The following is a 105960-nucleotide window of genomic DNA, read 5'->3' as shown; positions in this document are numbered from 1 at the left end:
CCCAAACGCCACTTTTCTCACGGAAGGCGATTCCGGCTCTCTACCGGCATGTGGAAGGCAATGTCCTTGCCTCGCTGGACAGGGCGGTCAGCGGTAAGGTGCATATTACCGCTGACTCATGGTCCAGCAGGCATGGACAGGGACGTTACCTGTCTTTCACGGCCCATTGGGTCACTCTTCTGGCAGCTGGGAAGGATGCAGGACAAGGTGCAGTAGTGTTGGAGGTTGTTCCGCCACCACGCCTCCAAAATGCTACTATTGGTTGTGACACACCTCTCTCGTCCACCCCCTCCTCTTCTTCTTCCTCCATGGCCTCTTCCAGTGCTCTGTCCTCAGAACCAGCGGTGCTCCGTAGGCGTTCCAGGGGCTACGCAAGTACGCAGGCAAAACTATGCCATGCCGTGCTTGCGCTGGTTTGTTTGGGGGACAGGAGCCACACTGGGGCAGATGTTTTGTCAGCTCTGCAGGGGCAGGCCCGAGAGGTGGTTGACGCCACGCCAGCTTAAGCCAGGAATGGTGGTTTGCGACAATGGCACCAACCTCCTCTCCGCCCTCCGACAGGGACAACTGACCCATGTGCCCTGTGTAGCTCACGTCCTTAACCTGGTGGTGCAGCGGTTCTTGGGCAGGTACCCCGGCTTACAGGATGTCCTGAAGCAGGCCAGGAAAGTTTGTGTGCATTTCCGCCGATCATTTAATGCCAGTGCTCGGCTGGCTGTGCTCCAAATGGAGTTGAAGCTGCCCAAGAACCGCCTTATATGTGACATGCCCACCAGATGGAACTCAACGTTGGCCATGCTGCAGCGGCTGCACACGCAGCAGAGGGCCATCAATGAGTACCCGTGCGACTACGGCACCAGGACAGGGTCAGGGGAGCTCAGTTTTTTCTCACCACGCCAGTGGGCCATGATCAGGGATGCATGCACTGTCCTGTCACCGTTTGAGGAGGCCACAAGGATGGTGAGCAGTGACAGTGCATGCATCAGTGACACTGTACCTCTTGTCCACCTGTTGGAGCATACGCTGCGTGGAATAATGGACAGGGCACTTGAGGCAGAACAGAGGCAGGAAGAGGAGGACTTCCTTGCCTCTCAAGGCCCCCTTTATCCAGACAGTGTTCCTGCTGTGCCACCCATCACACAGGAAGAGGATGAGGAGGAGGAGGATGATTGTGTCATCATGGAGGTGGAGGCTGGCACTCAGCATCAGCAGCAGTCTTGTAGGGATGATTTACAGTCCCAAGAAACCCGTGGACTTGTACGTGGCTGGAAGGAGGTAGCTGCGGATCATGTTGTCCTTAGTGACCCAGAGGACTCCGGAACCGAATGCCTCAGCTAACCTACGCTGCATGGCCTCCCTGATCCTGCAAAGCCTGCGGAAGGATCCTCGTATTCTTCGGATCAAGGAGAGGGACCATTACTGGCTGGCCACTCTCCTTGATCCACAGTACAAGGGTAAGGTTGCCGACCTTATCTTGCCATCGCAGAGGGAGCAGAGGATGAGACATCTCCGGGAGGCCTTGCAGAAAGGTCTGTGCAATGCGTTCCCAGAGACTGGGAGGTTACAAACTCCTGGTCCTGGACAACGTGTTGCTGAGGCATCGGTCAGAAGGAGCGGTGGAGAAGGTGGCCGTCTGACCGATGCGTTCAGACAATTTTTTAGTCCGCAGCCCCAAGGTATGATCGGTTCCAGCAACCATCGCCAGCGTCTGATTTACATGGTGCAGGAATACCTAGGGGCAAGGTCAGACTTGGACACCTTCCCCACCGAAAATCCTCTGGCTTACTGGGTCTTGAGGATGGATCACTGGCCAGAGCTTGCTCAGTATGCAATTGAGTTACTAGCCTGTCCTGCATCCAGCGTTCTTTTCGGAACGCACCTTCAGTGCTGCTGGTGGCTTTGTTACCGATCACAGGGTGTGCCTGTCCACCGACTCAGTTGATCGACTGACCTTCATCAAGATGAATCAGTCTTGGATCACCCACAGCAACCAAGCACCTGAAGCTGATGTAACCGAATAATTTTTTTTGATATCACATCCCTTCAAGACTGCCTATGCTGATGCTGAGTGACTGTCCTGTTATGTTGATTGTCTATCCTCTTCCTCCTCCGCTGATATGTTGGAAGAACATTTTTGGTTCTGGGTGATGCCACCAGCCCAATTTTTCTGCCCTTGTTTAACAGGGGCGTTTAATTACAATTTTTGATGCAATGCTTTGCAGCAGGGCTCATTCCTGCACTACAACTAGAGTATATGGGAGAGGTTGCAGTGTTGCCCTGTGTGAAAAAGTGATTGCCCCCTAAACCTAATAACTGGTTGGGCCACCCTTAGCAGCAACAACTGCAACCAAGCGTTTGCGATAACGTGCAATGAGGCTTTTACAGCGTCCTGGAGGAATTTTGGCCCACTCATCTTTGCAGAATTGTCCTAATTCAGTTACATTAGAGGGTTTTCGAGCATGAACGGCCTTTTTAAGGTCATACCACAACATCTCAATAGGATTCAGGTCAGGACTTTGGCTAGGCCACTCCAAAGTCTTCATTTTGTTTTTCTTCAGCCATTCGGTGGTGGACTTGCTGGTGTGTTTAGGATCATTGTCCTGCTGCAGAACCCAAGTTGGTTTCAGCTTGAGTACACGAACAGATGGTCGGACATTCTCCTTCAGGATCTCTTGGTAGACAGCAGAATTCATAGTTCCTTTTATCACGGCAAGTCTTCCAGGTCCTGAAGCAGCAAAACAGCCCCAGACCATCACACTACCACCACCATATTTTACTGTTGGTATAATGTTCTTTTTATGAAATGCAGTGTTCCTTCTACGCCAGATATACTTGGACACACACCTTCCAAAGAGTTCCACTTTTGTCTCATCGGTCCACAGAATGTTGTCCCAAAAGTCTTGGGGATCATCAAGATGTGTTGTGGAGAAATTGAGACGAGCTTTGATGTTCTTTTTGCTCAGCAGTGGTTTTCTCCTTGGAACTCTGCCATGCAGGCCATTTTTGCCCAGTCTTTTCCTGATGGTGGAGGCATGAACGCTGACCTTAACTGAGGCAAGTGAGGCCTGCAGTTCCTTGGACGTTGTTGTGGGGTCTTTTGTGACCTCTTGGATGAGTCGTCGCTGCGCTCTTGGGGTAATTTTGGGCGGCCGGCCACTCCTGGGAAGGTTCACCACTGTTCCATGTCTTCGCCATTTGTGGATAATGGCTCTCACTGTGGTTCGCTGGATTCCCAAAGCTTTGGAAATGGCTTTATAACCCTTTCCAGACTGATAGATCTCAATTACTTTCTTTCTCAATTGTTCCTGAATTTCTTTGGGTCTCGGCATGATGTGTAGCTTTTAAGGATCTTCTGGTGGACCTTACTGTGTCAAGCAGCTCCTATTTAAGTGATGCCTTGATTGTGAACAGGTGTGGCAATAATCAGGCCTGGGTGTGGCTAGAGAAATTGAACTCAGGTGTGGACAACCACAGTTATAGTATGTTTTAACAAGGGGGGCAATCACTTTTTCACACAGGGCCATGATGGTTTGGATTTTTTTTTCACCTTTAATAATAAACACCTTCATTTACAAATTGCATTTTGTGTTTACTTGTGTTGTCCTTGACTATTGTTTAAATTGGTTTGATGTTCCGAAACACTTAAGTGTGACAAACATGCAAAGGAACAGGAAATGAGGAAGGGGGCAAACACTTTTTCACACCACTGTATGTGTATACATGTATATATTATGTAGGGGGACTCTTTATTTTACTAACATTAATCACACCGTGTGTCAGTGTACTGAGCGGTGATAATTTATCACTGCTTAATAAATTGACATCTCTGTGTATCAGTGAATTTCTAGTACTGTAATCTGGTAAAGTCTCACAAGATTGCAGTATTAGGGGGCCGTTCTCCAGTGTTAGAAGCGTTTGTAGATCTCTTCACTCCTCCGAAGGGTGAAGAGATCTACTCCGCTTCATAAACTGGCACATAGAGGGGAAAGATCCCCTCTGTGAATGCCGGAGAATGAAGCAGTCAAAAGATTTCACTGCTTCATAAAAGGACCTTAATTTGTTATAACAAAAAATAGTTTGCATTTTTATTTATTTATTGTTTATAAAAGGCCCCCCCCCAAAGTACTCAGCACCAGGCCCATGAAGTTCTTAATCTGGCCCTGACCCCCCTCCCCTCCCCCATATATCAGAAGCCGTACGACATACATTGTTCACATAACCCATAGCAGACAATGTTCAGGATCAGCCGGGGTGATAGAACCTGGAGAATACCCCGGGGGGGGGCGGCAGAGGGCAGAGGGATGGCCGGGACTTCCCTCCTGGAAGTGGGACTGTCACTCTGCGATACAATGTATCCATGGTGGGGGTGGGGCAGGGGGAGGGCGGGGGAGGGGGGTGGAGAGGATGACATTGCAGGAAATCAGAGTTCAGTGAGACTGAGGAAGGGGAGGGGGGACATCAAGGGGAATAGAGAGAGCCAGGGGGGGAGAGAGGAGGGCTGGAGAGAGGGGGAGGAGGGGGACAGAGAGGGAAATAGAGAGAGCCAGGGGGGGAGAGAGGAGGGCTGGAGAGAGGGGGAGGAGGGGGACAGACAGGGAAGAGGGGGACTGGAGAGAGGGGGACATCAAGGGGTATAGAGAGAGCCGGGGGGGGGGGGAGAGGGGGAAGGGGGGAGCCCGGGGTAAGAAGGGCACTGAACGCAGAGGAAACAGCGGAGGACAGAGAGAGAGAAACTTTATTTTACTGATTACTCAATCCGTCTCCGAGAAGAGATTTCATCTACAGAGAGAAGAGATTTCATCTACAGAGAGACACCCCAGAGACTGAGAGATTAGAGGGAAGAGTCACACCAGAGCCCTGTGTGGACGGTGAGAGACCTGAGGAAGGAAGGGATTGCAGAGTCCAGGTCGGGGGGGTAAAGGTCGGGGGGGTAAAGGTCGGGAGGGTGAAGGTCGGGAGGACACTGAGGACCTCTCATAGAATCATCCACAGAGGAGACCTTATCAGCTCTGGTGAGTGATAGATTGCCCTTCATAATACGTTCCCCTCCCCCTCCTCCTCCTCCTCCTCCTCCACTCATCACACAAACCATGGAGAGGAGTGTCACTGATACTTCATCTTTACTCTATGATGTCACCACATTGTCACCCCATACATTATACACCATCGTCTTCCCCAAGGGAGTCCTGACTCTGAAGTGCTTCCTAAATGGAACATCTCAAATTTTGTACATCTCTTCTCCGCTTTCTCTTTATTTACCCCCCTCTGCGAATCCATCCAACGTCATCCAACCCTCTCTACCAATCCCTCCACCACCTTCCATCCAACATCATCCAACCCTCTCTACCAATCCCTCCACCACCTTCCATCCAACGTCCTCCACCCCTCTCTACCAATCCCTCCACCACCTTCCATCCAACGTCCTCCAACCCTCTCTACCAATCCCTCCACGCCTTCCATCCAACGTCCTCCACCCCTCTCTACCAATCCCTCCACCACCTTCCATCCAACGTCCTCCACCCCTCTCTACCAATCCCTCCACCACCTTCCATCCAACGTCCTCCACCTCTCTCTACCAATCCCTCCACCGCCTTCCATCCAACGTCCTCCACCCCTCTCTACCAATCCCTCCACCGCCTTCCATCCAACGTCCTCCACCCCTCTCTACCAATCCCTCCACCGCCTTCCATCCAACGTCCTCCACCCCTCTCTACCAATCCCTCCACCGCCTTCCATCCAACATCCTCCACCCCTCTCTACCAATCCCTCCACCGCCTTCCATCCAACGTCCTCCACCCCTCTCTACCAATCCCTCCACCGCCTTCCATCCAACGTCCTCCACCCCTCTCTACCAATCCCTCCACCGCCTTCCATCCAACGTCCTCCACCCCTCTCTACCAATCCCTCCACCGCCTTCCATCCAACATCCTCCACCCCTCTCTACCAATCCCTCCACCACCTTCCATCCAACATCCTCCACCCCTCTCTACCAATCCCTCCACCGCCTTCCATCCAACATCCTCCACCCCTCTCTACCAATCCCTCCACCGCCTTCCATCCAACGTCCTCCACCCCTCTCTACCAATCCCTCCACCGCCTTCCATCCAACGTCCTCCACCCCTCTCTACCAATCCTTCCACCGCCTTCCATCCAACGTCCTCCACCCCTCTCTACCAATCCCTCCACCACCTTCCATCCAACATCCTCCACCCCTCTCTACCAATCCTTCCACCGCCTTCCATCCAACGTCCTCCACCCCTCTCTACCAATCCCTCCACCACCTTCCATCCAACATCCTCCACCCCTCTCTACCAATCCCTCCACCACCTTCCATCCAACATCCTCCACCCCTCTCTACCAATCCCTCCACCGCCTTCCATCCAACATCCTCCACCCCTCTCTACCAATCCCTCCACCACCTTCCATCCAACGTCCTCCACCCCTCTCCTCCCAATCCCACCACCGCCTTCCATCCAACGTCCTCCACCCCTCTCTACCAATCCCTCCACCGCCTTCCATCCAACGTCCTCCACCCCTCTCTACCAATCCCTCCACCGCCTTCCATCCAACGTCCTCCACCCCTCTCTACCAATCCTTCCACCGCCTTCCATCCAACGTCCTCCACCCCTCTCTACCAATCCCTCCACCGCCTTCCATCCAACGTCCTCCACCCCTCTCTACCAATCCCTCCACCGCCTTCCATCCAACGTCCTCCACCCCTCTCTACCAATCCCTCCACTGCCTTCCATCCAACGTCCTCCACCCCTCTCTACCAATCCCTCCACCGCCTTCCATCCAACGTCCTCCACCCCTCTCTACCAATCCCTCCACCGCCTTCCATCCAACGTCCTCCACCCCTCTCTACCAATCCCTCCACCGCCTTCCATCCAACGTCCTCCACCCCTCTCTACCAATCCTTCCACCGCCTTCCATCCAACGTCCTCCACCCCTCTCTACCAATCCTTCCACCGCCTTCCATCCAACGTCCTCCACCCCTCTCTACCAATCCCTCCACCACCTTCCATCCAACGTCCTCCACCCCTCTCTACCAATCCCTCCACCACCTTCCATTCAGTGTCCTCCACCCCTCTCTACCAATCCCTCCACCACCTTCCATCCAACGTCCTCCACCCCTCTCTACCAATCCCTCCACCGCCTTCCATCCAACGTCCTCCACCCCTCTCTACCAATCCCTCCACTGCCTTCCATCCAACGTCCTCCACCCCTCTCTACCAATCCCTCCACCGCCTTCCATCCAACGTCCTCCACCCCTCTCTACCAATCCCTCCACCGCCTTCCATCCAACGTCCTCCACCTCTCTCTACCAATCCCTCCACCGCCTTCCATTCAGTGTCCTCCTCCCCTCTCTACCAATCCCTCCATCGCCTTCCATCCAACGTCCTCCACCCCTCTCTACCAATCCCTCCACCACCTTCCATCCAACATCCTCCACCCCTCTCTACCAATCCCTCCACCGCCTTCCATCCAACATCCTCCACCCCTCTCTACCAATCCCTCCACCACCTTCCATCCAACGTCCTCCACCCCTCTCCTCCCAATCCCACCACCGCCTTCCATCCAACGTCCTCCACCCCTCTCTACCAATCCCTCCACCGCCTTCCATCCAACGTCCTCCACCCCTCTCTACCAATCCCTCCACCGCCTTCCATCCAACGTCCTCCACCCCTCTCTACCAATCCTTCCACCGCCTTCCATCCAACGTCCTCCACCCCTCTCTACCAATCCCTCCACCGCCTTCCATCCAACGTCCTCCACCCCTCTCTACCAATCCCTCCACCGCCTTCCATCCAACGTCCTCCACCCCTCTCTACCAATCCCTCCACCACCTTCCATCCAATCCCTCCACCCCTCTCCTCCCAATCCCACCACCGCCTTCCATCCAACGTCCTCCACCCCTCTCTACCAATCCCTCCACCGCCTTCCATCCAACGTCCTCCACCCCTCTCTACCAATCCTTCCACCGCCTTCCATCCAACGTCCTCCACCCCTCTCTACCAATCCCTCCACCGCCTTCCATCCAACGTCCTCCACCCCTCTCTACCAATCCCTCCACCGCCTTCCATCCAACGTCCTCCACCCCTCTCTACCAATCCTTCCACCGCCTTCCATCCAACGTCCTCCACCCCTCTCTACCAATCCTTCCACCGCCTTCCATCCAACGTCCTCCACCCCTCTCTACCAATCCCTCCACCACCTTCCATCCAACGTCCTCCACCCCTCTCTACCAATCCCTCCACCACCTTCCATCCAACGTCCTCCACCCCTCTCTACCAATCCCTCCACCACCTTCCATTCAGTGTCCTCCACCCCTCTCTACCAATCCCTCCACCGCCTTCCATCCAACGTCCTCCACCCCTCTCTACCAATCCCTCCACCGCCTTCCATCCAACATCCTCCACCCCTCTCTACCAATCCCTCCACCACCTTCCATCCAGTGTCCTCCACCCCTCTCTCCCAATCCCTCCACCGCCTTCCATCCAATGTCCTCCACCCCTCTCTACCAATCCCTCCACTGCCTTCCATCCAACGTCCTCCACCCCTCTCTACCAATCCCACCACCGCTTTCCATCCAACGTCCTCCACCCCTCTCTACCAATCCCTCCACCTCCTTCTATCCAACGTCCTCCACCCCTCTCTACCAATCCCTCCACCGCCTTCCATCCAACGTCCTCCACCCCTCTCTACCAATCCCTCCACTGCCTTCCATCCAACGTCCTCCACCCCTCTCTACCAATCCCTCCACCGCCTTCCATCCAACGTCCTCCACCCCTCTCTACCAATCCCTCCCCTGCCTTCTATCCAACGTCCTCCACCCCTCTCTACCAATCCCTCCACTGGTCTCTTCTTCAAAACAATGACATTCAAAACATTAACTGTAACATACAAAGTTACATCACCGACCTCATCTTCAAATATCCTCATAGGATCTCCTGCTTTTTAGCTTCTCCATCACCTCTTCCTTTGCTCACCTCCAGGACTTCTGTAGAGCTTCTCCCATCCTCTGGAAGTCTCTACCCCAAAATGTCCAGCTAGTTCCTACTCTGTCCTCCTTTAGGTGATCCCTGAAAACTCATCACTTTAGAGAAGTCTTATCCCACCTCTACATAACAACTGAACTTTTTATCCATCAACTCATCCCTCACAGTTATTACATTTTTGTATCCCTTAGATTGTAAGCTCCAATGATCAGGGCCCTAATCCTCCTAATCTTCTTGAATTGTATCATAATTGCGCTGTCTTCCTTAACTTGCCATGCCAACTGATGGCACTATTTAAATCCTGTATAATTTATTATGCTGAGGCTCAAAAAACAAAACAAAAAAAAAGTGATCTCTTGGATAAGATAAATGAAACATTGTATGTAAATATGACGTTTTTCTGACCAGCCAGCAGGTGGCACTCTAGGTTCCCCTTTCTGAAGCCTGGTGTTTAGAGAGCTCCTTAGCACAAGCTGAAATTTCTACACAGTGAATAAGTTAAAATAGTAACTTCACCCCCCCACCTCTGTATGACTCCTTCGTGAATGGAGTCAGCTACTGCTGTGCTCTGGGGATCCTTTTTCATCAGGATATTTATGAGTGAACTAGATAAAGGCTTCATATGTCCTTGTTGGAGAATTATGGTCATGTGACCCTGCCCTTGTGTACATGTGATTCCGATACCACAAGAGCCTGCACTGCTATCATCTAACCCACTTGTGTCCATCAGGTGTGATCGCCCCGCGTCCAGGGAGAGTAACCACGCCACGCCCAGCGAGTGTGACCGGTCCGCGTCCATCGGGTCAGACCATGTCTCGGAGGAAGGAGGTGGTGACCTTGACCGGCCTGTGCCTGCAGAACATTGCGGACAACATGCAGAGCGTTTGGATGAAGGATTACATGATGAAAAATATGGAGGAATATAATTTCCTCTTCATCGAAGGACCCTTCAACCAGCTGGGTGAGTTCCGCCACAGCTAAGGTGAGCGCCATGGTGTCCTGTGATGCATAAAGGGAAGAGACACAATTCCCCAAAATCGTCAGAGAGGAAGGCAAATTTGAGCAGCCATTAGTACTGTCAGAGGGGATTAGTAAAGTGCAATCTCTGTGCAGCACAAGGAAGCAGGAAACGGAGGCTGGTTTTGTCATGAGAAGATAGGGTTGTCCTCCTACAGTACATATGTATCAATATGTCCTATGTGCACCACACTCACCTTTCCTCCCTTCCTCCTCCCCTCAGCTGGCTCGCTGGTACAGGAACTGATCAGGATTCTAGGAGAGTCCCACAAGCTGAATAAAGGATGCCTCCACCTCCTGCTTCAGCCTCACCTGTTGGAGCTCAGTCTGCGTTCCTGCGCCGGGATAGTCAATGTTGCCATCATGCAGCTCGTCACTGTGCGCTGCAAGGTAAGATAGTCCATTGGAATGTACACTATGTAGAACCCCGTTCAAGAGCCATCCTCCAGATACTAAGGGCCCCTTCTGATCCATCCTCTACCCTCCAGATACTGAGTCCTCCTGATCCATCCTCTGTCTTCTAGATACTAAGGCCTCCTGATCCATCCTCTATCCTCCAGATACTGAGTCCTCCTGATCCATCCTCTGTCTTCTAGATACTAAGGCCTCCAGATCCATCCTCTATCCTCCAGATACTAAGGGCCCCTTCTGATCCATCCTCTACCCTCCAGATACTAAGTCCTCCTGATCCATCCTCTATCTTCTAGATACTAAGGCCTCCTGATCCATCCACTACTCTCCAGATACTAAGGCCTCCTGGTCCATCCTCTCCCCTCCAGATACTAAGGCCTCCTGGTCCATCCTCTCCCCTCCAGATACTAAGGCCTCCTGGTCCATCCTCTCCCCTCCATATACTAAGGCCTCCTGGTCCATCCTCTCCCCTCCATATACTAAGTCCTCCTGGTCCATCCACTACTCTCCAGATACTAAGGCCTCCTGGTCCATCCTCTCCCCTCCAGATACTAAGGCCTCCTGATCCATCCTCTATCTTCTAGATACTAAGGCCTCCTGATCCATCCTCTACCCTCCAGATACTGAGTCCTCCTGATCCATCCTCTATCTTCTAGATACTAAGGCCTCCTGATCCATCCTCTATCTTCTAGATACTAAGGCCTCCTGATCCATCCTCTATCTTCTAGATACTAAGGCCTCCTGATCCATCCTCTACCCTCCAGATACTGAGTCCTCCTGATTAGTGATGGACGAACTTCCGACGGGACGTTTCGCGAACGCGAAATGCGAACGGACCCAAACGTTCGCGAAACCGACCGTTCGCCGCGGGCCCCATTGACTTCAATGGGAGGCGAACTTTGCAAACCTTCATGTCGAATTTGCGGCCACGTGGTAATTATTAGGGGGTAAAACGTAGTCCCACCATCTGGACAATGACATAATACATGTATGAGGTGAATTTGGGATCGATAACTACAAGCATTTTTATTTTATTTGGGAAATTGTTCTAACAATTCAGGACTATGGAGCTAATGAAGGCAATGGAGGAGAGGGAAGGTCAGGGACCAGGGTAGGCAAAGAAGAGGGTGCAGGAGATGATCACCAGCAGCGTGACATACCGGAATGACACATGCACCGTGATAGAGGCATCTGACAGCAGCACCGTAATACAGAGCACTGACAGCAGCACCGTGACATACAGCGCTGACAGCAGCACCGTGACATACAGCGCTGACAGCAGCACCGTGACATACAGCGCTGACAGCAGCACCGTGACATACAGCGCTGACAGCAGCACCGTGACATACAGCGCTGACAGCAGCACCGTGACATACAGCGCTGACAGCAGCACCGTGACATACAGCGCTGACAGCAGCACCGTGACATACAGCGCTGACAGCAGCACCGTGACATACAGCGCTGACAGCAGCACCGTGACATACAGCGCTGACAGCAGCACCGTGACATACAGCGCTGACAGCAGCACCGTGACATACAGCGCTGACAGCAGCACCGTGACATACAGCACTGACAGCAGCACCGTAAGCAGCCCCAGGAGGAAGTCAGCACAGCACAGGGATGGTGTGATCCCCTCATAATAAGAACCCCCAGGAGGAAGTCAGCACAGCACAGGGATAGTGTGATCCCTTCATAATAAGAACCCCCAGGAGGAAGTCAGCACAGCACAGGGATATCATAAGCAGCCCCAGTAGAAATATGACACCGCTCAACCTCTTCAAAGAGGAGGGTAGGGGCATATAGTACGGTGTGCTTTTTTGGGTCAAGGAAGTGAGCCAAATGAATTAAGAAGGTCTGTGTGCTTGATTAAAAAAATAGTTTATAGACATATACATGGTCTACTGGTCACATGTGTTGAATTCCTCCGAGATCCATGCCTCATTCATTTTTAGAAATGTGAGGTAGTTAACACTGTGGTGAGCTAGGCGAGTACGCTTATCGGTCACAATCCCCCCTGCTGCGCTGAACGTCCTTTCAGACAGGACACTGGATGAGGGGCAAGCCAACAGTTCGATTGCAAATTGGGCAAGCTCTGGCCAGAGGTCAAGCCTGCCCACCCAGTAGTCTAGGGGTTCATCACTCCTCAGAGCGTCCACATCGGCCGTTAACCCAATGTAGTCGGACACCTGACGGTCTAGGCGTTCCCTGATGCTGGATCCGGATGACACCTGTCGATGGGTCGGCTGAAAGAATGACCTCATATCCGAAGTCACCAACACATCTTCAAACCGGCCTCTTCTTGCAGGCGCTGTTGGATTGGTACCCGCAAATCCTTCTCTGGGAGTGGGAATTGCTCCTCTGCCAGCGCACGCAAAAGCAGAATGCAGCATTTCTCGAAGCAAGGCCTGGAAGTGCTGCATTCTGACAGCCCTCTGCGACGGCGGTAACATTTCCGCCATTTTGTGTTTGTACCGGGGGTCTAAGTACGTTGCCACCCAGTACTGGTCCTTGACCCTCATGCTTTTTATACGGGGGTCCCTATTAAAACACTGGAGCATGAAGGCCCCCATTTGCACTAAAGTGGAAGCGGTGTGGTGGCCTGGCTCCTGCTCATCATCCAGGATAATGTCGTCCTCTTCATTCTCCTCTCCCCATCCTCGCACAACAGGGATCCCAGAAAGGTTTAAAGCATGCTCTTCTTGCTCCTGCTCATCCGCCCCGGCACCATCCTCCTCTGACTCCTCATCAGACTCCTGTTGTTGACTTGTCTCAGATAGAGTAGCCCCCCCTGGGAATTCATCCAGCATTGCGACTTCCTCATCTTCCCGCTCCTGCTCCTCCACAGCCTGATCAATGACACGACGCAATGCACGCTCCAGAAAGAAGGCATAAGGTACCATGTCACTGATGGCGCCATGGCTGCGACTGACCAGTTTGGTGATCTCCTCAAATGGCCGCAGAAGTCTGCATGTGTCGCGCATGAGCAGCCACTGGCGCGGTGAAAAAAAACCCAGCTCCCCAGAACCGTTTCTTTCGCAGAGTTCATACAGGTAGACGTTAACTGCACGTTTCTGCTGGAGCAGCCTATCAAGCATATAGAAGGTTGAGTTCCATCGCGTCGGGCAATCGCAAATAAGACGTCTGACCGGCAGATGGTGTCGCCGCTGAATGTCAGCAAGGCGAGCCATGGCCGTGTAAGATCTTCTGAAATGGGCCGAGATTTTCCTTGCCTGCCGCAAGATGTCCTGGACCCCAGGGTATTTGACAAGGAATCGCTGCACGACCAAGTTTAAGACGTGTGCCATGCACGGCACGTGCGTGATTTTGCCCTGTTTCAATGCGCTAAGCAGATTGGCACCGTTGTCACACACCACTTTACCAACTGTCAAATTGAGCGGTGTTAGCCACTCATCTGCCTGTGAACGCAAAGCTGAAAGGAGTGCCGGGCCAGTGTGGCTCTTTGCTTCCAGGCACAACAGACGCAGCACGGCATGGCAACGTCTCACCTGGCATGTGGAATAGGTTCTGGGGAGCTTGGGCGGTGCAGTGGAAGAGACGCTAGCAGCGGAAAAGGAGGAGGCAGCTGAGGAGGAGAGGGAGGAGGATGGAGTAGGAGGAGGAGAAGAAGAGTCAGGCCTGCATGCAATCCGTGGCGGTAAAACCAAATCTACACGGGTGCCACGGGTTACATGCTTGACGGCCGTCAGAAGGTTCACCCAGTGGGCAGTAAAACTGATATACCTTCCCTGCCCGTGTTTGCTAGACCACGTGTCTGTGGTCAGATGTATCTTGGCACCGACACTGTGTGCCAGAGATACATTCACTTGCCGCTGAACATGGCCATATAGCTCTGGGATGCCCTTCTCTGAGAAATACTTCCTTCCTGGGACCTTCCATTGTGGTGTTCCAATGGCCACAAATTTGCGAAAGGCCTCCGAGTCCACCAGTTTATATGGCAGTAGTTGGCGGGCTATGAGTTCTGACAAGCCAGCCGCCAACCGTTGGGCAAGAGGGTTATCCGGCATCATCATTTTTTTACGCTCAAACATTAGGCCCACGGAAGCCTGCCTTTTTGCAGAAAAATGTGAGCTTGGCGTGATGGAAGGTGGAGTGGAGGACAATTGTGAGGAGAGAGGAGAAGGAGAAGTAGAAGACGAGGCTGGACGGTGAGAGCCTGCAGTGTGGCTTTGTGTGTTCCGTTGCTCCCACTGGGCTCGGTGATGGCTGCTCATGTGCCTTCTTAAGGCGGTCGTCCCTAGGTGAGTATTGGGCTTACCGCGACTAACGCGTTGACTGCAAAGATTGCAGATGGCAACGCTATTGTCAGCAGCGGACACGTTAAAAAAAGCCCACACTGCGGAGCCATGTGCCGGTGTCCTGGGAGCGCCAGATGTGACCGTACATGGTCGATGACTCGCTCCTGATACATTTGCAGTCTGCTTTGTCCCTGCTGTGCAATGTAAGTCATTGCTGCTTCTCCTCCCTATCTGCTGGTCCATATCTCCCTCTGAACTCCCCTCCTCTTCCTCTCTTGTGGGCACCCACGTGACATCACTAGACACGTCATCATCAACGTCACCTTCCCCACCGCTATAAGTAGAGATCTCGGAGTAGGCAGCAACACCGGGGACCAACCTCCTCCTTGGGCTGACCTGGGTACTGGCGTCAGACTGCTGAGTAGCGCTTGTTGCTACCTCCTCTTCCTGATCCAATACCAAGAGTGGCTGCGCATCAGAAATGTCCTCTTGATATGGATCGGAAAATAATTCCAGTGACTCAAGCGGAAGGTATGTGGTGGTGGTGGTGGTGGTCGTGTTGTTGGTGGTAGTGTCTTTGGGGGTGCACATAGCAGAGAGTGAAGAAGAGGGTGCAGATCGAGAGGATGAGGAGGGTGCAGAAGAGTAAGGCTGAGCGAGCCACTCAACCAAGTCTGGTGCATCCTTTAAAGTAATTGAACGCACCTTCTGCAACTTCCCACTTTGGCTCAAGCCTGTTGCTCCTGCCCTACCCCTACCACCCCTGCGGAAGGGCCTGCCTCTTCCTCTGCATGTCATTTTTTAAATGACCCTGTGACAAAACTCTTAGTCCCTATACCGCTGAAGGACTGCTGCAGTATAGGTGAGCGGTCAGCAGTGGTGCACGTCAACCCTATCTATTGTGGACCTATAGCGGTCCTTACAGAACAGCAGACTGTACCGCACTCAAGCCTATGTACCGTAGCACCCTATACCAAGTTACCAGTCCTTATAAGAACTTTTGTGGAACAAGCAGGTTGTGTGTTAGTGATTAGCAGACTGTACGTCAGTCCCTATACCGCTGAAGGACTGCTGCAGTATAGGGCAGCGGTCAGCAGTGGTGCACGTCAACCCTATCTATTGTGGACCGATAGCGGTCCTTACAGAACAGCAGACTGTACCGCACTCAAGCCTATGTACCGTAGCACCCTATACCAAGTTACCAGTCCTTATAAGAACTTTTGTGGACCAAGCAGGTTGTGTATTAGTGTTTAGCAGACTGTACGTCAGTCCCTATACCGCTGAAGGACTGCTGCAGTATAGGGCAGCGGTCAGCAGTGGTGCACGTCAACCCTATCTATTGTGGACCGATAGCGGTCCTTACAGAACAGCAGACTGTACCGCACTCAAGCCTATGTACCGTAGCACCCTATACCAAGTTACCAGTAGTGATGGCCGAACGGTTCGCCCGGCGGTCGTTTCGCGGCGAATTTCCGACTTTCGCCGTCCGCGGGTTCGAACGCCTTTTTCCGTCGTTCGCCCCGGCGGACTTACGTGTTTAATGTATACAAGAACTTTAACCTTTCGTGACACGTTTATCATGTGTTACAGGACAACCAATTGAGACATGACAGCTCATGGACACTTGGACATTCCCCCTAACCTATAAATACACCCGATCCGGTGGCCATTTTACATTCTTTCTTCTGTCACTGTAGGGAAAGGATCCTGTGTGGAGTAGGGACAGAGAAAACGCTAGCTATTTGGTACACAAAAGTTCTTTTCAGGACTGGTATAGGTGTTAGGTCAGCAGCCTGAGTTTCTTTTGTCAGTTTAGATAAAGGGACAGAGCGCTGTATGCTGCTATTTTAGGGACAGCTCAGCCAGATTAGTCTTTCTTCATCATCATCATCATCATCATCATTAGCTGTTACTATCAGGTCCACAAAAGAGCTGTTCCAGCTAATCGTTCCAGCCTACTCTTTTTTGCCAATTTGTATAGGGACAGGCAGGAAGCAGTGTGTCAGGCAGTGAGGATAATTTTAAAGACTTGCTGTTACTATTAGTTCCACAAAGGTTCTTTTCAGGACTGGTATCAGTGGTACGGTAATAGGCTTGTACACGTATAATATTCTTTCTTCCAAATATAGAAAGAATATTATACTTGACTGCTGCCCTTCTGCTGCAGTCTGCTAATCATTCACAACTCACTTGTTCCACAAAAGTTCTTATAAGGACTGGTAACTTGGTCTGTCTAGGGTGCTACGGTACATAGGCTTGGGTGCGGTACAGTCTGCTGTTCTGTAAGGACCGCTATCGGTCCACAATAGATAGGGTTGCCGTGCACTACTGCTGACCGCTGCCCTATACTGCAGCAGTCCTTCAGCGGTATAGGGACTGACGCACAGTCTGCTAAACACTAATACACAACCTGCTTGGTCCACAAAAGTTCTTATAAGGACTGGTAACTTGGTATAGGGTGCTACGGTACATAGGCCTGAGTGCGTTACAGTCTGCTGTTCTGTAAGGACCGCTATCGGTCCACAATACATAGGGTTGACGTGCACTACTGCTGACCGCTGCCCTATACTGCAGCAGTCCTTCAGCGGTATAGGGACTGACGCACAGTCTGCTAAACACTAACACACAACCTGCTTGGTCCACAAAAGTTCTTATAAGGACTGGTAACTTGGTATAGGGTGCTACGGTACATAGGCCTGAGTGCAGTACAGTCTGCTGTTCTGTAAGGACTGCTATCGGTCCACAATACATAGGGTTGCCGTGCACTACTGCTGACCGCTGCCCTATACTGCAGCAGTCCTTCAGCGGTATAGGGACTGACGCACAGTCTGCTAAACACTAATACACAACCTGCTTGGTCCACAAAAGTTCTTATAAGGACTGGTAACTTGGTATAGGGTGCTACGGTACATAGGCCTGAGTGCGTTACAGTCTGCTGTTCTGTAAGGACCGCTATCGGTCCACAATACATAGGGTTGCCGTGCACTACTGCTGACCGCTGCCCTATACTGCAGCAGTCCTTCATTGGTATAGGGACTGACGTACAGTCTGCTAATCACTAACACACAACCTGCTTGGTCCACAAAAGTTCTTATAAGGACTGGTAACTTGGTATAGGGTGCTACGGTACATAGGCCTGAGTGCGTTACAGTCTGCTGTTCTGTAAGGACCGCTATCGGTCCACAATACATAGGGTTGCCGTGCACTACTGCTGACCGCTGCCCTATACTGCAGCAGTCCTTCATTGGTATAGGGACTGACGTACAGTCTGCTAATCACTAACACACAACCTGCTTGGTCCACAAAAGTTCTTATAAGGACTGGTAACTTGGTATAGGGTGCTACGGTACATAGGCCTGAGTGCGTTACAGTCTGCTGTTCTGTAAGGACCGCTATCGGTCCACAATACATAGGGTTGCCGTGCACTACTGCTGACCGCTGCCCTATACTGCAGCAGTCCTTCATTGGTATAGGGACTGACGTACAGTCTGCTAATCACTAACACACAACCTGCTTGGTCCACAAAAGTTCTTATAAGGACTGGTAACTTGGTATAGGGTGCTACGGTACATAGGCCTGAGTGCGTTACAGTCTGCTGTTCTGTAAGGACCGCTATCGGTCCACAATACATAGGGTTGCCGTGCACTACTGCTGACCGCTGCCCTATACTGCAGCAGTCCTTCAGCGGTATAGGGACTGACGCACAGTCTGCTAAACACTAACACACAACCTGCTTGGTCCACAAAAGTTCTTATAAGGACTGGTAACTTGGTATAGGGTGCTACGGTACATAGGCCTGAGTGCGTTACAGTCTGCTGTTCTGTAAGGACCGCTATCGGTCCACAATACATAGGGTTGCCGTGCACTACTGCTGACCGCTGCCCTATACTGCAGCAGTCCTTCATTGGTATAGGGACTGACGTACAGTCTGCTAATCACTAACACACAACCTGCTTGGTCCACAAAAGTTCTTATAAGGACTGGTAACTTGGTATAGGGTGCTACGGTACATAGGCCTGAGTGCGTTACAGTCTGCTGTTCTGTAAGGACCGCTATCGGTCCACAATACATAGGGTTGCCGTGCACTACTGCTGACCGCTGCCCTATACTGCAGCAGTCCTTCAGCGGTATAGGGACTGACGTACAGTCTGCTAATCACTAACACACAACCTGCTTGGTCCACAAAAGTTCTTATAAGGACTGGTAACTTGGTATAGGGTGCTACGGTACATAGGCCTGAGTGCGTTACAGTCTGCTGTTCTGTAAGGACCGCTATCGGTCCACAATACATAGGGTTGCCGTGCACTACTGCTGACCGCTGCCCTATACTGCAGCAGTCCTTCATTGGTATAGGGACTGACGTACAGTCTGCTAATCACTAACACACAACCTGCTTGGTCCACAAAAGTTCTTATAAGGACTGGTAACTTGGTATAGGGTGCTACGGTACATAGGCCTGAGTGCGTTACAGTCTGCTGTTCTGTAAGGACCGCTATCGGTCCACAATACATAGGGTTGCCGTGCACTACTGCTGACCGCTGCCCTATACTGCAGCAGTCCTTCAGCGGTATAGGGACTGACGCACAGTCTGCTAAACACTAACACACAACCTGCTTGGTCCACAAAAGTTCTTATAAGGACTGGTAACTTGGTATAGGGTGCTACGGTACATAGGCCTGAGTGCAGTACAGTCTGCTGTTCTGTAAGGACCGCTATCGGTCCACAATACATAGGGTTGCCGTGCACTACTGCTGACCGCTGCCCTATACTGCAGCAGTCCTTCATTGGTATAGGGACTGACGTACAGTCTGCTAATCACTAACACACAACCTGCTTGGTCCACAAAAGTTCTTATAAGGACTGGTAACTTGGTATAGGGTGCTACGGTACATAGGCCTGAGTGCGTTACAGTCTGCTGTTCTGTAAGGACCGCTATCGGTCCACAATACATAGGGTTGCCGTGCACTACTGCTGACCGCTGCCCTATACTGCAGCAGTCCTTCATTGGTATAGGGACTGACGTACAGTCTGCTAATCACTAACACACAACCTGCTTGGTCCACAAAAGTTTTTATAAGGACTGGTAACTTGGTATAGGGTGCTACGGTACATAGGCCTGAGTGCAGTACAGTCTGCTGTTCTGTAAGGACCGCTATCGGTCCACAATACATAGGGTTGACGTGCACTACTGCTGACCGCTGCCCTATACTGCAGCAGTCCTTCATTGGTATAGGGACTGACGTACAGTCTGCTAATCACTAACACACAACCTGCTTGGTCCACAAAAGTTCTTATAAGGACTGGTAACTTGGTATAGGGTGCTACGGTACATAGGCCTGAGTGCAGTACAGTCTGCTGTTCTGTAAGGACCGCTATCGGTCCACAATACATAGGGTTGACGTGCACTACTGCTGACCGCTGCCCTATACTGCAGCAGTCCTTCAGCGGTATAGGGACTAAGAGTTTTGTCACAGGGTGATTTAAAAAATGACAGGCAGAGGAAGAGGCAGGCCCTTCCGCAGGGGTGGTAGGGGTAGGGCAGGAGCAACAGCCTTGAGCCAAAGTGGGAAGTTGCAGAAGGTGCGTTCAATTACTTTAAAGGACGCACCAGACTTGGTTGAGTGGCTCACTCAGCCTTATTCTTCTGCACCCTCCTCATCCTCTCGATCTGCACCCTCTTCTTCACTCTCTGCTATGTGCACCCCCAAAGACACTACCACCAACAACACGACCACCACCACCACCACCACATACCTTCCGCTTGAGTGCAAATGGGGGCCTTCATGCTCCAGTGTTTTAATAGGGACCCCCGTATAAAAAGCATGAGGGTCAAGGACCAGTACTGGGTGGCAACGTACTTAGATCCCCGGTACAAACACAAAATGGCGGAAATGTTACCGCCGTCGCAGAGGGCTGTCAGAATGCAGCACTTCCAGGCCTTGCTTCGAGAAATGCTGCATTCTGCTTTTGCGTGCGCTGGCAGAGGAGCAATTCCCACTCCCAGAGAAGGATTTGCGGGTACCAATCCAACAGCGCCTGCAAGAAGAGGCCGGTTTGAAGATGTGTTGGTGACTTCGGATATGAGGTCATTCTTTCAGCCGACCCATCGACAGGTGTCATCCGGATCCAGCATCAGGGAACGCCTAGACCGTCAGGTGTCCGACTACATTGGGTTAACGGCCGATGTGGACGCTCTGAGGAGTGATGAACCCCTAGACTACTGGGTGGGCAGGCTTGACCTCTGGCCAGAGCTTGCCCAATTTGCAATCGAACTGTTGGCTTGCCCCTCATCCAGTGTCCTGTCCGAAAGGACGTTCAGCGCAGCAGGGGGGATTGTGACCGATAAGCGTACTCGCCTAGCTCACGACAGTGTTAACTACCTCACATTTCTAAAAATGAATGAGGCATGGATCTCGGAGGAATTCAACACATGTGATCAGTAGACCATGTATATGTCTATAAACAATTTTTGGAATCAAGCACACAGACCTTCTTAATTCATTTGGCTCACTTCCCTGACCCAAAAAAGCACACCGTACTATATGCCCCTACCCTCCTCTTTGAAGAGGTTGAGCGGTGTCATATTTCTACTGGGGCTGCTTATTATGAGGGGTTCCCACCATCCCTGTGCTGTGCTGACTTCCTCCTGGGTGTTCTTATTATGAGGGGCTCCCACCATCCCTGTGCTGTGCTGACTTCCTCCTGGGGGTTCTTATTATGAGGGGCTCCCACCATCCCTGTGCTGTGCTGACTTCCTCCTGGGGGTTCTTATTATGAGGGGATCACACCATCCCTGTGCTGTGCTGACTTCCTCCTGGGGCTGCTTACGGTGCTGCTGTCAGCGCTGTATGTCACGGAGCTGCTGTCAGCGCTGTATGTCACGGAGCTGCTGTCAGCGCTGTATGTCACGGAGCTGCTGTCAGCGCTGTATGTCACGGAGCTGCTGTCAGCGCTGTATGTCACGGAGCTGCTGTCAGCGCTGTATGTCACGGAGCTGCTGTCAGCGCTGTATGTCACGGAGCTGCTGTCAGCGCTGTATGTCACGGAGCTGCTGTCAGCGCTGTATGTCACGGTGCTGCTGTCAGCGCTGTATGTCACGGAGCTGCTGTCAGCGCTGTATGTCACGGAGCTGCTGTCAGTGCTGTATGTCACGGAGCTGCTGTCAGCGCTGTATGTCACGGAGCTGCTGTCAGCGCTGTATGTCACGGAGCTGCTGTCAGCGCTGTATGTCACGGTGCTGCTGTCAGCGCTGTATGTCACGGAGCTGCTGTCAGCGCTGTATGTCACGGAGCTGCTGTCAGTGCTGTATGTCACGGAGCTGCTGTCAGCGCTGTATGTCACGGAGCTGCTGTCAGCGCTGTATGTCACGGAGCTGCTGTCAGCGCTGTATGTCACGGTGCTGCTGTCAGCGCTGTATGTCACGGAGCTGCTGTCAGCGCTGTATGTCACGGAGCTGCTGTCAGCGCTGTATGTCACGGAGCTGCTGTCAGCGCTGTATGTCACGGAGCTGCTGTCAGCGCTGTATGTCACGGAGCTGCTGTCAGCGCTGTATGTCACGGTGCTGATGTCAGTGCTCTGTATTACGGTGCTGCTGTCAGTGCTCTGTATCTCCTGCACCCTCTTGTTTGCCTACCCTGGTCCCTGACCTTCCCTCTCCTCCATTGCCTTCATTAGCTCCATAGTCCTGAATTGTCAGAACAATTTCCCAAATAAAAAAAAAATGCTTGTAGTTATCGATCCCAAATTCACCTCATACATGTATTATGCTATTGTCCAGGTGGTGGGACTACGTGCTACCCCCTAATAATTACCCCGTGGCCGCAAATTCGACCTAAAGGTTTGCGAAATTCGCCTCCCATTGAAGTCAATGGAGCCCGCGGCGAACGGTCGTTTTCGCGAACGTTTGTGCCCGTTCGCGTTTCGCGTTCGCGAAACGTCCCGTCGGAAGTTCGTCCATCACTAGTTACCAGTCCTTATAAGAACTTTTGTGGAACAAGCAGGTTGTGTGTTAGTGATTAGCAGACTGTACGTCAGTCCCTATACCGCTGAAGGACTGCTGCAGTATAGGTGAGCGGTCAGCAGTGGTGCACGTCAACCCTATCTATTGTGGACCGATAGCGGTCCTTACAGAACAGCAGACTGTACCGCACTCAAGCCTATGTACCGTAGCACCCTATACCAAGTTACCAGTCCTTATAAGAACTTTTGTGGACCAAGCAGGTTGTGTATTAGTGTTTAGCAGACTGTACGTCAGTCCCTATACCGCTGAAGGACTGCTGCAGTATAGGGCAGCGGTCAGCAGTGGTGCACGTCAACCCTATCTATTGTGGACCGATAGCGGTCCTTACAGAACAGCAGACTGTACCGCACTCAAGCCTATGTACCGTAGCACCCTATACCAAGTTACCAGTCCTTATAAGAACTTTTGTGGAACAAGCAGGTTGTGTGTTAGTGATTAGCAGACTGTACGTCAGTCCCTATACCGCTGAAGGACTGCTGCAGTATAGGTGAGCGGTCAGCAGTGGTGCACGTCAACCCTATCTATTGTGGACCGATAGCGGTCCTTACAGAACAGCAGACTGTACCGCACTCAAGCCTATGTACCGTAGCACCCTATACCAAGTTACCAGTCCTTATAAGAACTTTTGTGGACCAAGCAGGTTGTGTATTAGTGTTTAGCAGACTGTACGTCAGTCCCTATACCGCTGAAGGACTGCTGCAGTATAGGGCAGCGGTCAGCAGTGGTGCACGTCAACCCTATCTATTGTGGACCGATAGCGGTCCTTACAGAACAGCAGACTGTACCGCACTCAAGCCTATGTACCGTAGCACCCTATACCAAGTTACCAGTCCTTATAAGAACTTTTGTGGAACAAGTGAGTTGTGAATGTTTAGCAGACTGCAGCAGAAGGGCAGCAGTCAAGTATAATATCCTTTCTATATTTGGAAGAAAGAATATTATACATGTACAAGCCTATTACTGTACCACTGATACCAGTCCTGAAAAGAACCTTTGTGGAACTAATAGTAACAGCAAGTCTTTAAAATTACCCTCACTGCCTGACAACACTGCTTCCTTCCTGTCCCTATACAAATTGGCAAAAAAAGAGAACGATTAGTGGTTACTGGAACAGCTCTTTTGTGGACCTTGATAGTAACAGCTAATGATGATGATGATGATGATGATGATGAAAGACTAATCTGGCTGTCCCTGTAGCATACACCGTCCTTTCCCTTTCTCTAAACTAACAAAAGACACTCAGGCTGCTGCAAGAATCAGCAGCACAGCAAACCTATCAACACCTAACACCTATACCAGTCCTGAAAAGAACTTTTGTGTACCAAATAGCTAGTGGTTTATCTCTCCCTACTCCACACAGGAACCTGTCCCTATCTTAACAGAAGAAAGAATGTAAAATGGCCACCGGATCGGGTGTATTTATAGGTTAGGGGGAATGTACAAGTGTCCATGTGCTGTCATGTCTCAATTGGCTGTCCTGTATCACATGATAAACGTGTCACCAAAGGTTAAAGTTCTTGTATACATTAAACACGTAAGTCCGCCGCGGCGAACGACGGAAAAAGGCGTTCGAACGTGCGGACCGCGAATGTCGGAAATTCGCCGCGAAACGACCGCCGGGCGAACCGTTCGGCCATCACTACTCCTGATCCATCCTCTATCTTCTAGATACTAAGGCCTCCTGATCCATCCTCTACCCTCCAGATACTGAGTCCTCCTGATCCATCCTCTATCTTCTAGATACTAAGACCTCCTGATCTATCCTCTACTCTCCGGATACTGAGTCCTCTTGGTCCATCCTCTATCCTCCAGTTACTAAGGTCTCTTGATCCATCATCTGTCTTCTAGATACTAAGGCTTCCTGATCTATCCTCTAGATACTAAGGACTGCTTCTGATCCATGCTCTATCCTCAAGATACTAAGGCCTCCTTTCAAACCATCCTCTATCCTCCAGATACTAATGACCCAATCTGGACTATCCTCTACCCTCCAGATACTAAGGCCTCCTGGTCCATCTCCTACTCTCCAGATACGAAGGCCTCCTGGTCCATCCTCTATCCTCCAGATACTAAGACTACCTGATCCATCCTCTATCCTCCAGATACTAAGGCCCCCTGATCCATCCTCTATCCTCCAGATACTAATACCACCTGATCCATCCTCTATCCTCCAGATACTAAGGCCTCCTGATCCATCCTCTACCCTCCAGATACTAAGGCCTCCTGGTCGCACCTCTACTCTCCATATACTAAGGCCTCCTGGTCGCACCTCTACTCTCCATATACTAAGGCCTCTTGGTCCATCCTCTACTCTCCAGATACTAAGGCCACCTGATCCATCCTCTATCCTCCAGAAACTAAAGCCACCTGATCCATCCTCTACCCTCCATATACTAAGGCCTCCTGATCCATCCACTACTCTCCAGATACTAAGGCCTCCTGGTCCATCCTCTCCCCTCCAGATACTAAGGCCTCCTGGTCCATCCTCTCCCCTCCAGATACTAAGGCCTCCTGGTCCATCCTCTCCCCTCCAGATACTAAGGCCTCCTGGTCCATCCTCTCCCCTCCAGATACTAAGGCCTCCTGGTCCATCCTCTCCCCTCCATATACTAAGGCCTCCTGGTCCATCCTCTCCCCTCCAGATACTAAGGCCTCCTGATCCATCCACTACTCTCCAGATACTAAGGCCCCCTGATCCATCCTCTACCCTCCAGATACTGAGTCTTCCTGGTCCATCCTCTATCTTCCATATACTAAGGCCCCCTGATCCATCCTCTATCCTCCAGATACTAAGGCCTCCTGATCTATCCTCTACTCTCCAGATACTAAGGCCTCCTGGTCCATCCTCTCCCCTCCAGATACTAAGGCCTCCTGGTCCACCCTCTATCCTCCAGATACTAAGGCCCCCTGGTCCATCCTCTCCCCTCCAGATACTAAGGCCTCCTGGTCCATCCTCTCCCCTCCAGATACTAAGGCCTCCTGGTCCATCCTCTCCCCTCCATATACTAAGGCCTCCTGATCCATCCACTACTCTCCAGATACTAAGGCCTCCTGATCCATCCTCTACCCTCCAGATACTGAGTCCTCCTGATCCATCCTCTATCTTCTAGATACTAAGGCCTCCTGATCCATCCTCTACCCTCCAGATACTGAGTCCTCCTGATCCACCCTCTATCCTCCAAATACTAAGGCCTGATCCATCCTCTATCTTCTATATCAGGGATATGCAATTAGCGGACCTCCAGCTGTTCCAGAACTACATGTCCCATGAGGCACAGCAAGACTTTGACAGCCACAAGCATGACACCCAGAGGCAGGGGCATGATGGGACTAGTAGTTTTGCAACAGCTGGAGTTCCGCTAATTGCAGATCCCTGTTCTATATACTAAGACCTCCTGATCTATCCTCTAGATACTAAGGACTCCTTCTGATCCATTCTCTACCTTCCAGATAATAAGGTCTTTATCTACTAGGAATTACTCTACAGATCATGGTACATCAGTCATAGGTGTGTGGGCAGGGTGTGCCAGATGTGCATGGGCACACCTTAATCGCCCCATGCGCATTAGCATTATCACTATCACTCTGTGTGCCGGCAGGAAGAAGGGAAAGATCAATGTGCTGGGGTTATATGTATGTAGACTCACACACATGTGTGCTTGAGCTTTAGGGTGCACACCCTAATGCAATAGGCTGCGCACACCTATAATTTGAGTACTGATAAATGGGAAGAATGCTCTTTATATCTGTGGTTACTACTAGCTTACGTTTCTGAGATACAGCAAGTGATCATTACTCAAGGAACCAATGGAGGAACCCCAAATTTCACAGAATCCTTGTTGAGAAAGGCTCTATACTTCAGATACTAAGGCCCCCTTCTGAACCACCCTCTATCCTCCAGGTACTAAGGCCCCCTTCTGAACCATCCTCTATCCTCCAGGTACTAAGGCCCCCTTCTGAACCAACCTCTATCCTCCAAGTACTAAGGCCCCCTTCTGAACCATCCTCTATCCTCCAAGTACTAAGGCCCCCTTTTAAACCATGCTCTATTCTTCAAGTACTAAGGCCCCCTTCTGAACCATCCTCTATCCTCCAGGTACTAAGGCCCCCTTCTGAACCAACCTCTATCCTCCAAGTACTAAGGCCCCCTTTTAAACCATGCTCTATTCTTCAAGTACTAAGGCCCCCTTCTGAACCACCCTCTATCCTCCAAGTACTAAGGCCCCCTTCTGAACCATCCTCTATCCTGCAGGTACTAAGGCCCCCTTCTGAACCAACCTCTATCCTCCAAGTACTAAGGCCCCCTTCTGAACCAACCTCTATCCTCCAAGTACTAAGGCCCCCTTCTGAACCACCCTCTATCCTCCAAGTACTAAGGCCCCCTTCTGAACCATCCTCTATCCTCCAGGTACTAAGGCCCCCTTCTGAACCACCCTCTATCCTCCAAGTACTAAGGCCCCCTTCTGAACCACCCTCTATCCTCCAAGTACTAAGGCCCCCTTCTGAACCACCCTCTATCCTCCAAGTACTAAGGCCCCCTTCTGAACCACCCTCTATCCTCCAAGTACTAAGGCCCCCTTCTGAACCACCCTCTATCCTCCAAGTACTAAGGCCCCCTTCTGAACCACCCTCTATCCTCCAAATACTAAGGCCCCCTTCTGAACCACCCTCTATCCTCCAAGTACTAAGGGCTCCTTCTGAGCTATGTTTTATCCTTCAGAAACAAAGGCCTCCTTCTGAACCATCCTCTATTTTCCAGATACTAAAGCTCTCTTCTTGGCCATCCTCTGTGATTCAGATACTAAGGCTTCCATCTGAACCACCCTCTATCCTCCAGATACTAAGGCCTCCTTCTGATCCATCCTCTATCCTCCAGATACCATGACCTCCTTCTGAGCCATCCTCCATCCTCCAGATACTAAGGACTTCTTCTGATCCATCCTCTACCAGATACTAAGGCCTCCTGATCCATCCTCTATCCTTCAGATAGTAAGTCCCCCTTCTGAACCATCCTTTATTCTTTAGATACCAAGGCCCCTTTTTAAGCAATGTTTTATCCTTCAGAAATGAAGGCCTCCTTCTAAACCATCCTCTGTCTTCCAGATACTAAAGCTCTCTTCTTGACCATCCTCTATCTTTCAGATACTAAGGCCTCCATCAGAACCATCCTTTATCCTTCAGATGCTAAGACCTCCTTCTGAGCCACCCTCTATCCTCCTGATACTAAGTCCTCCTGATCCATCCTCTATCCTCCAGATAGATATGGGGCAGATAGACTGGAAAGGAAAGTCCTAGATGATGTTGGATGTCCTCCAGCCAGAAAATGAGATGGGCTCTATTTCACTTCCTGCAGCTTCTAATGGAAATTGCACAGGAGCTCACAGTGTGCAGTGAAATAGCACAGGAACCTGTACAACCAACTGAACAGAAGCCTAGAGGTCAGAGTTGTGCCCTTTCCACTAATTGAGGGAAAATAAAACTGAAAAAGACAAAATAGACCTTCAAGTTCTATAGAAGTTCTGTTGAAGATCTATTGCCCTAGTATCTGAAGGATAGAGGATGCCTCAGAAGGGAGTCTTAGTATCTGAAGGTTATAGGATGGTTCAGAATGGGGGTCTTAGTATCTTAAGGATAAAGGATGGTTCAAAATGGGGGTCTTAGTATCTGAAGGATAGAGGATGGTTCAGAAGGCGGTCTAAAGGCAGGTACACCCTAGGCATTGGCTGAGAGTGCTGATCGGGGGTCGGCCGGCTGCTGGTTTTACGAACAGCCAGCTTCTGTTGGACAGACAGACATACACACGGGTAGAATGTCGGACGCTATTTTTTGCACTGGCAAATGTCTCCTGACATTCTGCCCATGTGTACGGGGCTTTAGTATCTCAAGAATAGAGGATGGCTCAGAAGTAGGCCTTAGTATATGAAGGATAGAGGATGGCTCAGAAGGAGGTCTTAGTATCTGGAGGATAGAGAGTGACTCAGAGGGGGGTCTTAGTATCTGAAGTATAGAGGATGGTTCAGAAGGAGGTTTTTGTAGCTGAAGGATAGAGGATAGATTACAAGAGGGTCTTAGTATCTGAAGGATAGAGGATGGTTCCGAAAGGTGTCTTAGTATATGGAGGATGGTTCAGAAGGGGGCCTTAGTAGCTGAAGGATAGAGGATGGTTCAAAAGGGGGTCTTAGTGTCTAGAGGATAGGGGATGGTTCAGAAAAGGGGGTCTTAGTATCAGAAGGATAGAGGATGGTTCAGAAGGGGGTTTTAGTATCTGCAGGATAGGGGTTGGTTCAGAAGGGGGTCTTAGTATCTTGAGTATAGGGGATGGTTCAGAAAAGGGGGTCTTAGTATCAGAAGGATAGAGGATGGTTCAGAAGGGGGTTTTAGTATCTGGAGGATAGGAAATCTTTCAGAAGGGGCCTTAATATCTGCAGGATTGGGGGTGGTTCAAGAGACCTTAATATCTGAAGAATAGAGGATAGCTCCGAGGAGAGCCTTGCTATCTAAAGAATAGAGGATTGCCCAGAATGGGGTTTAAGGCTCGATTCACATCTATGCATGTTGCTTTTGAGCGATTTTGCGGTGCTTTTTGCGGTGCTTGCGGCGTTTATGGACACGCGATTTTGCGTGGTTTTTTTATTATTTATTTATTTATTTTTTTACACTGTGGTTACTTAGCAACCAGATATATACAGTGAAAAAAATGGAAAAAAAAACACAAATTGCGGCAAAAACACGGTAAAAATGCAGTAAAAAAGCGGTATTTGCGTTTTTGATGCAGGCCATTGACTTCTATTACATGCAAAACGCTGCATTTTGCATGAAAAAAAGTCCCTGACCCTTTCCAAAAACGCAGAGGCACAAAAATGCATTGATGTGGACATGTTCCATAGGAACCCATGTTAAAAAATTTCCCTGCATTTCTGCAAAATGCATCAAAAAACGGGTTAGTGTGAATCAAGCCTTAGTATCTAAATACTAGAGGATGATTTAGAAGGAGGCCTTAGTAGCTGAAGGATAGAGGATGACTCAGAAGGGGGCCTTAGTAGCTGAATGTCAGGAACCATGAAATCAGGCTGAGACAGAAGTACAGTTAAATCACATTTGTTTAATAATAAAAGTAAAAAAAAAAAAAAAAAAAAAAACTTAATAAAAACACAGCCAAAGTTCAGTAACCGGAACGGATAGTCAGCCAAGCCAGAAGTCAGGGATCAATGTAGTGAAAAGCAAGCAAGTCTTGAACAGGATCGCAGGAAATAGTTTCTGTGATGTTGAACAAGACGAAGGCGGAGCTCCTCTGGACTGGACGGCTTAAGTAGACAGGACTGATGAGCAGGATATCATCAACAGCTGAATAACTGTGGAGAGATAGGAGCCGGAAATTAGCAGACAGCTGAGCGGCCAGCTCAGACAAGGAAGGGCTGAGCCAAGACCTGACACTGAAGGATGGAGAAGGGGGGCCTTAGTATCTGGAGGATAGAGAATGGCTCAGAATGGGGGTCTTAGTATCTGGAGTATAGAGGAAGGCTCGGAATGGGGGTCTTAGTATCTGAAGGATAAATGATGGTTCAGAAGAAAGTCTTAGTAGCTGAAGGAGAGAGGATGGTTCAGAAAGGGGTCTTGGTATCTGGGAGATAGGGGATGGTTCAGAAGGGGGTCTTGGTATTTAAAGATAGAGGATGGCTCAAAAGGGGGCCTTTGCATCTGAAGAATAGAGGATGGCTCAGAAGAGGGTCTTAATATCTAAAGATTAGAGGATGACTCAGAAGGAGGCCTTAGTATCTGGAGGATAGAGGATGGTTCAGAAAGGGATCCTAGTATCTGGAGGGTAGGGGATGGTTAAGAAAGGGGACGTTAGTATCTGCAGGATTGGGAATAGTTCAGAAGGAGACCTTAGTATGTGAAGAATAAAGGATGGCTCAGAAGGGGCCTTAGCATCTAAATAATAGAGGGTGACTCAGAAGAGGGTCTTATTATCTAAAGATTAGATGATGGCTCAGAAGGGGGCCTTAGTAGCTGAAGGATAGAGGATGGTTCAGAAAGGGCTCCTAGTATCTGGAGGATAGGGGATGGTTCAGAATGGGGCCTTAGTATCTAAAGATAGAGGATGGCTCAGAAGGGGTCCCTAGTATCTGAAGGATAGAGGATGGTTTAGAAGGGGGTCTTAGTAGCTGGAGGATAGAGATGATGGTTCAAAAGGGGAGCCTTAGTTTCTGGAGGACAGAGGATGGTTCAGAAGGGGGTTTTAGCATCTGGGGGATAGGGGGTGGTTCAGAAGGTGCCTTAGTATCTGAAGAATAGACGATGGCTCAGAATGGGGTCTTAGTATCTGAAAAATAGAGGATGACTCAAAAGAGGATCTTATTATCTAAAGATTAGATGATGGCTCGGAAGGAGACCTTAGTACCGGAAAGATGGAGGATGGTTCAGAAAGGGGTCCTAGTATCTGGAGGATAGAGGATTATTTAGAAGGGGGTCTTAGTATCTGGGGGGTAGGGGATGGTTCAGAAGGGGGTCTTAGTACTGGAGGATAGAGGATTATTTAGAAGGGGGTCTTACTATCTGGGGGTAGGGGATGGTTCAGAGGGGGGCCTTAATATCTGGAGGATAGAGGATTATTCAGAAGGGGGTCTTAGTATCTGCAGGATCGGGGATGGTTCAGAAGGAGATCTTAATATCTGAAGAATAGAGGATAGCTCTGAGGAGAGCCTTGGTATCTAAAGAATAAAGGATTGCCCAGAAGGGGGTTTTAGTATCTAAAGACTAGAGGATGGTTTAGATTAGAAGGAGGCCTTAGTATCTGAAGGATAGAGGATGGCTCAGAAGGGGGCCTTACTATCTCAAAGATAGAGGGTAGTTCAGAAGGGGGTCTTAGTATCTAAAGATTAGGGTATGGCTCAGAAGGAGGCCTTAGTATCTGCATGATAGAGAATGGCTCAGAAAGATGTCCTAGTATCTGAAGGATAGAGGATGGTTCAGAATGGGGTCTTAGTATCTAAAGATTAGAGGATGGCTCAGAAGGGGTATTAGTATCTGAAGTATAGAGGATGACTCAAAAGGGGGCCTTAGCATTTGAAGAATAGAGGACGGCTCAGAAGGTTCAGAAGGGAGCCTTAGTATCTGAAGGATAGAGGATGATCCAGAAAGGGGTCTTAGTATCTGGGAGATAGGGGATGGTTCAGAAGGGGGCCTTGGTATCTAAAGATAAAGGATGGCTGAAAAGGGGGCCTTAGCATCTGAAGAATAAAGGATGGCTCAGAAGAGGGTCTTAGTATCTAAAGATTAGATGATGGCTCAGAAGGAGGCCTTAGCCTCTGCAGGATAGAGGATGGTTCAGAAGGGGGCCTTAGTGTCTGGGAGGATAGAGGGTGGTTCAGAAGGGGGCCTTAGTGTCTGGCGGATAGAGGATGGTTCAGAAGGGGGTCTTAGTGTCTGGAGGATAGAGGGTGGTTCAGAAGGGGGCCTTAGTGTCTGGCGGATAGAGGATGGTTCAGAAGGGGGCCTTAGTGTCTGGACTCTGGAGGATAGAGGATGGTTCAGAAGGGGGCCTTAGTGTCTGGAGGATAGAGGATGGTTCAGAAGGGGGCCTTAGTGTCTGGAGGATAGAGGGTGGTTCAGAAGGGGGCCTTAGTGTCTGGAGGATAGAGGATGGTTCAGAAGGGGTCCTTAGTGTCTGGCGGATAGAGGATGGTTCAGCAGGGGGTCTTAGTGTCTGGCGGATAGAGGATGGTTCAGAAGGGGGTCTTAGTGTCTGGAGGATAGAAGATGGTTCAGAAGGGGGTCTTAGTGTCTGGAGGATAGAGGGTGGTTCAGAAGGGGTCCTTAGTGTCTGGCGGATAGAGGATGGTTCAGCAGGGGGTCTTAGTGTCTGGCGGATAGAGGATGGTTCAGAAGGGGGTCTTAGTGTCTGGAGGATAGAAGATGGTTCAGAAGGGGGTCTTAGTGTCTGGAGGATAGAGGGTGGTTCAGAAGGGGGTCTTGGTGTCTGGAGGATAGAGGATGGTTCAGAAGGGGTCCTTAGTGTCTGGAGGATAGAGGATGGTTCAGAAGGGGGCCTTAGTGTCTGGAGGATAGAGGGTGGTTCAGAAGGGGGCCTTAGTGTCTGGAGGATAGAGGATGGTTCAGAAGGGGGCCTTAGTGTCTGGAGGATAGAGGGTGGTTCAGAAGGGGGTCTTCGTGTCTGGAGGATAGAGGATGGTTCAGAAGGGGGCCTTAGTGTCTGGAGGATAGAGGATGGTTCAGAAGGGGGTCTTAGTGTCTGGAGGATAGAGGGTGGTTCAGAAGGGGGTCTTGGTGTCTGGCGGATAGAGGATGGTTCAGAAGGGGTCCTTAGTGTCTGGCGGATAGAGGATGGTTCAGAAAGGGGCCTTAGTGTATGGCGGATAGAGGATGGTTCAGAAAGGGGCCTTAGTGTCTGGCGGATAGAGGATGGTTCAGAAGGGGGCCTTAGTGTCTGGCGGATAGAGGATGGCTCCGAAGGGGGTCTTAGTGTCTGGCGGATAGAGGATGGTTCAGAAGGGGGTCTTAGTGTCTGGAGGATAGAAGATGGTTCAGAAGGGGGTCTTAGTGTCTGGAGGATAGAGGATGGTTCAGAAGGGGGCCTTAGTGTCTGGAGGATAGAAGATGGTTCAGAAGGGGGTCTTAGTGTCTGGCGGATAGAGGATGGTTCAGAAGGGGGTCTTAGTGTCTGGGGGATAGAAGATGGTTCAGAAGGGGGTCTTAGTGTCTGGAGGATAGAGGATGGTTCAGAAGGGGGTCTTGGTGTCTGGTGGATAGAGGATGGTTCAGAAGGGGTCCTTAGTGTCTGGCGGATAGAGGATGGTTCAGAAAGGGGCCTTAGTGTCTGGCGGATAGAGGATGGTTCAGAAAGGGGCCTTAGTGTCTGGCGGATTGAGGATGGTTCAGAAGGGGGCCTTAGTGTCTGGCGGATAGAGGATGGCTCCGAAGGGGGTCTTAGTGTCTGGCGGATAGAGGATGGTTCAGAAGGGGGCCTTAGTGTCTGGAGGATAGAGGATGGTTCAGAAGGGGGCCTTATGCCCCGTACACACGAGAGGGATTAAGTCTGACAGACCTCCAAAGGAGTTCCGCCGGAGTTCCGCCGGAGTTCCGACGGAGTTCTGGCGGACTTTTCGACCGAACGGACTTGACCACACACCATCACACCAAACTCCGACGGAGTCGAACGTGATGACGTACGACTGGATTCGACGTAGGAAGTTCGTAGACAGTAGCCAATAGCTGCCCTAGCGTCGGTTTTAGTCCGTCGGAGTAGCACACACACGAGCGGATTTTTCAAAGGGGACCGGGTCCGGCGGAGTTCCATCGGGAAAATTTAAAGCATGCTTCATTTCTAAAGTCCGTCAGACTTTAGCTTAGCTAAAGTCCGTTGCAGCCCACACACGATCGGATAGTCCGCCGGACTCAGTCCGTCGGAGTTTGGATGTCGAAAAGTCCGCTCGTGTGTACGGGGCATTAGTGTCTGGAGGATAGAGAATGGTTCAGAAGGGGGCCTTAGTGTCTGGCGGATAGAGGATGGTTCAGAAAGGGGCCTTAGTGTCTGGAGGATAGAGGGTGGTTCAGAAGGGGGTCTTGGTGTCTGGCGGATAGAGGATGGTTCAGAAAGGGGCCTTAGTGTCTGGAGGATTGAGGATGGTTCAGAAAGGGGCCTTAGTGTCTGGCGGATAGAGGATGGTTCAGAAGGGGTCCTTAGTGTCTGGCGGATAGAGGATGGTTCAGAAAGGGGCCTTAGTGTCTGGCGGATAGAGGATGGTTCAGAAAGGGGCCTTAGTGTCTGGCGGATAGAGGATGGTTCAGAAAGGGGCCTTAGTGTCTGGCGGATAGAGGATGGTTCAGAAGGGGGCCTTAGTGTCTGGCGGATAGAGGATGGCTCCGAAGGGGGTCTTAGTGTCTGGCGGATAGAGGATGGTTCAGAAGGGGGCCTTAGTGTCTGGAGGATAGAGGATGGTTCAGAAGGGGGCCTTAGTGTCTGGAGGATAGAGAATGGTTCAGAAGGGGGCCTTAGTGTCTGGCGGATAGAGGATGGTTCAGAAAGGGGCCTTAGTGTCTGGAGGATAGAGGGTGGTTCAGAAGGGGGTCTTGGTGTCTGGCGGATAGAGGATGGTTCAGAAAGGGGCCTTAGTGTCTGGAGGATTGAGGATGGTTCAGAAAGGGGCCTTAGTGTCTGGCGGATAGAGGATGGTTCAGAAGGGGTCCTTAGTGTCTGGCGGATAGAGGATGGTTCAGAAAGGGGCCTTAGTGTCTGGCGGATAGAGGATGGTTCAGAAAGGGGCCTTAGTGTCTGGCGGATAGAGGATGGTTCAGAAAGGGGCCTTAGTGTCTGGCGGATAGAGGATGGTTCAGAAGGGGGCCTTAGTGTCTGGCGGATAGAGGATGGTTCAGAAGGGGGCCTTAGTGTCTGGCGGATAGAGGATGGCTCCGAAGGGGGTCTTAGTGTCTGGCGGATAGAGGATGGTTCAGAAGGGGGCCTTAGTGTCTGGAGGATAGAGGATGGTTCAGAAGGGGGCCTTAGTGTCTGGCGGATAGAGGATGGTTCAGAAGGGGGCCTTAGTGTCTGGAGGATAGAGGATGGTTCAGAAGGGGGCCTTAGTGTCTGGCGGATAGAGGATGGTTCAGAAGGGGGCCTTAGTGTCTGGCGGATAGAGGATGGTTCAGAAGGGGGCCTTAGTGTCTGGAGGATAGAGAATGGTTCAGAAGGGGGCCTTAGTGTCTGGCGGATAGAGGATGGTTCAGAAAGGGGCCTTAGTGTCTGGAGGATAGAGGGTGGTTCAGAAGGGGGTCTTGGTGTCTGGCGGATAGAGGATGGTTCAGAAAGGGGCCTTAGTGTCTGGAGGATTGAGGATGGTTCAGAAAGGGGCCTTAGTGTCTGGCGGATAGAGGATGGTTCAGAAGGGGTCCTTAGTGTCTGGCGGATAGAGGATGGTTCAGAAAGGGGCCTTAGTGTCTGGCGGATAGAGGATGGTTCAGAAAGGGGCCTTAGTGTCTGGAGGATAGAGGGTGGTTCAGAAGGGGGTCTTGGTGTCTGGCGGATAGAGGATGGTTCAGAAAGGGGCCTTAGTGTCTGGAGGATTGAGGATGGTTCAGAAAGGGGCCTTAGTGTCTGGCGGATAGAGGATGGTTCAGAAGGGGGTCTTAGTGTCTGGCGGATAGAGGATGGTTCAGAAGGGGGCCTTAGTGTCTGGAGGATAGAGGATGGTTCAGAAGGGGGCCTTAGTGTCTGGCGGATAGAGGATGGTTCAGAAGGGGTCCTTAGTGTCTGGCGGATAGAGGATGGTTCAGAAAGGGGCCTTAGTGTCTGGCGGATAGAGGATGGTTCAGAAAGGGGCCTTAGTGTCTGGCGGATAGAGGATGGTTCAGAAGGGGGTCTTAGTGTCTGGCGGATAGAGGATGGTTCAGAAGGGGGCCTTAGTGTCTGGAGGATAGAGGATGGTTCAGAAGGGGGCCTTAGTGTCTGGAGGATAGAGGATGGTTCAGAAGGGGGACTTGGTATCTGTAGGATATAGGGTGGTTCAGAAGGGGGTCTTAGTGCCTGCCGGATAGATGATGGTTCAGAAGGGGGCCTTAGTGTCTGGACTCTGCAGGATAGAGGATGGTTCAGAAGGGGGCCTTAGTGTCTGGCGGATAGAGGATGGTTCAGAAGGGGGTCTTAGTGTCTGGAGGATAGAGGATGGTTCAGAAGGGGGCCTTAGCCTCTGCAGGATAGTTGATGGTTCAGAAGGGGGCCTTAGTGTCTGGAGGATAGAGGATGGTTCAGAAGGGGGTCTTAGTGTCTGGAGGATAGAGGTTGGTTCAGAAGGGGGTCTTAGTGTCTGGAGGATAGAGGATGGTTCAGAAGGGGGTCTTAGTGTCTGGTGGATAGAGGATGGTTCAGAAGGGGGTCTTAGTGTCTGGAGGATAGTTGATGGTTCAGAAGGGGGTCTTAGTGTCTGGAGGATAGTTGATGGTTCAGAAGGGGGTCTTAGTGTCTGGAGGATAGAGGATGGTTCAGAAGGGGGTCTTAGTGTCTAGAGGATAGTTGATGGTTCAGAAGGGGGTCTTAGTGTCTGGAGGATAGTTGATGGTTCAGAAGGGGGTCTTAGTGTCTGGAGGATAGAGGATGGTTCAGAAGGGGGTCTTAGTGTCTGGAGGATAGAGGATGGTTCAGAAGGGGGTCTTAGTGTCTGGAGGATAGAGGATGGCTCAGAAGGGGGTCTTAGTGTCTGGAGGATAGTTGATGGTTCAGAAGGGGGTCTTAGTGTCTGGAGGATAGAGGATGGTTCAGAAGGGGGTCTTAGTGTCTGGAGGATAGAGGATGGTTCAGAAGGGGGTCTTAGTGTCTGGAGGATAGAGGATGGCTCAGAAGGGGGTCTTAGTGTCTGGACTCTGGAGGATGGCTCAGAAGGGGGTCTTAGTTTCTGGAGGATAGAGGATGGTTATGTAGGGAGCCTTAGTGTCTGGAGGATGGCTCAGAAGGGGGCCTTAGTGTCTGGACTCTGGAGGATAGAGGATGGTTCAGAAGGGGGTCTTAGTGTCTGGAGGATAGAGGATGGCTCCGAAGGGGGTCTTAGTGTCTGGCGGATAGAGGATGGCTCCGAAGGGGGTCTTAGTGTCTGGCGGATAGAGGATGGTTCAGAAGGGGGCCTTAGTGTCTGGAGGATAGAGAATGGTTCAGAAGGGGGCCTTAGTGTCTGGCGGATAGAGGATGGTTCAGAAAGGGGCCTTAGTGTCTGGAGGATAGAGGGTGGTTCAGAAGGGGGTCTTGGTGTCTGGCGGATAGAGGATGGTTCAGAAAGGGGCCTTAGTGTCTGGAGGATTGAGGATGGTTCAGAAAGGGGCCTTAGTGTCTGGCGGATAGAGGATGGTTCAGAAGGGGTCCTTAGTGTCTGGCGGATAGAGGATGGTTCAGAAAGGGGCCTTAGTGTCTGGCGGATAGAGGATGGTTCAGAAAGGGGCCTTAGTGTCTGGCGGATAGAGGATGGTTCAGAAAGGGGCCTTAGTGTCTGGCGGATAGAGGATGGTTCAGAAGGGGTCCTTAGTGTCTGGCGGATAGAGGATGGTTCAGAAAGGGGCCTTAGTGTCTGGCGGATAGAGGATGGTTCAGAAAGGGGCCTTAGTGTCTGGCGGATAGAGGATGGTTCAGAAAGGGGCCTTAGTGTCTGGCGGATAGAGGATGGTTCAGAAGGGGGCCTTAGTGTCTGGCGGATAGAGGATGGTTCAGAAGGGGGCCTTAGTGTCTGGCGGATAGAGGATGGCTCCGAAGGGGGTCTTAGTGTCTGGCGGATAGAGGATGGTTCAGAAGGGGGCCTTAGTGTCTGGAGGATAGAGGATGGTTCAGAAGGGGGCCTTAGTGTCTGGCGGATAGAGGATGGTTCAGAAGGGGGCCTTAGTGTCTGGAGGATAGAGGATGGTTCAGAAGGGGGCCTTAGTGTCTGGCGGATAGAGGATGGTTCAGAAGGGGGCCTTAGTGTCTGGCGGATAGAGGATGGTTCAGAAGGGGGCCTTAGTGTCTGGAGGATAGAGAATGGTTCAGAAGGGGGCCTTAGTGTCTGGCGGATAGAGGATGGTTCAGAAAGGGGCCTTAGTGTCTGGAGGATAGAGGGTGGTTCAGAAGGGGGTCTTGGTGTCTGGCGGATAGAGGATGGTTCAGAAAGGGGCCTTAGTGTCTGGAGGATTGAGGATGGTTCAGAAAGGGGCCTTAGTGTCTGGCGGATAGAGGATGGTTCAGAAGGGGTCCTTAGTGTCTGGCGGATAGAGGATGGTTCAGAAAGGGGCCTTAGTGTCTGGCGGATAGAGGATGGTTCAGAAAGGGGCCTTAGTGTCTGGAGGATAGAGGGTGGTTCAGAAGGGGGTCTTGGTGTCTGGCGGATAGAGGATGGTTCAGAAAGGGGCCTTAGTGTCTGGAGGATTGAGGATGGTTCAGAAAGGGGCCTTAGTGTCTGGCGGATAGAGGATGGTTCAGAAGGGGTCCTTAGTGTCTGGCGGATAGAGGATGGTTCAGAAAGGGGCCTTAGTGTCTGGCGGATAGAGGATGGTTCAGAAAGGGGCCTTAGTGTCTGGCGGATAGAGGATGGTTCAGAAGGGGGTCTTAGTGTCTGGCGGATAGAGGATGGTTCAGAAGGGGGCCTTAGTGTCTGGAGGATAGAGGATGGTTCAGAAGGGGGCCTTAGTGTCTGGAGGATAGAGGATGGTTCAGAAGGGGGACTTGGTATCTGTAGGATATAGGGTGGTTCAGAAGGGGGTCTTAGTGCCTGCCGGATAGATGATGGTTCAGAAGGGGGCCTTAGTGTCTGGACTCTGCAGGATAGAGGATGGTTCAGAAGGGGGTCTTAGTGTCTGGAGGATAGAGGATGGTTCAGAAGGGGGCCTTAGCCTCTGCAGGATAGTTGATGGTTCAGAAGGGGGCCTTAGTGTCTGGAGGATAGAGGATGGTTCAGAAGGGGGTCTTAGTGTCTGGAGGATAGAGGTTGGTTCAGAAGGGGGTCTTAGTGTCTGGAGGCTAGAGGATGGTTCAGAAGGGGGTCTTAGTGTCTGGTGGATAGAGGATGGTTCAGAAGGGGGTCTTAGTGTCTGGAGGATAGTTGATGGTTCAGAAGGGGGTCTTAGTGTCTGGAGGATAGTTGATGGTTCAGAAGGGGGTCTTAGTGTCTGGAGGATAGAGGATGGTTCAGAAGGGGGTCTTAGTGTCTGGAGGATAGTTGATGGTTCAGAAGGGGGTCTTAGTGTCTGGAGGATAGTTGATGGTTCAGAAGGGGGTCTTAGTGTCTGGAGGATAGAGGATGGTTCAGAAGGGGGTCTTAGTGTCTGGAGGATAGAGGATGGTTCAGAAGGGGGTCTTAGTGTCTGGAGGATAGAGGATGGCTCAGAAGGGGGTCTTAGTGTCTGGAGGATAGTTGATGGTTCAGAAGGGGGTCTTAGTGTCTGGAGGATAGAGGATGGTTCAGAAGGGGGTCTTAGTGTCTGGAGGATAGAGGATGGTTCAGAAGGGGGTCTTAGTGTCTGGAGGATAGAGGATGGCTCAGAAGGGGGTCTTAGTGTCTGGACTCTGGAGGATGGCTCAGAAGGGGGTCTTAGTTTCTGGAGGATAGAGGATGGTTATGTAGGGAGCCTTAGTGTCTGGACTCTGGAGGATAGAGGATGGTTCAGAAGGGGGTCTTAGTGTCTGGAGGATAGAGGATGGCTCCGAAGGGGGTCTTAGTGTCTGGAGGATAGAGGATGGCTCCGAAGGGGGTCTTAGTGTCTGGCGGATAGAGGATGGTTCAGAAGGGGGCCTTAGTGTCTGGAGGATAGAGGATGGTTCAGAAGGGGGCCTTAGTGTCTGGAGGATAGAGAATGGTTCAGAAGGGGGCCTTAGTGTCTGGCGGATAGAGGATGGTTCAGAAAGGGGCCTTAGTGTCTGGAGGATAGAGGGTGGTTCAGAAGGGGGTCTTGGTGTCTGGCGGATAGAGGATGGTTCAGAAAGGGGCCTTAGTGTCTGGAGGATTGAGGATGGTTCAGAAAGGGGCCTTAGTGTCTGGCGGATAGAGGATGGTTCAGAAGGGGTCCTTAGTGTCTGGCGGATAGAGGATGGTTCAGAAAGGGGCCTTAGTGTCTGGCGGATAGAGGATGGTTCAGAAAGGGGCCTTAGTGTCTGGCGGATAGAGGATGGTTCAGAAGGGGGCCTTAGTGTCTGGCGGATAGAGGATGGTTCAGAAGGGGGCCTTAGTGTCTGGCGGATAGAGGATGGCTCCGAAGGGGGTCTTAGTGTCTGGCGGATAGAGGATGGTTCAGAAGGGGGCCTTAGTGTCTGGAGGATAGAGGATGGTTCAGAAGGGGGCCTTAGTGTCTGGCGGATAGAGGATGGTTCAGAAGGGGGCCTTAGTGTCTGGAGGATAGAGGATGGTTCAGAAGGGGGCCTTAGTGTCTGGCGGATAGAGGATGGTTCAGAAGGGGGCCTTAGTGTCTGGCGGATAGAGGATGGTTCAGAAGGGGGCCTTAGTGTCTGGAGGATAGAGAATGGTTCAGAAGGGGGCCTTAGTGTCTGGCGGATAGAGGATGGTTCAGAAAGGGGCCTTAGTGTCTGGAGGATAGAGGGTGGTTCAGAAGGGGGTCTTGGTGTCTGGCGGATAGAGGATGGTTCAGAAAGGGGCCTTAGTGTCTGGAGGATTGAGGATGGTTCAGAAAGGGGCCTTAGTGTCTGGAGGATTGAGGATGGTTCAGAAGGGGGCCTTAGTGTCTGGCGGATAGAGGATGGTTCAGAAGGGGTCCTTAGTGTCTGGCGGATAGAGGATGGTTCAGAAAGGGGCCTTAGTGTCTGGCGGATAGAGGATGGTTCAGAAAGGGGCCTTAGTGTCTGGAGGATAGAGGGTGGTTCAGAAGGGGGTCTTGGTGTCTGGCGGATAGAGGATGGTTCAGAAAGGGGCCTTAGTGTCTGGAGGATTGAGGATGGTTCAGAAAGGGGCCTTAGTGTCTGGCGGATAGAGGATGGTTCAGAAGGGGTCCTTAGTGTCTGGCGGATAGAGGATGGTTCAGAAAGGGGCCTTAGTGTCTGGCGGATAGAGGATGGTTCAGAAAGGGGCCTTAGTGTCTGGCGGATAGAGGATGGTTCAGAAGGGGGTCTTAGTGTCTGGCGGATAGAGGATGGTTCAGAAGGGGGCCTTAGTGTCTGGAGGATAGAGGATGGTTCAGAAGGGGGCCTTAGTGTCTGGAGGATAGAGGATGGTTCAGAAGGGGGACTTGGTATCTGTAGGATATAGGGTGGTTCAGAAGGGGGTCTTAGTGCCTGCCGGATAGATGATGGTTCAGAAGGGGGCCTTAGTGTCTGGACTCTGCAGGATAGAGGATGGTTCAGAAGGGAGACTTAGTGTCTGGCGGATAGAGGATGGTTCAGAAGGGGGTCTTAGTGTCTGGAGGATAGAGGATGGTTCAGAAGGGGGTCTTAGTGTCTGGAGGATAGAGGATGGTTCAGAAGGGGGCCTTAGCCTCTGCAGGATAGTTGATGGTTCAGAAGGGGGCCTTAGTGTCTGGAGGATAGAGGATGGTTCAGAAGGGGGTCTTAGTGTCTGGAGGATAGAGGTTGGTTCAGAAGGGGGTCTTAGTGTCTGGAGGATAGAGGATGGTTCAGAAGGGGGTCTTAGTGTCTGGTGGATAGAGGATGGTTCAGAAGGGGGTCTTAGTGTCTGGAGGATAGTTGATGGTTCAGAAGGGGGTCTTAGTGTCTGGAGGATAGTTGATGGTTCAGAAGGGGGTCTTAGTGTCTGGAGGATAGAGGATGGTTCAGAAGGGGGTCTTAGTGTCTGGAGGATAGAGGATGGTTCAGAAGGGGGTCTTAGTGTCTGGAGGATAGAGGATGGCTCAGAAGGGGGTCTTAGTGTCTGGAGGATAGTTGATGGTTCAGAAGGGGGTCTTAGTGTCTGGAGGATAGAGGATGGTTCAGAAGGGGGTCTTAGTGTCTGGAGGATAGAGGATGGTTCAGAAGGGGGTCTTAGTGTCTGGAGGATAGAGGATGGCTCAGAAGGGGGTCTTAGTGTCTGGAGGATAGAGGATGGCTCAGAAGGGGGTCTTAGTGTCTGGACTCTGGAGGATGGCTCAGAAGGGGGTCTTAGTTTCTGGAGGATAGAGGATGGTTATGTAGGGAGCCTTAGTGTCTGGAGGATGGCTCAGAAGGGGGCCTTAGTGTCTGGACTCTGGAGGATAGAGGATGGTTCAGAAGGGGGTCTTAGTGTCTGGAGGATAGAGGATGGCTCCGAAGGGGGTCTTAGTGTCTGGCGGATAGAGGATGGCTCCGAAGGGGGTCTTAGTGTCTGGCGGATAGAGGATGGTTCAGAAGGGGGCCTTAGTGTCTGGAGGATAGAGGATGGTTCAGAAGGGGGCCTTAGTGTCTGGAGGATAGAGAATGGTTCAGAAGGGGGCCTTAGTGTCTGGCGGATAGAGGATGGTTCAGAAAGGGGCCTTAGTGTCTGGAGGATAGAGGGTGGTTCAGAAGGGGGTCTTGGTGTCTGGCGGATAGAGGATGGTTCAGAAAGGGGCCTTAGTGTCTGGAGGATTGAGGATGGTTCAGAAAGGGGCCTTAGTGTCTGGCGGATAGAGGATGGTTCAGAAGGGGTCCTTAGTGTCTGGCGGATAGAGGATGGTTCAGAAAGGGGCCTTAGTGTCTGGCGGATAGAGGATGGTTCAGAAAGGGGCCTTAGTGTCTGGCGGATAGAGGATGGTTCAGAAAGGGGCCTTAGTGTCTGGCGGATAGAGGATGGTTCAGAAGGGGGCCTTAGTGTCTGGCGGATAGAGGATGGTTCAGAAGGGGGCCTTAGTGTCTGGCGGATAGAGGATGGCTCCGAAGGGGGTCTTAGTGTCTGGCGGATAGAGGATGGTTCAGAAGGGGGCCTTAGTGTCTGGAGGATAGAGGATGGTTCAGAAGGGGGCCTTAGTGTCTGGCGGATAGAGGATGGTTCAGAAGGGGGCCTTAGTGTCTGGAGGATAGAGGATGGTTCAGAAGGGGGCCTTAGTGTCTGGCGGATAGAGGATGGTTCAGAAGGGGGCCTTAGTGTCTGGCGGATAGAGGATGGTTCAGAAGGGGGCCTTAGTGTCTGGAGGATAGAGAATGGTTCAGAAGGGGGCCTTAGTGTCTGGCGGATAGAGGATGGTTCAGAAAGGGGCCTTAGTGTCTGGAGGATAGAGGGTGGTTCAGAAGGGGGTCTTGGTGTCTGGCGGATAGAGGATGGTTCAGAAAGGGGCCTTAGTGTCTGGAGGATTGAGGATGGTTCAGAAAGGGGCCTTAGTGTCTGGCGGATAGAGGATGGTTCAGAAGGGGTCCTTAGTGTCTGGCGGATAGAGGATGGTTCAGAAAGGGGCCTTAGTGTCTGGCGGATAGAGGATGGTTCAGAAAGGGGCCTTAGTGTCTGGAGGATAGAGGGTGGTTCAGAAGGGGGTCTTGGTGTCTGGCGGATAGAGGATGGTTCAGAAAGGGGCCTTAGTGTCTGGAGGATTGAGGATGGTTCAGAAAGGGGCCTTAGTGTCTGGCGGATAGAGGATGGTTCAGAAGGGGTCCTTAGTGTCTGGCGGATAGAGGATGGTTCAGAAGGGGTCCTTAGTGTCTGGAGGATAGAGGATGGTTCAGAAAGGGGCCTTAGTGTCTGGCGGATAGAGGATGGTTCAGAAGGGGTCCTTAGTGTCTGGAGGATAGAGGATGGTTCAGAAAGGGGCCTTAGTGTCTGGAGGATAGAGGGTGGTTCAGAAGGGGGTCTTGGTGTCTGGCGGATAGAGGATGGTTCAGAAAGGGGCCTTAGTGTCTGGAGGATTGAGGATGGTTCAGAAAGGGGCCTTAGTGTCTGGCGGATAGAGGATGGTTCAGAAGGGGTCCTTAGTGTCTGGAGGATAGAGGATGGTTCAGAAAGGGGCCTTAGTGTCTGGCGGATAGAGGATGGTTCAGAAGGGGTCCTTAGTGTCTGGAGGATTGAGGATGGTTCAGAAAGGGGCCTTAGTGTCTGGCGGATAGAGGGTGGTTCAGAAAGGGGCCTTAGTGTCTGGCGGATAGAGGATGGTTCAGAAGGGGTCCTTAGTGTCTGGCGGATAGAGGATGGTTCAGAAAGGGGCCTTAGTGTCTGGCGGATAGAGGATGGTTCAGAAAGGGGCCTTAGTGTCTGGCGGATAGAGGATGGTTCAGAAGGGGGTCTTAGTGTCTGGCGGATAGAGGATGGTTCAGAAGGGGGCCTTAGTGTCTGGAGGATAGAGGATGGTTCAGAAAGGGGCCTTAGTGTCTGGCGGATAGAGGATGGTTCAGAAAGGGGCCTTAGTGTCTGGCGGATAGAGGATGGTTCAGAAGGGGGTCTTAGTGTCTGGCGGATAGAGGATGGTTCAGAAGGGGGCCTTAGTGTCTGGCGGATAGAGGATGGTTCAGAAAGGGGCCTTAGTGTCTGGCGGATAGAGGATGGTTCAGAAGGGGGTCTTAGTGTCTGGAGGATAGAGGATGGTTCAGAAGGGGGCCTTAGTGTCTGGAGGATAGAGGATGGTTCAGAAGGGGGCCTTAGTGTCTGGAGGATAGAGGATGGTTCAGAAGGGGGACTTGGTATCTGTAGGATATAGGGTGGTTCAGAAGGGGGTCTTAGTGCCTGCCGGATAGATGATGGTTCAGAAGGGGGCCTTAGTGTCTGGACTCTGCAGGATAGAGGATGGTTCAGAAGGGAGACTTAGTGTCTGGCGGATAGAGGATGGTTCAGAAGGGGGTCTTAGTGTCTGGAGGATAGAGGATGGTTCAGAAGGGGGTCTTAGTGTCTGGAGGATAGAGGTTGGTTCAGAAGGGGGTCTTAGTGTCTGGAGGATAGAGGATGGTTCAGAAGGGGGTCTTAGCCTCTGCAGGATAGTTGATGGTTCAGAAGGGGGCCTTAGTGTCTGGAGGATAGAGGATGGTTCAGAAGGGGGTCTTAGTGTCTGGAGGATAGAGGTTGGTTCAGAAGGGGGTCTTAGTGTCTGGAGGATAGAGGATGGTTCAGAAGGGGGTCTTAGTGTCTGGTGGATAGAGGATGGTTCAGAAGGGGGTCTTAGTGTCTGGAGGATAGTTGATGGTTCAGAAGGGGGTCTTAGTGTCTGGAGGATAGAGGATGGTTCAGAAGGGGGTCTTAGTGTGTGGAGGATAGTTGATGGTTCAGAAGGGGGTCTTAGTGTCTGGAGGATAGTTGATGGTTCAGAAGGGGGTCTTAGTGTCTGGAGGATAGAGGATGGTTCAGAAGGGGGTCTTAGTGTCTGGAGGATAGAGGATGGTTCAGAAGGGGGTCTTAGTGTCTGGAGGATAGAGGATGGCTCAGAAGGGGGTCTTAGTGTCTGGAGGATAGTTGATGGTTCAGAAGGGGGTCTTAGTGTCTGGAGGATAGAGGATGGTTCAGAAGGGGGTCTTAGTGTCTGGAGGATAGAGGATGGTTCAGAAGGGGGTCTTAGTGTCTGGAGGATAGAGGATGGCTCAGAAGGGGGTCTTAGTGTCTGGAGGATAGAGGATGGCTCAGAAGGGGGTCTTAGTGTCTGGACTCTGGAGGATGGCTCAGAAGGGGGTCTTAGTTTCTGGAGGATAGAGGATGGTTATGTAGGGAGCCTTAGTGTCTGGAGGATGGCTCAGAAGGGGGCCTTAGTGTCTGGACTCTGGAGGATAGAGGATGGTTCAGAAGGGGGTCTTAGTGTCTGGAGGATAGAGGATGGCTCCGAAGGGGGTCTTAGTGTCTGGCGGATAGAGGATGGCTCCGAAGGGGGTCTTAGTGTCTGGCGGATAGAGGATGGTTCAGAAGGGGGCCTTAGTGTCTGGAGGATAGAGGATGGTTCAGAAGGGGGCCTTAGTGTCTGGAGGATAGAGAATGGTTCAGAAGGGGGCCTTAGTGTCTGGCGGATAGAGGATGGTTCAGAAAGGGGCCTTAGTGTCTGGAGGATAGAGGGTGGTTCAGAAGGGGGTCTTGGTGTCTGGCGGATAGAGGATGGTTCAGAAAGGGGCCTTAGTGTCTGGAGGATTGAGGATGGTTCAGAAAGGGGCCTTAGTGTCTGGCGGATAGAGGATGGTTCAGAAGGGGTCCTTAGTGTCTGGCGGATAGAGGATGGTTCAGAAGGGGTCCTTAGTGTCTGGCGGATAGAGGATGGTTCAGAAAGGGGCCTTAGTGTCTGGCGGATAGAGGATGGTTCAGAAAGGGGCCTTAGTGTCTGGCGGATAGAGGATGGTTCAGAAAGGGGCCTTAGTGTCTGGCGGATAGAGGATGGTTCAGAAGGGGGCCTTAGTGTCTGGCGGATAGAGGATGGTTCAGAAGGGGGCCTTAGTGTCTGGCGGATAGAGGATGGCTCCGAAGGGGGCCTTAGTGTCTGGCGGATAGAGGATGGTTCAGAAGGGGGCCTTAGTGTCTGGCGGATAGAGGATGGCTCCGAAGGGGGTCTTAGTGTCTGGCGGATAGAGGATGGTTCAGAAGGGGGCCTTAGTGTCTGGAGGATAGAGGATGGTTCAGAAGGGGGCCTTAGTGTCTGGCGGATAGAGGATGGTTCAGAAGGGGGCCTTAGTGTCTGGAGGATAGAGGATGGTTCAGAAGGGGGCCTTAGTGTCTGGAGGATAGAGGATGGTTCAGAAGGGGGCCTTAGTGTCTGGCGGATAGAGGATGGTTCAGAAGGGGGCCTTAGTGTCTGGCGGATAGAGGATGGTTCAGAAGGGGGCCTTAGTGTCTGGCGGATAGAGGATGGCTCCGAAGGGGGCCTTAGTGTCTGGCGGATAGAGGATGGTTCAGAAGGGGGCCTTAGTGTCTGGCGGATAGAGGATGGCTCCGAAGGGGGTCTTAGTGTCTGGCGGATAGAGGATGGTTCAGAAGGGGGCCTTAGTGTCTGGAGGATAGAGGATGGTTCAGAAGGGGGCCTTAGTGTCTGGCGGATAGAGGATGGTTCAGAAGGGGGCCTTAGTGTCTGGAGGATAGAGGATGGTTCAGAAAGGGGCCTTAGTGTCTGGCGGATAGAGGATGGTTCAGAAGGGGGCCTTAGTGTCTGGCGGATAGAGGATGGTTCAGAAGGGGGCCTTAGTGTCTGGAGGATAGAGAATGGTTCAGAAGGGGGCCTTAGTGTCTGGCGGATAGAGGATGGTTCAGAAAGGGGCCTTAGTGTCTGGAGGATAGAGGGTGGTTCAGAAGGGGGTCTTGGTGTCTGGCGGATAGAGGATGGTTCAGAAAGGGGCCTTAGTGTCTGGAGGATTGAGGATGGTTCAGAAAGGGGCCTTAGTGTCTGGCGGATAGAGGATGGTTCAGAAGGGGTCCTTAGTGTCTGGCGGATAGAGGATGGTTCAGAAAGGGGCCTTAGTGTCTGGCGGATAGAGGATCGTTCAGAAAGGGGCCTTAGTGTCTGGAGGATAGAGGGTGGTTCAGAAGGGGGTCTTGGTGTCTGGCGGATAGAGGATGGTTCAGAAAGGGGCCTTAGTGTCTGGAGGATTGAGGATGGTTCAGAAAGGGGCCTTAGTGTCTGGCGGATAGAGGATGGTTCAGAAGGGGTCCTTAGTGTCTGGCGGATAGAGGATGGTTCAGAAAGGGGCCTTAGTGTCTGGCGGATAGAGGATGGTTCAGAAAGGGGCCTTAGTGTCTGGCGGATAGAGGATGGTTCAGAAGGGGGTCTTAGTGTCTGGCGGATAGAGGATGGTTCAGAAGGGGGCCTTAGTGTCTGGAGGATAGAGGATGGTTCAGAAGGGGGCCTTAGTGTCTGGAGGATAGAGGATGGTTCAGAAGGGGGCCTTAGTGTCTGGAGGATAGAGGATGGTTCAGAAGGGGGCCTTAGTGTCTGGAGGATAGAGGATGGTTCAGAAGGGGGTCTTAGTGTCTGGAGGATAGAGGATGGTTCAGAAGGGGGCCTTAGTGTCTGGAGGATAGAGGATGGTTCAGAAGGGGGCCTTAGTGTCTGGAGGATATAGGGTGGTTCAGAAGGGGGTCTTAGTGCCTGCCGGATAGATGATGGTTCAGAAGGGGGCCTTAGTGTCTGGAGGATAGAGGATGGTTCAGAAGGGGGTCTTAGTGTCTGGAGGATAGAGGATGGTTCAGAAGGGGGCCTTAGTGTCTGGCGGATAGAGGATGGTTCAGAAGGGAGACTTAGTGTCTGGCGGATAGAGGATGGTTCAGAAGGGGGTCTTAGTGTCTGGAGGATAGAGGATGGTTCAGAAGGGGGTCTTAGTGTCTGGAGGATAGAGGATGGTTCAGAAGGGGGCCTTAGCCTCTGCAGGATAGTGGATGGTTCAGAAGGGGGCCTTAGTGTCTGGAGGATAGAGGGTGGTTCAGAAGGGGGCCTTAGTGTCTGGAGGATAGAGGATGGTTCAGAAGGGGGCCTTAGTGTCTGGCGGATAGAGGATGGTTCAGAAGGGGGCCTTAGTGTCTGGAGGATAGAGGATGGTTCAGAAGGGGGCCTTAGTGTCTGGCGGATAGAGGATGGTTCAGAAGGGGGCCTTAGTGTCTGGCGGATAGAGGATGGTTCAGAAGGGGGCCTTAGTGTCTGGAGGATAGAGAATGGTTCAGAAGGGGGCCTTAGTGTCTGGCGGATAGAGGATGGTTCAGAAAGGGGCCTTAGTGTCTGGAGGATAGAGGGTGGTTCAGAAGGGGGTCTTGGTGTCTGGCAGATAGAGGATGGTTCAGAAAGGGGCCTTAGTGTCTGGAGGATTGAGGATGGTTCAGAAAGGGGCCTTAGTGTCTGGCGGATAGAGGATGGTTCAGAAGGGGTCCTTAGTGTCTGGCGGATAGAGGATGGTTCAGAAAGGGGCCTTAGTGTCTGGCGGATAGAGGATGGTTCAGAAAGGGGCCTTAGTGTCTGGAGGATAGAGGGTGGTTCAGAAGGGGGTCTTGGTGTCTGGCGGATAGAGGATGGTTCAGAAAGGGGCCTTAGTGTCTGGAGGATTGAGGATGGTTCAGAAAGGGGCCTTAGTGTCTGGCGGATAGAGGATGGTTCAGAAGGGGTCCTTAGTGTCTGGCGGATAGAGGATGGTTCAGAAGGGGTCCTTAGTGTCTGGAGGATAGAGGATGGTTCAGAAAGGGGTCTTAGTGTCTGGCGGATAGAGGATGGTTCAGAAGGGGTCCTTAGTGTCTGGAGGATAGAGGATGGTTCAGAAAGGGGCCTTAGTGTCTGGCGGATAGAGGATGGTTCAGAAAGGGGCCTTAGTGTCTGGCGGATAGAGGATGGTTCAGAAAGGGGCCTTAGTGTCTGGCGGATAGAGGATGGTTCAGAAAGGGGCCTTAGTGTCTGGAGGATAGAGGGTGGTTCAGAAGGGGGTCTTGGTGTCTGGCGGATAGAGGATGGTTCAGAAAGGGGCCTTAGTGTCTGGAGGATTGAGGATGGTTCAGAAAGGGGCCTTAGTGTCTGGCGGATAGAGGATGGTTCAGAAGGGGTCCTTAGTGTCTGGAGGATAGAGGATGGTTCAGAAAGGGGCCTTAGTGTCTGGCGGATAGAGGATGGTTCAGAAGGGGTCCTTAGTGTCTGGAGGATTGAGGATGGTTCAGAAAGGGGCCTTAGTGTCTGGCGGATAGAGGGTGGTTCAGAAAGGGGCCTTAGTGTCTGGCGGATAGAGGATGGTTCAGAAGGGGTCCTTAGTGTCTGGCGGATAGAGGATGGTTCAGAAAGGGGCCTTAGTGTCTGGCGGATAGAGGATGGTTCAGAAAGGGGCCTTAGTGTCTGGCGGATAGAGGATGGTTCAGAAGGGGGTCTTAGTGTCTGGCGGATAGAGGATGGTTCAGAAGGGGGCCTTAGTGTCTGGAGGATAGAGGATGGTTCAGAAGGGGGCCTTAGTGTCTGGAGGATAGAGGATGGTTCAGAAGGGGGACTTGGTATCTGTAGGATATAGGGTGGTTCAGAAGGGGGTCTTAGTGCCTGCCGGATAGATGATGGTTCAGAAGGGGGCCTTAGTGTCTGGACTCTGCAGGATAGAGGATGGTTCAGAAGGGAGACTTAGTGTCTGGCGGATAGAGGATGGTTCAGAAGGGGGTCTTAGTGTCTGGAGGATAGAGGATGGTTCAGAAGGGGGTCTTAGTGTCTGGAGGATAGAGGATGGTTCAGAAGGGGGCCTTAGCCTCTGCAGGATAGTTGATGGTTCAGAAGGGGGCCTTAGTGTCTGGAGGATAGAGGATGGTTCAGAAGGGGGTCTTAGTGTCTGGAGGATAGAGGTTGGTTCAGAAGGGGGTCTTAGTGTCTGGAGGATAGAGGATGGTTCAGAAGGGGGTCTTAGTGTCTGGTGGATAGAGGATGGTTCAGAAGGGGGTCTTAGTGTCTGGAGGATAGTTGATGGTTCAGAAGGGGGTCTTAGTGTCTGGAGGATAGAGGATGGTTCAGAAGGGGGTCTTAGTGTCTGGAGGATAGTTGATGGTTCAGAAGGGGGTCTTAGTGTCTGGAGGATAGAGGATGGTTCAGAAGGGGGTCTTAGTGTCTGGAGGATAGAGGATGGTTCAGAAGGGGGTCTTAGTGTCTGGAGGATAGAGGATGGTTCAGAAGGGGGCCTTAGTGTCTGGAGGATAGAGAATGGTTCAGAAGGGGGCCTTAGTGTCTGGCGGATAGAGGATGGTTCAGAAAGGGGCCTTAGTGTCTGGAGGATAGAGGGTGGTTCAGAAGGGGGTCTTGGTGTCTGGCGGATAGAGGATGGTTCAGAAAGGGGCCTTAGTGTCTGGAGGATTGAGGATGGTTCAGAAAGGGGCCTTAGTGTCTGGCGGATAGAGGATGGTTCAGAAGGGGTCCTTAGTGTCTGGCGGATAGAGGATGGTTCAGAAGGGGTCCTTAGTGTCTGGCGGATAGAGGATGGTTCAGAAAGGGGCCTTAGTGTCTGGCGGATAGAGGATGGTTCAGAAAGGGGCCTTAGTGTCTGGCGGATAGAGGATGGTTCAGAAAGGGGCCTTAGTGTCTGGCGGATAGAGGATGGTTCAGAAGGGGGCCTTAGTGTCTGGCGGATAGAGGATGGTTCAGAAGGGGGCCTTAGTGTCTGGCGGATAGAGGATGGCTCCGAAGGGGGTCTTAGTGTCTGGCGGATAGAGGATGGTTCAGAAGGGGGCCTTAGTGTCTGGAGGATAGAGGATGGTTCAGAAGGGGGCCTTAGTGTCTGGCGGATAGAGGATGGTTCAGAAGGGGGCCTTAGTGTCTGGAGGATAGAGGATGGCTCCGAAGGGGGTCTTAGTGTCTGGCGGATAGAGGATGGTTCAGAAGGGGGCCTTAGTGTCTGGAGGATAGAGGATGGTTCAGAAGGGGGCCTTAGTGTCTGGCGGATAGAGGATGGTTCAGAAAGGGGCCTTAGTGTCTGGAGGATAGAGAATGGCTCCGAAGGGGGTCTTAGTGTCTGGCGGATAGAGGATGGTTCAGAAGGGGGCCTTAGTGTCTGGCGGATAGAGGATGGTTCAGAAGGGGGCCTTAGTGTCTGGAGGATAGAGGATGGCTCCGAAGGGGGTCTTAGTGTCTGGCGGATAGAGGATGGTTCAGAAGGGGGCCTTAGTGTCTGGCGGATAGAGGATGGTTCAGAAGGGGGCCTTAGTGTCTGGAGGATAGAGAATGGTTCAGAAGGGGGCCTTAGTGTCTGGCGGATAGAGGATGGTTCAGAAAGGGGCCTTAGTGTCTGGAGGATAGAGGGTGGTTCAGAAGGGGGTCTTGGTGTCTGGCGGATAGAGGATGGTTCAGAAAGGGGCCTTAGTGTCTGGAGGATTGAGGATGGTTCAGAAAGGGGCCTTAGTGTCTGGCGGATAGAGGATGGTTCAGAAGGGGTCCTTAGTGTCTGGCGGATAGAGGATGGTTCAGAAAGGGGCCTTAGTGTCTGGCGGATAGAGGATGGTTCAGAAAGGGGCCTTAGTGTCTGGAGGATAGAGGGTGGTTCAGAAGGGGGTCTTGGTGTCTGGCGGATAGAGGATGGTTCAGAAAGGGGCCTTAGTGTCTGGAGGATTGAGGATGGTTCAGAAAGGGGCCTTAGTGTCTGGCGGATAGAGGATGGTTCAGAAGGGGTCCTTAGTGTCTGGCGGATAGAGGATGGTTCAGAAAGGGGCCTTAGTGTCTGGCGGATAGAGGATGGTTCAGAAAGGGGCCTTAGTGTCTGGCGGATAGAGGATGGTTCAGAAGGGGGTCTTAGTGTCTGGCGGATAGAGGGTGGTTCAGAAGGGGGCCTTAGTGTCTGGAGGATAGAGGATGGTTCAGAAGGGGGCCTTAGTGTCTGGAGGATAGAGGATGGTTCAGAAGGGGGCCTTAGTGTCTGGAGGATAGAGGATGGTTCAGAAGGGGGCCTTAGTGTCTGGAGGATAGAGGATGGTTCAGAAGGGGGCCTTAGTGTCTGGAGGATATAGGGTGGTTCAGAAGGGGGTCTTAGTGCCTGCCGGATAGATGATGGTTCAGAAGGGGGCCTTAGTGTCTGGAGGATAGAGGATGGTTCAGAAGGGGGTCTTAGTGTCTGGAGGATAGAGGATGGTTCAGAAGGGGGCCTTAGTGTCTGGAGGATAGAGGATGGCTCCGAAGGGGGTCTTAGTGTCTGGCGGATAGAGGATGGTTCAGAAGGGGGCCTTAGTGTCTGGAGGATAGAGGATGGTTCAGAAGGGGGCCTTAGTGTCTGGCGGATAGAGGATGGTTCAGAAAGGGGCCTTAGTGTCTGGAGGATAGAGAATGGCTCCGAAGGGGGTCTTAGTGTCTGGCGGATAGAGGATGGTTCAGAAGGGGGCCTTAGTGTCTGGCGGATAGAGGATGGTTCAGAAGGGGGCCTTAGTGTCTGGAGGATAGAGGATGGCTCCGAAGGGGGTCTTAGTGTCTGGCGGATAGAGGATGGTTCAGAAGGGGGCCTTAGTGTCTGGCGGATAGAGGATGGTTCAGAAGGGGGCCTTAGTGTCTGGAGGATAGAGAATGGTTCAGAAGGGGGCCTTAGTGTCTGGCGGATAGAGGATGGTTCAGAAAGGGGCCTTAGTGTCTGGAGGATAGAGGGTGGTTCAGAAGGGGGTCTTGGTGTCTGGCGGATAGAGGATGGTTCAGAAAGGGGCCTTAGTGTCTGGAGGATTGAGGATGGTTCAGAAAGGGGCCTTAGTGTCTGGCGGATAGAGGATGGTTCAGAAGGGGTCCTTAGTGTCTGGCGGATAGAGGATGGTTCAGAAAGGGGCCTTAGTGTCTGGCGGATAGAGGATGGTTCAGAAAGGGGCCTTAGTGTCTGGAGGATAGAGGGTGGTTCAGAAGGGGGTCTTGGTGTCTGGCGGATAGAGGATGGTTCAGAAAGGGGCCTTAGTGTCTGGAGGATTGAGGATGGTTCAGAAAGGGGCCTTAGTGTCTGGCGGATAGAGGATGGTTCAGAAGGGGTCCTTAGTGTCTGGCGGATAGAGGATGGTTCAGAAAGGGGCCTTAGTGTCTGGCGGATAGAGGATGGTTCAGAAAGGGGCCTTAGTGTCTGGCGGATAGAGGATGGTTCAGAAGGGGGTCTTAGTGTCTGGCGGATAGAGGGTGGTTCAGAAGGGGGCCTTAGTGTCTGGAGGATAGAGGATGGTTCAGAAGGGGGCCTTAGTGTCTGGAGGATAGAGGATGGTTCAGAAGGGGGCCTTAGTGTCTGGAGGATAGAGGATGGTTCAGAAGGGGGCCTTAGTGTCTGGAGGATAGAGGATGGTTCAGAAGGGGGCCTTAGTGTCTGGAGGATATAGGGTGGTTCAGAAGGGGGTCTTAGTGCCTGCCGGATAGATGATGGTTCAGAAGGGGGCCTTAGTGTCTGGAGGATAGAGGATGGTTCAGAAGGGGGTCTTAGTGTCTGGAGGATAGAGGATGGTTCAGAAGGGGGCCTTAGTGTCTGGCGGATAGAGGATGGTTCAGAAGGGAGACTTAGTGTCTGGCGGATAGAGGATGGTTCAGAAGGGGGTCTTAGTGTCTGGAGGATAGAGGATGGTTCAGAAGGGGGTCTTAGTGTCTGGAGGATAGAGGATGGTTCAGAAGGGGGCCTTAGCCTCTGCAGGATAGTTGATGGTTCAGAAGGGGGCCTTAGTGTCTGGAGGATAGAGGATGGTTCAGAAGGGGGCCTTAGTGTCTGGAGGATAGAGGATGGTTCAGAAGGGGGCCTTAGTGTCTGGCGGATAGAGGATGGTTCAGAAGGGGGCCTTAGTGTCTGGCGGATAGAGGATGGTTCAGAAGGGGGCCTTAGTGTCTGGCGGATAGAGGATGGTTCAGAAGGGGGCCTTAGTGTCTGGAGGATAGAGAATGGTTCAGAAGGGGGCCTTAGTGTCTGGCGGATAGAGGATGGTTCAGAAAGGGGCCTTAGTGTCTGGAGGATAGAGGGTGGTTCAGAAGGGGGTCTTGGTGTCTGGCGGATAGAGGATGGTTCAGAAAGGGGCCTTAGTGTCTGGAGGATTGAGGATGGTTCAGAAAGGGGCCTTAGTGTCTGGCGGATAGAGGATGGTTCAGAAGGGGTCCTTAGTGTCTGGCGGATAGAGGATGGTTCAGAAAGGGGCCTTAGTGTCTGGCGGATAGAGGATGGTTCAGAAAGGGGCCTTAGTGTCTGGAGGATAGAGGGTGGTTCAGAAGGGGGTCTTGGTGTCTGGCGGATAGAGGATGGTTCAGAAAGGGGCCTTAGTGTCTGGAGGATTGAGGATGGTTCAGAAAGGGGCCTTAGTGTCTGGCGGATAGAGGATGGTTCAGAAGGGGTCCTTAGTGTCTGGCGGATAGAGGATGGTTCAGAAGGGGTCCTTAGTGTCTGGAGGATAGAGGATGGTTCAGAAAGGGGCCTTAGTGTCTGGCGGATAGAGGATGGTTCAGAAGGGGTCCTTAGTGTCTGGAGGATAGAGGATGGTTCAGAAAGGGGCCTTAGTGTCTGGCGGATAGAGGATGGTTCAGAAAGGGGCCTTAGTGTCTGGCGGATAGAGGATGGTTCAGAAAGGGGCCTTAGTGTCTGGCGGATAGAGGATGGTTCAGAAAGGGGCCTTAGTGTCTGGAGGATAGAGGGTGGTTCAGAAGGGGGTCTTGGTGTCTGGCGGATAGAGGATGGTTCAGAAAGGGGCCTTAGTGTCTGGAGGATTGAGGATGGTTCAGAAAGGGGCCTTAGTGTCTGGCGGATAGAGGATGGTTCAGAAGGGGTCCTTAGTGTCTGGAGGATAGAGGATGGTTCAGAAAGGGGCCTTAGTGTCTGGCGGATAGAGGATGGTTCAGAAGGGGTCCTTAGTGTCTGGAGGATTGAGGATGGTTCAGAAAGGGGCCTTAGTGTCTGGCGGATAGAGGGTGGTTCAGAAAGGGGCCTTAGTGTCTGGCGGATAGAGGATGGTTCAGAAAGGGTCCTTAGTGTCTGGCGGATAGAGGATGGTTCAGAAAGGGGCCTTAGTGTCTGGCGGATAGAGGATGGTTCAGAAAGGGGCCTTAGTGTCTGGCGGATAGAGGATGGTTCAGAAGGGGGTCTTAGTGTCTGGCGGATAGAGGATGGTTCAGAAGGGGGCCTTAGTGTCTGGAGGATAGAGGATGGTTCAGAAGGGGGCCTTAGTGTCTGGAGGATAGAGGATGGTTCAGAAGGGGGACTTGGTATCTGTAGGATATAGGGTGGTTCAGAAGGGGGTCTTAGTGCCTGCCGGATAGATGATGGTTCAGAAGGGGGCCTTAGTGTCTGGTTTCTGCAGGATAGAGGATGGTTCAGAAGGGAGACTTAGTGTCTGGCGGATAGAGGATGGTTCAGAAGGGGGTCTTAGTGTCTGGAGGATAGAGGATGGTTCAGAAGGGGGTCTTAGTGTCTGGAGGATAGAGGATGGTTCAGAAGGGGGCCTTAGCCTCTGCAGGATAGTTGATGGTTCAGAAGGGGGCCTTAGTGTCTGGAGGATAGAGGATGGTTCAGAAGGGGGTCTTAGTGTCTGGAGGATAGAGGTTGGTTCAGAAGGGGGTCTTAGTGTCTGGAGGATAGAGGATGGTTCAGAAGGGGGTCTTAGTGTCTGGTGGATAGAGGATGGTTCAGAAGGGGGTCTTAGTGTCTGGAGGATAGTTGATGGTTCAGAAGGGGGTCTTAGTGTCTGGAGGATAGTTGATGGTTCAGAAGGGGGTCTTAGTGTCTGGAGGATAGAGGATGGTTCAGAAGGGGGTCTTAGTGTCTGGAGGATAGAGGATGGTTCAGAAGGGGGTCTTAGTGTCTGGAGGATAGAGGATGGTTCAGAAGGGGGCCTTAGTGTCTGGAGGATAGAGAATGGTTCAGAAGGGGGCCTTAGTGTCTGGCGGATAGAGGATGGTTCAGAAAGGGGCCTTAGTGTCTGGAGGATAGAGGGTGGTTCAGAAGGGGGTCTTGGTGTCTGGCGGATAGAGGATGGTTCAGAAAGGGGCCTTAGTGTCTGGAGGATTGAGGATGGTTCAGAAAGGGGCCTTAGTGTCTGGCGGATAGAGGATGGTTCAGAAGGGGTCCTTAGTGTCTGGCGGATAGAGGATGGTTCAGAAGGGGTCCTTAGTGTCTGGCGGATAGAGGATGGTTCAGAAAGGGGCCTTAGTGTCTGGCGGATAGAGGATGGTTCAGAAAGGGGCCTTAGTGTCTGGCGGATAGAGGATGGTTCAGAAAGGGGCCTTAGTGTCTGGCGGATAGAGGATGGTTCAGAAGGGGGCCTTAGTGTCTGGCGGATAGAGGATGGTTCAGAAGGGGGCCTTAGTGTCTGGCGGATAGAGGATGGCTCCGAAGGGGGTCTTAGTGTCTGGCGGATAGAGGATGGTTCAGAAGGGGGCCTTAGTGTCTGGAGGATAGAGGATGGTTCAGAAGGGGGCCTTAGTGTCTGGCGGATAGAGGATGGTTCAGAAGGGGGCCTTAGTGTCTGGAGGATAGAGGATGGCTCCGAAGGGGGTCTTAGTGTCTGGCGGATAGAGGATGGTTCAGAAGGGGGCCTTAGTGTCTGGAGGATAGAGGATGGTTCAGAAGGGGGCCTTAGTGTCTGGCGGATAGAGGATGGTTCAGAAGGGGGCCTTAGTGTCTGGAGGATAGAGGATGGTTCAGAAGGGGGCCTTAGTGTCTGGCGGATAGAGGATGGTTCAGAAGGGGGCCTTAGTGTCTGGAGGATAGAGAATGGTTCAGAAGGGGGCCTTAGTGTCTGGCGGATAGAGGATGGTTCAGAAAGGGGCCTTAGTGTCTGGAGGATAGAGGGTGGTTCAGAAGGGGGTCTTGGTGTCTGGCGGATAGAGGATGGTTCAGAAAGGGGCCTTAGTGTCTGGAGGATTGAGGATGGTTCAGAAAGGGGCCTTAGTGTCTGGCGGATAGAGGATGGTTCAGAAGGGGTCCTTAGTGTCTGGCGGATAGAGGATGGTTCAGAAAGGGGCCTTAGTGTCTGGCGGATAGAGGATGGTTCAGAAAGGGGCCTTAGTGTCTGGAGGATAGAGGGTGGTTCAGAAGGGGGTCTTGGTGTCTGGCGGATAGAGGATGGTTCAGAAAGGGGCCTTAGTGTCTGGAGGATTGAGGATGGTTCAGAAAGGGGCCTTAGTGTCTGGCGGATAGAGGATGGTTCAGAAGAGGTCCTTAGTGTCTGGCGGATAGAGGATGGTTCAGAAAGGGGCCTTAGTGTCTGGCGGATAGAGGATGGTTCAGAAAGGGGCCTTAGTGTCTGGCGGATAGAGGATGGTTCAGAAGGGGGTCTTAGTGTCTGGCGGATAGAGGATGGTTCAGAAGGGGGCCTTAGTGTCTGGAGGATAGAGGATGGTTCAGAAGGGGGCCTTAGTGTCTGGAGGATAGAGGATGGTTCAGAAGGGGGCCTTAGTGTCTGGAGGATAGAGGATGGTTCAGAAGGGGGCCTTAGTGTCTGGAGGATATAGGGTGGTTCAGAAGGGGGTCTTAGTGCCTGCCGGATAGATGATGGTTCAGAAAGGGGCCTTAGTGTCTGGAGGATATAGGGTGGTTCAGAAGGGGGTCTTAGTGCCTGCCGGATAGATGATGGTTCAGAAAGGGGCCTTAGTGTCTGGAGGATAGAGGATGGTTCAGAAGGGGGTCTTAGTGTCTGGAGGATAGAGGATGGTTCAGAAGGGGGCCTTAGTGTCTGGCGGATAGAGGATGGTTCAGAAGGGAGACTTAGTGTCTGGCGGATAGAGGATGGTTCAGAAGGGGGTCTTAGTGTCTGGAGGATAGAGGATGGTTCAGAAGGGGGTCTTAGTGTCTGGAGGATAGAGGATGGTTCAGAAGGGGGCCTTAGCCTCTGCAGGATAGTTGATGGTTCAGAAGGGGGCCTTAGTGTCTGGAGGATAGAGGATGGTTCAGAAGGGGGCCTTAGTGTCTGGAGGATAGAGGATGGTTCAGAAGGGGGCCTTAGTGTCTGGCGGATAGAGGATGGTTCAGAAGGGGGCCTTAGTGTCTGGAGGATAGAGGATGGTTCAGAAGGGGGCCTTAGTGTCTGGCGGATAGAGGATGGTTCAGAAGGGGGCCTTAGTGTCTGGAGGATAGAGGATGGTTCAGAAGGGGGCCTTAGTGTCTGGCGGATAGAGGATGGTTCAGAAGGGGGCCTTAGTGTCTGGAGGATAGAGGATGGTTCAGAAGGGGGCCTTAGTGTCTGGCGGATAGAGGATGGTTCAGAAGGGGGTCTTAGTGTCTGGCGGATAGAGGATGGTTCAGAAGGGGGCCTTAGTGTCTGGAGGATAGAGAATGGTTCAGAAGGGGGCCTTAGTGTCTGGCGGATAGAGGATGGTTCAGAAAGGGGCCTTAGTGTCTGGAGGATAGAGGGTGGTTCAGAAGGGGGTCTTGGTGTCTGGCGGATAGAGGATGGTTCAGAAAGGGGCCTTAGTGTCTGGAGGATTGAGGATGGTTCAGAAAGGGGCCTTAGTGTCTGGCGGATAGAGGATGGTTCAGAAAGGGGCCTTAGTGTCTGGAGGATAGAGGGTGGTTCAGAAGGGGGTCTTGGTGTCTGGCGGATAGAGGATGGTTCAGAAAGGGGCCTTAGTGTCTGGAGGATTGAGGATGGTTCAGAAAGGGGCCTTAGTGTCTGGCGGATAGAGGATGGTTCAGAAGGGGTCCTTAGTGTCTGGCGGATAGAGGATGGTTCAGAAAGGGGCCTTAGTGTCTGGCGGATAGAGGATGGTTCAGAAAGGGGCCTTAGTGTCTGGAGGATAGAGGGTGGTTCAGAAGGGGGTCTTGGTGTCTGGCGGATAGAGGATGGTTCAGAAAGGGGCCTTAGTGTCTGGAGGATTGAGGATGGTTCAGAAAGGGGCCTTAGTGTCTGGCGGATAGAGGATGGTTCAGAAGAGGTCCTTAGTGTCTGGCGGATAGAGGATGGTTCAGAAAGGGGCCTTAGTGTCTGGCGGATAGAGGATGGTTCAGAAAGGGGCCTTAGTGTCTGGCGGATAGAGGATGGTTCAGAAGGGGGTCTTAGTGTCTGGCGGATAGAGGATGGTTCAGAAGGGGGCCTTAGTGTCTGGAGGATAGAGGATGGTTCAGAAGGGGGCCTTAGTGTCTGGAGGATAGAGGATGGTTCAGAAGGGGGCCTTAGTGTCTGGAGGATAGAGGATGGTTCAGAAGGGGGCCTTAGTGTCTGGAGGATAGAGGATGGTTCAGAAGGGGGCCTTAGTGTCTGGAGGATATAGGGTGGTTCAGAAGGGGGTCTTAGTGCCTGCCGGATAGATGATGGTTCAGAAGGGGGCCTTAGTGTCTGGAGGATAGAGGATGGTTCAGAAGGGGGTCTTAGTGTCTGGAGGATAGAGGATGGTTCAGAAGGGGGCCTTAGTGTCTGGCGGATAGAGGATGGTTCAGAAGGGAGACTTAGTGTCTGGAGGATAGAGGATGGTTCAGAAGGGGGCCTTAGTGTCTGGAGGATAGAGGATGGTTCAGAAGGGGGCCTTAGTGTCTGGAGGATATAGGGTGGTTCAGAAGGGGGTCTTAGTGCCTGCCGGATAGATGATGGTTCAGAAGGGGGCCTTAGTGTCTGGAGGATAGAGGATGGTTCAGAAGGGGGTCTTAGTGTCTGGAGGATAGAGGATGGTTCAGAAGGGGGTCTTAGTGTCTGGAGGATAGAGGATGGTTCAGAAGGGGGCCTTAGCCTCTGCAGGATAGTTGATGGTTCAGAAGGGGGCCTTAGTGTCTGGAGGATAGAGGATGGTTCAGAAGGGGGCCTTAGTGTCTGGAGGATAGAGGATGGTTCAGAAGGGGGCCTTAGTGTCTGGCGGATAGAGGATGGTTCAGAAGGGGGCCTTAGTGTCTGGAGGATAGAGGATGGTTCAGAAGGGGGCCTTAGTGTCTGGCGGATAGAGGATGGTTCAGAAGGGGGCCTTAGTGTCTGGAGGATAGAGGATGGTTCAGAAGGGGGCCTTAGTGTCTGGCGGATAGAGGATGGTTCAGAAGGGGGCCTTAGTGTCTGGAGGATAGAGGATGGTTCAGAAGGGGGCCTTAGTGTCTGGCGGATAGAGGATGGTTCAGAAGGGGGTCTTAGTGTCTGGCGGATAGAGGATGGTTCAGAAGGGGGCCTTAGTGTCTGGAGGATAGAGAATGGTTCAGAAGGGGGCCTTAGTGTCTGGCGGATAGAGGATGGTTCAGAAAGGGGCCTTAGTGTCTGGAGGATAGAGGGTGGTTCAGAAGGGGGTCTTGGTGTCTGGCGGATAGAGGATGGTTCAGAAAGGGGCCTTAGTGTCTGGAGGATTGAGGATGGTTCAGAAAGGGGCCTTAGTGTCTGGAGGATAGAGGATGGTTCAGAAGGGGGCCTTAGTGTCTGGCGGATAGAGGATGGTTCAGAAGGGGTCCTTAGTGTCTGGCGGATAGAGGATGGTTCAGAAAGGGGCCTTAGTGTCTGGCGGATAGAGGATGGTTCAGAAAGGGGCCTTAGTGTCTGGCGGATAGAGGATGGTTCAGAAAGGGGCCTTAGTGTCTGGCGGATAGAGGATGGTTCAGAAAGGGGCCTTAGTGTCTGGAGGATAGAGGGTGGTTCAGAAGGGGGTCTTAGTGTCTGGAGGATAGAGGATGGTTCAGAAGGGGTCCTTAGTGTCTGGCGGATAGAGGATGGTTCAGAAAGGGGCCTTAGTGTCTGGCGGATAGAGGATGGTTCAGAAAGGGGCCTTAGTGTCTGGAGGATAGAGGGTGGTTCAGAAGGGGGTCTTGGTGTCTGGCGGATAGAGGATGGTTCAGAAAGGGGCCTTAGTGTCTGGAGGATTGAGGATGGTTCAGAAAGGGGCCTTAGTGTCTGGCGGATAGAGGATGGTTCAGAAGGGGTCCTTAGTGTCTGGAGGATAGAGGATGGTTCAGAAAGGGGCCTTAGTGTCTGGCGGATAGAGGATGGTTCAGAAGGGGTCCTTAGTGTCTGGAGGATAGAGGATGGTTCAGAAAGGGGCCTTAGTGTCTGGCGGATAGAGGATGGTTCAGAAAGGGGCCTTAGTGTCTGGCGGATAGAGGATGGTTCAGAAAGGGGCCTTAGTGTCTGGCGGATAGAGGATGGTTCAGAAAGGGGCCTTAGTGTCTGGAGGATAGAGGGTGGTTCAGAAGGGGGTTTTGGTGTCTGGCGGATAGAGGATGGTTCAGAAAGGGGCCTTAGTGTCTGGAGGATTGAGGATGGTTCAGAAAGGGGCCTTAGTGTCTGGCGGATAGAGGATGGTTCAGAAGGGGTCCTTAGTGTCTGGAGGATAGAGGATGGTTCAGAAAGGGGCCTTAGTGTCTGGCGGATAGAGGATGGTTCAGAAGGGGTCCTTAGTGTCTGGAGGATTGAGGATGGTTCAGAAAGGGGCCTTAGTGTCTGGCGGATAGAGGGTGGTTCAGAAAGGGGCCTTAGTGTCTGGCGGATAGAGGATGGTTCAGAAGGGGTCCTTAGTGTCTGGCGGATAGAGGATGGTTCAGAAAGGGGCCTTAGTGTCTGGCGGATAGAGGATGGTTCAGAAAGGGGCCTTAGTGTCTGGCGGATAGAGGATGGTTCAGAAAGGGGCCTTAGTGTCTGGAGGATAGAGGATGGTTCAGAAGGGGGCCTTAGTGTCTGGAGGATAGAGGATGGTTCAGAAGGGGGCCTTAGTGTCTGGAGGATAGAGGATGGTTCAGAAGGGGGCCTTAGTGTCTGGAGGATAGAGGATGGTTCAGAAGGGGGACTTGGTATCTGTAGGATATAGGGTGGTTCAGAAGGGGGTCTTAGTGCCTGCCGGATAGATGATGGTTCAGAAGGGGGCCTTAGTGTCTGGACTCTGCAGGATAGAGGATGGTTCAGAAGGGAGACTTAGTGTCTGGACTCTGCAGGATAGAGGATGGTTCAGAAGGGGGTCTTAGTGTCTGGCGGATAGAGGATGGTTCAGAAGGGAGACTTAGTGTCTGGCGGATAGAGGATGGTTCAGAAGGGAGACTTAGTGTCTGGCGGATAGAGGGTGGTTCAGAAGGGGGCCTTAGTGTCTGGAGGATAGAGGATGGTTCAGAAGGGGGCCTTAGTGTCTGGAGGATAGAGGATGGTTCAGAAGGGGGACTTGGTATCTGTAGGATATAGGGTGGTTCAGAAGGGGGTCTTAGTGCCTGCCGGATAGATGATGGTTCAGAAGGGGGCCTTAGTGTCTGGACTCTGCAGGATAGAGGATGGTTCAGAAGGGGGTCTTAGTGTCTGGCGGATAGAGGATGGTTCAGAAGGGGGTCTTAGTGTCTGGAGGATAGAGGATGGTTCAGAAGGGGGTCTTAGTGTCTGGAGGATAGAGGATGGTTCAGAAGGGGGCCTTAGCCTCTGCAGGATAGTTGATGGTTCAGAAGGGGGCCTTAGTGTCTGGAGGATAGAGGATGGTTCAGAAGGGGGTCTTAGTGTCTGGAGGATAGAGGTTGGTTCAGAAGGGGGTCTTAGTGTCTGGAGGATAGAGGATGGTTCAGAAGGGGGTCTTAGTGTCTGGTGGATAGAGGATGGTTCAGAAGGGGGTCTTAGTGTCTGGAGGATAGTTGATGGTTCAGAAGGGGGTCTTAGTGTCTGGAGGATAGAGGATGGTTCAGAAGGGGGTCTTAGTGTGTGGAGGATAGTTGATGGTTCAGAAGGGGGTCTTAGTGTCTGGAGGATAGTTGATGGTTCAGAAGGGGGTCTTAGTGTCTGGAGGATAGAGGATGGTTCAGAAGGGGGTCTTAGTGTCTGGAGGATAGAGGATGGTTCAGAAGGGGGTCTTAGTGTCTGGAGGATAGAGGATGGTTCAGAAGGGGGTCTTAGTGTCTGGAGGATAGAGGATGGCTCAGAAGGGGGTCTTAGTGTCTGGAGGATAGTTGATGGTTCAGAAGGGGGTCTTAGTGTCTGGAGGATAGAGGATGGTTCAGAAGGGGGTCTTAGTGTCTGGAGGATAGAGGATGGTTCAGAAGGGGGTCTTAGTGTCTGGAGGATAGAGGATGGCTCAGAAGGGGGTCTTAGTGTCTGGAGGATAGAGGATGGCTCAGAAGGGGGTCTTAGTGTCTGGACTCTGGAGGATGGCTCAGAAGGGGGTCTTAGTTTCTGGAGGATAGAGGATGGTTATGTAGGGAGCCTTAGTGTCTGGAGGATGGCTCAGAAGGGGGCCTTAGTGTCTGGCGGATTGAGGATGGTTCAGAAGGGGGCCTTAGTGTCTGGCGGATAGAGGATGGCTCCGAAGGGGGTCTTAGTGTCTGGCGGATAGAGGATGGTTCAGAAGGGGGCCTTAGTGTCTGGAGGATAGAGGATGGTTCAGAAGGGGGCCTTATGCCCCGTACACACGAGAGGGATTAAGTCTGACAGACCTCCAAAGGAGTTCCGCCGGAGTTCCGCCGGAGTTCCGACGGAGTTCTGGCGGACTTTTCGACCGAACGGACTTGACCACACACCATCACACCAAACTCCGACGGAGTCGAACGTGATGACGTACGACTGGATTCGACGTAGGAAGTTCGTAGACAGTAGCCAATAGCTGCCCTAGCGTCGGTTTTAGTCCGTCGGAGTAGCACACACACGAGCGGATTTTTCAAAGGGGACCGGGTCCGGCGGAGTTCCATCGGGAAAATTTAAAGCATGCTTCATTTCTAAAGTCCGTCAGACTTTAGCTTAGCTAAAGTCCGTTGCAGCCCACACACGATCGGATAGTCCGCCGGACTCAGTCCGTCGGAGTTTGGATGTCGAAAAGTCCGCTCGTGTGTACGGGGCATTAGTGTCTGGAGGATAGAGAATGGTTCAGAAGGGGGCCTTAGTGTCTGGCGGATAGAGGATGGTTCAGAAAGGGGCCTTAGTGTCTGGAGGATAGAGGGTGGTTCAGAAGGGGGTCTTGGTGTCTGGCGGATAGAGGATGGTTCAGAAAGGGGCCTTAGTGTCTGGAGGATTGAGGATGGTTCAGAAAGGGGCCTTAGTGTCTGGCGGATAGAGGATGGTTCAGAAGGGGTCCTTAGTGTCTGGCGGATAGAGGATGGTTCAGAAAGGGGCCTTAGTGTCTGGCGGATAGAGGATGGTTCAGAAAGGGGCCTTAGTGTCTGGCGGATAGAGGATGGTTCAGAAAGGGGCCTTAGTGTCTGGCGGATAGAGGATGGTTCAGAAGGGGGCCTTAGTGTCTGGCGGATAGAGGATGGCTCCGAAGGGGGTCTTAGTGTCTGGCGGATAGAGGATGGTTCAGAAGGGGGCCTTAGTGTCTGGAGGATAGAGGATGGTTCAGAAGGGGGCCTTAGTGTCTGGAGGATAGAGAATGGTTCAGAAGGGGGCCTTAGTGTCTGGCGGATAGAGGATGGTTCAGAAAGGGGCCTTAGTGTCTGGAGGATAGAGGGTGGTTCAGAAGGGGGTCTTGGTGTCTGGCGGATAGAGGATGGTTCAGAAAGGGGCCTTAGTGTCTGGAGGATTGAGGATGGTTCAGAAAGGGGCCTTAGTGTCTGGCGGATAGAGGATGGTTCAGAAGGGGTCCTTAGTGTCTGGCGGATAGAGGATGGTTCAGAAAGGGGCCTTAGTGTCTGGCGGATAGAGGATGGTTCAGAAAGGGGCCTTAGTGTCTGGCGGATAGAGGATGGTTCAGAAAGGGGCCTTAGTGTCTGGCGGATAGAGGATGGTTCAGAAGGGGGCCTTAGTGTCTGGCGGATAGAGGATGGTTCAGAAGGGGGCCTTAGTGTCTGGCGGATAGAGGATGGCTCCGAAGGGGGTCTTAGTGTCTGGCGGATAGAGGATGGTTCAGAAGGGGGCCTTAGTGTCTGGAGGATAGAGGATGGTTCAGAAGGGGGCCTTAGTGTCTGGCGGATAGAGGATGGTTCAGAAGGGGGCCTTAGTGTCTGGAGGATAGAGGATGGTTCAGAAGGGGGCCTTAGTGTCTGGCGGATAGAGGATGGTTCAGAAGGGGGCCTTAGTGTCTGGCGGATAGAGGATGGTTCAGAAGGGGGCCTTAGTGTCTGGAGGATAGAGAATGGTTCAGAAGGGGGCCTTAGTGTCTGGCGGATAGAGGATGGTTCAGAAAGGGGCCTTAGTGTCTGGAGGATAGAGGGTGGTTCAGAAGGGGGTCTTGGTGTCTGGCGGATAGAGGATGGTTCAGAAAGGGGCCTTAGTGTCTGGAGGATTGAGGATGGTTCAGAAAGGGGCCTTAGTGTCTGGCGGATAGAGGATGGTTCAGAAGGGGTCCTTAGTGTCTGGCGGATAGAGGATGGTTCAGAAAGGGGCCTTAGTGTCTGGCGGATAGAGGATGGTTCAGAAAGGGGCCTTAGTGTCTGGAGGATAGAGGGTGGTTCAGAAGGGGGTCTTGGTGTCTGGCGGATAGAGGATGGTTCAGAAAGGGGCCTTAGTGTCTGGAGGATTGAGGATGGTTCAGAAAGGGGCCTTAGTGTCTGGCGGATAGAGGATGGTTCAGAAGGGGGTCTTAGTGTCTGGCGGATAGAGGATGGTTCAGAAGGGGGCCTTAGTGTCTGGAGGATAGAGGATGGTTCAGAAGGGGGCCTTAGTGTCTGGCGGATAGAGGATGGTTCAGAAGGGGTCCTTAGTGTCTGGCGGATAGAGGATGGTTCAGAAAGGGGCCTTAGTGTCTGGCGGATAGAGGATGGTTCAGAAAGGGGCCTTAGTGTCTGGCGGATAGAGGATGGTTCAGAAGGGGGTCTTAGTGTCTGGCGGATAGAGGATGGTTCAGAAGGGGGCCTTAGTGTCTGGAGGATAGAGGATGGTTCAGAAGGGGGCCTTAGTGTCTGGAGGATAGAGGATGGTTCAGAAGGGGGACTTGGTATCTGTAGGATATAGGGTGGTTCAGAAGGGGGTCTTAGTGCCTGCCGGATAGATGATGGTTCAGAAGGGGGCCTTAGTGTCTGGACTCTGCAGGATAGAGGATGGTTCAGAAGGGGGCCTTAGTGTCTGGCGGATAGAGGATGGTTCAGAAGGGGGTCTTAGTGTCTGGAGGATAGAGGATGGTTCAGAAGGGGGCCTTAGCCTCTGCAGGATAGTTGATGGTTCAGAAGGGGGCCTTAGTGTCTGGAGGATAGAGGATGGTTCAGAAGGGGGTCTTAGTGTCTGGAGGATAGAGGTTGGTTCAGAAGGGGGTCTTAGTGTCTGGAGGATAGAGGATGGTTCAGAAGGGGGTCTTAGTGTCTGGTGGATAGAGGATGGTTCAGAAGGGGGTCTTAGTGTCTGGAGGATAGTTGATGGTTCAGAAGGGGGTCTTAGTGTCTGGAGGATAGTTGATGGTTCAGAAGGGGGTCTTAGTGTCTGGAGGATAGAGGATGGTTCAGAAGGGGGTCTTAGTGTCTAGAGGATAGTTGATGGTTCAGAAGGGGGTCTTAGTGTCTGGAGGATAGTTGATGGTTCAGAAGGGGGTCTTAGTGTCTGGAGGATAGAGGATGGTTCAGAAGGGGGTCTTAGTGTCTGGAGGATAGAGGATGGTTCAGAAGGGGGTCTTAGTGTCTGGAGGATAGAGGATGGCTCAGAAGGGGGTCTTAGTGTCTGGAGGATAGTTGATGGTTCAGAAGGGGGTCTTAGTGTCTGGAGGATAGAGGATGGTTCAGAAGGGGGTCTTAGTGTCTGGAGGATAGAGGATGGTTCAGAAGGGGGTCTTAGTGTCTGGAGGATAGAGGATGGCTCAGAAGGGGGTCTTAGTGTCTGGACTCTGGAGGATGGCTCAGAAGGGGGTCTTAGTTTCTGGAGGATAGAGGATGGTTATGTAGGGAGCCTTAGTGTCTGGAGGATGGCTCAGAAGGGGGCCTTAGTGTCTGGACTCTGGAGGATAGAGGATGGTTCAGAAGGGGGTCTTAGTGTCTGGAGGATAGAGGATGGCTCCGAAGGGGGTCTTAGTGTCTGGCGGATAGAGGATGGCTCCGAAGGGGGTCTTAGTGTCTGGCGGATAGAGGATGGTTCAGAAGGGGGCCTTAGTGTCTGGAGGATAGAGAATGGTTCAGAAGGGGGCCTTAGTGTCTGGCGGATAGAGGATGGTTCAGAAAGGGGCCTTAGTGTCTGGAGGATAGAGGGTGGTTCAGAAGGGGGTCTTGGTGTCTGGCGGATAGAGGATGGTTCAGAAAGGGGCCTTAGTGTCTGGAGGATTGAGGATGGTTCAGAAAGGGGCCTTAGTGTCTGGCGGATAGAGGATGGTTCAGAAGGGGTCCTTAGTGTCTGGCGGATAGAGGATGGTTCAGAAAGGGGCCTTAGTGTCTGGCGGATAGAGGATGGTTCAGAAAGGGGCCTTAGTGTCTGGCGGATAGAGGATGGTTCAGAAAGGGGCCTTAGTGTCTGGCGGATAGAGGATGGTTCAGAAGGGGTCCTTAGTGTCTGGCGGATAGAGGATGGTTCAGAAAGGGGCCTTAGTGTCTGGCGGATAGAGGATGGTTCAGAAAGGGGCCTTAGTGTCTGGCGGATAGAGGATGGTTCAGAAAGGGGCCTTAGTGTCTGGCGGATAGAGGATGGTTCAGAAGGGGGCCTTAGTGTCTGGCGGATAGAGGATGGTTCAGAAGGGGGCCTTAGTGTCTGGCGGATAGAGGATGGCTCCGAAGGGGGTCTTAGTGTCTGGCGGATAGAGGATGGTTCAGAAGGGGGCCTTAGTGTCTGGAGGATAGAGGATGGTTCAGAAGGGGGCCTTAGTGTCTGGCGGATAGAGGATGGTTCAGAAGGGGGCCTTAGTGTCTGGAGGATAGAGGATGGTTCAGAAGGGGGCCTTAGTGTCTGGCGGATAGAGGATGGTTCAGAAGGGGGCCTTAGTGTCTGGCGGATAGAGGATGGTTCAGAAGGGGGCCTTAGTGTCTGGAGGATAGAGAATGGTTCAGAAGGGGGCCTTAGTGTCTGGCGGATAGAGGATGGTTCAGAAAGGGGCCTTAGTGTCTGGAGGATAGAGGGTGGTTCAGAAGGGGGTCTTGGTGTCTGGCGGATAGAGGATGGTTCAGAAAGGGGCCTTAGTGTCTGGAGGATTGAGGATGGTTCAGAAAGGGGCCTTAGTGTCTGGCGGATAGAGGATGGTTCAGAAGGGGTCCTTAGTGTCTGGCGGATAGAGGATGGTTCAGAAAGGGGCCTTAGTGTCTGGCGGATAGAGGATGGTTCAGAAAGGGGCCTTAGTGTCTGGAGGATAGAGGGTGGTTCAGAAGGGGGTCTTGGTGTCTGGCGGATAGAGGATGGTTCAGAAAGGGGCCTTAGTGTCTGGAGGATTGAGGATGGTTCAGAAAGGGGCCTTAGTGTCTGGCGGATAGAGGATGGTTCAGAAGGGGTCCTTAGTGTCTGGCGGATAGAGGATGGTTCAGAAAGGGGCCTTAGTGTCTGGCGGATAGAGGATGGTTCAGAAAGGGGCCTTAGTGTCTGGCGGATAGAGGATGGTTCAGAAGGGGGTCTTAGTGTCTGGCGGATAGAGGATGGTTCAGAAGGGGGCCTTAGTGTCTGGAGGATAGAGGATGGTTCAGAAGGGGGCCTTAGTGTCTGGAGGATAGAGGATGGTTCAGAAGGGGGACTTGGTATCTGTAGGATATAGGGTGGTTCAGAAGGGGGTCTTAGTGCCTGCCGGATAGATGATGGTTCAGAAGGGGGCCTTAGTGTCTGGACTCTGCAGGATAGAGGATGGTTCAGAAGGGGGTCTTAGTGTCTGGAGGATAGAGGATGGTTCAGAAGGGGGCCTTAGCCTCTGCAGGATAGTTGATGGTTCAGAAGGGGGCCTTAGTGTCTGGAGGATAGAGGATGGTTCAGAAGGGGGTCTTAGTGTCTGGAGGATAGAGGTTGGTTCAGAAGGGGGTCTTAGTGTCTGGAGGCTAGAGGATGGTTCAGAAGGGGGTCTTAGTGTCTGGTGGATAGAGGATGGTTCAGAAGGGGGTCTTAGTGTCTGGAGGATAGTTGATGGTTCAGAAGGGGGTCTTAGTGTCTGGAGGATAGTTGATGGTTCAGAAGGGGGTCTTAGTGTCTGGAGGATAGAGGATGGTTCAGAAGGGGGTCTTAGTGTCTGGAGGATAGTTGATGGTTCAGAAGGGGGTCTTAGTGTCTGGAGGATAGTTGATGGTTCAGAAGGGGGTCTTAGTGTCTGGAGGATAGAGGATGGTTCAGAAGGGGGTCTTAGTGTCTGGAGGATAGAGGATGGTTCAGAAGGGGGTCTTAGTGTCTGGAGGATAGAGGATGGCTCAGAAGGGGGTCTTAGTGTCTGGAGGATAGTTGATGGTTCAGAAGGGGGTCTTAGTGTCTGGAGGATAGAGGATGGTTCAGAAGGGGGTCTTAGTGTCTGGAGGATAGAGGATGGTTCAGAAGGGGGTCTTAGTGTCTGGAGGATAGAGGATGGCTCAGAAGGGGGTCTTAGTGTCTGGACTCTGGAGGATGGCTCAGAAGGGGGTCTTAGTTTCTGGAGGATAGAGGATGGTTATGTAGGGAGCCTTAGTGTCTGGACTCTGGAGGATAGAGGATGGTTCAGAAGGGGGTCTTAGTGTCTGGAGGATAGAGGATGGCTCCGAAGGGGGTCTTAGTGTCTGGAGGATAGAGGATGGCTCCGAAGGGGGTCTTAGTGTCTGGCGGATAGAGGATGGTTCAGAAGGGGGCCTTAGTGTCTGGAGGATAGAGGATGGTTCAGAAGGGGGCCTTAGTGTCTGGAGGATAGAGAATGGTTCAGAAGGGGGCCTTAGTGTCTGGCGGATAGAGGATGGTTCAGAAAGGGGCCTTAGTGTCTGGAGGATAGAGGGTGGTTCAGAAGGGGGTCTTGGTGTCTGGCGGATAGAGGATGGTTCAGAAAGGGGCCTTAGTGTCTGGAGGATTGAGGATGGTTCAGAAAGGGGCCTTAGTGTCTGGCGGATAGAGGATGGTTCAGAAGGGGTCCTTAGTGTCTGGCGGATAGAGGATGGTTCAGAAAGGGGCCTTAGTGTCTGGCGGATAGAGGATGGTTCAGAAAGGGGCCTTAGTGTCTGGCGGATAGAGGATGGTTCAGAAGGGGGCCTTAGTGTCTGGCGGATAGAGGATGGTTCAGAAGGGGGCCTTAGTGTCTGGCGGATAGAGGATGGCTCCGAAGGGGGTCTTAGTGTCTGGCGGATAGAGGATGGTTCAGAAGGGGGCCTTAGTGTCTGGAGGATAGAGGATGGTTCAGAAGGGGGCCTTAGTGTCTGGCGGATAGAGGATGGTTCAGAAGGGGGCCTTAGTGTCTGGAGGATAGAGGATGGTTCAGAAGGGGGCCTTAGTGTCTGGCGGATAGAGGATGGTTCAGAAGGGGGCCTTAGTGTCTGGCGGATAGAGGATGGTTCAGAAGGGGGCCTTAGTGTCTGGAGGATAGAGAATGGTTCAGAAGGGGGCCTTAGTGTCTGGCGGATAGAGGATGGTTCAGAAAGGGGCCTTAGTGTCTGGAGGATAGAGGGTGGTTCAGAAGGGGGTCTTGGTGTCTGGCGGATAGAGGATGGTTCAGAAAGGGGCCTTAGTGTCTGGAGGATTGAGGATGGTTCAGAAAGGGGCCTTAGTGTCTGGAGGATTGAGGATGGTTCAGAAGGGGGCCTTAGTGTCTGGCGGATAGAGGATGGTTCAGAAGGGGTCCTTAGTGTCTGGCGGATAGAGGATGGTTCAGAAAGGGGCCTTAGTGTCTGGCGGATAGAGGATGGTTCAGAAAGGGGCCTTAGTGTCTGGAGGATAGAGGGTGGTTCAGAAGGGGGTCTTGGTGTCTGGCGGATAGAGGATGGTTCAGAAAGGGGCCTTAGTGTCTGGAGGATTGAGGATGGTTCAGAAAGGGGCCTTAGTGTCTGGCGGATAGAGGATGGTTCAGAAGGGGTCCTTAGTGTCTGGCGGATAGAGGATGGTTCAGAAAGGGGCCTTAGTGTCTGGCGGATAGAGGATGGTTCAGAAAGGGGCCTTAGTGTCTGGCGGATAGAGGATGGTTCAGAAGGGGGTCTTAGTGTCTGGCGGATAGAGGATGGTTCAGAAGGGGGCCTTAGTGTCTGGAGGATAGAGGATGGTTCAGAAGGGGGCCTTAGTGTCTGGAGGATAGAGGATGGTTCAGAAGGGGGACTTGGTATCTGTAGGATATAGGGTGGTTCAGAAGGGGGTCTTAGTGCCTGCCGGATAGATGATGGTTCAGAAGGGGGCCTTAGTGTCTGGACTCTGCAGGATAGAGGATGGTTCAGAAGGGAGACTTAGTGTCTGGCGGATAGAGGATGGTTCAGAAGGGGGTCTTAGTGTCTGGAGGATAGAGGATGGTTCAGAAGGGGGTCTTAGTGTCTGGAGGATAGAGGATGGTTCAGAAGGGGGCCTTAGCCTCTGCAGGATAGTTGATGGTTCAGAAGGGGGCCTTAGTGTCTGGAGGATAGAGGATGGTTCAGAAGGGGGTCTTAGTGTCTGGAGGATAGAGGTTGGTTCAGAAGGGGGTCTTAGTGTCTGGAGGATAGAGGATGGTTCAGAAGGGGGTCTTAGTGTCTGGTGGATAGAGGATGGTTCAGAAGGGGGTCTTAGTGTCTGGAGGATAGTTGATGGTTCAGAAGGGGGTCTTAGTGTCTGGAGGATAGTTGATGGTTCAGAAGGGGGTCTTAGTGTCTGGAGGATAGAGGATGGTTCAGAAGGGGGTCTTAGTGTCTGGAGGATAGAGGATGGTTCAGAAGGGGGTCTTAGTGTCTGGAGGATAGAGGATGGCTCAGAAGGGGGTCTTAGTGTCTGGAGGATAGTTGATGGTTCAGAAGGGGGTCTTAGTGTCTGGAGGATAGAGGATGGTTCAGAAGGGGGTCTTAGTGTCTGGAGGATAGAGGATGGTTCAGAAGGGGGTCTTAGTGTCTGGAGGATAGAGGATGGCTCAGAAGGGGGTCTTAGTGTCTGGAGGATAGAGGATGGCTCAGAAGGGGGTCTTAGTGTCTGGACTCTGGAGGATGGCTCAGAAGGGGGTCTTAGTTTCTGGAGGATAGAGGATGGTTATGTAGGGAGCCTTAGTGTCTGGAGGATGGCTCAGAAGGGGGCCTTAGTGTCTGGACTCTGGAGGATAGAGGATGGTTCAGAAGGGGGTCTTAGTGTCTGGAGGATAGAGGATGGCTCCGAAGGGGGTCTTAGTGTCTGGCGGATAGAGGATGGCTCCGAAGGGGGTCTTAGTGTCTGGCGGATAGAGGATGGTTCAGAAGGGGGCCTTAGTGTCTGGAGGATAGAGGATGGTTCAGAAGGGGGCCTTAGTGTCTGGAGGATAGAGAATGGTTCAGAAGGGGGCCTTAGTGTCTGGCGGATAGAGGATGGTTCAGAAAGGGGCCTTAGTGTCTGGAGGATAGAGGGTGGTTCAGAAGGGGGTCTTGGTGTCTGGCGGATAGAGGATGGTTCAGAAAGGGGCCTTAGTGTCTGGAGGATTGAGGATGGTTCAGAAAGGGGCCTTAGTGTCTGGCGGATAGAGGATGGTTCAGAAGGGGTCCTTAGTGTCTGGCGGATAGAGGATGGTTCAGAAAGGGGCCTTAGTGTCTGGCGGATAGAGGATGGTTCAGAAAGGGGCCTTAGTGTCTGGCGGATAGAGGATGGTTCAGAAAGGGGCCTTAGTGTCTGGCGGATAGAGGATGGTTCAGAAGGGGGCCTTAGTGTCTGGCGGATAGAGGATGGTTCAGAAGGGGGCCTTAGTGTCTGGCGGATAGAGGATGGCTCCGAAGGGGGTCTTAGTGTCTGGCGGATAGAGGATGGTTCAGAAGGGGGCCTTAGTGTCTGGAGGATAGAGGATGGTTCAGAAGGGGGCCTTAGTGTCTGGCGGATAGAGGATGGTTCAGAAGGGGGCCTTAGTGTCTGGAGGATAGAGGATGGTTCAGAAGGGGGCCTTAGTGTCTGGCGGATAGAGGATGGTTCAGAAGGGGGCCTTAGTGTCTGGCGGATAGAGGATGGTTCAGAAGGGGGCCTTAGTGTCTGGAGGATAGAGAATGGTTCAGAAGGGGGCCTTAGTGTCTGGCGGATAGAGGATGGTTCAGAAAGGGGCCTTAGTGTCTGGAGGATAGAGGGTGGTTCAGAAGGGGGTCTTGGTGTCTGGCGGATAGAGGATGGTTCAGAAAGGGGCCTTAGTGTCTGGAGGATTGAGGATGGTTCAGAAAGGGGCCTTAGTGTCTGGCGGATAGAGGATGGTTCAGAAGGGGTCCTTAGTGTCTGGCGGATAGAGGATGGTTCAGAAAGGGGCCTTAGTGTCTGGCGGATAGAGGATGGTTCAGAAAGGGGCCTTAGTGTCTGGAGGATAGAGGGTGGTTCAGAAGGGGGTCTTGGTGTCTGGCGGATAGAGGATGGTTCAGAAAGGGGCCTTAGTGTCTGGAGGATTGAGGATGGTTCAGAAAGGGGCCTTAGTGTCTGGCGGATAGAGGATGGTTCAGAAGGGGTCCTTAGTGTCTGGCGGATAGAGGATGGTTCAGAAGGGGTCCTTAGTGTCTGGAGGATAGAGGATGGTTCAGAAAGGGGCCTTAGTGTCTGGCGGATAGAGGATGGTTCAGAAGGGGTCCTTAGTGTCTGGAGGATAGAGGATGGTTCAGAAAGGGGCCTTAGTGTCTGGAGGATAGAGGGTGGTTCAGAAGGGGGTCTTGGTGTCTGGCGGATAGAGGATGGTTCAGAAAGGGGCCTTAGTGTCTGGAGGATTGAGGATGGTTCAGAAAGGGGCCTTAGTGTCTGGCGGATAGAGGATGGTTCAGAAGGGGTCCTTAGTGTCTGGAGGATAGAGGATGGTTCAGAAAGGGGCCTTAGTGTCTGGCGGATAGAGGATGGTTCAGAAGGGGTCCTTAGTGTCTGGAGGATTGAGGATGGTTCAGAAAGGGGCCTTAGTGTCTGGCGGATAGAGGGTGGTTCAGAAAGGGGCCTTAGTGTCTGGCGGATAGAGGATGGTTCAGAAGGGGTCCTTAGTGTCTGGCGGATAGAGGATGGTTCAGAAAGGGGCCTTAGTGTCTGGCGGATAGAGGATGGTTCAGAAAGGGGCCTTAGTGTCTGGCGGATAGAGGATGGTTCAGAAGGGGGTCTTAGTGTCTGGCGGATAGAGGATGGTTCAGAAGGGGGCCTTAGTGTCTGGAGGATAGAGGATGGTTCAGAAAGGGGCCTTAGTGTCTGGCGGATAGAGGATGGTTCAGAAAGGGGCCTTAGTGTCTGGCGGATAGAGGATGGTTCAGAAGGGGGTCTTAGTGTCTGGCGGATAGAGGATGGTTCAGAAGGGGGCCTTAGTGTCTGGCGGATAGAGGATGGTTCAGAAAGGGGCCTTAGTGTCTGGCGGATAGAGGATGGTTCAGAAGGGGGTCTTAGTGTCTGGAGGATAGAGGATGGTTCAGAAGGGGGCCTTAGTGTCTGGAGGATAGAGGATGGTTCAGAAGGGGGCCTTAGTGTCTGGAGGATAGAGGATGGTTCAGAAGGGGGACTTGGTATCTGTAGGATATAGGGTGGTTCAGAAGGGGGTCTTAGTGCCTGCCGGATAGATGATGGTTCAGAAGGGGGCCTTAGTGTCTGGACTCTGCAGGATAGAGGATGGTTCAGAAGGGAGACTTAGTGTCTGGCGGATAGAGGATGGTTCAGAAGGGGGTCTTAGTGTCTGGAGGATAGAGGATGGTTCAGAAGGGGGTCTTAGTGTCTGGAGGATAGAGGTTGGTTCAGAAGGGGGTCTTAGTGTCTGGAGGATAGAGGATGGTTCAGAAGGGGGTCTTAGCCTCTGCAGGATAGTTGATGGTTCAGAAGGGGGCCTTAGTGTCTGGAGGATAGAGGATGGTTCAGAAGGGGGTCTTAGTGTCTGGAGGATAGAGGTTGGTTCAGAAGGGGGTCTTAGTGTCTGGAGGATAGAGGATGGTTCAGAAGGGGGTCTTAGTGTCTGGTGGATAGAGGATGGTTCAGAAGGGGGTCTTAGTGTCTGGAGGATAGTTGATGGTTCAGAAGGGGGTCTTAGTGTCTGGAGGATAGAGGATGGTTCAGAAGGGGGTCTTAGTGTGTGGAGGATAGTTGATGGTTCAGAAGGGGGTCTTAGTGTCTGGAGGATAGTTGATGGTTCAGAAGGGGGTCTTAGTGTCTGGAGGATAGAGGATGGTTCAGAAGGGGGTCTTAGTGTCTGGAGGATAGAGGATGGTTCAGAAGGGGGTCTTAGTGTCTGGAGGATAGAGGATGGCTCAGAAGGGGGTCTTAGTGTCTGGAGGATAGTTGATGGTTCAGAAGGGGGTCTTAGTGTCTGGAGGATAGAGGATGGTTCAGAAGGGGGTCTTAGTGTCTGGAGGATAGAGGATGGTTCAGAAGGGGGTCTTAGTGTCTGGAGGATAGAGGATGGCTCAGAAGGGGGTCTTAGTGTCTGGAGGATAGAGGATGGCTCAGAAGGGGGTCTTAGTGTCTGGACTCTGGAGGATGGCTCAGAAGGGGGTCTTAGTTTCTGGAGGATAGAGGATGGTTATGTAGGGAGCCTTAGTGTCTGGAGGATGGCTCAGAAGGGGGCCTTAGTGTCTGGACTCTGGAGGATAGAGGATGGTTCAGAAGGGGGTCTTAGTGTCTGGAGGATAGAGGATGGCTCCGAAGGGGGTCTTAGTGTCTGGCGGATAGAGGATGGCTCCGAAGGGGGTCTTAGTGTCTGGCGGATAGAGGATGGTTCAGAAGGGGGCCTTAGTGTCTGGAGGATAGAGGATGGTTCAGAAGGGGGCCTTAGTGTCTGGAGGATAGAGAATGGTTCAGAAGGGGGCCTTAGTGTCTGGCGGATAGAGGATGGTTCAGAAAGGGGCCTTAGTGTCTGGAGGATAGAGGGTGGTTCAGAAGGGGGTCTTGGTGTCTGGCGGATAGAGGATGGTTCAGAAAGGGGCCTTAGTGTCTGGAGGATTGAGGATGGTTCAGAAAGGGGCCTTAGTGTCTGGCGGATAGAGGATGGTTCAGAAGGGGTCCTTAGTGTCTGGCGGATAGAGGATGGTTCAGAAGGGGTCCTTAGTGTCTGGCGGATAGAGGATGGTTCAGAAAGGGGCCTTAGTGTCTGGCGGATAGAGGATGGTTCAGAAAGGGGCCTTAGTGTCTGGCGGATAGAGGATGGTTCAGAAAGGGGCCTTAGTGTCTGGCGGATAGAGGATGGTTCAGAAGGGGGCCTTAGTGTCTGGCGGATAGAGGATGGTTCAGAAGGGGGCCTTAGTGTCTGGCGGATAGAGGATGGCTCCGAAGGGGGCCTTAGTGTCTGGCGGATAGAGGATGGTTCAGAAGGGGGCCTTAGTGTCTGGCGGATAGAGGATGGCTCCGAAGGGGGTCTTAGTGTCTGGCGGATAGAGGATGGTTCAGAAGGGGGCCTTAGTGTCTGGAGGATAGAGGATGGTTCAGAAGGGGGCCTTAGTGTCTGGCGGATAGAGGATGGTTCAGAAGGGGGCCTTAGTGTCTGGAGGATAGAGGATGGTTCAGAAGGGGGCCTTAGTGTCTGGCGGATAGAGGATGGTTCAGAAGGGGGCCTTAGTGTCTGGCGGATAGAGGATGGTTCAGAAGGGGGCCTTAGTGTCTGGAGGATAGAGAATGGTTCAGAAGGGGGCCTTAGTGTCTGGCGGATAGAGGATGGTTCAGAAAGGGGCCTTAGTGTCTGGAGGATAGAGGGTGGTTCAGAAGGGGGTCTTGGTGTCTGGCGGATAGAGGATGGTTCAGAAAGGGGCCTTAGTGTCTGGAGGATTGAGGATGGTTCAGAAAGGGGCCTTAGTGTCTGGCGGATAGAGGATGGTTCAGAAGGGGTCCTTAGTGTCTGGCGGATAGAGGATGGTTCAGAAAGGGGCCTTAGTGTCTGGCGGATAGAGGATCGTTCAGAAAGGGGCCTTAGTGTCTGGAGGATAGAGGGTGGTTCAGAAGGGGGTCTTGGTGTCTGGCGGATAGAGGATGGTTCAGAAAGGGGCCTTAGTGTCTGGAGGATTGAGGATGGTTCAGAAAGGGGCCTTAGTGTCTGGCGGATAGAGGATGGTTCAGAAGGGGTCCTTAGTGTCTGGCGGATAGAGGATGGTTCAGAAAGGGGCCTTAGTGTCTGGCGGATAGAGGATGGTTCAGAAAGGGGCCTTAGTGTCTGGCGGATAGAGGATGGTTCAGAAGGGGGTCTTAGTGTCTGGCGGATAGAGGATGGTTCAGAAGGGGGCCTTAGTGTCTGGAGGATAGAGGATGGTTCAGAAGGGGGCCTTAGTGTCTGGAGGATAGAGGATGGTTCAGAAGGGGGCCTTAGTGTCTGGAGGATAGAGGATGGTTCAGAAGGGGGCCTTAGTGTCTGGAGGATAGAGGATGGTTCAGAAGGGGGTCTTAGTGTCTGGAGGATAGAGGATGGTTCAGAAGGGGGCCTTAGTGTCTGGAGGATAGAGGATGGTTCAGAAGGGGGCCTTAGTGTCTGGAGGATATAGGGTGGTTCAGAAGGGGGTCTTAGTGCCTGCCGGATAGATGATGGTTCAGAAGGGGGCCTTAGTGTCTGGAGGATAGAGGATGGTTCAGAAGGGGGTCTTAGTGTCTGGAGGATAGAGGATGGTTCAGAAGGGGGCCTTAGTGTCTGGCGGATAGAGGATGGTTCAGAAGGGAGACTTAGTGTCTGGCGGATAGAGGATGGTTCAGAAGGGGGTCTTAGTGTCTGGAGGATAGAGGATGGTTCAGAAGGGGGTCTTAGTGTCTGGAGGATAGAGGATGGTTCAGAAGGGGGCCTTAGCCTCTGCAGGATAGTGGATGGTTCAGAAGGGGGCCTTAGTGTCTGGAGGATAGAGGGTGGTTCAGAAGGGGGCCTTAGTGTCTGGAGGATAGAGGATGGTTCAGAAGGGGGCCTTAGTGTCTGGCGGATAGAGGATGGTTCAGAAGGGGGCCTTAGTGTCTGGAGGATAGAGGATGGTTCAGAAGGGGGCCTTAGTGTCTGGCGGATAGAGGATGGTTCAGAAGGGGGCCTTAGTGTCTGGCGGATAGAGGATGGTTCAGAAGGGGGCCTTAGTGTCTGGAGGATAGAGAATGGTTCAGAAGGGGGCCTTAGTGTCTGGCGGATAGAGGATGGTTCAGAAAGGGGCCTTAGTGTCTGGAGGATAGAGGGTGGTTCAGAAGGGGGTCTTGGTGTCTGGCAGATAGAGGATGGTTCAGAAAGGGGCCTTAGTGTCTGGAGGATTGAGGATGGTTCAGAAAGGGGCCTTAGTGTCTGGCGGATAGAGGATGGTTCAGAAGGGGTCCTTAGTGTCTGGCGGATAGAGGATGGTTCAGAAAGGGGCCTTAGTGTCTGGCGGATAGAGGATGGTTCAGAAAGGGGCCTTAGTGTCTGGAGGATAGAGGGTGGTTCAGAAGGGGGTCTTGGTGTCTGGCGGATAGAGGATGGTTCAGAAAGGGGCCTTAGTGTCTGGAGGATTGAGGATGGTTCAGAAAGGGGCCTTAGTGTCTGGCGGATAGAGGATGGTTCAGAAGGGGTCCTTAGTGTCTGGCGGATAGAGGATGGTTCAGAAGGGGTCCTTAGTGTCTGGAGGATAGAGGATGGTTCAGAAAGGGGTCTTAGTGTCTGGCGGATAGAGGATGGTTCAGAAGGGGTCCTTAGTGTCTGGAGGATAGAGGATGGTTCAGAAAGGGGCCTTAGTGTCTGGCGGATAGAGGATGGTTCAGAAAGGGGCCTTAGTGTCTGGCGGATAGAGGATGGTTCAGAAAGGGGCCTTAGTGTCTGGCGGATAGAGGATGGTTCAGAAAGGGGCCTTAGTGTCTGGAGGATAGAGGGTGGTTCAGAAGGGGGTCTTGGTGTCTGGCGGATAGAGGATGGTTCAGAAAGGGGCCTTAGTGTCTGGAGGATTGAGGATGGTTCAGAAAGGGGCCTTAGTGTCTGGCGGATAGAGGATGGTTCAGAAGGGGTCCTTAGTGTCTGGAGGATAGAGGATGGTTCAGAAAGGGGCCTTAGTGTCTGGCGGATAGAGGATGGTTCAGAAGGGGTCCTTAGTGTCTGGAGGATTGAGGATGGTTCAGAAAGGGGCCTTAGTGTCTGGCGGATAGAGGGTGGTTCAGAAAGGGGCCTTAGTGTCTGGCGGATAGAGGATGGTTCAGAAGGGGTCCTTAGTGTCTGGCGGATAGAGGATGGTTCAGAAAGGGGCCTTAGTGTCTGGCGGATAGAGGATGGTTCAGAAAGGGGCCTTAGTGTCTGGCGGATAGAGGATGGTTCAGAAGGGGGTCTTAGTGTCTGGCGGATAGAGGATGGTTCAGAAGGGGGCCTTAGTGTCTGGAGGATAGAGGATGGTTCAGAAGGGGGCCTTAGTGTCTGGAGGATAGAGGATGGTTCAGAAGGGGGACTTGGTATCTGTAGGATATAGGGTGGTTCAGAAGGGGGTCTTAGTGCCTGCCGGATAGATGATGGTTCAGAAGGGGGCCTTAGTGTCTGGACTCTGCAGGATAGAGGATGGTTCAGAAGGGAGACTTAGTGTCTGGCGGATAGAGGATGGTTCAGAAGGGGGTCTTAGTGTCTGGAGGATAGAGGATGGTTCAGAAGGGGGTCTTAGTGTCTGGAGGATAGAGGATGGTTCAGAAGGGGGCCTTAGCCTCTGCAGGATAGTTGATGGTTCAGAAGGGGGCCTTAGTGTCTGGAGGATAGAGGATGGTTCAGAAGGGGGTCTTAGTGTCTGGAGGATAGAGGTTGGTTCAGAAGGGGGTCTTAGTGTCTGGAGGATAGAGGATGGTTCAGAAGGGGGTCTTAGTGTCTGGTGGATAGAGGATGGTTCAGAAGGGGGTCTTAGTGTCTGGAGGATAGTTGATGGTTCAGAAGGGGGTCTTAGTGTCTGGAGGATAGAGGATGGTTCAGAAGGGGGTCTTAGTGTCTGGAGGATAGTTGATGGTTCAGAAGGGGGTCTTAGTGTCTGGAGGATAGAGGATGGTTCAGAAGGGGGTCTTAGTGTCTGGAGGATAGAGGATGGTTCAGAAGGGGGTCTTAGTGTCTGGAGGATAGAGGATGGTTCAGAAGGGGGCCTTAGTGTCTGGAGGATAGAGAATGGTTCAGAAGGGGGCCTTAGTGTCTGGCGGATAGAGGATGGTTCAGAAAGGGGCCTTAGTGTCTGGAGGATAGAGGGTGGTTCAGAAGGGGGTCTTGGTGTCTGGCGGATAGAGGATGGTTCAGAAAGGGGCCTTAGTGTCTGGAGGATTGAGGATGGTTCAGAAAGGGGCCTTAGTGTCTGGCGGATAGAGGATGGTTCAGAAGGGGTCCTTAGTGTCTGGCGGATAGAGGATGGTTCAGAAGGGGTCCTTAGTGTCTGGCGGATAGAGGATGGTTCAGAAAGGGGCCTTAGTGTCTGGCGGATAGAGGATGGTTCAGAAAGGGGCCTTAGTGTCTGGCGGATAGAGGATGGTTCAGAAAGGGGCCTTAGTGTCTGGCGGATAGAGGATGGTTCAGAAGGGGGCCTTAGTGTCTGGCGGATAGAGGATGGTTCAGAAGGGGGCCTTAGTGTCTGGCGGATAGAGGATGGCTCCGAAGGGGGTCTTAGTGTCTGGCGGATAGAGGATGGTTCAGAAGGGGGCCTTAGTGTCTGGAGGATAGAGGATGGTTCAGAAGGGGGCCTTAGTGTCTGGCGGATAGAGGATGGTTCAGAAGGGGGCCTTAGTGTCTGGAGGATAGAGGATGGCTCCGAAGGGGGTCTTAGTGTCTGGCGGATAGAGGATGGTTCAGAAGGGGGCCTTAGTGTCTGGAGGATAGAGGATGGTTCAGAAGGGGGCCTTAGTGTCTGGCGGATAGAGGATGGTTCAGAAAGGGGCCTTAGTGTCTGGAGGATAGAGAATGGCTCCGAAGGGGGTCTTAGTGTCTGGCGGATAGAGGATGGTTCAGAAGGGGGCCTTAGTGTCTGGCGGATAGAGGATGGTTCAGAAGGGGGCCTTAGTGTCTGGAGGATAGAGGATGGCTCCGAAGGGGGTCTTAGTGTCTGGCGGATAGAGGATGGTTCAGAAGGGGGCCTTAGTGTCTGGCGGATAGAGGATGGTTCAGAAGGGGGCCTTAGTGTCTGGAGGATAGAGAATGGTTCAGAAGGGGGCCTTAGTGTCTGGCGGATAGAGGATGGTTCAGAAAGGGGCCTTAGTGTCTGGAGGATAGAGGGTGGTTCAGAAGGGGGTCTTGGTGTCTGGCGGATAGAGGATGGTTCAGAAAGGGGCCTTAGTGTCTGGAGGATTGAGGATGGTTCAGAAAGGGGCCTTAGTGTCTGGCGGATAGAGGATGGTTCAGAAGGGGTCCTTAGTGTCTGGCGGATAGAGGATGGTTCAGAAAGGGGCCTTAGTGTCTGGCGGATAGAGGATGGTTCAGAAAGGGGCCTTAGTGTCTGGAGGATAGAGGGTGGTTCAGAAGGGGGTCTTGGTGTCTGGCGGATAGAGGATGGTTCAGAAAGGGGCCTTAGTGTCTGGAGGATTGAGGATGGTTCAGAAAGGGGCCTTAGTGTCTGGCGGATAGAGGATGGTTCAGAAGGGGTCCTTAGTGTCTGGCGGATAGAGGATGGTTCAGAAAGGGGCCTTAGTGTCTGGCGGATAGAGGATGGTTCAGAAAGGGGCCTTAGTGTCTGGCGGATAGAGGATGGTTCAGAAGGGGGTCTTAGTGTCTGGCGGATAGAGGGTGGTTCAGAAGGGGGCCTTAGTGTCTGGAGGATAGAGGATGGTTCAGAAGGGGGCCTTAGTGTCTGGAGGATAGAGGATGGTTCAGAAGGGGGCCTTAGTGTCTGGAGGATAGAGGATGGTTCAGAAGGGGGCCTTAGTGTCTGGAGGATAGAGGATGGTTCAGAAGGGGGCCTTAGTGTCTGGAGGATATAGGGTGGTTCAGAAGGGGGTCTTAGTGCCTGCCGGATAGATGATGGTTCAGAAGGGGGCCTTAGTGTCTGGAGGATAGAGGATGGTTCAGAAGGGGGTCTTAGTGTCTGGAGGATAGAGGATGGTTCAGAAGGGGGCCTTAGTGTCTGGAGGATAGAGGATGGCTCCGAAGGGGGTCTTAGTGTCTGGCGGATAGAGGATGGTTCAGAAGGGGGCCTTAGTGTCTGGAGGATAGAGGATGGTTCAGAAGGGGGCCTTAGTGTCTGGCGGATAGAGGATGGTTCAGAAAGGGGCCTTAGTGTCTGGAGGATAGAGAATGGCTCCGAAGGGGGTCTTAGTGTCTGGCGGATAGAGGATGGTTCAGAAGGGGGCCTTAGTGTCTGGCGGATAGAGGATGGTTCAGAAGGGGGCCTTAGTGTCTGGAGGATAGAGGATGGCTCCGAAGGGGGTCTTAGTGTCTGGCGGATAGAGGATGGTTCAGAAGGGGGCCTTAGTGTCTGGCGGATAGAGGATGGTTCAGAAGGGGGCCTTAGTGTCTGGAGGATAGAGAATGGTTCAGAAGGGGGCCTTAGTGTCTGGCGGATAGAGGATGGTTCAGAAAGGGGCCTTAGTGTCTGGAGGATAGAGGGTGGTTCAGAAGGGGGTCTTGGTGTCTGGCGGATAGAGGATGGTTCAGAAAGGGGCCTTAGTGTCTGGAGGATTGAGGATGGTTCAGAAAGGGGCCTTAGTGTCTGGCGGATAGAGGATGGTTCAGAAGGGGTCCTTAGTGTCTGGCGGATAGAGGATGGTTCAGAAAGGGGCCTTAGTGTCTGGCGGATAGAGGATGGTTCAGAAAGGGGCCTTAGTGTCTGGAGGATAGAGGGTGGTTCAGAAGGGGGTCTTGGTGTCTGGCGGATAGAGGATGGTTCAGAAAGGGGCCTTAGTGTCTGGAGGATTGAGGATGGTTCAGAAAGGGGCCTTAGTGTCTGGCGGATAGAGGATGGTTCAGAAGGGGTCCTTAGTGTCTGGCGGATAGAGGATGGTTCAGAAAGGGGCCTTAGTGTCTGGCGGATAGAGGATGGTTCAGAAAGGGGCCTTAGTGTCTGGCGGATAGAGGATGGTTCAGAAGGGGGTCTTAGTGTCTGGCGGATAGAGGGTGGTTCAGAAGGGGGCCTTAGTGTCTGGAGGATAGAGGATGGTTCAGAAGGGGGCCTTAGTGTCTGGAGGATAGAGGATGGTTCAGAAGGGGGCCTTAGTGTCTGGAGGATAGAGGATGGTTCAGAAGGGGGCCTTAGTGTCTGGAGGATAGAGGATGGTTCAGAAGGGGGCCTTAGTGTCTGGAGGATATAGGGTGGTTCAGAAGGGGGTCTTAGTGCCTGCCGGATAGATGATGGTTCAGAAGGGGGCCTTAGTGTCTGGAGGATAGAGGATGGTTCAGAAGGGGGTCTTAGTGTCTGGAGGATAGAGGATGGTTCAGAAGGGGGCCTTAGTGTCTGGCGGATAGAGGATGGTTCAGAAGGGAGACTTAGTGTCTGGCGGATAGAGGATGGTTCAGAAGGGGGTCTTAGTGTCTGGAGGATAGAGGATGGTTCAGAAGGGGGTCTTAGTGTCTGGAGGATAGAGGATGGTTCAGAAGGGGGCCTTAGCCTCTGCAGGATAGTTGATGGTTCAGAAGGGGGCCTTAGTGTCTGGAGGATAGAGGATGGTTCAGAAGGGGGCCTTAGTGTCTGGCGGATAGAGGATGGTTCAGAAGGGGGCCTTAGTGTCTGGCGGATAGAGGATGGTTCAGAAGGGGGCCTTAGTGTCTGGCGGATAGAGGATGGTTCAGAAGGGGGCCTTAGTGTCTGGAGGATAGAGAATGGTTCAGAAGGGGGCCTTAGTGTCTGGCGGATAGAGGATGGTTCAGAAGGGGGCCTTAGTGTCTGGCGGATAGAGGATGGTTCAGAAGGGGGCCTTAGTGTCTGGCGGATAGAGGATGGTTCAGAAGGGGGCCTTAGTGTCTGGAGGATAGAGAATGGTTCAGAAGGGGGTCTTAGTGTCTGGAGGATAGAGGATGGTTCAGAAGGGGGCCTTAGCCTCTGCAGGATAGTTGATGGTTCAGAAGGGGGCCTTAGTGTCTGGCGGATAGAGGATGGTTCAGAAGGGGGCCTTAGTGTCTGGCGGATAGAGGATGGTTCAGAAGGGGGCCTTAGTGTCTGGCGGATAGAGGATGGTTCAGAAGGGGGCCTTAGTGTCTGGCGGATAGAGGATGGTTCAGAAGGGGGCCTTAGTGTCTGGAGGATAGAGAATGGTTCAGAAGGGGGCCTTAGTGTCTGGCGGATAGAGGATGGTTCAGAAAGGGGCCTTAGTGTCTGGAGGATAGAGGGTGGTTCAGAAGGGGGTCTTGGTGTCTGGCGGATAGAGGATGGTTCAGAAAGGGGCCTTAGTGTCTGGAGGATTGAGGATGGTTCAGAAAGGGGCCTTAGTGTCTGGCGGATAGAGGATGGTTCAGAAGGGGTCCTTAGTGTCTGGCGGATAGAGGATGGTTCAGAAAGGGGCCTTAGTGTCTGGCGGATAGAGGATGGTTCAGAAAGGGGCCTTAGTGTCTGGAGGATAGAGGGTGGTTCAGAAGGGGGTCTTGGTGTCTGGCGGATAGAGGATGGTTCAGAAAGGGGCCTTAGTGTCTGGAGGATTGAGGATGGTTCAGAAAGGGGCCTTAGTGTCTGGCGGATAGAGGATGGTTCAGAAGGGGTCCTTAGTGTCTGGCGGATAGAGGATGGTTCAGAAGGGGTCCTTAGTGTCTGGAGGATAGAGGATGGTTCAGAAAGGGGCCTTAGTGTCTGGCGGATAGAGGATGGTTCAGAAGGGGTCCTTAGTGTCTGGAGGATAGAGGATGGTTCAGAAAGGGGCCTTAGTGTCTGGCGGATAGAGGATGGTTCAGAAAGGGGCCTTAGTGTCTGGCGGATAGAGGATGGTTCAGAAAGGGGCCTTAGTGTCTGGCGGATAGAGGATGGTTCAGAAAGGGGCCTTAGTGTCTGGAGGATAGAGGGTGGTTCAGAAGGGGGTCTTGGTGTCTGGCGGATAGAGGATGGTTCAGAAAGGGGCCTTAGTGTCTGGAGGATTGAGGATGGTTCAGAAAGGGGCCTTAGTGTCTGGCGGATAGAGGATGGTTCAGAAGGGGTCCTTAGTGTCTGGAGGATAGAGGATGGTTCAGAAAGGGGCCTTAGTGTCTGGCGGATAGAGGATGGTTCAGAAGGGGTCCTTAGTGTCTGGAGGATTGAGGATGGTTCAGAAAGGGGCCTTAGTGTCTGGCGGATAGAGGGTGGTTCAGAAAGGGGCCTTAGTGTCTGGCGGATAGAGGATGGTTCAGAAAGGGTCCTTAGTGTCTGGCGGATAGAGGATGGTTCAGAAAGGGGCCTTAGTGTCTGGCGGATAGAGGATGGTTCAGAAAGGGGCCTTAGTGTCTGGCGGATAGAGGATGGTTCAGAAGGGGGTCTTAGTGTCTGGCGGATAGAGGATGGTTCAGAAGGGGGCCTTAGTGTCTGGAGGATAGAGGATGGTTCAGAAGGGGGCCTTAGTGTCTGGAGGATAGAGGATGGTTCAGAAGGGGGACTTGGTATCTGTAGGATATAGGGTGGTTCAGAAGGGGGTCTTAGTGCCTGCCGGATAGATGATGGTTCAGAAGGGGGCCTTAGTGTCTGGTTTCTGCAGGATAGAGGATGGTTCAGAAGGGAGACTTAGTGTCTGGCGGATAGAGGATGGTTCAGAAGGGGGTCTTAGTGTCTGGAGGATAGAGGATGGTTCAGAAGGGGGTCTTAGTGTCTGGAGGATAGAGGATGGTTCAGAAGGGGGCCTTAGCCTCTGCAGGATAGTTGATGGTTCAGAAGGGGGCCTTAGTGTCTGGAGGATAGAGGATGGTTCAGAAGGGGGTCTTAGTGTCTGGAGGATAGAGGTTGGTTCAGAAGGGGGTCTTAGTGTCTGGAGGATAGAGGATGGTTCAGAAGGGGGTCTTAGTGTCTGGTGGATAGAGGATGGTTCAGAAGGGGGTCTTAGTGTCTGGAGGATAGTTGATGGTTCAGAAGGGGGTCTTAGTGTCTGGAGGATAGTTGATGGTTCAGAAGGGGGTCTTAGTGTCTGGAGGATAGAGGATGGTTCAGAAGGGGGTCTTAGTGTCTGGAGGATAGAGGATGGTTCAGAAGGGGGTCTTAGTGTCTGGAGGATAGAGGATGGTTCAGAAGGGGGCCTTAGTGTCTGGAGGATAGAGAATGGTTCAGAAGGGGGCCTTAGTGTCTGGCGGATAGAGGATGGTTCAGAAAGGGGCCTTAGTGTCTGGAGGATAGAGGGTGGTTCAGAAGGGGGTCTTGGTGTCTGGCGGATAGAGGATGGTTCAGAAAGGGGCCTTAGTGTCTGGAGGATTGAGGATGGTTCAGAAAGGGGCCTTAGTGTCTGGCGGATAGAGGATGGTTCAGAAGGGGTCCTTAGTGTCTGGCGGATAGAGGATGGTTCAGAAGGGGTCCTTAGTGTCTGGCGGATAGAGGATGGTTCAGAAAGGGGCCTTAGTGTCTGGCGGATAGAGGATGGTTCAGAAAGGGGCCTTAGTGTCTGGCGGATAGAGGATGGTTCAGAAAGGGGCCTTAGTGTCTGGCGGATAGAGGATGGTTCAGAAGGGGGCCTTAGTGTCTGGCGGATAGAGGATGGCTCCGAAGGGGGTCTTAGTGTCTGGCGGATAGAGGATGGTTCAGAAGGGGGCCTTAGTGTCTGGAGGATAGAGGATGGTTCAGAAGGGGGCCTTAGTGTCTGGCGGATAGAGGATGGTTCAGAAGGGGGCCTTAGTGTCTGGAGGATAGAGGATGGCTCCGAAGGGGGTCTTAGTGTCTGGCGGATAGAGGATGGTTCAGAAGGGGGCCTTAGTGTCTGGAGGATAGAGGATGGTTCAGAAGGGGGCCTTAGTGTCTGGCGGATAGAGGATGGTTCAGAAGGGGGCCTTAGTGTCTGGAGGATAGAGGATGGTTCAGAAGGGGGCCTTAGTGTCTGGCGGATAGAGGATGGTTCAGAAGGGGGCCTTAGTGTCTGGAGGATAGAGAATGGTTCAGAAGGGGGCCTTAGTGTCTGGCGGATAGAGGATGGTTCAGAAAGGGGCCTTAGTGTCTGGAGGATAGAGGGTGGTTCAGAAGGGGGTCTTGGTGTCTGGCGGATAGAGGATGGTTCAGAAAGGGGCCTTAGTGTCTGGAGGATTGAGGATGGTTCAGAAAGGGGCCTTAGTGTCTGGCGGATAGAGGATGGTTCAGAAGGGGTCCTTAGTGTCTGGCGGATAGAGGATGGTTCAGAAAGGGGCCTTAGTGTCTGGCGGATAGAGGATGGTTCAGAAAGGGGCCTTAGTGTCTGGAGGATAGAGGGTGGTTCAGAAGGGGGTCTTGGTGTCTGGCGGATAGAGGATGGTTCAGAAAGGGGCCTTAGTGTCTGGAGGATTGAGGATGGTTCAGAAAGGGGCCTTAGTGTCTGGCGGATAGAGGATGGTTCAGAAGAGGTCCTTAGTGTCTGGCGGATAGAGGATGGTTCAGAAAGGGGCCTTAGTGTCTGGCGGATAGAGGATGGTTCAGAAAGGGGCCTTAGTGTCTGGCGGATAGAGGATGGTTCAGAAGGGGGTCTTAGTGTCTGGCGGATAGAGGATGGTTCAGAAGGGGGCCTTAGTGTCTGGAGGATAGAGGATGGTTCAGAAGGGGGCCTTAGTGTCTGGAGGATAGAGGATGGTTCAGAAGGGGGCCTTAGTGTCTGGAGGATAGAGGATGGTTCAGAAGGGGGCCTTAGTGTCTGGAGGATATAGGGTGGTTCAGAAGGGGGTCTTAGTGCCTGCCGGATAGATGATGGTTCAGAAAGGGGCCTTAGTGTCTGGAGGATATAGGGTGGTTCAGAAGGGGGTCTTAGTGCCTGCCGGATAGATGATGGTTCAGAAAGGGGCCTTAGTGTCTGGAGGATAGAGGATGGTTCAGAAGGGGGTCTTAGTGTCTGGAGGATAGAGGATGGTTCAGAAGGGGGCCTTAGTGTCTGGCGGATAGAGGATGGTTCAGAAGGGAGACTTAGTGTCTGGCGGATAGAGGATGGTTCAGAAGGGGGTCTTAGTGTCTGGAGGATAGAGGATGGTTCAGAAGGGGGTCTTAGTGTCTGGAGGATAGAGGATGGTTCAGAAGGGGGCCTTAGCCTCTGCAGGATAGTTGATGGTTCAGAAGGGGGCCTTAGTGTCTGGAGGATAGAGGATGGTTCAGAAGGGGGCCTTAGTGTCTGGAGGATAGAGGATGGTTCAGAAGGGGGCCTTAGTGTCTGGCGGATAGAGGATGGTTCAGAAGGGGGCCTTAGTGTCTGGAGGATAGAGGATGGTTCAGAAGGGGGCCTTAGTGTCTGGCGGATAGAGGATGGTTCAGAAGGGGGCCTTAGTGTCTGGAGGATAGAGGATGGTTCAGAAGGGGGCCTTAGTGTCTGGCGGATAGAGGATGGTTCAGAAGGGGGCCTTAGTGTCTGGAGGATAGAGGATGGTTCAGAAGGGGGCCTTAGTGTCTGGCGGATAGAGGATGGTTCAGAAGGGGGTCTTAGTGTCTGGCGGATAGAGGATGGTTCAGAAGGGGGCCTTAGTGTCTGGAGGATAGAGAATGGTTCAGAAGGGGGCCTTAGTGTCTGGCGGATAGAGGATGGTTCAGAAAGGGGCCTTAGTGTCTGGAGGATAGAGGGTGGTTCAGAAGGGGGTCTTGGTGTCTGGCGGATAGAGGATGGTTCAGAAAGGGGCCTTAGTGTCTGGAGGATTGAGGATGGTTCAGAAAGGGGCCTTAGTGTCTGGCGGATAGAGGATGGTTCAGAAAGGGGCCTTAGTGTCTGGAGGATAGAGGGTGGTTCAGAAGGGGGTCTTGGTGTCTGGCGGATAGAGGATGGTTCAGAAAGGGGCCTTAGTGTCTGGAGGATTGAGGATGGTTCAGAAAGGGGCCTTAGTGTCTGGCGGATAGAGGATGGTTCAGAAGGGGTCCTTAGTGTCTGGCGGATAGAGGATGGTTCAGAAAGGGGCCTTAGTGTCTGGCGGATAGAGGATGGTTCAGAAAGGGGCCTTAGTGTCTGGAGGATAGAGGGTGGTTCAGAAGGGGGTCTTGGTGTCTGGCGGATAGAGGATGGTTCAGAAAGGGGCCTTAGTGTCTGGAGGATTGAGGATGGTTCAGAAAGGGGCCTTAGTGTCTGGCGGATAGAGGATGGTTCAGAAGAGGTCCTTAGTGTCTGGCGGATAGAGGATGGTTCAGAAAGGGGCCTTAGTGTCTGGCGGATAGAGGATGGTTCAGAAAGGGGCCTTAGTGTCTGGCGGATAGAGGATGGTTCAGAAGGGGGTCTTAGTGTCTGGCGGATAGAGGATGGTTCAGAAGGGGGCCTTAGTGTCTGGAGGATAGAGGATGGTTCAGAAGGGGGCCTTAGTGTCTGGAGGATAGAGGATGGTTCAGAAGGGGGCCTTAGTGTCTGGAGGATAGAGGATGGTTCAGAAGGGGGCCTTAGTGTCTGGAGGATAGAGGATGGTTCAGAAGGGGGCCTTAGTGTCTGGAGGATATAGGGTGGTTCAGAAGGGGGTCTTAGTGCCTGCCGGATAGATGATGGTTCAGAAGGGGGCCTTAGTGTCTGGAGGATAGAGGATGGTTCAGAAGGGGGTCTTAGTGTCTGGAGGATAGAGGATGGTTCAGAAGGGGGCCTTAGTGTCTGGCGGATAGAGGATGGTTCAGAAGGGAGACTTAGTGTCTGGCGGATAGAGGATGGTTCAGAAGGGGGTCTTAGTGTCTGGAGGATAGAGGATGGTTCAGAAGGGGGTCTTAGTGTCTGGAGGATAGAGGATGGTTCAGAAGGGGGCCTTAGCCTCTGCAGGATAGTTGATGGTTCAGAAGGGGGCCTTAGTGTCTGGAGGATAGAGGATGGTTCAGAAGGGGGCCTTAGTGTCTGGAGGATAGAGGATGGTTCAGAAGGGGGCCTTAGTGTCTGGCGGATAGAGGATGGTTCAGAAGGGGGCCTTAGTGTCTGGAGGATAGAGGATGGTTCAGAAGGGGGCCTTAGTGTCTGGCGGATAGAGGATGGTTCAGAAGGGGGCCTTAGTGTCTGGAGGATAGAGGATGGTTCAGAAGGGGGCCTTAGTGTCTGGCGGATAGAGGATGGTTCAGAAGGGGGCCTTAGTGTCTGGAGGATAGAGGATGGTTCAGAAGGGGGCCTTAGTGTCTGGCGGATAGAGGATGGTTCAGAAGGGGGTCTTAGTGTCTGGCGGATAGAGGATGGTTCAGAAGGGGGCCTTAGTGTCTGGAGGATAGAGAATGGTTCAGAAGGGGGCCTTAGTGTCTGGCGGATAGAGGATGGTTCAGAAAGGGGCCTTAGTGTCTGGAGGATAGAGGGTGGTTCAGAAGGGGGTCTTGGTGTCTGGCGGATAGAGGATGGTTCAGAAAGGGGCCTTAGTGTCTGGAGGATTGAGGATGGTTCAGAAAGGGGCCTTAGTGTCTGGAGGATAGAGGATGGTTCAGAAGGGGGCCTTAGTGTCTGGCGGATAGAGGATGGTTCAGAAGGGGTCCTTAGTGTCTGGCGGATAGAGGATGGTTCAGAAAGGGGCCTTAGTGTCTGGCGGATAGAGGATGGTTCAGAAAGGGGCCTTAGTGTCTGGCGGATAGAGGATGGTTCAGAAAGGGGCCTTAGTGTCTGGCGGATAGAGGATGGTTCAGAAAGGGGCCTTAGTGTCTGGAGGATAGAGGGTGGTTCAGAAGGGGGTCTTAGTGTCTGGAGGATAGAGGATGGTTCAGAAGGGGTCCTTAGTGTCTGGCGGATAGAGGATGGTTCAGAAAGGGGCCTTAGTGTCTGGCGGATAGAGGATGGTTCAGAAAGGGGCCTTAGTGTCTGGAGGATAGAGGGTGGTTCAGAAGGGGGTCTTGGTGTCTGGCGGATAGAGGATGGTTCAGAAAGGGGCCTTAGTGTCTGGAGGATTGAGGATGGTTCAGAAAGGGGCCTTAGTGTCTGGCGGATAGAGGATGGTTCAGAAGGGGTCCTTAGTGTCTGGAGGATAGAGGATGGTTCAGAAAGGGGCCTTAGTGTCTGGCGGATAGAGGATGGTTCAGAAGGGGTCCTTAGTGTCTGGAGGATAGAGGATGGTTCAGAAAGGGGCCTTAGTGTCTGGCGGATAGAGGATGGTTCAGAAAGGGGCCTTAGTGTCTGGCGGATAGAGGATGGTTCAGAAAGGGGCCTTAGTGTCTGGCGGATAGAGGATGGTTCAGAAAGGGGCCTTAGTGTCTGGAGGATAGAGGGTGGTTCAGAAGGGGGTTTTGGTGTCTGGCGGATAGAGGATGGTTCAGAAAGGGGCCTTAGTGTCTGGAGGATTGAGGATGGTTCAGAAAGGGGCCTTAGTGTCTGGCGGATAGAGGATGGTTCAGAAGGGGTCCTTAGTGTCTGGAGGATAGAGGATGGTTCAGAAAGGGGCCTTAGTGTCTGGCGGATAGAGGATGGTTCAGAAGGGGTCCTTAGTGTCTGGAGGATTGAGGATGGTTCAGAAAGGGGCCTTAGTGTCTGGCGGATAGAGGGTGGTTCAGAAAGGGGCCTTAGTGTCTGGCGGATAGAGGATGGTTCAGAAGGGGTCCTTAGTGTCTGGCGGATAGAGGATGGTTCAGAAAGGGGCCTTAGTGTCTGGCGGATAGAGGATGGTTCAGAAAGGGGCCTTAGTGTCTGGCGGATAGAGGATGGTTCAGAAAGGGGCCTTAGTGTCTGGAGGATAGAGGATGGTTCAGAAGGGGGCCTTAGTGTCTGGAGGATAGAGGATGGTTCAGAAGGGGGCCTTAGTGTCTGGAGGATAGAGGATGGTTCAGAAGGGGGCCTTAGTGTCTGGAGGATAGAGGATGGTTCAGAAGGGGGACTTGGTATCTGTAGGATATAGGGTGGTTCAGAAGGGGGTCTTAGTGCCTGCCGGATAGATGATGGTTCAGAAGGGGGCCTTAGTGTCTGGACTCTGCAGGATAGAGGATGGTTCAGAAGGGGGTCTTAGTGTCTGGCGGATAGAGGATGGTTCAGAAGGGGGTCTTAGTGTCTGGAGGATAGAGGATGGTTCAGAAGGGGGTCTTAGTGTCTGGAGGATAGAGGATGGTTCAGAAGGGGGCCTTAGCCTCTGCAGGATAGTTGATGGTTCAGAAGGGGGCCTTAGTGTCTGGAGGATAGAGGATGGTTCAGAAGGGGGTCTTAGTGTCTGGAGGATAGAGGTTGGTTCAGAAGGGGGTCTTAGTGTCTGGAGGATAGAGGATGGTTCAGAAGGGGGTCTTAGTGTCTGGTGGATAGAGGATGGTTCAGAAGGGGGTCTTAGTGTCTGGAGGATAGTTGATGGTTCAGAAGGGGGTCTTAGTGTCTGGAGGATAGAGGATGGTTCAGAAGGGGGTCTTAGTGTGTGGAGGATAGTTGATGGTTCAGAAGGGGGTCTTAGTGTCTGGAGGATAGTTGATGGTTCAGAAGGGGGTCTTAGTGTCTGGAGGATAGAGGATGGTTCAGAAGGGGGTCTTAGTGTCTGGAGGATAGAGGATGGTTCAGAAGGGGGTCTTAGTGTCTGGAGGATAGAGGATGGTTCAGAAGGGGGTCTTAGTGTCTGGAGGATAGAGGATGGCTCAGAAGGGGGTCTTAGTGTCTGGAGGATAGTTGATGGTTCAGAAGGGGGTCTTAGTGTCTGGAGGATAGAGGATGGTTCAGAAGGGGGTCTTAGTGTCTGGAGGATAGAGGATGGTTCAGAAGGGGGTCTTAGTGTCTGGAGGATAGAGGATGGCTCAGAAGGGGGTCTTAGTGTCTGGAGGATAGAGGATGGCTCAGAAGGGGGTCTTAGTGTCTGGACTCTGGAGGATGGCTCAGAAGGGGGTCTTAGTTTCTGGAGGATAGAGGATGGTTATGTAGGGAGCCTTAGTGTCTGGAGGATGGCTCAGAAGGGGGCCTTAGTGTCTGGACTCTGGAGGATAGAGGATGGTTCAGAAGGGGGTCTTAGTGTCTGGAGGATAGAGGATGGCTCCGAAGGGGGTCTTAGTGTCTGGCGGATAGAGGATGGCTCCGAAGGGGGTCTTAGTGTCTGGCGGATAGAGGATGGTTCAGAAGGGGGCCTTAGTGTCTGGAGGATAGAGGATGGTTCAGAAGGGGGCCTTAGTGTCTGGAGGATAGAGAATGGTTCAGAAGGGGGCCTTAGTGTCTGGCGGATAGAGGATGGTTCAGAAAGGGGCCTTTGTGTCTGGAGGATAGAGGGTGGTTCAGAAGGGGGTCTTGGTGTCTGGCGGATAGAGGATGGTTCAGAAAGGGGCCTTAGTGTCTGGAGGATTGAGGATGGTTCAGAAAGGGGCCTTAGTGTCTGGCGGATAGAGGATGGTTCAGAAAGGGGCCTTAGTGTCTGGCGGATAGAGGATGGTTCAGAAAGGGGCCTTAGTGTCTGGCGGATAGAGGATGGTTCAGAAAGGGGCCTTAGTGTCTGGCGGATAGAGGATGGTTCAGAAGGGGGCCTTAGTGTCTGGCGGATAGAGGATGGTTCAGAAAGGGGCCTTAGTGTCTGGCGGATAGAGGATGGTTCAGAAGGGGGCCTTAGTGTCTGGCGGATAGAGGATGGCTCCGAAGGGGGTCTTAGTGTCTGGCGGATAGAGGATGGTTCAGAAGGGGGCCTTAGTGTCTGGAGGATAGAGGATGGTTCAGAAGGGGGCCTTAGTGTCTGGAGGATAGTGGATGGTTCAGAAGGGGGCCTTAGTGTCTGGCGGATAGATGATGGTTCAGAAGGGGTCCTTAGTGTCTGGCGGATAGAGGATGGTTCAGAAGGGGTCCTTAGTGTCTGGCGGATAGAGGATGGTTCAGAAAGGGGCCTTAGTGTCTGGCGGATAGAGGATGGTTCAGAAAGGGGCCTTAGTGTCTGGCGGATAGAGGATGGTTCAGAAAGGGGCCTTAGTGTCTGGCGGATAGAGGATGGTTCAGAAGGGGGCCTTAGTGTCTGGCGGATAGAGGATGGTTCAGAAGGGGGCCTTAGTGTCTGGCGGATAGAGGATGGCTCCGAAGGGGGTCTTAGTGTCTGGCGGATAGAGGATGGTTCAGAAGGGGGCCTTAGTGTCTGGAGGATAGAGGATGGTTCAGAAGGGGGCCTTAGTGTCTGGAGGATAGAGGATGGTTCAGAAGGGGGCCTTAGTGTCTGGCGGATAGAGGATGGTTCAGAAGGGGGCCTTAGTGTCTGGAGGATAGAGAGTGGTTCAGAAGGGGGCCTTAGTGTCTGGCGGATAGAGGATGGTTCAGAAAGGGGCCTTAGTGTCTGGAGGATAGAGGGTGGTTCAGAAGGGGGTCTTGGTGTCTGGCGGATAGAGGATGGTTCAGAAAGGGGCCTTAGTGTCTGGAGGATTGAGGATGGTTCAGAAAGGGGCCTTAGTGTCTGGCGGATAGAGGATGGTTCAGAAGGGGTCCTTAGTGTCTGGCGGATAGAGGATGGTTCAGAAAGGGGCCTTAGTGTCTGGCGGATAGAGGATGGTTCAGAAAGGGGCCTTAGTGTCTGGAGGATAGAGGGTGGTTCAGAAGGGGGTCTTGGTGTCTGGCGGATAGAGGATGGTTCAGAAAGGGGCCTTAGTGTCTGGAGGATTGAGGATGGTTCAGAAGGGGTCCTTAGTGTCTGGCGGATAGAGGATGGTTCAGAAAGGGGCCTTAGTGTCTGGCGGATAGAGGATGGTTCAGAAAGGGGCCTTAGTGTCTGGCGGATAGAGGATGGTTCAGAAGGGGGTCTTAGTGTCTGGCGGATAGAGGATGGTTCAGAAGGGGGCCTTAGTGTCTGGAGGATAGAGGATGGTTCAGAAGGGGGCCTTAGTGTCTGGAGGATAGAGGATGGTTCAGAAGGGGGCCTTAGTGTCTGGAGGATATAGGGTGGTTCAGAAGGGGGTCTTAGTGCCTGCCGGATAGATGATGGTTCAGAAGGGGGCCTTAGTGTCTGGAGGATAGAGGATGGTTCAGAAGGGGGTCTTAGTGTCTGGAGGATAGAGGATGGTTCAGAAGGGGGCCTTAGTGTCTGGCGGATAGAGGATGGTTCAGAAGGGGGTCTTAGTGTCTGGAGGATAGAGGATGGTTCAGAAGGGGGTCTTAGTGTCTGGAGGATAGAGGATGGTTCAGAAGGGGGTCTTAGTGTCTGGAGGATAGAGGATGGTTCAGAAGGGAGACTTAGTGTCTGGCGGATAGAGGATGGTTCAGAAGGGGGTCTTAGTGTCTGGTGGATAGAGGATGGTTCAGAAGGGGGTCTTAGTGTCTGGAGGATAGAGGATGGTTCAGAAGGGGGCCTTAGCCTCTGCAGGATAGTTGATGGTTCAGAAGGGGGCCTTAGTGTCTGGAGGATAGAGGATGGTTCAGAAGGGGGTCTTAGTGTCTGGAGGATAGAGGTTGGTTCAGAAGGGGGTCTTAGTGTCTGGAGGATAGAGGATGGTTCAGAAGGGGGTCTTAGTGTCTGGTGGATAGAGGATGGTTCAGAAGGGGGTCTTAGTGTCTGGAGGATAGTTGATGGTTCAGAAGGGGGTCTTAGTGTCTGGAGGATAGAGGATGGTTCAGAAGGGGGTCTTAGTGTCTGGAGGATAGTTGATGGTTCAGAAGGGGGTCTTAGTGTCTGGAGGATAGAGGATGGTTCAGAAGGGGGTCTTAGTGTCTGGAGGATAGTTGATGGTTCAGAAGGGGGTCTTAGTGTCTGGAGGATAGTTGATGGTTCAGAAGGGGGTCTTAGTGTCTGGAGGATAGAGGGTGGTTCAGAAGGGGGTCTTAGTGTCTGGAGGATAGAGGATGGCTCAGAAGGGGGTCTTAGTGTCTGGAGGATAGTTGATGGTTGAGAAGGGGGTCTTAGTGTCTGGAGGATAGTTGATGGTTCAGAAGGGGGTCTTAGTGTCTGGAGGATAGAGGATGGTTCAGAAGGGGGTCTTAGTGTCTGGAGGATAGTTGATGGTTCAGAAGGGGGTCTTAGTGTCTGGAGGATAGAGGATGGTTCAGAAGGGGGTCTTAGTGTCTGGAGGATAGAGGATGGTTCAGAAGGGGGTCTTAGTGTCTGGAGGATAGTTGATGGTTCAGAAGGGGGTCTTAGTGTCTGGAGGATAGTTGATGGTTCAGAAGGGGGTCTTAGTGTCTGGAGGATAGAGGGTGGTTCAGAAGGGGGTCTTAGTGTCTGGAGGATAGAGGATGGTTCAGAAGGGGGTCTTAGTGTCTGGAGGATAGAGGATGGCTCAGAAGGGGGTCTTAGTGTCTGGAGGATAGTTGATGGTTGAGAAGGGGGTCTTAGTGTCTGGAGGATAGTTGATGGTTCAGAAGGGGGTCTTAGTGTCTGGAGGATAGAGGATGGTTCAGAAGGGGGTCTTAGTGTCTGGAGGATAGTTGATGGTTCAGAAGGGGGTCTTAGTGTCTGGAGGATAGTTGATGGTTCAGAAGGGGGTCTTAGTGTCTGGAGGATAGAGGATGGTTCAGAAGGGGGTCTTAGTGTCTGGAGGATAGTTGATGGTTCAGAAGGGGGTCTTAGTGTCTGGAGGATAGAGGATGGCTCAGAAGGGGGTCTTAGTGTCTGGAGGATAGTTGATGGTTGAGAAGGGGGTCTTAGTGTCTGGAGGATAGAGGATGGTTCAGAAGGGGGTCTTAGTGTCTGGAGGATAGAGGATGGTTCAGAAGGGGGTCTTAGTGTCTGGAGGATAGAGGGTGGTTCAGAAGGGGGTCTTAGTGTCTGGAGGATAGAGGGTGGTTCAGAAGGGGGTCTTAGTGTCTGGAGGATAGAGGATGGCTCAGAAGGGGGTCTTAGTGTCTGGAGGATAGAGGATGGTTCAGAAGGGGGTCTTAGTGTCTGGAGGATAGAGGATGGTTCAGAAGGGGTCCTTAGTGTCTGGAGGATAGAGGATGGTTCAGAAGGGGGTCTTAGTGTCTGGAGGATAGAGGATGGCTCAGAAGGGGGTCTTAGTGTCTGGACTCTGGAGGATAGAGGATGGTTCAGATGGGACCCTTGGTATCTGAAGGATAGAGAAGACTTATTGACCGTTAGTGAATAGGACCCGCTGTCTGCCAGTCTCCTTACTCCTGGTCTCTCTTATCCTCTCACCAGCACCTGACCTCCCTGGACCTGCACTCCTGTAACCGTGTCCCCGCTGCCTCATTGGCTACCCTCATTGAAGGCTTGCCCCGTCTCATCAAGCTTTGTCTGGCCGACACTCAGTGCGACTCGCTGGTTCTGACAGCCATTGGAAGGAGTTGCCCGCGACTTTGTGAATTGGACGTGTCCCGGTGTAAGAAAGTTTCTTCGTCTTCGTTGTTGTCCATGGTCTACGACTCTAAAGGTGCCACCTTCTGCTGCCAGGCGCTGAGGGTCCTCCTTCTGGATGACGTGAAACCAAAGGGCAGCCCGGAGCAGTGGGCACAGGCGCTGTGCTTTATTCTGCTGGCATTACCCAACCTGGAGGAACTTCCCAACCCTTCCCTATCTGCCGCCCTAAATCTTCTATACAATCGGAGTTTTACCAAACCTGGCACATGCATTGATGGTTTCCCCCCATTGGCGGAGGTTGCCCAGTATAGGAAGATAAGTGAAAATAAGATCAAAGGAGGTCCAAACATGAGGAACCATCAGTTGAACTCTCCTGCATCTTCACCAAAGGTCACCCACCAGAGAAGATCTGAGACTTGGGTGATGCCAGAAAGTCCGACCCTTCGCCTGAAGAAGCTGGAGGACCTGGAGGAGGAGGACTTGTCGGTAGTTGGGTCTCTATGCCCGCTGGTGGAGGAGGTGGCCATCTCTCTCGGCGACCAACCGCTGGGTTCCTGGAGTTTGGTGCAATGGCCGCACCTCACCAAACTGACCCTGCACTGCCCACAGAAGCCCGAGAGGAACTTGGAGGAGTTCCTGGCCGCGTTGCAGGTGGTAGGGAACAGTCTGCGGGTTCTATCCCTACAGAACCTCCTGTGGTGCCATAACGACTCTTTGCCAACCCTGCTGACCATGTGCCCAAATCTCCAGAGCTTCCAGAGCCACTTCACGGTGCTCCGTCAGAACCTCCTGCCCAATGAGCCGGAGCTTCCGCCCTGGCCCCGGGACCCCTTGCCTCTCCCCCGCCTGCGCGCCTTCAGTCTGCTGATAGAAGGGGAAGGTTCTTCTCAGGCCGTCTTCCAGCATAAACTGGGGGGCTTCTTGGCGTCCGTCCTGAAGGGGAGCCCCCGGCTGGAATCGCTGTCCCTGTGCGGGGTCCAGTGCCCACTCGATGGCGTCTTCGAGGCCGTGTATGGGTCAAGTCCTCCCCGACCCTTGCAGAGGCTGAGCGCGGTGTCCCTGTGCGGCAGTAACGTCACCCAGTGGGGGGCGTCCCTCGTCGTTCGCTCCGGGAGTGACCTGAGGACCCTGGACTTGTCTCACTGCAAGGAGGTGACCTGCCGGGACCACCAGCGGCTCCAGGAACGGGCGCGCATGCAGAGACTCAACCTCACCATTAGCTGGCTCTGAAGGCGCGGGCCATCCCACGCCCCCTCCAACTCTATTGCGCCACCCGGAGGTTCCCGTTAAGGCTGAGCGCTTCGGTCTTTGAGATCTCCCCCCAATCGGAAGCAGACGGGAGATTCCAACCCAACTCCAACCCAACCAAGACTTTCCTTCGTGGTGAAGGGTTAGAGCCTCCGCCCTCTGTTTACCTGTGACTTCACTTCCTGTCCATGGTCTACGACACTAAAGGTTCCGCCTTCTGCTGCCAGGCACGCCCTCCAACTCTATTGCGCCACCCGGAGGTTCCCGTTAAGGCTGAGCGCTTCGGTCTTTGAGATCTCCCCCAATCGGAAGCAGACGGGTGATTCCAACCCAACTCCAACCCAACCAAGACTTTGCTTCGTGGTGGAGGGTTAGAGCCTCCGCCCTCTGTTTACGTGTGACTTCCCTTCACTTCCTGTCCGTGGTCTACGACACTAAAGGTTCCGCCTTCTGCTGCCAGGCGCTGAGGGTCCTCCTTCTGGATGACGTGAAAACCAAAGGGCAGCCCGGAGCAGTGTGACTTCCCTTCACTTCCTGTCCTGGTGACACGACAGGAAGAAGCCAATGAAAGCCAGCAGAGGCTGTAAAAGCTTCACTTCCTGTCCTGGTGACACGACAGGAAGAAGCCAATGAAAGCCAGCAGAGGCTGTAAAAGCCAGAACGAGGCCAGGCTCTCCTCCAACTCTCCTTCGAAAACCGCTAGTGGCCTGGCTGCGGTACGCCTCCTTGTGGTGACATCCAGGCAAGGAGTATTTTTTTTTTTTTTGAAGGAGATCGGAAGGCCGCCCTGTAGCTGGATTCCATTAAACTGCTGGGATATTCGGGGCAATATGGAACGTTCTTTCTCCTCTACAAGTCGAAGGTTTTTCATTCATTCAAAAAAAAGTAAAAAAGTTGAGCGGTTCAGGAAAATTATATTATTATGGCCACCAGATGGCGCTGAGGATCACAATTTTCTTTCCCGTGATCCTCGGCTCCATCTAGTGGCCATAATGTGGTATTATTTTCTGCTTCTCTCTATAAATGAATAACATTCGACCTGTAGAAGAATAAGGAGAACCCTTTTGTACGGAATAAATATACCATTTTTTTTTAATTATTATTAGTAATAAGTCTCAATGGATTTGCTTTAAACAATTTTGGCACGCCATCCAAAACACTTTCCTGGTTCCGTATGGAGTAGGGGAAGGGTTGGTGCCCCTGGGAGGTTTTTATTTCTGTGAGGATTTTATAGGCCAAGGACACTTAGGAGAGTCCGGATTAAGGAGCTCAGTGGCCTTGGTCTGGGCAGAGCGCCCGGGTTGCAGTCCTACGGTGGTGGTTTTGGAGTCCGGGAAGAACACTTGTTTCCATTTTTTATTAAAAAAAAAAAAAAAAAAGGCGCTGACGCGTTTCGGAGGTGTAAGCAGAGTCCTCCGTCCTCGGGGACACGCCTGAGGACAAGGAGCCTGAAGTAAAGCTGAATCTGCTTATATTTCACCCTCCCCGGTTCCTCCTTTCACTGCAGTTTTCAGCGGGTCTCTGTGCTTCTCTATGCAATCCAGGCAGATGTATAGATAGAGAGATATATATATATATATATACACATGTCGCACGTGTCACTTTTATTTGTACAGCAAAGAATAAAAGACTCTGATCTCCTTCTCTGATTGTTCCATTTCTGTTCTCCAGATGTAGATGCTCCACTATACAGTCCAGGGGAGCATAGTCCAGAGGGAGCACAGTCCAGGTGTGTACAATGCCATAGGGAGCACAGTGTCGGAGGGAGCACAGTCTAGGGGAGCACAGTCCAGGGGAGCACAACCCAGGGGAGCACAGCGCAGGGGGAGCACAGTGTCGGAGGGAGCACAGTCCAGGGGGAGCACAGCCCAGGGGAGCACAGTCCAGGGGAGCACAGTGTCGGAGGGAGCACAGTCCAGGGGAGCACAGTGTCAGAGGGAGCACAGTGTCGGAGGGAGCACAGTCCAGGGGAGCACAGTCCAGGGGAGCACAACCCAGGGGAGCACAGCGCAGGGGAGCACAGTGTCGGAGGGTGCACAGTCCAGGGGGAGCACAGCCCAGGGGAGCACCGTGTCGGAGGGAGCACCGTGTCGGAGGGAGCACAGTCTAGGGGGAGCACAGCCCAGAGAGATCACAGTTCAGGGGGAGCACAGCCCAAAGGAGCACAGTCCAGGGGAGCACAGCATAGGGGAGCACAGCCCAGGGGGAGCACAGTCCAGGGGAGCACAGTGTCGGAGGGAGCACAGTCCAGGGGAGCACAGCATAGGGGAGCACAGCCCAGGGGGAGCACAGCCCAGAGAGATCACAGTTCAGGGGGAGCACAGCCCAAAGGAGCACAGTCCAGGGGAGCACAGCCCAAAGGAGCACAGTCCAGGGGAGCACCGTGTCGGAGGGAGCACAGTCTAGGGGGAGCACAGCCCAGGGGGAGCACAGCCCAGAGAGATCACAGTTCAGGGGGAGCACAGCCCAAAGGAGCACAGTCCAGGGGAGCACAGTGTCGGAGGGAGCACAGTCCAGGGGAGCACAGCATAGGGGAGCACAGCCCAGGGGGAGCACAGTCCAGGGGAGCACAGTGTCAGAGGGAGCACAGCCCAGGGGAGCACAGTGTCAGAGGGAGCACAGCCCAGGGGAGCACAGTGTCGGAGGGAGCACAGTCCATGGGAGCACAGTCCAGGGGAGTAAAGTGTCGGAGGGAGCACAGTCCATGGGAGCACAGTCCAGGGGAGCACAGTGTCGGAGGGAGCACAGTCCAGGGGGAGCACAGCCCAGGGGGAGCACAGCCCAGAGAGATCACAGTTCAGGGGGAGCACAGCCCAAAGGAGCACAGTCCAGGGGAGCACAGTGTCGGAGGGAGCACAGTCCAGGGGAGCACAGCATAGGGGAGCACAGCCCAGGGGGAGCACAGTCCAGGGGAGCACAGTGTCAGAGGGAGCACAGCCCAGGGGAGCACAGTGTCAGAGGGAGCACAGCCCAGGGGAGCACAGTGTCGGAGGGAGCACAGTCCATGGGAGCACAGTCCAGGGGAGTAAAGTGTCGGAGGGAGCACAGTCCATGGGAGCACAGTCCAGGGGAGTAAAGTGTCGGAGGGAGCACAGTCGAGGGGAGCACAGTCCAGGGGAGCACAACCCAGGGGAACACAGTGTCGGAGGGAGCACAGTCCAGGGGAGCACAGCCCAGGGGAGCACAGTGTCAAAGGGAGCACAGTCCAGGGGAGCACAGTGTCGGAGGGAGCACAGTCTAGGGGAGCACAGCCCAGGGGAGCACAGTGTCAAAGGGAGCACAGTCCAGGGGAGCACAGTGTTGGAGGGAGCACAGTCTAGGGGAGCACAGTCCATGGGAGCACAGTCCATGGGGAGCACAGTCCAGGGGGAGCACAGCCCAGGGGAGCACAGTCCAGGGGGAGCACAGTCCATGGGAGCACAGTCAAGGGGAGCACAATGTCGGAGGGAGCACAGCCCAGGGGAGCACAGTGTCGGAGGGAGCACAGTCCAGGGGAGCACAGCCCAGGGGGAGTACAGTGTCGGAGGAAGTACAGTCCAGGGGGAGCACAGTCCAGGGGAGCACAGTGTCAGAGCGAGCACAGTCCAGGGGAGCACAGTGTCGGAGGGAGCACAGTCCAGGGGAGCACAGCCCAGGGGAGCACAGTCCAGGGGAGCACAGCCCAGGGGAGCACAGTGTCGGAGGCAGCACAGTCCAGGGGAGCACAGCCCAGGGGGAGTACAGTGTCGGAGGAAGTACAGTCCAGGAGGAGCACAGTCCAGGAGAGCACAGCCCAGGGGAGCACCTTGTCGGAGGGAGCACAGTGTAGGAGGGAGCACAGCCCAGGGGGAGCACAGCCCAAAGGAGCACAGTCCAAGGGAGTACAGTGTTGGAGGGAGCACAGTCCATGGGAGCACAGTCCAGGGGAGCACAGTGTCAGAGGGAGCACAGTGTCGGAGGGAGCACAGTCCAGGGGAGCACAGTCCAGGGGAGCACAGCCCATGGGAGCACAGTGTCAGAGGGAGCACAGCATGGGGAGCACAGTGTCGGGGGGAGCACAGTCCAGGGGGAGCACAGCGCAGGGGAGCACAGTGTCGGAGGCAGCACAGTCCAGGGGAGCACAGCCCAGGGGGAGTACAGTGTCGGAGGAAGTACAGTCCAGGAGGAGCACAGTCCAGGAGAGCACAGCCCAGGGGAGCACCTTGTCGGAGGGAGCACAGTGTAGGAGGGAGCACAGCCCAGGGGGAGCACAGCCCAAAGGAGCACAGTCCAAGGGAGTACAGTGTTGGAGGGAGCACAGTCCATGGGAGCACAGTCCAGGGGAGCACAGTGTCAGAGGGAGCACAGTGTCGGAGGGAGCACAGTCCAGGGGAGCACAGTCCAGGGGAGCACAGCCCATGGGAGCACAGTGTCAGAGGGAGCACAGCATGGGGAGCACAGTGTCGGGGGGAGCACAGTCCAGGGGGAGCACAGCGCAGGGGAGCACAGTGTCGGAGGGAGCACAGCATGGGGAGCACAGTGTCGGAGGGAGCACAGTCCAGGGGGAGCACAGCCCAGGGGAGCACCGTGTCGGAGGGAGCACAGCATGGGGAGCACAGTGTCGGAGGGAGCACAGTCCAGGGGGAGCACAGCCCATGGGAGCACAGTGTCGGAGGGAGCACAGTCTAGGGGAGCACAGTCCAGTGGAGCACAGTGTCGGAGGGAGCACAGCCCAGAGGGAGCACAGCCCAGAGAGATCACAGTTCAGGGGGAGCACAGCCCAAAGGAGCACAGTCCAGGGGAGCACAGCATAGGGGAGCACAGCCCAGGGGGAGCACAGTGTCAGAGGGAGCACAGCCCAGGGGAGCACAGTGTCAGAGGGAGCACAGCCCAGGGGAGCACAGCCCAGGGGAGCACAGTGTCGGAGGGAGCACAGTCCAGGGGAGCACAGCCCAGGGGAGCACCGTGTCGGAGTGAGCACAGCCCAGGGGGAGCACAGTCCAGAGAGATCACAGTTTAGGGGGAGCACAGCCCAAAGCAGCACAGTCCAGGGGAGCACAGTCCAGGGGAGCACAGTGTCGGAGGGAGCACAGTCGAGGGGAGCACAGTCCAGGGGAGCACAACCCAGGGGAACACAGTGTCGGAGGGAGCACAGTCCAGGAGGAGCACAGTCCAGGGGAGCACAGTGTCAAAGGGAGCACAGTCCAGGGGAGCACAGTCCATGGGAGCACAGTCCATGGGGAGCACAGCGCAGGGGAACACAGTGTCGGAGGGAGCACAGTCCAGGGGGAGCACAGCCCAGGGGAGCACAGTCCAGGGGGAGCACAGTCCATGGGAGCACAGTCAAGGGGAGCACAATGTCGGAGGGAGCACAGCCCAGGGGAGCACAGCCCAGGGGGAGCACAGTGTCGGAGGGAGCACAGTCCAGGGGAGCACAGCCCAGGGGGAGTACAGTGTTGGAGGAAGTACAGTCCAGGGGGAGCACAGTCCAGGGGAGCACAGTGTCAGAGCGAGCACAGTCCAGGGGAGCACAGTGTCGGAGGGAGCACAGTCCAGGGGAGCACAGTCCAGGGGAGCACAGCCCAGGGGGAGTACAGTGTTGGAGGAAGTACAGTCCAGGGGGAGCACAGTCCAGGGGAGCACAGCCCAGGGGAGCACAGTGTCGGAGGGAGCACAGTCCATGGGAGCACAGTCCATGGGAGCACAGTCCAGGGGAGCACAACCCAGGGGAACACAGTGTCGGAGGGAGCACAGTCCAGGGGAGCACAGTCCAGGAGGAGCACAGCCCAGGGGAGCACAGTGTCAAAGGGAGCACAGTCCAGGGGAGCACAGTGTCGGAGGGAGCACAGTCTAGGGGAGCACAGTGTCGGAGGGAGCACAGTGTCGGAGGGAGCACAGTGTCGGAGGGAGCACAGTCCATGGGAGCACAGCCCAGGGGGAGCACAGTCCAGAGAGATGACAGTTTAGGGGGAGCACAGCCCAAAGCAGCACAGTCCAGGGGAGCACAGTCCAGGGGAGCACAGTGTCGGAGGGAGCACAGTCCAGGGGAGCACAGTGTCGGAGGGAGCACAGTGTCGGAGGGAGCACAGTGTCGGAGGGAGCACAGTCCATGGGAGCACAGTCCAGGGGAGTACAGTGTCGGAGGGAGCACAGTCCATGGGAGCACAGTCCATGGGAGCACAGTCCAGGGGAGTACAGTGTCGGAGGGAGCACAGTCTAGGGGAGCACAGCCCAGGGGAGCACAGTGTCAAAGAGAGCACAGTCCAGGGGAGCACAGTGTCGGAGGGAGCACAGTCCATGGGGAGCACAGCGCAGGGGAACACAGTGTCGGAGGGAGCACAGTCCAGGGGGAGCACAGCCCAGGGGAGCACAGTCAAGGGGAGCACAGTGTCGGAGGGAGCACAGCCCAGGGGGAGTACAGTGTCGGAGGAAGTACAGTCCAGGGGGAGCACAGTCCAGGGGAGCACAGCCCAGGGGAGCACAGTGTCGGAGGGAGCACAGTCCAGGGGAGCACAGCCCAGGGGAGCACAGTCCAGGGGAGCACAGCCCAGGGGAGCACCGTGTCGGAGGGAGCACAGCCCAAAGCAGCACAGTCCAGGGGTGCACAGTCCAGGGGAGCACAGTGTCGGAGGGAGCACAGTCCAGGGGAGCACAGCCCAGGGGGAGCACAGTGTCGGAGGGAGCACAGTCCATGGGAGCACAGTCCATGGGAGCACAGTCCAGGGGAGTACAGTGTCGGAGGGAGCACAGTCCATGGGAGCACAACCCAGGGGAGCACAGTCCAGGGGAGCACAGTCCAGGGGGAGCACAGTCCAGGGGGAGCACAGCCCAGGGGAGCACAGTGTCGGAGGGAGCACAGTCCAGGGGAGCACAGCCCAGGGGAGCACCTTGTCGGAGGGAGCACAGTCCAGGGGAGCACAGTGTCGGAGGGAGCACAGTCCATGGGAGCACAGTCAAGGGGAGCACAATGTCGGAGGGAGCACAGTCCATGGGAGCACAGTCCAGGGGAGCACAGTGTCGGAGGGAGCACAGCCCAGGGGAGCACAGCCCAGGGGGAGCACAGTGTCGGAGGGAGCACAGTCCATGGGAGCACAGTCCAGGGGGAGCACAGTCCAGGGGAGCACAGCCCAGGGGAGCACAGTGTCAGAGCGAGCACAGTCTAGGGGAGCGCAGTGTCGGAGGGAGCACAGTTTTGGAGGGAGCACAGTCCAGGGGAGCACAGCCCAGGGGAGCACAGTGTCGGAGGGAGCACAGTCCAGGGGAGCACAGTGTCGGAGGGAGCACAGTTTTGGAGGGAGCACAGTCCAGGAGGAGCACAGTCCATGGGAGCACAGTGTCGGAGGGAGGACAGTCCAGGGGAGCACAGTGTCGGAGGGAGCACAGTCTAGGGGAGCACAGTCCATGGGAGCACAGTCCATGGGGAGCACAGCGCAGGGGAACACAGTGTCGGAGGGAGCACAGTCATGGGGAGCACAGTGTCGGAGGGAGCACAGTCATGGGGAGCACAGTGTCGGAGGAAGTACAGTCCAGGGGGAGCACAGTCCAGGGGAGCACA

General features: G+C 53.2%; 1 protein-coding gene across 1 annotated transcript; it reads left to right on the top strand.

Annotated features, from left to right (window-relative positions):
* Positions 1-4951: 4951 nt before the first annotated feature.
* Positions 4952-100091, top strand: LOC143975776 (uncharacterized; the record flags this gene model as incomplete). Its single annotated transcript, XM_077478305.1, is given in 4 exon segments — positions 4952-5012; positions 9730-9960; positions 10240-10406; positions 97041-100091. Coding segments are annotated over 3 exon segments (1707 nt in total). The 3' UTR covers positions 98430-100091.
* Positions 100092-105960: the final 5869 nt, after the last annotated feature.

The sequence above is a fragment of the Lithobates pipiens genome, unplaced genomic scaffold (genome assembly GCF_037356315.1).
Source record: "Lithobates pipiens isolate NorthernLeopardFrog02 unplaced genomic scaffold, aLitPip1_a1.2 Scaffold_13, whole genome shotgun sequence".
NCBI classification, from domain to species: Eukaryota; Metazoa; Chordata; class Amphibia; order Anura; family Ranidae; genus Lithobates; species Lithobates pipiens.
The sequence above is the reverse complement of the archived record's forward strand: the minus strand, read 5'-3'. Positions and strand labels throughout refer to the sequence as shown.